At 37.6% G+C, this 102,762-nt stretch overlaps 4 protein-coding genes across 13 annotated transcripts; 2 read left to right on the forward strand and 2 right to left on the reverse strand.

Annotated features, from left to right (window-relative positions):
* Positions 1–584: 584 nt before the first annotated feature.
* On the forward strand, positions 585–20,518 carry LOC121725769 (lipid storage droplets surface-binding protein 2). The gene is made up of 6 exons (XM_042112871.1): positions 585–778; positions 1,196–1,319; positions 1,831–2,063; positions 18,051–18,237; positions 19,179–19,313; positions 20,057–20,518. The coding sequence occupies exons 2-6, from the start codon at positions 1,196–1,198 to the stop codon at positions 20,281–20,283; spliced, it is 906 nt and encodes a 301-aa protein (XP_041968805.1). The 5' UTR covers positions 585–778; the 3' UTR covers positions 20,284–20,518.
* Positions 20,519–20,584: 66 nt separating this feature from the next.
* LOC121725692 (AP-1 complex subunit sigma-2) lies at positions 20,585–30,082 on the reverse strand. 2 transcript variants are annotated; one of them, XM_042112753.1, is made up of 5 exons: positions 29,836–30,079; positions 29,413–29,591; positions 29,221–29,329; positions 28,984–29,121; positions 20,585–21,288 (listed from the first exon to the last, which is right to left on the reverse strand). In XM_042112753.1, exons 1-5 carry the CDS (start codon positions 29,836–29,838, stop codon positions 21,244–21,246), a joined length of 474 nt encoding a protein of 157 aa, XP_041968687.1. In that variant the 5' UTR covers positions 29,839–30,079; the 3' UTR covers positions 20,585–21,243. The 2 variants fall into 2 exon arrangements, with proteins under 2 accessions (XP_041968687.1, XP_041968688.1); XM_042112754.1 differs by lacking the exon at positions 20,585–21,288 and adding an exon at positions 25,164–26,009 and having other exon boundaries at positions 29,836–30,082.
* A 985-nt stretch (positions 30,083–31,067) lies between these two features.
* Positions 31,068–44,900, forward strand: LOC121725691 (F-box only protein 9). Of its 2 annotated transcripts, none has more exons than XM_042112751.1 (10): positions 31,068–31,222; positions 31,884–32,012; positions 33,539–33,691; positions 34,168–34,318; positions 39,283–39,431; positions 40,281–40,444; positions 40,958–41,152; positions 43,798–43,933; positions 44,207–44,317; positions 44,478–44,900. In XM_042112751.1, the coding sequence occupies exons 1-10, from the start codon at positions 31,220–31,222 to the stop codon at positions 44,667–44,669; spliced, it is 1,383 nt and encodes a 460-aa protein (XP_041968685.1). In that variant the 5' UTR covers positions 31,068–31,219; the 3' UTR covers positions 44,670–44,900. The 2 variants fall into 2 exon arrangements, with proteins under 2 accessions (XP_041968685.1, XP_041968686.1); XM_042112752.1 differs by having other exon boundaries at positions 31,068–31,218; positions 31,883–32,012.
* Positions 44,901–47,144: 2,244 nt separating this feature from the next.
* LOC121725689 (diacylglycerol kinase theta) lies at positions 47,145–98,506 on the reverse strand. Of its 8 annotated transcripts, none has more exons than XM_042112745.1 (18): positions 98,334–98,506; positions 70,144–70,223; positions 67,405–67,507; positions 62,626–62,837; positions 62,118–62,286; positions 58,734–58,877; positions 58,242–58,494; positions 57,593–57,792; positions 56,910–57,122; positions 56,522–56,656; positions 55,969–56,143; positions 55,444–55,592; positions 54,152–54,328; positions 53,102–53,228; positions 52,635–52,790; positions 51,927–52,083; positions 50,685–50,792; positions 47,145–47,433 (listed from the first exon to the last, which is right to left on the reverse strand). In XM_042112745.1, exons 1-18 carry the CDS (start codon positions 98,461–98,463, stop codon positions 47,302–47,304), a joined length of 2,820 nt encoding a protein of 939 aa, XP_041968679.1. In that variant the 5' UTR covers positions 98,464–98,506; the 3' UTR covers positions 47,145–47,301. The 8 variants fall into 8 exon arrangements, with proteins under 8 accessions (XP_041968679.1, XP_041968677.1, XP_041968676.1 ...); XM_042112743.1 differs by having other exon boundaries at positions 54,137–54,328; XM_042112742.1 differs by having other exon boundaries at positions 54,137–54,328; positions 56,910–57,125.
* Between the last annotated feature and the right edge of the window lie 4,256 nt (positions 98,507–102,762).

Consider the following 102,762-nt stretch of genomic DNA (forward strand, 5'->3'; position numbering starts at 1 on the left):
ATAAACTAGAGTCCACGCGGACGAAGTCGCGGGCAACAGCTATTATAAATAAAATTTAAACAACAAGGACTAAATCATATTTTAGTTTCGTGCAAAATAAAATATCTGCGTGTCGGAAGCCTATATACAAGCTTAATCTGACAAGCTCGAGCTTGTCCCGACCCGAGACGTGAATATTCTAAGCCACCTGCGCCGTGTCCCTCGAAAGAAGTTTTAGTGGCCTAGGTATCTTTTTTTAACGGTAGAAATCACATTGATTGTATCTAATATGACATGAATATAATATGACTTGAATTAAGGCCCTTGATGTACATTGAACATTATAAATCAATTTTTGTATTGATTTGGAGTGCTAATTATTCTGATCTATGACGCGTACCTTTTAAATGGCAACATTGGAATTTGAAGCTTCATTCATTCATTTGAAATTATCTTCATTCGGATAATCGTTCATCATTCGCCATTCATTAATTCCACCAATCAGAAAAATTAAAATAATATCGTATTTATTGAAATTTGAATATATAATCACTCTTTCATTCATTTCAAATTGACAATTGACTTTAACAAATTCATTTTTTGTTCATTTCATAAAAAACTCCGGAGAGAAAAGTTGTCTTTGCCAAAAAAAAATCTCACAGTGAATTTTTTAATTAAACCATTTTTAAGTAGGTACTCGAGTCTCGAACAAGCAGAAGGCACAGAAGAGGATTAAATTTACGTCTATTCAAGATCTAGAAACAAATTTGTTTTCAGTTTTCTATTTCTACAAGTACAGGTACGACCCCATTTTAAATTTTAATTGCTTAGGAAAATAGTTATTTCTGAAGTCTAAGGTAAAACTAGATTAAAATTTCATCAAGGTAAGTGTTGTTCAACTTATTTAGCTAATTAACTTCGTTATAACTGTATTTTAACTTCTACCTACTTTTGTAATAAACAAAATCCTTAGCTGTAAGTACAAATTACAATACATTCCCATTGTATCTTACCCTCTAGCGCAGGCAAAAAAACTATTTTGTGTGTTGATAAACGTCGTTAAAGGATCAATGAGTATTGAGTAGGTACATATTCAAAAATAATAATTAGAAAATAGTCAGAAAAAAAGGTATATGGTTTTTGGTTTTTTATGCACTTTTTTTTAGTGGAGGGTACATATCAATTCGACCATCGTTAACCGTTTTTAAATTTCTAGATGGCTACGGAAGTACAATCAGCCAATACCATGCCACAGTTGCAGTCCATCCAGAAAGTGATGGCGTTTCCAACAGTTGGAGCAGCTGTGGAACAAGTGGGTGCTCTATACACAAGAGTTAAAGGTAAATAACTCCGTAATAACTTAATTTCCGGTTTCTAAATTTATTTCATTTCATTCATCCAACCATTCTATATTCACCCCAGGTTTGGTAGTATAACTAATAACTGTTGAGCCTGCTGTACATTGGGCCAACGCATTAAGCCAGCACATTGGGCCAATGTGTAGAGGCCTACTTGGCCATAAGCTGAGACTTGAGTCACATTTCTTACTGTACATGTTGGCCCAATGATGTTGGCTCCATGTGTTGTCCCAATGTGTACAATGGGCTTTAGGATTTGAATTTTAAATTGAGAATTATAGAAAATCGATAAAACAATCTACCCTCCTGTAATAATTTGTTTGAAAATATGTACAGTTTGTTACATTTTGAGCACTGTGTCACTGCATTACCTACTATTAAGGCATTTTAAATCATAAATTTATTAGTTTATTAAGTGTAATAGGGAATTAATTTTTTTGTTAATAAATAGTAAATTCTTCAAATATTATTATAATACAATAAAATCTTTTAGGTGCACATTCACTACTGGAATGGGCACTTTCAACGGCTGAGGCAAGTGTAACACGTGCAGCTTTCACGGCAGTGCCATACGTGGCTGTGCCACTTGCGGCTGGAGACGCTAAGGTAGCTGCGGCCATTGATGAGCTGGAGCGCAGAGTGCCACTCGTCCATGAGGAACCCAAAGTGATTGTGGAGACCACAAAACAGGCTGTACTCTCAAAGTTGTCACCACAAATAAATAAGGTAAGATTATATTTGTGTACTAGCTGTTGCCCGCGACTTCGTCCACGTGGACTTCAGTTTATAGCGCGCGATGTCAACAAAATTGGTGTCAAAAGCCTTTATAAAAAAAACCCTGGTACCCCTTAAATCAAAACAGTTGTGCAGTGTGCACACAATAAGTACTTCATTTTTTAAAATTAAACTTTATATTTTATGCCAAATTTTAAAGCTTATTTAGCCCCCCAATTACACTTACGCATAAACTATTTATCATTGATAGGTTTAAGATATATATGTATTATCTATGGGTTTAAGGTTACGTCACTGTTATATATAATATAAAGTATTGACCTATTAAATAACGTAAAAAAGAAATAACAATCGAAAAAAAAACCCTAATGTATGATGATACCACCTCTTATAGAAAGATGTTGGGCAAGCGTTAGCGCGATGTAAGAGACGCACGGCGCCATCTAGTATGAATTTTTGGAACTAACTTAATTTGAACAAATTTTCGTATTTTCACCCCCTAAGGGTTATAACCCTTTTTCCAGTAAAAAAGTAGCCTATGTCCTTTTTCAGGCTTTAGACTATCTGTATACAAAATTTCATTACAATCGGTTCGGTGGTTTTGGCGTGGCGCGACAGACAGAGATACTTTCGCATTTATAAATTTAGTATAGATTTGCTTTATTATTATTTAACCTCTTATAACCATCCCTTTTGTATACACCAATCAATAGGGGGCGCCAAGAGGAGCCAAAAATCTCAGATAAACTTTTCACAAAAATCAACCCCCGGCCAGATAGAGGCCGATATACGAACCTCGTTAGTATGAAGAAAACAGAATTTTTTTTATGAAAAAAACCCCATTCAACCCCTTACGACCACTCCTTTTTAAAAAAGGTGCCAAGGCAAGCGAAAAAGCTGGGACACACTTTTCTCAAAAATTAACACCTGTCAAAATACAACCAGAAATGTTGGTGTGTGTCCCGTCCGACTTTCAACAAGGGTTGATTTTTGAGAAAAGTTTATCTGACCTTTTTGCTCCCCTTGGCGCCCCCTATCGATTGGTATAATAAAAAAGGGTGGTCATATCATAGGGGGTTGCATTTTTTCGTCAATTTTTTTCTAAGATTTTTCCCATAGTGCCCCGTTTCCTCCAGCCTCCAGGCCAACCTCTGCCTTTGATTTTACACCCTATATTACAGCTATACTGTAAAAACTGGATGTTTTGAGGGTTTCCTAAAAATTCTGCACTTTCACATTCTGTACAAACACTATGATTTTTTATGGTACCCTACATGAAGTATACTTTTGATCTTAAACATATTATAATTCTTGTGTTAAAATGTTAGTTACCATACTCCTCCAAAACGGCTTTACTGATTTTTTGTAAATTTTATATGCATATTCATTGGGACTGAGAATCGGCTACTGGCTACTTTAATAATATAATATAATATCTATGGACGCTTCACACCACGTTAGTCTGGCCCCGTGCTAGGTACCTGAAGGAGTTGTGTTACAGGTACCAGACAACGGAAATATATTTAATACTTTTATACTATACATATATTTAAGATTTTTATTATATCATACATATATTTAATACACATCCAGACCCGGGAACATTGAAAATTTTTTGTTCCGTCGGCGGGATTCGAACCCGCGACCCCCGGCTTGAACTACCAACGCGCTCACCACTGAGCCACAGAGGTCGTCAAACTTTTTATGTTGATAAGTGAATTTGTTGGATAAATAATAGTAAATTGTGTATTACAACTCGAGATGAGTTTGTGCAACGGGATAGCGATGGACGTTGCCATGGTGCCATACTTATTTAGTCACTTCAATAAAATAATATGGGCGAAACAACGTTGCCGGGACAGCTAGTATTTTTATACTTAATACTTTTTATCACAATGTTAAACATGTTAAGTAATATTATATATTTTATCATAACAAATAATATTTTTCGTTATGACGATAATCTGCAGCTAATTACATAGAGAGTTATTAAAAGTGCGTAATTTCGGGGTCCAACACAATCATGATAAGACTTGCTTAAAAATATTGATAAGATACTTAATTTTTTTATATGTATCTACTTATATGTAATCGCATTAAGGCAAAAGTCCTGTAATAAATGTTATGATAATGCAGTTGGAAAATGAATAAATAAGATCTTATTGATTATTTTGCGACAAGTCTTATTAGACAGCTCAAAGAGTCCAAGAGATCTCAAGAGCAAAAATATTAACATTACCTACTGACAAGTCATAAGATATTGCAAGAAAAATAAAATCCCTCAAGGATCGTACTGCTACTGCCTATTATGACAACTCTGTGCCATTTTTTTTAAATCAGCGTATTCAAGGCAAACGACCAATTCAAACCTTTTTAAATTAATGTTGAGGAAAGGTTTGAATTTAGCTTTTAGGATCGTGTTCTTTTAGGCCACTAAAGTGACTAGACTCAACTTTTAAGAAGTTGTACAAGACCAGTTCTCGAGAACTGATCATACGCGTCATCCGTCACGTAGAGTGTGGACAATAATAGGTCTCGTTTATAGTTTCCGTTCCGCGTTGCACCATCATTATATTATTAACTAGCGACCCGCCGCGGCTTCGCACGGGTAAAAAATATATAGCCAATGTCACTCACTGAATAAATGAGTTTTTAATCTAAACCAATATTATAAAGAGGTAAACTTTGTTTGTTTGTTTACTCATAGATCTACTACTACTACCCGACTAAGAGCTGATGACCAAATCAGTGATGACTCATGACTCATGTAGCTTCAGCTAATATATATATATATATATATGAACCTGAACAACCCTTTCTGATAATCTGCACTATATTTCTTATGTTTCTGTTGTTCTAGCCGCAATACTTACTGTACTCAATTAAACTTCCCCATAGGACAGGCCTCGCCTAGTTTGGGGGACCGTTATTTGTTAAAATGTTTGTAAAATTATCATGGTGAATAAAGAAAAAAAAAATAGTACAATTCCTGGACCCACACAATATAAAAAAATAGTTGGTATCTAATGTAGTTTCTTACTACATTAGATACTAACTACTTTTATATTGTGTGGGTTGGCTAAAAAAAGCAATTTATGAAGGTTATTATTGTTTAACTAATTAATAATAGCAAAACCGGTGCACGGGGGTACAATACGTAGAATGTTCTGGAAATATTTGTTTCAAAATTCTGAAATAAAACAATTTTTATTTATTGTTACTTTCTTTCCATCAGGCTATTTGTTTGCTCATTCACCCAAAAAATAGATTTGATTACATAGAAAAACAAATGAACTGCATCAATATTCAATGAGCTTTTAGTGACAACACCACGTCCTCGAAGATAAGATAGGACCGAGGATAGTGATAACGCTGATAATGAGGCACTGAACTCCGAACCGGATTCTTTATGTACTTGCTAATCACGTGGACTATATTGAAATTAGTTTCCATAGGAAATATCTTAGGGCGACCTTTTGAGATGGATCGTTCCGATCACATCGACTGGTTCGAACTGAACTTCTTTAGAAAGCAAATATATTATTATGACTTTACTTTTGCCATTGCATTTAATCTGCATTTAGTTAAGTTGCCCTTACAAGATTTACCAATTACCATAAAAGTAAGATACCTCATACAATGTTAGCAATTTACATTCTGGCAAAGCCAATAAGAACTATGTGTTTTGAATGAACCATTTGCATCAGTCTGGGTTAATCTCTTCTCCCTACGCGCTACGGCATAATAATCATCTCTATTGTATTATTTACGTTCAAATTTCTGCAACGAAATTTCTCATTTGTATAATTTAAATTAATTTGTTATTGATTGAAGTATGTTAATCTACACATTATTTATTATTTATTCCGATGATTCATAATATAACTACTCAGGTTAAAGGTGTTGCAGTAGAACCACGTAGGTTATCGATCCTGAATACTACCTATACTATATTGGATTTACCTTTGTTTTGCAACACGTCAGAGTTCAAAGTCTAAACATAGGTATTATGTTCGTAGATCGTGTAACCGTATAACGCGGAATGAGGAATTTAACACAAAACCACTAGTTTCGGATTTCCCACAAGCTGATGTGGTGTTCATAATTCATATTGATACCACTACTCAGAAACGGTTTTTATTTATAAACTAGAGTTGCCCGTTTGTCTCGCTGGAACCATATTATCTTTTCCAGTAATAGAAACTATCCTATGTCGTATCCTGGGACTCTAACGGCCGTTCCCAATATTTGATCTATCTCTGGTTTTGCCCTACTAGAGATAGGAATAGCTCACAATTGACATAAAATATATGTCTCTAATGTCTAATCTGAGCTATTCCTATCTCTAGTAGGGCAAAACCAGAGATAGATCAAATATTGGGGATGGCCGTAAAAGTATGTTTATAGCTGTAGTACTACCAGTTACAACTGCTGTACATCGAAATCGGTTCAGCGGTTGAAGTGTGAAGACTGAAGAGGCAACCCGCAACACACATATTTATAACTTTGCTACTTACATAATATTATGTATATGGATATAGCTGATAATACCTAGCTTTCTCCATGATCCAATTTTAAGTCTGTATGGAAAGGTTTTACTACTTATCTCGCTTTTTAGGCTTCCGTACCCAAACGGTAAAAACGGGACCCTATTACTAAGACTTTGATGTCTGTCCGTCTGTCTCTCTGTCCGTCCGTCCCTCTGTCTTTCTCCAGGCTGTATCTCAAGAACCGCTATAGCTAGGCTTCTGAAATTTTCACAGTTTGTGTATATCTGTTGCCGCTTTAACTAAAAACAAAATAAAATTAATATTTAAGGGGGGCTCCCATACAACAAACGTGATTTTTTGGCGTTTTTTGCTCGATATCAATAATGGCAACAGATAGGTTCTTAATATTTTCACAAAAGCCCTAATTATATGTCTACTTCAATAATTATTAATAATATTAAAAAATTAGGGGGGCTCCCATACAAAAAACACAATTTTTGGTCTTTTTTTGCTCTATAACGGTACGGAACCCTTCGTGCGCGAGTCCGACTCGCACTTGGCCGATTATTCGATTACATAATATTATCGGTTTTTATAAGAATAACAGACTTAATTTTAGCAACCTAAATAAAATGATGCAATTGCACAAATAAAAGTCACGAAGAGGTAGGTAGGCCTCAATTCATCGCGGCTATTTTATTTTAGGCTTACTCAAATGCAAGGAGTTTCATAATTTTGTATAATTGCAGATTAGAGAAACGTTGCGAATATTTGCATAGTAGAGCATTTTCTTGTGCAAACGTCACTCACTTTAAATCGTGAATCTTTACTGTTCTAATGCTAGGTACAATTTGCAGGCCGAACATACTGTGATGTAGATATATTATATTATATACTTGCCTTATGCTTAATACATAATATATTATAAGTACTTATAAGTAACAAATCTGATAAAAGTATATACTAAAAGGTACTTCTGCATATTTAGTACATAGTTAATATTACAATCTAATCCGCTCAATGAATATTCAAGGTGACTTTCGAGTGTTTATCGCGCAATAAGTACTATGAATCCGGTTATGTAGGAAATATTTTTTTCTCTACATAAACATTATAAAAGCTATTATAGGCTGCTTTATTTTTAAATTTTAATCTTTACGAGCTAAGGTTGAGGCCGGTTTACATTATTCCAATCCATTGAATTGCATTCCAGTAGGTACATGGACGTGGGAGAGCCATGCTTCGGCACGAATGGGCCGGCTCGACCGGAGAAATACCACGTTCTCACAGAAAACAGGCGTGAAACAGCGCTTGCGCTGTGTTTCGCCGAGTGAGTGAGTTTACCGGAGGCCCAATCCCCTACCCTATTGGCTATAATCCCTTCCCTACCCTCCCCTACTCCCTTCCCTTCCCATCCCTACCCTCCCCTATTACCCTATATTTTATATTTTGAACATCCAAACATTCTCCAAGTATGGAAGTAAGTAGTAACTAGATAATATTATGTTCTGAAGTCTGAACGTACTATAGGCAGTATTTGTTACGCAAAATATACGAAATACTGTTTAGTAACTACTTAATATGTAAGTAATAACTAATAAGTATTAAGTTTCTGAATGGTTTTTCGTCCTACCATCACTGTAGTTACTGTGTTTAGTATTTGCGCTTGTTCTGCTGCGGCTTTGCACACAATAATTGAGGAAGTAGACGAGAGAAAGTATTACGGACACTTCTTCATTTACATCCTACGTTTTCCTATTAGATAACATGGCTAAGTAGCAAACTGCTGTATACGTGATGGAAATGTATCACAAAATCGCAATTTATACTGCTTACATCACTCGGTAGTCAGTAGTCACTAGTCGGCAGTGGCGGCATTACCCATTGTGAGGCCGTGTGGGCGGAAGATCTTTGCGAGGCCCTCTGTCTTCCAAACAAAACACCTTGCGAGATCCCGGGCGATTGCCCTGTTCACCACCCACTAGGGTGGTGCACTGCTAGTCGGTACTAGTGATGTAACGAATGTTGGATTTTTCACATTCGCGAACGCGAATGCGATTGCGAATATTTATCTTCAACATTCGCAAATGCGAATATTTTAAAATTTCAAAAAAAGCGCGCGTAAAATGTTCGACAGGTTTGACGTTTCGTGTCGGCCATCTTTAAATTGAACATAGCCGAACCGATATTGCTTATAGTCTGTCAAGAAAGTGAAGAAATTAAAAAGTAGCAACATCGTAGTGTCACCCCTTTTTTCTTAGATTGATTTGAAAGGGAAGACACTACGATGTTGCCACTTTTTAATTTCTTCACTTTCTTGACAGACTATAATTGAATGAATTTAGTCACAGAAAGTTCATTCTAAAAGTTTTATTTTGTTTTGAGGTTAGTTTTATGTTTTATGTTTCAAGTAATTGTTTAGTTTTTTAGTAAATAGAAATTGTAAACTTTATTTAAAAATGATAGTAAAGTAATAATATACTACTAAATGAATGCAAACCTTACATAGTATACCAACAAGGCTGATTAATGTTAGATTTGATAAGATCCCCGGAGTTATTTTTTCATAAATGACTAATGAGGCTTTAATTAAGAATGTAGAAGTATGATTTAATAAAAAAATCTAAGTGTTATCTATTGTATTATTATATTATTTCAAATGCATGCATGTAATAATTTCCTTTTTGATTATTAAAACATTCGCTAAATATTCGCATAATTTTTGCGAATGCGAATGCGAATATCCGCTACATCACTAGTCGGTACAATATCTCCGCATCGCGATTCGCGCCGAAGCAATATATCTCGGTGTTAGATTTTAGAGGACTAATAAAAAGTCGGGATGTCATTTATACTTCTATGATATAGGGTAAACTTTAGAAATTGAACAAGTTTTTACGCATTATATCAGACATGTTATGGTTGTTTTCCGATTATCGCTATAATATTATCATTCAAAGTTATAGCGTTCTTAGCCTGTAGGTACTGTTACATATTCACTTGTCTTATTGGTTTCATTGCACTTTGCAGCTGCTGTCTGTGTTATAATCACAAACAAGTTTTCTCGACGCTCAAACAATTTGCATTCAGAGTGACTACATTATATATCTTTAAACATGGGCGTACCGAGGGGGGGGGGGGGCAGCACCCCCTGGATCATATATATACATATATATATATATATATATATATATATATATATATATATATATATATATATATATATATATATATATATATATATATATATATATATATATATATATATATATATATATATATATATATATATATATATATATATATATATATATATATATATATATATATATATATATATATATATATATATATATGTAGCGAGTAGGCAACACAGTCGGGTGACGGTTGCTAGGCGACGGACTGTGAGGGATCGGAACTTGGTTCTTGGCGATATTGTATGTTTTGTAACCATTTCTAATTTACACTTTGTGGATTCTGTGGTAATAAACGATTGCACTGCATTACACTGGCGCCCAACCCGTGGCTAAATTTTTTTTTCAAAGAAATAACAGACCCAATCCCAGTGCTCCGTGAACTGTTTAGCTAGCCGCTAGCCGAACTGGTATCGAAAATGCCACGAAACACACGCCGACATCCCCGTTACGAGAGTGAAGAGGAGACACAGCAAGCAAGCGACGACGGAGAGCCCGGGAACGAGACGATGGTTTTCGCCGACCCGCGGCCCACCCCGTCTACATCCACCGCGGCTGCTGGAGCATCTACCACCACCTCGACAGAACGAGTGATGACGGCGATGTTAGAAATGATGATGCAATCGCAGCGTACGCAGGAGGAGACCAACAGAGCCCTCCTGGAAACACTCCGAGCCCTCCCACGGTATGACCCATCCGGCAATTTCGGAGCTTTCACCCCTAACGCGGCGACCTCGACGCAGAGAAGCTCGACTGCCCCTGCTGCAGTCGCCGCCCCGCCGGGCAATTTCACTAAATGCACCGCGCGGTTCAACGGGAAATCACGCGACGCCGAGAAACTGGAGGCCTTCTTGGACGCCGTGGAGGTATATAAGGAATGCGCAGACGTCAGTGAACAGCACGCGCTACGCGGCCTGAGCATGCTGCTGGAGGACGACGCGGCTCTCTTCTGGCGCGGCGTCAAGGACAACGTCTCAACATGGGCGGACGCCGTCGTGCGGCTGCGAGGCATGTACGGCACCCAGCTGCCACCGTACAAGATCTTCAGAGAGGTTTTCCGAACTGAACAGTGTGAGACTGAACGTGCCGACGTATTCGTGTCGAGACTGCGTGCCCTAGTAGTGAAGCTACCCTATAAGGTTCCGGATGCGATGCAGATCGATATGGTTTACGGGTTATTGCATAGGCGTATTCGTAAAAGACTGTCGCGAGACGATGTAACTTCTATGGACAACTTCATAGAGAAATTGCGAGTCGTAGAGGACGCGATCGCGGAAACCAATAGGTTATCTATTGCAATCCCTTCCCTCTCGCCCGTACCCACGACCCCGGCTAAAATCGTAGATTTACCCGCGCACGAAAGAGGCCCTACTACACGTTCGGCCCCTACTACGAATTCGGTTCTCACGCCAAACTCGAATCCATTATCGAAACGTAATCGGATACGTTGCGCATATTGTAAATTGTATGGCCATATTATTGACAATTGCCGTAACCTGCAAGGTAAAAGCGAGAACATCGGTAAGTCAGATTCTGGTAATAACTCTGGTACTTTAAGGTGTTATGGATGTGGCCAGCAAGGAGTAGTAAAGTCGAGATGCACAATCTGTTCGAACGCACACAGAACTGGTTCGAGATCAGCTGATTTCAATGTATTTTCGTGCGATATCGATTTGTCAAATACTTCTTTAAGTACGGTCTCGAGCGAGAATAGAGTGAGTTCAAACTCACAAAATCTGGGGGCACGGCAGTGCCTCCGCCAAGTCGAGCACGATATATTTTTGAATCATAATAATCGCCCTTGCAATTTACTTTCGAGTAATGTTTATTGCGACGGCGACGACAAAGCCGCTTTTATAATAAATAATTCCAATGTAAAGGAATCCGAGGCTTATGATATTGATGCGACGTCACTTCCCACCGTATGTATTAATGTTGCAAATCGCGAAGGAGTGGCTATTATTGATACCGGCGCAACTCATTCTATAGCTAGTACTAAGCTGTACTCCGTGTTAGTTGAACAGGGTGTTCGATTTAAGGAGACAGAGCGCACAATAGGATTGGCTGATGGAACGCATAGTAAAAGAAGAGTACTTACCGCTGATGTAAAAGTCACTATTGGAAATCGCGATGCAATTATTGAGGACCTGCTTGTCTTACCAGGAGCCTCAACTAGGACGTTGTTAGGACGTAAATTTGTTAAAGAGGCTAATATTATCCTCGACATTCCGCACGATGTATGGTATTTTAGGGATAAACCGGATCAGACTTTTGATTTTGTTAAGTCTTATTTCCTTATCAGTCCCGAGCCGATCGCGGGCAGCAGTGGATACGGTTTGGGAGCGGCTTTAATGCAGGGGGAGAATCAGGTAAAAGATCCTCATATTAGGAAAATATTAGAAGACATTAAATCCGAAGATCCAATCCGTCGTAGACTATGGACGGATAAAGGTCAAACTTATTTTGTGCCAAAGAGGAATAGCCCTTATAAAATAAACAAAATAATAAATACCTATGAGTTGGGTAGTTTTAGTAATGGCACCTCCATAGGCGAATATCACGCGACACGCCTTACCCCATTTGTTGGTCCCATCCAAACTCCTCTAAAGGACAAGCGCAAACGTGGACGGCCACGAAAGGGTCCTATCCCAAACGCGGGGACGTCAGGTGCGGGATAGAGGGGGAGGATGTAGCGAGTAGATGTAGCGAGTAGGCAACACAGTCGGGTGACGGTTGCTAGGCGACGGACTGTGAGGGATCGGAACTTGGTTCTTGGCGATATTGTATGTTTTGTAACCATTTCTAATTTACACTTTGTGGATTCTGTGGTAATAAACGATTGCACTGCATTACACATATATATATATATATATATATATATATATACCAACGATTTTCATGAAATTTAGTATATAGGGGGTTTCGGGGGCGATAAATCGATCTAGCTAGGAATCATTTTCAGAAAATGTCTTTTTATTCGTGTTTAATCGATAATCTGAAAAATATGACTCTTCCTGACATCTATTGGCGAAGAATAATAATATGTTGTTGGCAACTACTAGTTTTAACGACCAGTAGATGGCGTTATTAAGTAACACGAAGTCAATGAGTGTTTGCTATACCGAGCAAAGCTCTTTTATCCAGGTATTTTTTATTATAGACCACGCCCCACGGTAGCAGAGTAACCTTGAAAAGGTGAACTTTCTCATGGCATTTAACTTTCCATTAAACATGCGTTTACGGTGCACCTGTTTTGAAGGAAAAAAAACGTTTTTTGCTGTATCCTGGTCGCACTACATGTAACATGCTACTTAATTCACAACAAGTTCGCATTCAGGGATATTTTAACTTATGCCTTCGTTCTAAATGCCAGGACCCTCCTGGGTCCGCAGCTCGCAACACTAGATGACTACCAGTAGGCGATGATTCTAGCTTCTAGTCTATTTCTTAAAAAAAAACTCCGAAGTCCACAAAAGACTGGTGGTTCTCTCCAATCACACTGCTAACGAGTATTAGGTATTTCACACATTTTATACGTTGTACGATTGCTTTATGAGGGATCGCCGCATACGTCTACATAATATTTGATTAATTAGTAATTACAAACATTACAATTTACAAACGCTGAACGCAACATTATTTATTCTAAATTCGATTTCTTTTCTATTTGCTTCATAAGTAGATAATTGCTCACGAAATGCTAGGCTTGCTGTCGCTTGTTTTTATCGGCGCAAAAAGAAAAAAACATTGTTCTGAATGAAATAGTAGATTGTTAGTTAATTATAATAATCCTTCGATGGCGGATTCTTGGAAATCTATTGTTCTTCTTTTGTTGTCGCGGTCGCCGGTGTCCTTATGAGTTATGACTTATGAGGCTTGATAGGTCAAATTGGAATATATTACAAATACTAGATGTCCCGCGCGGCGCGCGTAAATTAGGATTTTTACGGAAACCGTACATTTTCCCATAAAAAATAGCTTATGCCCCTACTCCCTTCACGTGGTCTACTCTATATCTGTGCCAAATATTGCCATAAAAATTGCTCTAGTAGTTCGTGAGATAAACCCTTTGTAATATTTCCCCCGTTTTCCTGAGTTTCTTCGGTCGAATTAGTCTTAGCGTGAATTATTACGCTATGATAGAGATATAGCCTATAGCCTTACTCGATAAATGAGCTATCTAACACTTAAATAAGTTTTTAAATCGGACTACATTCCTGAGATTAGCGCGTTCAAGCAAACATACTCTTCAGGTTTATAATCGTCCCAATATTATTATAAACCTGAAGAGTATGTTAATATATGTATAATATGGTAGTGATGATGATGATGAATGTAATTTGCATAGTAGCATATGCTTTCCGATCTTAAAACAACGCCAAAACTCCCAAACTTGTATCTATATAGAATCAGGAGTTCTCTTAGCACCCTCCGAACCACGGTATACCAGGTATACCTCGGTGCAAAATCTTACTTGTTGGTAGCATATGCTTAGAATACTTCTCACGAAACCGAAGTTACCACATGTTTCCCTATAAATATTGAGGAGTTCCCTCATTACTTATGGATCCTTCATCAGATCACCACTTTTGTGAATATAATACTAAATTGAGATGATACCCTATATACCAAAAGAAAAATTTTGAAAATCGGTTAACAAATGGCGGAGTAATCGTTGACCATAAAAAAACGAACTTAACACCTCCCCCATTTTGAAAGTCGGTTAAAATTGTAGCCTATGTGTTATTCTGATGTATAAGCTATATTATTGTAAAGTTTCATTAAAATCCGTTCAGTAGTTTTTGCGTGAAAGAGTAACAAACATCCATACATCCACACATCCATACATCCAAACAAACTTTCGCCTTTATAATATTTCTCCTTATAAATAAGAAATTAATTGAAAAAACATTTTCCAGTAGACCAAACTGTAAATCTAAACCATTCTCGAATCTCCACGAACACACACAAAAAATTTCATCAAAATTGGTCCAGTCGTTTAGGAGGAGTTCAGTCACACACACGCACACAAGAAATATACTTATATACTAGATGTCCCGCGCGGCTTCGCCCGCGTAAATTAGAAATTTTACAGAATCCGTAGGTACATTTTCCCATAAAAAATATTTCCCCCGTTTTTCCCACATTTTCCTGAGTTTCTTCTGTCGTATTAGTCTTAGAGTAATAATATAATATAACCTTCTCGATAAATGATGAGTCTTACTCGATAAATGATCTATCTAACACTGAGATAAGTTTTTAAATCGGACCTGTAGTTTCTGAGATTGACGCGTTCAAGCAAACATACTCTTCAGGTTTATAATATTAGGTAGATATAGATTTTTTTTAATTATCGCTTGACAAACTCGAGTCTCGATCTAAAAGACTATGAAATGGTATAATATGGTAGTGATGATGATGATGATGATGATGATGAAGAATGTAATTTGCATAGTAGCATAAGCTTTCTGTTCTTAAAACAACGCCGAAACTCCCAAACTTGTATCTATAAAGAATCAGGAATTCTCTCAGCACCTTCCGAACCACGGTATACCAGGTATATCTCGGTGCAAAATCTTACTTGTTGGTAGCATATGCTTAGAATACTTCTCACGAAACCGAAGTCACCATATGTTTCCCTATAAGTTTTGAGGAGTTCCCTCGATTACTTATGGATCCTTCATCAGATCACCACTTTTCTGAATATAATACCAAATTGGGATGATACCCTATATACCAAAAGAAAAATTTTGAAAATCGGTTAACAAACGGCGGAGTAATCGTTGAATATAAGAAAACGAACATAACACCTCCCCCATTTTGAAAGTCGGTTAAAATTGTAGCCTATGTGTTATTTATTTAATACTAGCTGTTGCCCGCGACTTCGTCCGCGTGGACTTCAGTTTATAGCGCGCGATGTCAACAAAATTGGTGTCAAAAGCTTTTATAAAAAAACCCTGGTACCCCTTAAATCAATACAGCTGTGCAGTGTGCAAACGATAAGTACTTCATTTTTGTATGTTAAACTTTATATGTATATTATGCCAAATTTTAAAGCTTATTTAGCCCCCCAATTACACAACTTTACCCATAAACTATTAATCATTGATAGGTTTAGCCCCAATTTCACCAACGTTTGTTAGTGTTAACAGCTTGTTAAAATATCCTGTCTTCTCTTTCATTCATATGAAAAATGAAACAGCTAACGTGATACTAATTCGAGCATTAACTTTAACAGTCGTTGGTGAAATTTGGTCTTAAGGTTACGTCACTGCCTGCACAGATAAAGTACTGAGTTATTTAATACCGTAGAATAGATATAACAATCGAAAAAAATCGAGACTTAAATGTAAGATGATACCACCTCTTATAGAAAGACTTTTGAGCAAGCGTCAGCGCGATGTAGAAGACGCACGGCGCCATCTATTATGAATTTTTTGAACAAATTTACGACCCTTACAACCCTTTTTTCCAGTAAAAAAGTAGCCTATGTCCTTTCTCAGGCTTTAGACTATCAGTATACAAAATTTCATTACAATCGGTTCGGTAGTTTTGGCGTTTGGCGTGAAAGCAAGACTGACAGACAGACAGACAGACAGAGATACTTTCGCATTCATAATATTAGTACAGATTATGTGCACACTGCACAGCTGTTTTTGGGTATTTTGATTAATTAAGGGCCGCGCTACACCGGAATGGCAGCGGCGAGGCGAGCACTTTCAGCGCTGCCATTCCGGTGTAGCGCGCTGCGCGGCCCTAAGAGGGGTACCACTTACCAGGGTTTTAAAAAGTTTTTAAATTTGACACAAATTTTGTTGACACCGCGCGCTATAAACTAAAGTCCACGCGGACGAAGTCGCGGGCAACAGCTAGTTATGAATAAAAACAATAATATATAATAAAGTAGGTATGATTAGTTCTGTTATAATAATGAAGTAAAAAATAAAGCGCCATCTGTTTTCATATATTAGAATTAAAATGTAAAAATATTTTCTGGATGGAATATAGGCCAACACAACACACTCGAACTCCTTAGAAATGCAGTAGGAGTTCTATAAGATAAGATAGATTGATTATTATTATAGCAAGTGATAATATTATTAAACATAATATTCTAACGTATTAAAAACTATAAACAAAAACATAATAACTAATAAGTATGATTAGTTCTATGTTACAACGAAGTAAAAAAAAGCGCCATCTGTTGAATCGTATTAGAACTAAAATGTTCATTGCATCGCGTCGATATATTTCTGGATTTTTTATAATATTATACATAAAATATATTTAAGATTTTTGAAATATTATTTTAATACACATCCAAGACCCAGGAACATTGAAAACTTTTTGTTCCGCCTGCGGGACTCGAACCCAGGACCCGGGATGAGCGCTGGCCACGCGCAATGCGAAGTAATTTTCATCGATATTTTCATGGAAATAAGATATTTTCCCACATCAAAATGTAGCCTATGTCCTTTCTCAGACTCTAGAATAACTGTATACAAAATTTCATTGCAATCGGTTCAGTAGTTTTGGCGTGAAAGCGAGACAGACAGACAGACAGACAGACAGACAGACAGACAGACAGACAGACAGAGATACTTTCGCATTTATAATATTAGTATAGATTTTAATCAGCACATGAATTGAATAACAAAAATTTTTTCAAATTAATCGTAGCACCATCTGTCAGGACAAACTAAAATTGAAATAGAATAATATTGAATGCGATGATAGCGCCGTCCGCCGGATCTAATGTAAAACATTCCAAAATCAACAACTCCTTATAAATAAGAAATTAATTGAAAAAACATTTTCCAGTAGACCAAACTGTAAATCTAAACCATTCTCGAATCTCCACGAACACACACAAAAAATTTCATCAAAATTGGTCCAGTCGTTTAGGAGGAGTTCAGTCACATACACACGCACACAAGAAATATATATATTAAGATTAAGATATACTTTTTGTTGCAAATACAAATACTACTTACTACATAAGGCTCTATTAGCGTATTATGTTCTTTTTGTAAGTAGTCTAGCCTAGCGAGATGCGAAAGACATTTTCAACAAGTTCCATCATTTGAAGCACCGGCATAGCATTATCCGGTATAATATGTTTATTTTTTTCTAAGCATAGCATTCTGATCCGGGGCCCACCCCGGTATAACGCCTATGGTTAGTTTTCGTATCAGGATTCAGGACTACCTAGTTTCTCCTGTTATAATAATAAGTATGTCTTGAGTAATAAGTTCTAAATTTGATTGAGTTCTAAATCTGACGTATTGTTGCAGGTATACGGGGCGCGAAATGTGGCCGAGCAGCGCGTCAAGTCGCTTAAGGAACTGACGTGGACCAAGGCTAACGCCCTGCTGTCGACGGCGTACGGACAGAAGGCGATACACAGCGTGGACACCGGCGCCATGTACGCCATGCGCCTGCTCGACCACTACCTGCCGCCCACACCTGAAGAAATTGGCTGTAAGTAATCTGGATATTGAAAAAGCGCTTTTATGTCGCACTTCACAGGCGTAAGGCGTTAACAGTTATCGTACCCATGGCGTCATAATTGTGCTCTTTGATAAAATATTACGGACTCCACACTTATGGATAATAAGATTTATAAGTTATGGAGGCTGCAGGGAATCTCACATAAACGGCAAATAAACAGCCCCCTCATCGCATTATGATGTTGTAGTGTACCTTCACTATGTAGTGAGCATAAGAACATCGAATACCTTTATGAGGGCGAAATGGAGCAACACCAGATAAGATTGAAAACTTAAGCAAACAGCGAAAAGATGACACCAAACATGCAGTAATATTCTTGCCTATTCTATTTTAGGAGTCGTCCTTTTGTCGTCGGTCCACTCTAACGGTAGACGCGTGTTATGACGCCCCCAGATGCTACTAGATAACGATATATAGATTAAAGTAATCGCAATCTCGGCGATAAATGCGGACCTTGATCGAAAGTCTTTTGCGAGTCTAGAACATTCTATTGCTATAGCATGAGCAACAAGATTTGTATGCTATGTAATATGATTTTTTGCTGGAATTATTCTCAATACATTTTACTGTATCAACTGTGACTTTTCATAATATTTAAAATATATGGAATAATTTATAGGTCACTTCTGACTTTTTTTCATACAAGGTGTGTCCAAAATTCATCAGATTACGTTCAGAGAACATTATTTGGCAGTATGTATTATAAATCATCCGGCCACACTCGGGGACAATAACGATGATTAAATTTAAATTTAATGTATGGGTCTTACGTCAAAGTATTCGTTTAATTACAGTTAGGTAAGTAGTATATGAGTGTGGCAGTAGACATAATATTATTCAAATTTATTGATGTTACGAGTATACTACGAGTACTAGTCGTAAGGTCGATGCTAAAGGTTCTCTCTTTTCAGCATCCACTGATATGGTGGCAGTAGAGAGTGATCCCGCCATGCACACCGTCCAGACTGTGGGCCGGCTCAGCTCGGTGGCCGCTCGCCGCGTGTGGGCCAACCTGGCCGCGCGCGTCAACGATCTCAGACAAGCTGGTATGTGGATGTGTCATGTGGCCAGTGGCACATAGATGATTCATGACCAGATGGCGGATCTGCGTCATTTGGTCGCGTTTTGTGAAACCCAGCCGACAGATGAGCCAAATGATGTAGGTCCGTCGACAGTCGACTGCCTATGGGCTATGAATAAATTCCTTCGATGGTACATTATAACGTTTTCTAATTGGTTTAACTGAAAGGGCCACTGCGTTGCCGGTTCGCATCGCAAAAACAACCAAAAGCAATGTAGTTTTTTTGCGATGCGTCGTCGCAACGCACCGTTGTGGCCAGTAGGCCTACTACGAAACCGTTTTGAGACTCAATCGGACGAGAATGCCGCGTCCTGCTCTAACAACGTCATTTCACGTTTGTCAGAGTAGGACGCAACATTCTCGTACGATTGTTTGAGTCTAAAAACCGTGTCGTGGTATGGGCCGTAGCCCAAAGGTCTGTTGTGCGCTGTGACATCGCACATGCACTGCATACAGAAATCAGAATCCATAAAAAATTGAAATTTCGTTCTGCTTGAAAGAGATAGATATACCAGATTTTCTCTTATTCTTTATTAGTCTAGTGTCATATTGTTTGTTTTATACAAATTTTATGTATTCCCTATTGAAAGTGCAATCTTATACTGCTCGTTATAATCGGTAATACTTTGTCACCGAAGTTATCGAGTGTTGTTCTGTAAAAGAGGTGGACATTTTTTATCATGAAACACTAACAATCTATAATTGCAGGTGTGGAACTGGATGTCCGTCGTTACATCACCGCTCTGATGGCGGCGCTGCACCTCGCCAAGGTGACCAGCGACCAGCAGACGAAGGAGGCACCGGCCGACACCAGCCGCAAGGCCGAGGCCGCGCCGACCGTCGAGTCGCCCCAACCGCAGAACGCCGCCAACACTCCCACCACCGTCCAGAAAGTCAAATCCACCCCCGAAGCCAAGTCTAACGGAAACGAGTGATTGTACTATTTAATTTTCTCTATGCATTTTAATTGTAATTGAATCCACAGTGCCGATATATGAAAGTATATCACCTTTGATGGATTATATATTTTAAGTGATATGTTTAATGATTAAATCTATACTCATGCAATATTAATTGGTGACTGAGAGTTTTTGATGTATTTAATCTTTTTATATTGTGATTATTTTTGTAATGTAATGAATCTACAAATATAAAATTTTTCTTATAATATTAATTGGTTTCATTGATACCTTTACTATCTTATGTTTAGGAGGGAATTCTAAGAAAACGAACAACTAAATGCAATAAATTTATTCATTAATTACAATATAATATTCTATAATAGATCATTGTTTTAACAATACTTCCGGCCCCAGACAGATTAGCGAGATATGAGACCCGATATGACCTTTACATATAAGTGGAATAATATATTACAGTCTTGGTCTTAAGTACGTTGCTGCTTACGCGGCTAACTAGTATAATTGAAAATGTATTTAAATCCTAAGTAGAGATAGTTTAAAGACGAGTTGGAAGTACATAGTAATGTCTGTTGGCACTTTATAATAAATATTGAAACAAAATATAATTTATCATTAAAAATTGCACAATGGCAATAAAGTAATTTCTAAAAACACAATTAAATTATATTACTGGAATAAAAGATTTAAAAATAACTTTTGTAAGATAAATACGATTTCAGTTAAATTAAAATAACTATAACTACTAGTTGCCCTTACATTTTATGCATTTTGGTAGATCAATTTATAACGCATAATAATTAAATAGGATTGTTGCGATAATGCCACCGTATCACTTAAAGCTAGTCGATACAATAAAATACTTATAACCGTGTTCTAGCGTTGAGAGTGAAATTAAAAAGCGAAACTAAACAACTAATTAGCTGGTATGGCTGACTACAAGTACCGCCGCGCTCCGCCATCTTGTCTCGCGGTCTACCCAAGGCCGTGGTCCTCGAAGAAGCCCTGCGGAGTCTCCTCCTGCAACAAGTGGTATCACTGAGCCAGTGTCGCTCGTGGCCGTGTTAGGCGAGCTATCGCTAGTCGGCAATTTACAACGAACTGTGTGAGTGTGCTATATTGATGATATATTTCTTGCTGTTAATGTGTATGATAGTAATAATAGTGGGGAGACGGCCATAACCCAATAGGCGCGACATAAGTGTTATTCCATTTTACTACATTTAGACGTCCTAATTAGGATTTGATTACACCAAACAGAAGGCACACTTCTTCCGATTTAGTACGCTAATTAGGACCCTAACTTTCTAAATGCTAAATTTTCACTTGACTAAATTTAGTTACTGAATTAATTTAGACGTCTTAATTTAGTAAGGTGGGATAACTAATAAGCCCTTAAACTAAATTAAAAAGAAAATGAGTTTAGCAAGCGTATCTACCCACAATATAATCTTCCACTACAAGTCTACAACATACTTACCTCTGAATCTAAACCTATATATTTTATCAATAAAAAATTAAGTCTTAAAATAACAATTTAATAAAAGTCTGATGTTACAAATGACGATATATTTTATTCTTACATAAAGTTACATAGGATGGTAAAACATTTATTAAAACTTATGATAATGTGCTACAGCTATGTTAGGTATAAAGATAATTAGGTAATAATAATTATTATAAATGACAAAATTTTAAAGGTAACAAATTAAGGAATGTTTTTAATTGTTTGGAATGTTCTGAATGAATCTGTTACACATATTCCTAACATACTTGAAATAACACATTTTAGGTATGCTGTGCTAAGCCATTTATATAAGGTCAATGTGTCGAAGTCCGTCTGGGAGGTAAGTCCGTCTAGCGGCAATAACTTCCATATTTGAACGACTAGTTTTATATGGCCCAGTGCGTAAAACAATATTGCAAAGTTAGTTTGACCTAAGAAACAGACATGTCGCTACTAAGTACCTGTTACGAAAAAAACGATCTCAAGTTTTTTTTTCGTTTTGTACTCGCAGTCGGAGTGTAAGTCTCTGCAAAAAAAAAATAAAAAAAGTGGAAATACCAAGGAGTTTTTGGAGTTTCTTGGATTACATAAGTAATTTAGTCATCCTTTTACTTATTACTGGTGTTCGATTCGTTAATATCGCTTTAATTTCGTTATTATCACCTTCAACATGTGTCTTACCTAAAATTGCAATAATTGGGAAGTCCGTCTAGTTTTCATAAGGAAAGGCCGTCATATGCCGGTCTTGCTCCGAATCAGATATTGTCAACATTTTCAAATATACATGCCTTTATTATTAATTTGCATTTAAACTTAGGACTACTAAATCATAGCATTGCCCAAATTTTACTGCACGAAAAGAGCATACAAGAGGGGCTGATAAAAATGGCAAAAGTTATAAACAACAAATTAAAAAAATATTGGTTTGGTTTTTTCAATATTCCCAAAACCAACAATTATTTGAGATAATCAAAATTTGAAAAAAGATCCTTAAAGAGCAAGGAAATTTCCTTAAAAAAATCCTACCTCCCGGACCAACAAACCTTATAATTTTAATTGAGTGGCGAAAATATTGGTAAAAACGCGTAACTTTCGCGTGCATGGCCTCTATCTGCCACGTAAACTAAAAAGTTATTTTAACTAACTAAATATTAATATTACGGAATAAAAAAATAGGTACTAAGTAGACGTATCAATAACAATAATCAAATCAAAGTAAAGTAGGGGAGTATGTTGAAAAATGTCTCATCCCATAAATGATGATGAAGCAAAGTTGTAGATTTTACCGGCACTAATTAATATAATTTTGTTGTAATAAACATTTATGTTTATACTTAGTGTTTAATTTTTCAAAAAATTCACTATAATTTTAATGAAAATGTTTGCAACCACTTAGACTTACGATATGCCGGTCATGCCTTAAAATGATATAAAATTAATTTTCTCTGGAATACGAACTGTATTACTGACACCTTAAACACATATTTGAATGGCCGTTTTGCGGCTTTGCTAGACACCGTTGCCATGCATTTTACTTCACAAGTTATGGCTATACTGCTGCTAGACGGACTTACCTGAAACTGTAAGGGAAGTCCGTCTACACGCCGAGTTTTTAAAAAATACCACGAAGTAAAAAAATACGGCAGCTAAGATTATTTTTAGATCATTATAGGTCTAATTAATATACTTATAGCCTATAATTTCCGATAACACAAGTAACTTTAAAAAGCGAATCTCAAGTCAAAAAATTAAGTTAAACTTTAATTTTAGAAAAGTATGCCGGACACACATTGACCTTAATTTCAAAGATTTTATAGGTATATACTTTAGCCTAACCGTTAGAGGTATTAAATAACTATATTGTATGCATATAGATATCAAAAGAGCAAAAATAGATAATTATCCTAAACACTTTGAATAGAAAAATAGGCTTGTAAATTTTTGTATAAAATATGAATGGCGTATTGATTCTATGAAGATAAGAAATGATATGCGATATTGTAGCATACTGCATTTTAACTTCTTCACAAAAAGCTACTTTATTCTTAGCTTAGGAGCTTATATATTTTGGGTGAGTGACTTTATGGAAATATGTATAGTATACGTGCACAGTGCACACGTTGCTTTTAGGCCCTCAAGGGGCAAAAACTAGCAGTTAAAATGGAACTAAGTTTTACATTATTAAATTCGATTTTATATCATTTGGTCAAGGAGTAAACCTGTTAACATAATATATGATATACATAATATTATTCTTGTCGATGTATGAGAATGTATAATGTAAGTATATGCAACCGCCTCAGACTAAATATAAAAAGTATAGATATAGACTTGTACGAACAACCAACTCAGTCCAGATTTTCTTTAATTTTTGAGTCAAACTAAGCTAGCTATTGCACGGCCAGTCTACCAAGCTCATGCGTAGAATAACCTGAAGTTGTAAATGTGACCACAGTTAAGTAGTAATTAAAGAGGATGTAAACATGTAAGTAACATGGTAGCAAAGGCCGTGCGCCCTCTTGGTTTTTTATTTGATCTGAGGCAACTACTTCGTGGTAAGTCGTAACTGGTAACTAATAAATTCGATGGAGACACTTATTATACTATTTAAATTATAGTCAATAAATTCATATTTTCCTACCACATATTCCTTTATCAGAATTGTGTATTATGTTTCAAGCACCCTGTATAATGTAGATGTAATTAATAATATTATGTAACCACCATGGACCATGGAAGGCCACGCTCTTTTGAAGGCCAACTATTTAAAAGTCATAGTTATCGTCATGGTAAGACATATTATTTCTGCTACACACTTAGATCCATCAAACTTAAGGCCCCTAACGCGGCGGCGAGTCGATCGCGCTACAATTGTGGCTGTGCGATCTCATTGCTTACTACTATTTTTAAAGAATTTCCATTAATATATTCTTAGTTGTAAGATGATGTCCAAGCAATGTTCGTTAAAGTTTTTTTAGATAATATAAATATATTGAGCATTTCACGTGTTGCTTAATTGAAAGAGATTATAATATCGTTTTGGTAAAAGCAGATAAATAAGTACATGTAACTCTATTTTCAAGTTAAACGACTGATGTATATATAATATTGGCCTTGTTTGGAGCTGGAGCTTAACAAAACTTAAGTCTATTAAATGGCTATTCAAGCTAAGTTAAAAAGTGATTTATAACATGATACCTGATAAAACAGAGCATTACTTGATAATTTGTTTCCTTAATTTATTTAGTTAATAAGTATTTTCCCAATTGAGTCGCCTTACATGGTCCAGGGTACTTTTTAAACTTACAATAACAAAAATACAATCTTGCATAAAAACAACTTAAATACATTAAAAACATCTTATAAATGATCTCTGTATATAAAAAAAAAAAAACAAAAAAAAAGTAATAACATAATATAAACGAACAAAAATCTTTTATCCACCTTTTATCTAATACTTTTGGAACACCAATTTAATCTCATGGTTATTGTTTATTGCGGATACAAAGTAAAGGCATTTCCACCCATTGTACCTATTACTATTTAGTTATCTTGCTTTACTAGATCAATAATTTCTCTATTAATACTTCTCGGTTCATTTTTTTCTTACCTTTACTTATAAAAACTTTGTGTTACAAAAAACACAGTGGATGTTGTCTATGTCCCATTCACCATAATATTACCAGTGATTTCGATAAAGACAACATCGGTGAATAAGATAATATTATGCTGTATGCACCGTATTAGGGTACGGGTTGGAACCTGACTGCATGCAACAGCAGCAGCAGCAGCAGACGATGAATCGTAGGGAAGATTCTATGAATTTGTATAAGAACTGCATGTTCTTATACAAATTCATAGAATCTTCTAGTCGCTGCGACGCGTGGTCTGCTGTTGTTTCATGCCGCCCGCCGCCGGTTATTAATATATATTTAATAATCCTAACCTACATTTAATGAGTGTGATATTTATATCGTCAATGCCGAAAAGAACTTAAGTGGGTACATAGTCCAGGGACCAGATTCTTTTATCTACTTTATGATATGCGACAGTTAAATTGTTATTATCAAAAGGTATCCTGTCAAGACAATATTTTTTGTTGTTTCAAATTTATAACGTAATGCAAATAATTAAGACTTAGTTTCGCTTGTAGCTGTCCCCACATCTCCGGGTCTTGTCCTCGTCCGGTCTACAGCAGCCCCACCTCCCGCAGTGCGCCGTCTACAGCTTCGTCCTAATACACACCACCCAAACTGTATCATCCCAAATTGCCATATACGAAATAATTCCCTGAATAAGGGTGACGGCGTTCACCCAAAATGGTGTACTTATAATATTACATTTGTCTTCGCAATAGTTCGATCAAACATTACAATAAGAACATTATTTCGAAAAGTTTACATACATGAGTCTGCAATTTTTTAATATCTGATAGAAATTGTTTAGGCTTTACTGCCTAATTTAAAAAGTTTCAAATAAATATAAAGCAGCCATAAGCATGCTGTTAGTAAATAGCACCATCACCTTAAAGCATTTCCCAGCAGACACAAGGAGCACCGTAGCAGGAATAATGTATTATTGCGTGTAGTAAGATAAAATATTATGAAAATGTTATTAAATGCTTCATTATACCATATTCCAACTTACTGGAATGCGGGTATGCGAAATATGAGTTAAAATTGTTAAGAAAAAGACAAAATGCATCAAAATCGTAGATTAAAATATTTTTAATGTTACCATCATATTTTTACATGTCTAGCTACAGTTATGATAATGCTCATACTACGCTTACGGGTTAGAAAGGGCCATGCAAGAAAACAGAAATGTAAGTTTTAAAATTCAATGTATTTCGACATTTAAACACGTACAATGATCTTATGCACTTGAGGCAACTACTAGGACATTGTTCTACATAATCGAGATCGACCTTAAGCGACTGTTAGTAAAAATTATACTGGATGCTGATTGATACCAGCCAGAAAAATCGCCAAGGCACCTTAGCACTCCTGTAAGAGCCCCCAGATTTAGTAAAGGATTAAAAGTAACCTGCGTTTTAAATAGTACTTTTATTTTATGGTACTATTAATAGTATGCAACTGCACCCAGTACAGAAGATTTTAAGTACCTAAGTGAGTTAAGTATGAAAATCAACTATAATCTACTGTATATTAAATACTAAGTTTCTTAATTATACTAACTGATAGATTCAGGTAAAACAATGTCCTGAACATACTTTATATACCTATTCACTACATACACAAATATCAAGCTACTTCACCAATACATTGCTGTCAATGAGTACAGTATAGCTAGGCACAATGACCAATGGAAAGCAATGATAGTCATTACGAAAATTTAGTCAAGTTAAGCTCTTTGTTATCCATTAATGGATATAATTTATAATGGAAAATACACTAAACAATTCGTTTAAGGTTAAGTATTAAAATATATATTGTTACAAAGCCAAATCTACATTATCACTTTGCAAGTAAGTAATTGTCATTCTTAGAAATAAGTTATAATATGCTGCGTTTTTCAGTCTTTGTATAATAAAGTGCTCGAGTTAAGCAAAATAATAAAGAAAAGTACATAAAGTAATAAAAGAAAATAAATGCAGTTTATGTTGTTAATTGAGTAAAATATTGTATATAAGTAATAAAAGTATAGAAAAAATTTATAAAGTGTATAATATATATTATACTCATGCAATTGTAGATAATATTATATAAGCTCATGCAAGGAGTTATGTCCCAAAATATAGACAGCTGTTGAAGTTAAAATCAAAATTCAAAATTAAATAATAATAATGATTATATAAGTCATACAACAATCTATATTTAGGGAACATACTCAACATTTGTAGTTCAAAAACTCTTTTACATTATATTATATTATATTATATTATAACATTGTTTATTTTAAGTTACAGTAGTTTTTTTTATTCAATTCCCTTGGTTTTAATGTTATTAAATTTATCCATCCAAATGTTAAAAAGCTAAAAGACAATTATGTCTTAAGCTTGCATGGCGAATTGGAATTAATGTAAAAGTGTTCACGAGTGTTATATGAATTATGTAAAGTATACATGACTGTTACATGTTAGTGTTTGGTTAGTGCAACAATCCCTCGTTCAAGTCCTGCCGCCACCAGAGCATGCATACATCACACGGAAACACGAAAATATTAGCTGGGTGCGTGTGAAGAGAGTAAGCTGTACATCCTACGTATAATAATAGTATACGTAACTTATGGGAAGGTTAACGAACAGTTATAAAAGGCTTAGAGTGAAAGCAACCAGAAGTAAGTAAGAGAAGATAAAATAGAACATTAATATATATACATAGACAAAGAAAACTTTTAAACACAAAAATGTGCCTATTTCTTTGTGATAAATTAAGATTTTTATCAGTGTTATCAGTATTGTACCAATATAAATAAATTAAATAAATTTGGGTACACAGTTTACTGTTATAGTAGCATTTCTAAAAATTATAAAAAAGTGTTTTGAGCAATTTTTGCAAAATTGCTTTAGAAGGCAGTGCTCCTAATCTTTTTTATACATACATATTTATTACCTAACACAAAACGTAAAGGCACTACTCAGGCCACTGTCCCTATAAAGAATGGTCCGCTTTTATGAATATTAATAATCCTACTCTAAACTCTAAGCAACTGGGGTATGTATAGATTAGATTTTAAATCTATAATTAATATTAATAATATATTGACCATTAATCACACATCTAATTCCACACTGAATCATATCATTTGATAATACTAGAAGAATCTTTAAATAGTTTTCATAAGCAAATAAGACAGTAATAAACTGATGCCTAAGCATATTATTATTTGTGTTTAAATATAATTTTAGTTTTAGTTATGCATTAAAATATGATATGACAAGGTTGTATAGCATTTGATATGTAAATTTTGTATGTTTAAACTTACAGTGAAGTCTTAATGCTATGAGATAGCAGAAATTACTGTTATTTTAAAAACTAAAGCAAGAGTATTGCACAATGTATATTGCTAATTCATAATTAATCCTTCTGCGGATTCTTGGAAATCTATTGTTTACGAGGTCAAATTCGACCGATCGGAGTTGATTGACTATTTACCCAACAAATCCATGCATTTGTTAGGTAAATAGTAAATACAATCTTGTCATGAGTAATATGTTACACAAGCTCATTATCCTGACTACTGACCTCTTGCAGCAGATCCTGTGCAGCGATGGCTTTGAGCACATTCTTCTTGCTGGTCTCCTGCAGCTCGCCACCCAGCACCAGCTCATCCAGTATGAAGTACGCCTTTTCGAAGTTGAAGATTATGTCAAGCTCGCACACCTGAAATTTTTATTTTCAGATATTAAATTTGAGTTACATAAGAACTAAAATATTGTCATTATTCACGACAAGAATATATTGTAGTTTATAGAAACTTACACTGCCAAAGTATTTATCCAGAAGTTCTACATATCGGTGAATTAGTTCAAGGGTAAGTAACTCGTTGTCCTCTTGTTCCATCGCACAGCAGAAGTACAAAGATGCATACCTACAGGAATTTACATACATTAAAACTATAATTAAATATTTGCAATACTAAAGTTAATTTGACACGAGAAGAAAAATATTAACCTCTTATAAACCACTTTGACATCCTTCCATTCCAGAAATGAGCACATCTTAGGCTTACGAGCCAAAACTGTTGTGATAAGTTCCCGAGTAATTTTCTTCTTTAGTTTGTCTGGGTGAGCTACATACCACTTCTGCAGCCTCAATTTGCCTTGTCGGCTGAACAACAGCATAAATTGCATCTGAAATTGTGTTATGGACATATTAGGTCCTACTAAAATAGATTGAGGTTGTGTTGAGGAAAATAAATTAAAACATAGTCCTAACTTATGTTTTACTAATCATTCATCACCACCAAACTCCACAAAGTTTTCAAAGTACTTAACATTTTTTAATTGTGAAAAGGACAAAAGGGGACAAAGTCTGAATTCAACCCTTTTATAGGAGTAGCCATGTACTAATAACAAGCTAAATGACTATACTTACCATTTTTCACGTTTGGTTTTTCAATAGATCCCGAAATATAATAAAAAAGGTACCTAGGTGGAAATTGGAATGTACAATTTGTAACGATTTTAGAAAAGGACAAGCAGCATTACATGTCTAAATTTCGAAGGGTATTAGTTAAATAAAGCAAAGTTAATTTAAACAACTAAGTTTTTTACTTGGTTTTTACGAAATAAATGAATCTTTGAATGTTATTCATTTTTTCTCTGAGAAATACCGTAAAAATAATTATTACAAGTTACAACGAAGAACTTAGAACCTTTTTTTTTTTTTTTTTTTTAATTTATTGGGAGCTGGAAACGAGTCCTTTGCTCCAAAAAAAATACAATAATAATACAAAATACAACAGATTAAAATTAAAAAAAAGGAATGTCTTTCTTCTATGTTGGTTCTCACCACAGGCTCTCACCAATGTTCACACTAAGCACTATTTACAAAAAAAAAAACAAAACACTACTGAATTTCAGTGTTGCCAACTTTTTTTTTAATAACCCACCAAATTCAGCAGCGTAAACCACCAGAAACCGCTAAAACCTAAATGGCCTCTCAAACCACCAGAATTCCACTAAATAACGTAAAGATAACAACAACCTATCTGAATATAATTTGAAAATAATACAACAGCAACGTCATTATTATTATCAAATAATTATTTTTGTTACTACAAAAAGGAAAACATTAGTTACCTATGTACCTATGTATAATTAGGTACTTAACTAAAAAGTAAAGATGAACGTCTTTAGAGGAATCATTGTCATTTACTTGTTCAGTTTGTGAAGAATAAATTTCTTTAGTTCTACTTTTTGTAATACCTACGGTATTTGGTATTATGTTGTTATTACTTACAATACTTAATATGAGATAAAATAAACTACTTATACTTTATACTTTGACTAGACTTTAGACCTGACTGACCTGACGATAATTATAGAAAAAATTGTATTAGAGAATATTGTTTTCCCGCCATAATATTATACTCGATACTGGCCATGGTTATAGCCGAAGCGCCATTATAAGAAAAAAAAATGTTTTGACACTTAAATGTCAAACTTATGGGGGTGTGTTCCTGTTTTATACCAGTATGCCGGTCATCTTATTTCTTTAAATTTGATTGGTTACTAATACATAGGCATATGTAGGAATATGGACTATGGTAGGAATAGGAATTTACAACTGTCACAACTCTGTCAACAAATTGTTTCTTAACAAATCTCTGTGCAAATCTCCAAATATTACGATTTACGTCGATTTACGTACACATTTTGTTGAAAATTTACGATGAAGTAGTGCGATACCTCGACATTTTCAATAAATATATCATACAATCTTGTTTCCCTTCAAAACTTTAACTTAATAAAATATTATGGTGAGTACCTATCATACTTACATTCTATTTCTGAAAAAAAAACTTGTTTTTAGTTCCTTATGGTTCCTTAGTTTAATGATATTGCCTACTTATATTTGTTTTTGCTATATTAACCTTTATAGATACCAATCCAATTTTCCTAACTTTTGCTCAGTGGTTAATATTATTGTATAGCTACAGCACCTATAAAAATAGTGTCAAGTCAAAACATTATCTTCTATTGTAATAAAAATTGAACAGTTAATAACACACTCAGTTTAAGTTACAATTTAAAGCATAGTAATGCTGCTTGGGAATTTTCTTCAACATAATATTATGTTTACAGTGCAATATAAGGGGTATTGCACTATGTCATAGTCTTTAGGCATAATATTATTGTTTTTAGGGTTCTGTACCCAAAGATTAAAAAGGGGACCCTATTACTAAGACTTCGATGTCTGTCTGTCTGTCCATCTGTCTCCAGGCTGTATCTCAATAACCGTTACAGCTTTTGAAATGTTCATAGATTGTGTATATCTGTTGCCGCTATAACAACAAGAACTGAAAATGAAATCAAATGAATATTTAAGGGGGCTCCCATACAACAAACATGATTTTTTTATTTCATTAAGTAATTTATTATTAATCTTTATTATTTATCACTTGGAAACAAATATTACAGACTTCAATTAATGGCTCCGGCTCTGGCGTGGATGAATGTGAGGGCGAGGAGCAAGAGGACTCCTCCTCATTAGACTTGCTGGAGGCTGGTGTCGCTCAGGATCAAGTGAAAATTGACAGTCCTGTGCCAGTAAGTAGCACCAATGAAGCTTGATCTACTAAATTAGAGTTGGTCTAACCTCAAATGACCTCAAATGTTTTCTATAATTGTAAATGAATAAAAACGAAAAGATGCTAAATTCTAACTTATAAATAAAAATTATAAATATTAACTGTGAAATAGGAGTATAAAATTATTGTTACGAAAACATTTGAAAAATGTCATATGCTTGAAACGGAACTTATGTCAATAGAGATTGTCTCTGTTGAATCGAAATGAAATCGATAAAAAAGGGCAGGCATCTTAAATTGCCGGCACCACTGAAATGTAAGTATGAAATCGATAATTTCGATTGCAAATCCTTTACAAAGTGATTCGATATTTTTAAACTATCAATTAATTTTTGTTAGGTAACAACAATTGTCAATTATAATGTGTCATGCATATCATCATAAAACGCACAAAGTATAGTTGATGTAATGCTAAGTACTTACATATGGTTTTGCTCGATAGTTTTACTCCGAATCAATGGAAATGACATATTTGACATATTTAATTCCATCGAGCCGGCTCGAAACGAGCCTTCGAGCTGTTAGTTTTACGGTCCACATGGTGGTTATTGCTCAATTTGGAGTAAAACTATCGAGCAAAACCGTATGTGAGTACTTAGCATAAAAAAGTAAAGTTTATGTACTGTAAATACAAAAGATCACACAGGCACATCATTTTAAGTTTTTAGTCTTATTCATAATTTTAACTTAACTTATCATCAGTAATTTAAGATCTGCATTGTGCATACAGGATGAATATAATATATCATTTTTTATCTGTCAACACACTTACATTTTCCGGTCATAGTATATAAAGGGGCCATTGCAATAATGATAAACGTCCAAAGACCTTAAAATCTTAACAAGTAATGCCATTCGATCACTTGAAATAATATCTTTAATCTTTCAATCGCGGAATCTTGGAAATCTATTGTTCTCACGGCCACATTTGGGAGTTGAAGCGTTAAAATGTATATTTACACAATTAGCAATATTGCTTGCAATCCCGTGATAAGTATGTTTTTAATATTTCGGCTACACAGCTAAAATGCTCAATGTCACAGGCGTTTACTTCAAAATAATCTGCGCTACGCTCCCGCCTTAGCCATCTAACCTATTACCCAACCAAGTCGTATTGGGCCAGCACGGAGTGATACATTGCTATAATTAATTACCTAAGAATTATATACTGTTCTTATATTTATGACAATTAAAAACATTTTACAACAAATTACGCGTAAAACAATACGTATCTATAGTGAAAAATTAATATTAAAGACATGTTAACAAAAAATAATGTTCCGTCACACGTAACTTCAAACACATATTAAAAAAAACTATGCGTCTCCTAGACACAAATCAGGTGTCATTTGAAAATAAAATCGTTCCCCCCCCCTTTCCAAGAATCCGCGATCGAAGGATTAAAAACCCACTCTTAAAACTAACAACTGAAGACATTCATCATTATTGCAGTGGACCCTTCATATAATAATCAATAAATTTTAGAATAAAGTTGAAGATGAGCTTTCGGAGTTTAGACAGCAATGGCAGAGGGAGCTAGAACATACTCCATCTCCTCAAAGAACTGTCAAGAAACAAGTAAAGGAAACTCAGGAAACAACACAAGAAACAATTGAAGTCCTCACTGATGAAGAAAAAGTAAGAACATATTTTATAATTGCAGTCAACTTATGGATTGTGGCAACACAATATTGCTTTGCCCTTGACATAAATCCATTTTAATATAATAAGGGCCTGTTTCACCACTTACTGATAATGTGCCGGATAGGCTATTCACAACTTACTTGACAGATTCTCCATACTCTCTCTGTCAAGTTTAGTTGTAGATAGCCTATCCGGAACTTATCAGGAAGAGGTGAAACAGCCCCTAAATGTGAAAGACCGTTTGTTGGTTTGTCTGTTACCTCTTCACGTCCAAACCGCTAAACCAATTTTACTGACATTTCCCGGGACTAAATGTATCTCCAATACATGTAGTCCCGGGAAAGAACATAGGATACTTTTCATTCCGAAAAATGTACGGTTCCCGTGCGATAAAGAATTTTGGGGCTCGATAAAGTTACGCTCGGCATCTAGTATGTATACAAAAAAATATATGGTTCATTTTGTCATAGGCAAAGAAATTATTTCTACTTGGCGTGGATTTTGAGCGTCGAGGAAAACTGTATGAAGCCATACAACACTACAAGAAAGCTATACAGATAGTTCCTGATGTGGAGACAAGATTGTATGAAAATGTTGAGCCTAAACCTGAATCATCAGATGGTAAGATTATTTGAATACTAATAAAACACAATTTTTCGTGCACTTTTTGCACTATATTAACTGATTCGTTGCCACCTTCATTTTCACGAATTCTTACCACAGGCCAAGCAGTTTGTTCGTTGACGCGCCATAAGCGTCATCGGCCCTGCTAAACGATGACGCCCCCACGTGCGGCATTGGCCACTGGTTGTGTTTTATGCACATTTTATTGTTAATAGGCGTAAATCAGAGAGCGAAAAGATAAATTTTGTTGTTTTAGTTGTAATTCAAAGCTAATATGGCGTATAAAAGTAGTAATTCATACTGTTAACAAAATGTATAAGTAGTCGTCAACCTTTGGTACAAATTTTGCCCAGATGTCGGTATCAATAATTTCAATAAGAGATTCAGTGAGGCCGATGACGCGCCAGTCGCGGCATATACCTAAGGATTGTTGAAAAACACGTTAAAACTAATATATTATACTGTAATTATAATGTTACCATAAAAATATGTAAAGGTTTTGGCATATATTAGGGCTCGCTTCGCTCGCCCTGACTAGCAACTTCATCTATTTTCGTTGAATAATAAATATAACAATAACGTAATAAATATAAATATAACAATTTAAATTTTGTATTGAAATTGAAAAGCTCATTGAAACAAATGAAACACATTTGTTTCAAATAATCAGCAGGAATATAATGGCTTTTCTGAATGTAGCCCGTCAATATTGCAAAACTTTACATTAAAAAGGACATTTAAAAGTTCTCGTACTTGTCATGACACAAAAAATAACTCAACAGACAGTAGCATCGAGGAAATTACTGACACTAATGAAGATGAAAGTATTAATAAGAAAAAAAGTTATACAGTGTGTTAGTGTAAACACCGTTATCCTTGAAACCATCAAATGAGCCCGCCAAAATGAACAACTTTTTCTATGAGAACAATGCTGAGAACTCAAAAAAAAAAACCGTCTTCATGAGTTCATATCCATACGGATGCCCAGATCGGCAATTTGTATGGGTATGAAGACGGATTTTTTTGAGTTCCCAGCATTGTTCTCATAGAAAAAGTTGTTCATTTTGACGGGCTCATTTGATGGTTGGTTCAAGTATAGCGGTGTTTACACTAACATCTTGTAATAAAAACGCCAATCGTAAAAAAATTGGGATTTTTCGAGTGAACCAATGATTGACGATCTCTGACTAGTAGCCTTTAATTCTAAAATAAACGGCCACGCATAAAATTGAGTTCAACATGTACATTTAGACTAAGAAATTGTAATTACAGTATAATAAATTAGTTTTAACGTGTTTTTTAACAATCCTTGTATGCCGCGACTGGCGCGTCATCGGCCTCACTGAGTGTTTTTAAATGACGCGCTGGGCGCGGCAGTGGCCACGAATCGGTTAACATACTAGCTGTCCCGGCAAACGTGGTTTTGCCCATATTATTTTATTGAAGTGACTAATATATAAGACACCTGGCTCGCTTAGGCATTTTCAAATATCTCTGAAAAGAACTAATAGATCTAAACTCCCCTCTTGCACGCGACTCCCGCCTTGATGACGCCCACCAAAGAGAATGTCATATACTACGTAACAAGAGGTCGGACTTAGAAGAAAAAAAAAATTATATTTATTATTTTTTTACTTAATTGAAACTAAAGTTAAAATTTTTAAGTGCAAAACCTTCCACTCTAAACATACCAAAAATAAAAAAGAAATGAGCTCAAATAAATGTTTTATTTCAATAAAAATTATTGTACATAGCCAAATAAACACAAAACAATAAAACAGATTTAATCCACAAGGTTTAGGCAACAAATTCGTCCGCTGCGTACGCTTCGATACCGATCCAGTGGACGCGCACCTTTATACATACACACATAACTTATTACTTTGTTTTGTTACACCCTGTACATATGACAGCTGAAATTTATCGCGTGGGCTCAGGCCAGCTGTATACCACCTCACTTGATCAGAGGATTTTCCCTTAGTGGCCGCACCTCTCATAATCCTATACCTACCTTCTCCTCCTCCTAAAATCTCCTTAACAACCATTGCCTGCAGACTAAAATGTTGCAAACTAGTACAGGGACCTAAAAATCTGAAATTAATGAAAAGTTTTTTATTTACTACATTTCCATACATAAATTATTATAGTTAATATCCTTAACGTGTAATTAATTACTACAATAAATCAATAGACACATTTCAACACTTTCGAAATTAACTGCATACATACTGATACATTATAATATTTTCCATGAAATAATAATCTTTTTCATATTATTATAGTTTAAGTTGTAAATTATTATACAAATATGCAAATAATCACTATGACATACTTTGTATTAGAACACGGTATGACATAGTTATGTTTTGCTTCAATTTATCAATTTACGGTTATATTTACATTTTACAATGGCTTACCTTTCGTTTTTCAATAATTAATCCACTAATTTACAATTTTTGAAAGAGTTGCTACAAAATAATTTTCACTACCGTAACTGAAAATCGAACTTCGAGTTTTAAACTTCTTCTTCGTCTTTTTTATCAACCAATCACAGTCGATCTTGCTTAAAAATTGTACAGATTATCCAACTTACTTTAGGTGCTACGTTTAAATTTGGAACCCAATTTTTTTTGTTCGAAAGTTTCACCCACCTGACACCTACTTCGCAACGGGCCGTGCAGTAGAAATCGTAATACATAATTTAATTTCGCCATAACTTCAAAACCAAACGTCCAATTTTAGTCATTCAAAGACCAAATATTATCTACATAAACTGCACTTAGTGATTAAATAATTTATTTTGATAAGGATTAATAGCATAAGTAAAATAAACGCGTTTAAATGTAGTCCAAAAAAATGCAAGATTTTTTAAATAAAAAAATTGTTGTTGTGCCTCACTCGAAATAGACAGGTATAGTGTGTCGCGGACTTTTTTGTAGATATTTATAAGATCTACAATTGATTAGAACATTGTATGGTTCTATCTTTTATAGTTTAGACAGCGTACGCAAAATAAGTAACTTTTCTGGTTGATTTTTTACACCTTGTCTCCGAAAAACCCAATATCTTACGGAAACCTTTTTTTTCCTAAATCAAATTTAGCCTATGTTACTCGTGGATAATGTAGCTATCGAATGGTGAAAGAATTTTAAAAATCGGTCCATTAGTTTTTGAGCCTATTCATTACAATTATACAAACAAAGTTTACCTCTTTATAATATTAGTATAGATAATTTTATTATGTGTTCAACATAAACCACCAAGAACCAACAGTACAATCAATTACATATAAAGATTATTTGAAACTTAGTCAAATTATATTTTAAAACTAGTTCTTTGTGTAGCTTACAATATTGTGTAATTTAAAAAAAAATCATTGAACATTGAACACAAAAATGAATCATCATGTGGTCAACTGGTTTTTCCTTTCATCCAATGTGACAAAAATATGCAAAAAAGTTTTTTTGCTATAGGCATTTGTTACATTAGGTTATTTAGTAGGTTATGAAACGAGGCATAGATTGGTTGCAGCAATGACGTTTTAAAAATACACATGAACCAGGATTTTCCTGGCGCGGTCACGGGTAAAACCTGGATAATATTAATTACGGCATCTCGGGAACAAACAGGAACATGTTGCGTTATAAAATATAGCCAATTAGTTAATCTAGTCTAGAACGATAATTTCTTACTTGTCAAGTTCGTTCAAAATCCGTTCAGTATTTATTACGTGAAAAAGGAACACACTGCCTAAGCGCTCTTACAGACGAACGGCACGTGTCGGCGGCAGTCGACGGCAGTTGACGGCACGTGTCGGCGGCAGTTGACGGCAGTCGACGGCAGCCGGCGGCAGCCGTTGACAGTTTATGACGCTTGCAGGGGGCCTACCACGACCTCTCCTAAATCTATCATGTTTCCAGAAAACTTTGTTTGTATGATTACAATAACATTACCGCACTCACTTTTTAAATATAATTTTACTAAAAAACAGTAAAAAATGCAAAATATTGTTAAATCCGCGAAATATCAACTTTTTTAAGATCGCTAGCTTGACGTTAAAGTAAATATTGCTTATATGTCAAACGGTGTCGCACAGTAGAGGTGGTTTTAGGCCCCCAGTTGTGACGTACCGCCTAAAGGTAAGCGGCCTCAGTTCGGTATTATACGCAACGGACGTCTCGCATCAAACGGATAATTTTCTCACAGTACTTCCGCTGAATCGACAGCGTACGGATTATCGAATAGCCTAGTAAATGAATGCTCAAAAGGTGGGTGTGGATGGAATAGTCGAAAGTAGGAATTTTGACTTAGAAATTTTGTTTGGACTAATTTGAAGATAAACATACTGTCTAGTCGGTAATCCATAAGCTGCCGATACAGTGGACGTACTGTAAAAAAATTATCCGTTTGATGCGAGACGTCCGTTGCGTACGATACCGACCTATGGACCTTTACCTTTACGCTACGTCACAACTGCAAGCGTGATAAACTGTCGACGGCTGCCGTCGACTGCCGTCGACTGCCGCCGACACGTGCCGTCGTCTGCCGTCGACTGCCGCCGACGCGTGCTGCCGACACGTGCCGTTCGTCTGTAAGCGCTCTAACTCTCACCTTGTGAAATATAATACGTGTTAAAGTTAGTTTAAAGTGTGTTGTGTGATGACTGGTGGATGACAGTTGACACCTTTCTCACCGTAATACTGAATATCACCTTGGAAATTTTTACAGTAATACTGGAATACAGGAGGCCTACTACGAAACTGTTTTAAGACTCAAACAATCGAACGAGAATGCCGTGTCCTACTCAAATGAACGTGATATTATGACGTTGTTAAAGTAGGACACGGCATTCTCATTCGATTGTTTGAGTCTCAAAACGGTTTCGTAAAAGGTCACCAGTATTTTTTACTGTTACTAAGTTCGTGATACAAAAGTACAAAATAAAAGTTTATGTCCGACAGAAGAGGAAGAGATCGAAGTGGAGGTGCGGGGCCGCGACATCGAAGACAGCGACGACGAGGTGGTGGAGGGGGAGGAGCTGCTGCCGCGCCTGCAGCGGATACTCGCCAAGAAGGGCGGACACTTCTGCCAGCCCGCCTTCCCCACTAATGTAAGATTTATAAATATTTGGTTCGAAAATAGTGTTTTAGAATTCATAGGCAAAAGGGGGACCTTCGTAATTTGGTCGAGTGATGTCAAACTCAGCCGACAGATAACAATTAACATTGAAATTGACGTGATCCGACCAAGTGACGAGGGTGTGTCAACTGCCTATGCATAAATTTCTTCGATAGTGCAATTTATTAACGTCGAATCCAAAATGATGCGTACAAACGTGCATCGGTTTGAGAAGAAGTAAGAACCAGTGCCAGAAAGTTGCGCGAGGCCGGCCACCTTTATCACACTGTCGGCCATTGTCAAACGGCAACATGAAATGAAATGGAGATATTTATTTCTAAATAGGTTAACAAAGTTAACACTTTTAGAACGTCGCGTCTGTATATGAGGCCTACCACCGGTTCGGGAACTAACCCGGCGAGAAGAACCGGCGCGGCTTAAGAAACTCGCACGAGGTCACCTTTTACCAAAAAGGTGGAAAAATAACAATAATAGCTTAAGCTAAATTACGCTAAGTATGTAAAAATGTGGTACATTTATATTATAAAAGCGGCCTATGGTTTGTCAGCTTATTTATCCCAAGGTGTGCTATCATTGAGAAAATCAGCTACCTTATAATAAGCCTTAGCCTCCTCATGGATTATGAGAAAATGTGTGGTGTATATTTTCTTAATTAGTAAGATTCTTTCGACCGCACTTAAAGATTTGATATAATTACTGAGTGAAGGTTTTGCTATTAAGTCCATCAGTCAAAATCTTCATTTAACAACTACTTAAGGAGCATTAAATTTCCCGATTACGTTTGTTTATGTCTTTTTTATTGGTAAGCTATTGTGTTCAGGAGGCGCACCTGTCATGGCTGCCGTCGGAGGTGCTACACGTGGTGCTGCGCTGGCTGGTGGGGGCGGAGCTGGACGCGGCGGCGCTGGAGCGCGCGGCAGCCGTCTGCCGCGGACTGTACGTCGCCGCGCGCGAGCCGCACATATGGCGCGCTATATGCATCAAGTGAGTCTCACTACAGCTGGACAGTTGTTAAATGATGATGACGTAACCTACACTGATTATACTAAGGCATTCAATTGTATTGATCATGTCATCCTTTTACGAAAGCTCCTCAATGCCGGTATCAAAGGCAACTTATATAGATGCTTTGTACACATTAAAAGTCGTACCCAGTCATTAGCCTTAAATTGCAAATATTCACCAATGATTATCCCTTCTGGTGTGCCACAAGGCTCACTTCTCGGCAGATTACTGTTTATCATTTTTATTAATGACATGCAACATGTTAATAACCTTCAAAATTAAGACAAAAGATTAAAGGATACAAAGAAAGTTGCTACTAAAAATAACATTTGTATTTTGCTTTGATGATCAAAATACTGATCCCAGTTCAAAGTAAGTGAACTGGGATAGTTGTGTTTTTTTTTTAATATAATGACATTGATTAATGAGTCGTAAGTGAGGCACGAAAAGGTCAAAGAAAGACAGACATTATGTTTATGTATACATTTTCAGGACGTGGGGTATAGAATGCGGGACGCCACGGGCGCACGGGTACTCGTCGTGGCGCGAGATGTACGTGGAGCGGCCACGGCTGAGCCTGCACGGCTGCTACATCAGCAAGACCACGTACCTGCGCCTCGGTGAGAACAGCTTCCAGGACCACTGCTACCGACCCTGGTACCTCATCGACTACTACAGATACCTCAGGTAATTTAACTAGCACAGTAGAGGAGCACATAGAAATTAATATGATTCATCTCTAGTTGTATCTTTCACTCGTGAACGAATAAATTACTTTCGCATTCCTCCATGAATGCAATACAAATTTCAACACGCTCCTTGCCCCATTTTGCTATTATTATACTATATTAAAAAACTTATTGAAGATCTTATTGAACTGATGATTGGAACATTCATATCGAGATAATATAGTTAAGCCTTAACATTAACGCTGACTCCGGCGCTACAAAAGTCGACAGAAGATTCGTCGGTACTCTCACCACAAAGGAGCTAAAGTTAACCTTGTGGCGAGACTGCAGACGCTCGACCCTCAGGCGCAGTGTCGTCTTCTTCTGGATGTAGTCCACGACGTCCTCGACCTCCATGGATCAGTGCAGGAGGGATATGTACAGGGCCGTCTCGGGGACCTCGCTCCGCAGACGCAGCTCCGGTAAATATGGTGCGGTGCCGCGATGGTTGCGGGCGGCGGGCTTGCCCGAAACGCTCCATACAAAGTGCTACGAAAGACTGACGTCACTCTTTCGTAGTTTGTACGCATCGGGAGAGAACTTTGTTCGATAGGTATATTAAATATTGCGTTTATGAAAGTGGTTTCATAACAAAAGTTGCTTTTAATTGCATAAGTTATCGAATGGTATACAAATATTAAGAAATATAATTGAAAAAAAAATCGAATTGATTAATTGATTATCCAACTTTGAAGGCGCATAACAAAAAAAATACAAATGCTATCGAGCTGAAATTTTGGGAACACTTATTTTTTACCGTGATTTCTTTATTTTATTAACAAAATTCGCTAATCTTTGACCTTGTCATCATCCCTATTCAATACGTAAGTCACTGATCGGAGACTCTGATGCCTGCAATCTACCTCGAACTCCGGCCAGCTCCTCCTTCAGGAACCTGATGTCCTTTAGTAGGCTGACGACGGCGATATGATCCAGCGTGACGGACGGCAGCTTGTACAGCTCTTTTGCCACAAAAGCCGGCACCTCATCAGGATCCGTCTGCTTCAGCAGGGAGATTATGTCCTGCACGCTCCTTTCCGTTCCGTCCCTTCGTCGCGACGGCATATTCGCGCTCTGGCCGAGCGTCTCGTACAGCAGCTGTTTGCCCTTGCAAATCTCCTCACGGGAGAAGGAGGACTTGCAGATCTGCAAAAAGAGGTATTTTTGTTTCGGGTGATTCTTATCAGCTTTTTGTTTGTTTTGAGAAATATAAATAAATAGAATACATACATCCTTTATTTTTATCCAGCACGCCATCGGCACCGTTGACGAGGTCAGCATCAAGGTCACAGCGCACATATCAACTCGGAAAGGGATCAGCACTGTATCGCCTCGAGCCGTTCAATATTGTTTGTAAGAAACTCCCTACTGCAACGCACACTAAGCGGAACCGTAACGTAATCGCCTCGCCTCGGAACAGGCTCCGAACCGGGATGCGACGCGTGGTCAACTAGCAGTCCCCCCGCTTACGGTTCGTCGTCCACCCGCCTACGGCCGTCGTCCCCCCGCTTACGGCTCGTCGTCCACCCGCCTAAGGCTCTCCGTACTCAAGCTTACGTTTCTTTGTCCACCCTTGCCCCTTCCCCGAGCCGTAAGCGAGGCGTCGCCTAGCCGTAGCCGAGTTGATGTGCAGGCGCTACTGATACGCTTTGGTTACGTGCATACGTTAGGTTGGCGCCTAGTTGACGGCGAGGCGAAAGTTGATATTTATGCTGTGACCTTGATGCTGACCTCATCAACGGTGACGATGGCGTCCTGGATAAAAATAAAGGATGTGCGTATTTAGTTATGTTTAATATTTATTTATATTTCTCAAAACAAACAAAAAGCTGATAAGAATCACCCGAAACAAAAATACCTCTTTTCTATTGGCTCAAAAACTTAACTAATCGCTCTAAAATTATTACAAAACTAATTATTTATCATTATTTACGAAATATCCTTTGATATAACAAGGAAGAAAAGACACTTTTTCATGGGCTTGACACTTTTCTGCGACATGGCATACGGATATTATAGTTCCTGCAGCATGAGATTCAAAAATTATATATTATTGTGCTTCCCTCTAAAATTCTGCTAAAGAACATTCTCATCACTGAGTGACTGAAGTGTGAATAAGGGATTCAGACTCTGCGACCTCTTCAGTCTCTGGTGGCAAGATCTCATCTTCATCGACAGAAGAATCGTCAGACTCCGAAAAAGTTTACTTTTTCCACAACAGAACTCTCAAAAATTTGATCTTTTAGATTAATTATACTCCATCTAATAGAAGTCGCGCCAGCAGCGTTAAAAAAAGTTTACAAACAAATAATTGACACAAACAATTGAACTGAAACACATAAATTTAAAAAATAAAAACTTACATTATCACTGACAATATGTCTCACAGACGTAACAAAGTGTATATTATTTACCTATTTGGTTTTTTCCACACTTCTGGTCACCACCGCATTGCGCACGTTATCGGTACCTAGAAAGGACAAGTTTACCCGACTTTTTTAAAGAAAGATTATCGTTTTTGTCGCGCGCCTACTTCTTACAGACGAAAGTTAGTGGTTAAGGGTTAAATGTTTTGTTTTATTGTATTCGTACTATAACCTTTAGGTTCTTCCCTGAGGGTCACGTGTTGATGTGGACGACGCCGGACGAGCCCGCCGCGTGCGTCGCGCACCTTAAGTACCGCGCCGCCAGGAACAACCTCGGCATCATGGCGGGCCACTACCGCCTCATCGGCGACAAGGTGCGGTATACGACAGAGAGAGATAGCTTTAGCTGTCGCGGCTCAACCACAACTTACAAGCGACGACTCGGCAGTTGATATTCTATGCCATTACCGCTCTGCCATTGGATTAGGAGAGGGAGATAGAAACTGTTCTCAACATCTCCCCTTTCTTTTTCTCCAACTCAGTGGGCTATTGAGTAGCTGTATAATATTATGATCTAAACATTTGACAATATCTACATGTTTTAATTCAGACAGCTTGTAATCAACCCTTGTCTATATTTCTTGCAGGTAGTAGTTGTAATTAAAAAGCCAGCTACAGAGAAGCTGCAAGCCGGCCACACGCGGTTCCGCGCAAGACGCAAGGAGACCGTCGAGCAGCACGACAATATATACCACTTGGTTAGTCTTTGCCTTTGCCTAGTGATTAATTTATTTATATAAAAGCTCATACTGTTAAAAATTGTGAAAGAAAAAGACAACGGCAAGTTCTGTCGCATGCAATGTTTCTAACCTCTACTTTTACAATATTATGTTTTTAATTTTAAGCGTTATCTTGTAGGAATTGACGGTGCGCAGCTCGCGGTCGCGTCGCAACGCGCAGCTTGTGTGGACGCATTACGCGGTGAGCACGCGCCGCGACCAGTGGACGACGTTCGACCTCGACCCCGGCAAGTTCCCGCCCTTCGCCTTCAGTCGCGTGCGCAGTTACACCGCCGAGGCGCGCGCCCCGCTCGTGTGCGGCGCGCAATAGCGTGCGCGCCCGCACCGCATGCACGCTCGCAGGTATAGTGTTTGATCTACTGGGATGTACTATCAGAAAAGTTGAAGGTAGTTGACGGGCCTATGTCACTATGTCATTTGGTCGGCTTATGTCAATAAGTTTGTTAGTTGTGGTCTGTCGAGTGTCGGGTGGGTTTGTCATACCGCGACCAAATAGGGGTGTAGACAGTAAACGAAATAATATAATACAAATTGTTTTTTTTAGTTTGTATTATTGAATTACCGAAAATGACATTTTTATTAATTAACTTAATAATATTTTTTGTTTTGTTTAATAAAAAGTAAATATTTAATCCGTAATATCATGTGATCGCAAACAACCATCACAGAGTGGACGTCACGATCTCCAAAACATTGTGTGTGACAGTGACATTTCGATGTCAAACCCATACAAAGATTTTTGTTGTTTGGAGGACCGTGACGTCATAGCGACGCCATGATGAACTTTAGCGTTTTAGCTGGAAATTTTAAAACGAAATTTAATAAGTGTTTTTTTAATTTAAAATAAAGGAGTCTGTTTCTTTTTTATATTTATATTTTTAGGTGCAACAAATGTACATCTGTAGAATAAATATATTTCCTAAAAATAGTCTACACCCCTATTACATAGATTCGCCATCGCCCTTGGAATCAACTTCTCAGATAGTACGAAACAAAGTTGCTTGCAGATAGGATGGTAATCGCTTAGCGGTGCAGTCGAATTGTGCACACATACTTACGTTTAAACATGTAAACTGCGGCAACAGTTGTTGCGGTCTTGTCATTTGTGTTAAAATATGTGAAAGGTTATAGTTTTGAAAATGGTCAAGCAGATCCTCTCTTGTTACTTCTTACAATATGTAAGTACACCAGGCGAGCGAGTTAGTGAGAGTGCAGTCAAACGCGGTCAATAGTCATACTACTGTAGCGTTCAGTATAGAATCATATAAAATATAAGTTATAACCTACTTGCGTCGTTTTGTCACTGACAAGCGCGCACGCACTTTATCACGCAGTTATTCTCATGAATGCCTCATGTTCCTAAAATGTGTGTGTTTACTTTTGTTTACTTCTTAAGAGAAGAACCCACTTAAAAACTACACTTGTCCGTATAAATACGTGTTTATTTTTATGGTATTGAAAGTATTTTGGAGTACTTACAAAATAATTGTGAAAGAGTTTTCATTGGTTGAAACATGTCCTTGATTTGTTCGCACTTGTTCGATAAGTAAAGTTTCGAAGTTTGAATTAGTTTGTCTCGAAATATCTTCAACTTTAATGCTAAGTACTCACACACGGTTTTGCTCGTTCGAGCAATAACGTCGAGCAAAACCTGCGGCTCGGGATTTCGTCCACACATTCAGCATTGCTCGATAGTTTTATTCTAAATCGATACATTTAATTCCATCAAGCCGGCTCGATGCGAGCCTACATTTGTTTGTCAGTTTTGTGGTCCACACAGTAATTATTACTCGATTTGGAGTAAAACTATCGAGCAAAACCGCATGTGAGTACTTAGTCTTAGACCAAGTTCTTCAATGGATTTGATATTAATTTGCTTGTAGTTTCCATTCCGTAGTGGGAGATTTATATTTTTAGATTAATAAAATCACAAAATGTTTGTGTGTTAACAAAAACCAGTGCAATAATAATACCTATGCTTTGTTGGGGAAGGAAAATGGCTTTCAGCAGCAAATTTACGATATATTAAAAGTGGTCAATTCCTCATATTAAAAAAAATTAAATCACCGGCCATATTGTAGTAAAATCTATCCTTACCCTATGTTGTTATTGAGTGGTGTACTATCAGACAAATTCTGTCGTAGGCAGATATCGGACCCACGTAATTTAGTCGGGTTATCACAGATTCACAGCTATCTGCCTAAGAATCGATTTTTACGCTATTAAAGTTATATCACTTTTACACGGTCTAACTGTTCGCTGATGAAGTACAAAATTAATATAAGCTTACGTTTAACGATATGAAGTTGGTCAAATTTTTGTGATAAGCCACGGTTGTAAAATATAATTTGTAGTATTTTATTTCGCTTTGATTGTTAATCCTACGCTTACGTTATAAACGTACTTTGTTAACTCTATTGTATGTCATATTGTTACTGCTGTGAAGTTAGCTATAAGATGTAGTTAGTATATGGTGAATGTGACTGACTTCCGAGCTGTAATAATGTCACACGTTGTATTTAGAATAACTAACGAAATCATTGTAAATAGTATTTAATATATTTTCATAATTATCTCAATGGTAGCGTGGTTTTTTATTATAGAACGACATTCCCAATCCTTCATGACTTCACTATCGAAGTCTCATGTCTTCCATGCCATGGGGTTGTACGAAATAGAAAAACAAAATACATATTTAAATCTTTATTTATACATTTTCAAATAAACCTGCTCCCGACCCTAAAAAATAAAACGACATCTAGGTGACTAAATTGTATATTTTTTTTTGCAATAATAAGTTTATATATTATTTTTCTTTTGTTTATATTTATGTACATATTTTTATGGAAATGAAATACTACGTCGGGGAATCTCGTCCCGCGAGCGCCTCGCGATCGACCTTGAGCCCTAGGCCGTCAGATGAGGCGCTCGCTCAGCCAGATTCAGGAGTCGGGCGGGGGCGGCAGGGGCGGCGGGGGCGGGGGCGCGGGCGGCGGCGGGGGCGGCGGCGCGGGCGGCAGCACCGGCTCTGTACTGCGCCGGCGCACCTTCCCGCGCTTCTTGAGCATCGTGGCCTGCGGGCAGCGCGCCACTGAGCCGGGCCGGCGTCACGGGCCCGCCGCCGGGCCCGCGCCCGACCCGCGCTTCGTTTTCTTCAGCATCGTCGCCTGCCGGTCACACACACCCGCTCACACGCAGCCGCGCGACCGCGACCGACCGCCCGGGGGACTCGCACGCTACCTCACACCTCGTAGTTCGTACTGTCTACCACCTTACAGGTATCCTTTCATAAAATGATCCTGCACGGATGTTAATATTGTAAGATAAACCTCTCTCGAGTATAAACGTCTTTTGAGTTACCAGAAATTTTTAAAAAACTTACAACATTATTGACCCACGAGACTCGAGAGACTGTCCGTATGAATGTTTCATATTATTGTATAAATCATACTATAATCATACGCGGCACGAAACGGCAGTGTTGTGGTCTGCGGAACGTGAAGCGTCGCGTCGCTCCGCTGCAGCGTGTGCCGCCTAGGACTGCCTAGGGCAGCCTAGGGCCGCATAGTTTTAATTTTTTTAATATCTTAGTTACGGTAATAACACAATATTTTATAATTTCTAGTCTTGAATACATTATATTTCAAAGCCCAAAGGTGAGGAGGTAGAGTGTAAATCCCGCGGCTCGGTGTATCCAATTTTTCTATTCTTATAATTAGAACATATAATTTTGTTACGTCGGCGTTCAATGAGTATCGGAGGCGGGCTTTTGCCACGTTTTCACTGAGCGAACATCTGGCAACACTGACGTAAGCGATGCCGACGCGATGCGACCGCCTGTGACCGGCTGGGGGACTTTGTGAACACACACGAGGCACAATTTCAAATAAATAAAAAAACATGAATTATTAAAAAAATAATTCGTGTTTATCATTCCGGAGCTTAGTTCTATCAAGCTCGTGTATATTTCACTGTACGTTAGAAATTTCGAATGGGAAAACCAAAGATGTGACTATATCTAAAAGCCGCGTGCGAGGCGCGGTGATGCACAAAGCGATCTTGAACTTTTCCTTGAAAGTAATAATTTTTAGTGTTGCCAATACCTACTTTGATGCATGAGGTTATAACGTGCAATTAGCAATGCCTCGTTTTTATATGAGGATTGGAATAATTATTATTGGGTTGGTTTTGGTACGACCACCTTAACTTTGAGAGCAAAAAAAGAACGATTTATTGACTGAAGAATAATAATATTAAAAAAACAATATTATGTATAACTTATTTAAAGGGGTGGTTGGTAAAATATTAAATAGGAGAGGATGTGGGATGTGTGCAGGTCTCTGCTCAAAATGATCGTTGTATATATTGGAAACAAAAGAAATATGTGAATTTACTGGCAGTTTTGTTGTGAAGTATATTATTACTCTGTGTATAAATGTAAGTTTTTGGAATAATAAAGATTACAAAAATCTTAAAGAAAAGTTCAAGATTGGTAGAGTAATGTTTGAGGGCGACAGTTGAGGGGCGAAGGGCGGCGGGGGCGGCGCGTCGCGGGCAGAGAAAACGCGTAGCGTGGTTATGTGCAACATCCAGGGACAACAACAATCAAGCCCAATACATCAAAAAAATATCGAAGTGAGACTTCTTTAGGCGCGCTGAGAAATTTCAAAGACGCGTCATGAAAAAGTTTCGAAATAATAATGCGTCATAACGCCGTCACGATTTTGGACAGAAGTTTCACTTCTGATACCTGTACTGTGTACGTACACGCATTTTTTATAAATTTAAAAAATATACAAAAATAATGTTTGGTGTGTTAATTTCAGGGCTTCGCTGTTATTTTGCGACAAGATATAAAGTCTGCAGTTACAACCTTTAGGGCTCTTTTAAAACTTAAAAAAATAAAATGCCGCTTTTAGTTGATTATTCAATTACTTGATTTCATAAAAGATATCAAATAACAATATGAAGACACAATACGAGGTGAAGACAAACTACAGTCTGAGAAATGAAAATTGAATAAGGGTATGAGAATTGAGCCTTGCCTCGTTTCAACTGCAAAAAGAGCCCCAAAAGTTTCACGTACCTAAATTATTATGCTACTGTAAACAGCTGTAGAATAATAACTAAGTCAACCACTCTAGTTGTTGTTCCAAATTCAAACTACCACGAGCAATCTAAGTATCTTTTGACCTAATTAACTAGATTGTGAAGCAGAAATTTTTGTTACAATTACCACTGTAACGAAAATATCTTTGCAACAAACACCAAATTAAGTTTTGAGCAGTTTTTAAGATGTTATTAGGTCAATAATTTACGCAGTCGAACATTTTTGTAGTTTTGGTTACAACTAGTTAAAGTCCGGTTCTCGAAGCACATAGAAATTTGTATATTGAACTTTCCCCATCTTTCTTGCTCTCACGAAAATATTGCTATCACACTCCTGTGGAAGCCAGAAACTACGGGCTTCGTGACCAGATTGTGTGTAAAATAAATAGTAATTGCAGTGCTCCAAAAGTGATAATGCGCATAGACATTTTAGTAATTAACCGACTTCCAAAAAACGAGGAGGTTATATGTTCGGCTGTGGATATATTTTTTTTCGGCAACGGTCGTATTTCCAGAGAGACGGTAGACGATATTGCATTTTCTTATTGCACTGCGTTTAAGATACATGTATTGGTCAAAGTTCGTCGTGATATTCCTGTAGTTTTTGTAACATGGTCATTATTCACGATCACTCATGCGCATTATTAATTTGGAGTACTGTACGTGCGTTTGATCACTTTCGAGAAGTGTTGTTAGTTTGTAACAGCACCCTACCCTTTTGTTAAAATGCAGTGCAAACGTCATGAACCTGCTGCCTGCTGCCTGATTACACCTACCGAGTAGAGTGGCGTGGGCGAGACAGTGCCTTCGGCCGAGCACTTCTATACTTCCGTACTGATATTATAAATCCGAAAATGTTTTTGTCCGTTTGTTACCCCTTCACGCCCAAACGGCTGAACCGATTTTGCTAAAATTTGGTATAGAGATACTTTGAATCCCGGGAAAGGACATAGGATAATTTTTATCCCGAAAAATGTACGGTTCCCACTTCCCACGCGATAAACGAATTTTGGCGCAACAGAGTTGTGGGAGTCATCTAGTAATACATACGTACCGAGTGCTTCGACGAGGGCACTCGTCCACTCGGTAGATTTAATCAGGCGCATAGCGTTGTGTCAAACCCCATAAATGTTTGACATCTTAGATCGCTTCGAAACTAGCGAATGCATTATGACAAGGGGTGGAAGGGGTGGTGAAGTGGTGTGTGATGGTTTACCTTGAGCGCGGACTTGAGTACGACGACCTCGCTGGGCGCGGCGACCCACGGCTCACCGTCCACCTGCACGGGGATCTCGCTCTTCAGGTTTATCTTGATGTGACCACCCTGGAATTCGTTCGTATGATATTGTATAGTTAAAGTTTGAAGGTGTTTCAGCTTCCCATACATGAACGTAAAGGGGTCGCAACTCGCAAGCCGCAAAACAAACGGAATATCACGTAAAAGTAGCGATCAACAATCTACTAGCAATGGTCGCGCGAGCGATTGCTGGGTGTCATGAATGTCACAGACAATGGTGTCATATATAGCGATCGATTGCAATCGTATTGTTTTGGCTGATACGTGACACGAAATTGCGATTTTGAAGCAATTATCGCGCAATAATTGCTATCGCATTGCTCTCGCAAGATACGTGATACCGGTACGAGTTTGTTACAGAACAGAGAGTTGTAAGACAACCCATAGACGTAGTTACACAATCAGTTTCTCGTCAATCTGATCCATCAATCTGGTAAAGATTGACGAAAAACTGATCGTCTAACCCACGGATTGATGGACTGATAATTTTTTTAATATGTACTTTTTATAACCATCAGTATTCTGACAATCACAGATTGACGCCAGATTGATGGTAGATTGATCGTGTAACCTACGTCATAGAACTGAAGATGTAACTGTTCTACAGTTTTGAGTGTAGCAGTTAATCAAAAAGATCAATGTAATGATCACTTGGTGGATCGATCCATTCAAACAACATAATATACACAATCGCCCTAATAGACAAAGTATCTTTCGTTAAAAAGGATGACGGAATTTGTTATCAAAATCAAAAATGTATGCAGTTTGACATAAGTCATCGCTAAATGACATTTCGCTTTTGAAGACTAATGTCAAATCCCATACATTTTGATAACGAATTTCGTCATCGCTTTTAACGAAAGGGACTTTGGCTACGGCCCCATGTTGTTTCGTATGGATTCGTCACAACTCACAGCTTGCAACAGCTTTATTATTACGACTTTATTTGCGACGCGTAGCTGTGCTACGAGTAATGTAGCAGTGCTACACTACAGGCAGTGCTATAGTCAGCTATAGTCATGGATGTGTTTGACACTTCACATTTAACGTTAAACTCCCTCATATCGTGGTCTAATTTCAAAATCGGACAAGTCGGTCTCATATGATACCATCAAGACCACGAGAAATAGGAATTAATTTAAAAATTATATTTTCAAGTACCTGTGCTATCCGCATAGCTCCGCGCAGGCCGGACTGTATCTGGCCGAGGTGGACGACGCCCGTGACACCGACTACCTCCAGCATGCCGTCCCAGTGGTTGGGCTTGTTGAACTGGTCGTCCTTCTCCGGGCCCCACGGGTTCGCGCCGGAACCCCAACTGGTAGTGGTTCAGTGGTTAGAATGCTTATTTTGCCCCATTTGTTTCATAATCAAACTATTTATAGCATTGCAGGAGTTACTCGACTTCCCGTCCTTGGGCCGCGCCACACCGGAATGGCAGACGCGTGGCGAGCACTTTCAGTGTCATGATTTTAAAGATAAAGTTTAAAATCATGACACTGAAAGTGCTCGCCGCTGCCGCTGCCATTCCAGTGTGCGCGGCCCTTAAATATTCACGTACAAATCTTTTGATAGATGAAATAGATCTATAATTTTTAGTAAAAGATTGTAATGCGTATATGCAAATTGGAGTATAACTAAAAGTTATAACCAGTCACGCTAAGACAGAGTGGCATCATTAGCGAAATATTCGTCGCTATGATGCATCCGTTTATTCCTTAAGTCTTTACCGTTTGAGTATTACGGGCTACCGATTATTGCGTTCATCATTTACTCGCTTCTTACGCGAATAGACTATGTACATTGTACTGTAATTATAATATCAGTACACAATGTGTAGCATTTGTAAAATGTTTTTGTATAGCTCACCTGAGTATATTTAGTATAATAATACCCTCGACGGCGGGCAGGTCGACGGGCTTGCCGTCCACTTCGAGGCGCACGGCCTTGTGCAGGTCCTTGCACATCTTGCGGCCCACCATCTTGCGCAGGCCCATCTTCACATACACACCCTTATTACGTAATCTGTGGACAACACGCGATATTGATAGGTGTCCCTGAATAGGACTCCAGGAAAATGTAATTCAAGTCCAAGAATACGTCAAATGTATTACTTCGATATATTTCAGTGTTTTGAGTGTGAAGTTCGAGTGAAGAATCGAAATTTTCATTTATATGACATCGGAAAAGCACCACAAACAGTAGAAAAGAGAAGCCACACGGGTACGGTGCGGCGCCGCACCGCACCCGTGTGGCTTCTCCCTAACACTGAAGTCTCATCCCAACAAAATATAGATTATTTTAAATATTAATATCTAAATGAAAGTAGAACTTACCTGCTATTAAATTTATTAGGGTTTTCTTCACGAGCATTGTGAAAATCTAAACAGAGATCAGCATCTATTCCGATCCCGAAATAATTATTCATAACTAATATTTGCGAGTTGTCCTCGCTCTGTGAACCTGCGAAACAAAATTATCTCGTTATTTAAATTAAAAAATATAGAAATAAAAATACAATAATTTTTAATGGTTGTGAAAATGATTTTTTTATTTTAATAACTTTATAGTGCAAGTTAATATAGCCATTTTATGCCTATAGCAATTTTTAATTTAAGCTAACATCAATGATACAAGGCACATATTTTAAGCTATCATAAACTAGATCACTGCGTAAGTTTTGGATCTAGAGTTAGCTATATCTAGTATTTTAGTAAATCAGACGAAGCATATTATTTCTCTTTAAGCACAATCACAAAAATGTTGTCAATATCAGGACAATTCTAGTGATGGTTAAACAAAGAATGTACCTAATCTAAATTCTACAGGCACAATTATATTAAAACAAGTAAACTAAAAACAGTCAAAAACAAAACAAAACACAAAAGACACACGACTAAACTTCACTAACGGCCGTTCCCAATATTTGATCTATCTCTGGTTTTGCCCTACTAGAGATATGAATAGCTCACAATTGACATAAAATATATGTCTCTAATGTCTAATGTGAGTTATTCCTATCTCTAGAAGGGCAAAACCAGAGATAGATCAAATATTGGGAACGGCCGTAAGAAGTTTACAGGAATATCTTGAGAAAAAAAATATAACATTAATAAAATTCGGTCGCATGTAGAATTTCATACATTAAAATAATTGCTTCACGCATTTACTACGTATTGTGAAAACTGCAAAAGATAGCAATTTGTGCATAAGTGTAGATGACAAGACGTGGTGCGAAATTCTACGTTAGCGACTAGACTCTAGCGGAGTACCAACAATACTTAAAAACAATTTCAAATACAATACATAGATCAAATGAAATGGCGGTGAGGTGTTAATAAAACGTGAATCGCAAAACTTAGGTGACCTACGTATATATTTATTACATGGTATCTGCTTGGAGAGGTCCTTGGGCTCGTCCTGTTTGTCCTCGGGGTGGAAGACCACGGTCCAGCGGTCCAGGCGAATCTCCTCGGCGTCGATGACGTCACGCAGCAGCGACAGCGGGTCCTCGCAGCCCGTGTAGCCGGAGCCCCAGCGGAGGACGCGCGCTAGGTCGTTACCTGGGAGGTTGCGAGTTGGAAGGTTATGAGCCCCTGGTACTTCGAGGTGTACCAGGAGCTCATAACGTGGAGCTCGAGGTGTTAAAAACGTTCTAAACGCTCATAATGCCTCCTATTTTTAGCCTTTTGATCGTTTTTAGGGTTTCGTACCCAAAGGGTAAAAGCGGGACCCTATTACTGAGAGTTGAGACTTCGATGTCTGTTCGTCTGTCTGTCTGTCTCCAGGCTGTAACTCAAGAACCGCTATAGCTAGACTTCTGAAATTTTCACAGATTATGTATTTCTGGTGCCGCTATAACAACAAATACTAAAAACAAAATAAAGATAATATTAAAGGGGGTTCCCATACAGCAAACGTTATATTTTTGGTCTTTTCGGTTTGTAATCCATAATGGCAACATATAGACACTTGAAATTTTATGTGTACTTTAATATTAAATAATAAAATTAAAATAAAATAAAAGTAAACATTTGTGTTTTTTTGTATACAAAAAAACACTAATGTTTACTTATTTTCGCTCTATAACGGTACGGAACCCTTCGTGCGCGAGTAAGACTCGCACTGGCCGATCAATGATCATTAACATCAAATTGAACGCGGGGTCTACAGAATATAATATAGCAACACTTGCGCCTATGATAGGCGCAAGTGAAAAATTGGTGTGGTGTTACTTTGATTCCAAGGAAAAGACATGCGATAATTTTTAGCGTGTAAAATATACGTATTCCCGCAAAAAAAATAGTAGCTACAACGACACTGACTGTCAGTGGGCCTTATAACTTATAAGTCAGAGGTCTTTCATATTAAGGGTATGAAAGTCAGATTTCGAAGAACTCAGCCTCAGTGAAGTACATACACATGTTTGAAGCATTTTATTATTGCTAAGGGTCAATTTATACCAGCGCAGAGTCGAAACGCATCGAAGCGAATTCCCAAAACTGAACCTAATTCAACCGTAACTCCAGAGCGTTATGCACATTTTACTTTTGCGAGACCAATCAGCGTTCGTTGAAACTTGAATTTGTTATGTTCAGTTTTTGTAATTCGCTTCGATGTATAAATTTACCCTAAGGCTAAAATAGCGTTAGCTAAGTCTAGGGGAAGTGCGACATACCCGTGCCGAGGGGGACGATCGCGCAAGGCGGGTTGGAGCACTGCGAGTCCTGGCCGACGTTGTCGAGACACTGCAGCACCCAGCCGATGGTGCCGTCGCCGCCGCACACCAGGATCTTGTAGTTGGGGATGTGCCGAAACACGTATAACCTGAACGTAAGAGGACATCAGCTAAAGCAGAAGGTGTCACCCTAATATTTCTTATTTAATTAGTATCTTGATCTAAAAGTTCATTGAACAAAATAATATAACGTAGTATAAAATGTGAATCTGGAAAATAACTTCTTTATTAAATAACCACGGCGTTTGTACATTTTAAACATGAATTTTGTATGAGAAATAAATTATTATTTCCGAATCAAAACAGAATTTCTGAAAATTTAACTGTCTTTTCGTTTGTCCTACTTGTAAACGTCTTTGGAACTAACAAGAGGACCATTCATAATGATGTAAAAACCTCTTACCAAAAGCAACCCAAGACCAATGAACATTTTAGGAAAATCATAGAGCAACCGTGTTCACTCACCCCGGTAAAGGCCCGCCGTTCTCGAGGTCGAAGACCTGGTAGGGGTTGAGGAGTTTGCGGAAGGAGGAGATGAGCTCCAGGCCCTGGCAGCCGCCCGACTTGACATTCACGAACACCAGCAGCGGCTTCACCTCCGCCGGCACCATCGACGGCTCTATGCTCGGGAGGAGCATCACTGCATGAATCAAAAAGTAGGGTAAGCACACTGCGATGTGACGCGTCGTGAAGGTGCATTAGGGTTTAAAAGGGTTACACCGAAACGAGATTTGAAATAGCCGCTTGATATTATAATGTTATTTGCGTGGTTATAATATTACAGCCTATATTTTCAGGGGCATTGGCACAAATCTACTGACACCATGAATCATTAAAATCGGTATGATTCTGTACTGTGTACCTATGTTAGAGTGAAAAGAAGGCTCGCAAGATTTGGCCTCTCGTAGTCGGATAAATAAAATAGTAGTCGAATTAAATTTCTAGCATACTGATTTCTATAATGAACATTAAGTTACGAATAGGAACTTGTTTCTAATTATTAGTAGTAATAGTTTACCTAATAAAGGTTTGTCGTCGAATTTGGCCTCTCGGAGGGCGTAGAGGGCGCGCACGGCCTTGCTGGCGTCCTCATACGTGATCACCATCGAACCGTACTCATAATAAATAGGCCCGATTGACGTAAACTTCATATCTGCGGACAAAATGTTTAGCAAGTTGTTGACAATGTATTGGAGCTTACATATTTTACTGTAATAGAGGTAAAAATATTTCCAAATAAGTTAATGAGTTTGCAATATATAAGTTAATATATTATTAGCTGACCCAATAGCGTAGAGATCTTCCCGTGTAACATTTTCCTGAAAACGTTAATTAAACCTTAGGGAGTAGCGACCCCGTGTAATACAGATACAGAAAATATTTACGAATATGCTTTGCTGTCTCACCGTTTCCGAGCACCTGGACCAGCATGTGCTCATAGTTGCGCTCGCTGAGGCCGGGCGGCAGCGAGGCCACGAACAGCGCGAGCGTGGGTCCGTGCGGGTCGCGGCGCGGCTGCAGGTAGAACCGCGCCAACTCCATGCGGCGCACGGACTCGCGCGCCAGCCGCACCACGATGCGCCACGGCCGCTCGCTCTCCTCCAGCACGCGCTCCGTTACTGCTGTTACATCACATACGTCTTATAGCTGCTTCGAGTCTTATGGGACTCTACATTGGCCCATTCCAGACGATAAAGCTACTACGAATGTATGGGTTCCACGTTGGCCTTTGATTAATACAAGTGATAGAGGGGTGTAGAAGGGTAGATTGAATCATGATTGTCGTCACACTGCTGCAGCTTTGAGTTACGTGAATAGAGGTAGAGTCTTATTGGCCACGATCGATTTCGATTGTGCATGTTATATATATACTTCTTGAAATCATGGTGACAATCATGGCTATCCATAATGCCTCTGAAGTCAGTCTGAAGAACTTTTTGTGGCAAAAAAACATTTTCGACTAACGTACAGAGAAAGGTCAAGACGTAAATTATTGAATATTTACAACTTCTGCACAAATGAGAACCAATAAAATTTAAAATTTGAAAATGGAAGAAATACTCTATTGCTACAATTCGATAGAACGTACCACCCCTGTCGAGCAGGATCTCGGAGCAGCGGTAGTCGAGCACGGCCTGCGCGGGGTCGAGGCCGAAGCGCTCGAGCGCGGCCGCCATGAGGTCGGCCACCGTGTCGTCGCCCGAGCACGGCACCGTCACGTACGTGTCGCCGGCGCCCGCGATCCGGCCCGGGTACACGCGCACCTCGCCGCTGCCCGTCTCCGGCTCCCTGTAACACTCAGTAATGTAGGGAAGAAAAGCGTAGCGTGCCAGGGGCGGGGTCCGGAGGCTCCGCATAATCGATGCGGTAGCTACGCCCACGCCAGGGAGCTATTCAAGTTGGATTCGATAGTTTGGCAGCGATGTTAGAAGGAGCAGCCTCACCAACACCATGTTAATTACCGATGTGTATAAAGCAAAAATCCTGGCGAGACTATAATGTCCTTGTATCGCTATACGTGCGTACAATGATTATTCTGATTTCTTGTTTGTTGGACTCGTAATAATAAAATAGTGGAACCACTATTTTATATATCCTGAGCTTGTGTCTAAAGCCTACTATAAATTTTACTATATTTTAAGTGCTTTGGTAATTTATGTCTCTCATGTTTTCTTGTAATCTCATCGATTGTAAGATAATTTTTCAATTTTTTACAAAATTACTAAGAAAATACTAACTTAAAACGTAAAAATAATGCGGGTCGGCGGTTCTCCTTCCTGGTGACGCGGGCGAGCGGCGTGGGATCGCGTAGCGGGGGCTCGTCGCCCGCCAGCGCGTCCGTCAGCTCGAACTGGTCGGGGTCGCGCGCCACGTGGAACGCGCGCAGCGCCGCCGCCACCAGCTCCCGCTCGCCCCAGCCCCGACCCACCACCACGTTGCGGTACAGGTGGTTGGCGAGCGCGCTCTCGCCGTCGTACACTTTCAGTACTTCTGTTTTGAGGAAGCGACGAGTACGTGAGAAGAAATGTAACGTATGAAGTTATTCGAAGTGACATTTCTTCGGGTACACTCAGAGAAATTAATGATAGGCAATTATGACGGTGATTTGGTCGCATAATGTCAAGCCCAGACCGCAACTGACCTTGACGTTACCCTTGAATATCAGCCACCGTTTGCATTTCAATCGACTTATCTGATAGTGCCTACATAAGTTATGTTGTGAAGTGTACCTTCTTCTCTGTCATCGGGCGTCCGATCCCGGTGCTGCTTGTGTTCAGCCCGGTGCTCCTGGTCGGCCGGGGCCCCCGTGGAGCCCCCGCCGGAGCCCGACCGCCCCTCGCAGCCCGAGCTGAATTCCTCGCTCACGCTTCGCGCTGCAACACAGCACTCTGCTAACACGGGTAAATACGCCCGGCGCACTCACCACGTACTCACACGGACGTTATGTTATACTGTCGTTTAGTGTTAGACACAGAAGCAAAAACGCTATTCTCGTACCATTATGACTAGTGTAACTTTTAGAGTTTTAATACCTTTGCAGTTAAGGTCTACGTTTAGTAAAGCGTTGTAATCGTGCAGTTTTATTAGCCAATTAAAGCCACTTAGTTTATTAGCTTTTAGTTTGACACATCCATTCTTACACAAATGTCTATCTATACACAACACAATGTGCCTACTGAAGCAGCGTAGTCATAGTTAGACCGCTTCGTTTACCTACTTATTTAGTTTTAATTAAGTATGTAATTGATTTTTAGTTGTTACTAACAGACTTGTAATTTATATCCCTACCCTATTTTGTAAACTTGTATCGTACGATAATATTTGGTTTCTGTTTAAATGTTTAATTTAAGAATATTCTGACATAGGATAGTATTAAATTCTATAAGATAATCATACCTTATGAGTTGGAATACTGATAGTATTCTCGGGGAGACCGCTCGGCTTCGAGAGATGATCGAAAATAGCCAAAGTTTAATGAGTCTACTTTACAAGAATGACAGAATAGTTGGAAGAGATGGTCGTCAAAAATCAAATCATGCTTAAGGCATTTTCGATACGAGTTGAAAGGACACTAGTTTTTTTGATATCCTACATAAATGATTCGTGATTCTACGCTCAAAAGCAGAAAAGATTTTTTTTAGATTTGTATAAATTGTAAAATTTTATAAATCTGTATATTTTATTTGGTTTTTAATGGAGGCACAGGTTACTTCTAGTTCTAATGCGTCTACTAGAAAAGCACTAGAGTACATGCGATTACTTCTAAAATAACAATTGTCAGTGTGCAAGTTAAAAAACGTGAAACCTCACAAAATACAGTCGTTTTTAATAGTTAAGGTAAAAGCACTAATGGCAGACACTTTAAGGAAACATGGAACATTTGAATGTTGTAAAATATATATTTATTAAAATAAAGGATTGATAACTTCAACCATATCTTCAGTAACTCTTACAAAATAAAACTATTATGATTATTCACTGACAAATCAATTAAAAAATAAATTATTGGTCTTTTTGTAAGCTTAGTCATAACAACTAATAGATGACATCACAGTTAACGAACATCACTAATAGTAGACACCAATATGAATTAATAGCTGACATAGAACATTACATTACATTTAACATTTTTCCTATTATTAGGTCTTTATTTGCCGTTTTTTCAAAAGATTTCATTTACTTCATCATAGTAACTACATGCATATGAAATATTATCCACGTTGTCTCTAGATTCTATCCATTCTTCTTCCATGCTAAAACTATCTTTCCTTTTATTTTTATTTTTCATATATTTTTTCCTAGCAAATTTATTTTGAGTCTTGAGTCTCCATGCTTCTCTTGCCTCTTCTTTTTTCTTCTTTCTTTTCTCAACTCTCCTTTTTCTTTTTTTTACTGCTAAAAAACTAAAGCAATCGATTTTTAGATTAGACAATGTCTAATATGTCAATTTTTAGGTACAGTAGTTCTAATTTGTTAGCTTGTTAATAGAATTATATTTTCAGAGAATATTGATGATATTTGCAGTAGAATAAACTACAAAATAACTTTAGTATGTATTGCAAAATAATGATATATGAGTTCCATGTCATCTATTAGGTTTTTTACATTTTCAAGAACTAATAGTAGACACCCTTTATATTGTTAGGGAAAATGGATAAAAAATCATAAATAAACATTAATTAGTGTAAACAACATGACCATTAATCCAATGAAATCAATAGAAATTACAAGAAATCAAATAAATGTATTCAAAACTTACGTGCAAAATTTCGCCTTCCTTAACCTATTTGCTAAGAAACTGCAGAGCGCGTATTGACGTGGTCACATTTTTTACGAAAACTGATCCCATTTTAAAATTTTGTTCCCGAAGGCGTCCCTAATATATTTTTTCACGTCAACAGATAGCTTGAGAAGCTTATGAAATTTATAGTGTTGCGAAAAAATTAGACTAATTCTTATTTTTATGGTATTTTTGTCGTAAGTGCCATCTGTTAGTTCCGAGTCTACCATTAGTGCTTTTACCTTAGTTTAAATTAACGCTTTTTACAGTAAGAATGATAATTTTAAATATTATATTAATTTTCCATTAGTTAGGGCAGTAGTTGAGGTGAAAACTTGTTAATTCCTTAATGTTTTGTTACTTAAAATATAGGTGCATCCGCCAAATAAAAAAATACTTTTATGCAGGTTTATTTATGGCTAACGAGAGCCACTTGATTTAATTTTGATTATATTAATATTCTAACAATTAAAAACACATTAGGTATTTGGCGCATGAACCCTTCATCAAAAAGCGTTTGTTTAAACTTTCAGCTTGGTAACATATTCGATATTAAAAAAATGTGTAAGCAAACCTAATCAGAACAGTGAATGTTTTGATCATTTTGTAGAGTGTATAATATTGTGATGTACTACAGAAACTCTGTGAACGCTTTCATACGCCAATATAATATTATGTTATCGGTGAAGATAGATATCACAGAATGATGCATACCGAAACTATGTTTTATTAACAAAAACCTTTCTTATTATAGGTAGTCGCATTCTCAAAGCATTAAGGTTATAAAAAATGCAGCGGTGTGAAGGCACTCGGCCACTTGGCCCGCGACCCGCGCCAAAGGTCGAGATCCTCACGCGATAACCTTTGCCCGCTACCTTCCGACACAGCGCTCAACTACTCATCGTTGACAAGTTTTTTTCTTATATATTAATTATGGCTTTATATTTAATTAGACTTTAGACTAAATAATACAATTAAATTGGCGTTACTATTGCGTTAAATCATCAAAATTATTCTCTTGTTTTTAATTTTCGGTTTATTGCGCTGACAGCGTAGTGTGGCTGTATTTTTTAGTTCTCCGCATACTGCGATGTTCGGTGGTATGTATTATGGTGTGTAGTTACCTCTGGAGTAGGGGGGCTCGGCGCCGCCGTGCGGGGTGCAGGCGGCCGGCAGCAGGCGCCGCGCCAGCGTCACGACGCGCCCCCAGCGCCGGCGCCGCGCTGCCCAAACACAGCGCTCACCACGTGCCCCGCCGCGAGCGACACCCGGGGCGGGGCACGCCTACCGCGCCCTACTGCGCCCTACCGCGCCCTACCGCGCTGACACTTACGGCAGCCGAAGTCGCGCTGCGATGGCGGCGGCCGCACGTGCACGCCGATGATGGCCTCCATGGGCACCTCCGTGCGCGGGATGGACACGGCCGACGGCGGCAGGAAGATCGGCTGCAGCGCGCCGAAGTTGCATTCGTCCGGGATGAGCGCGCGGCAGCCGGCATGACACTGGACAATCCGGTACAGTCAATACTCACTTCCCAACTAATAAACTAAGCTCCGCTAGCACTGGCGCTTATGGAACTGCTAAGATCGACGTCGACGAAAGTCGAGACCGCTCTAAGCTCACGCTTTCTGCTTTGTATTAGCTAAGCTTCACCACACGGCAGCTAAGCTACGCGACACTGAACGCCAGTTATATGGGAGGTGTCACGTCGCTTGCTGCAGCGTAGTGTCGCCCAGTGCGGACTGATCTTATCATGTGATTGAAAAGTTTCGATTGATCACAATATTATTACATATAGTGACTACTGCAGTAGACGTGCATCGTAGAGGTATGTCACTGACCGTGCTGCCGCACCACTCGCAGCGGTATCCGGTGAGGCACTCGGCGGACCAGCAGGCGCGGCGACAGGCGGAGCACTTGGAGTTGGCGGGCAGGTTGCCCTCGCGCCAGTGGTGCGTGTGCCGCGGCGCGCTGCCGGCGCTGTACGTCGCGTTTTCTTTGCAGTCCACCGCCGCGAAGTCCACGCAGTCCCCGTGCACGTAGTACTCGCATACTGTACATAATTATATTATATGTCTCAGGTATGTGACAACCGCATAGACCTAGCTCATCGTGTATTATAATTAAATTATCAAAACTAGCGAATACTCTTCACACGTCTTAGCGCTAAAACACTAGCTGGGCCTGCAAAAGACTTCAATTTCAATATATTTATTTATACCCTTTGATAACTACACTAGCTACAGTAGTAGACTATTTGAATAGTAAACAGAATTCTAAAACTTAAAGAAAGCCATTTAAAGATTTTTCTTATTTAAGGTATATTAATATATTTTTCGATAAAATGTGGCTTTAAAAATATTCTATTAAATATTAATCTTTTCGACGGGTGAAAGCAGAAGTGGCGTATCTCGAAAAACCCAACTTTACAGTAGAGCCAAAAAACTTTTAAAAAAATTCATAACTTCTATATTTATCAACATAAAACGTTAAAAATTGGAACGTATTTATATTAATATGAGGCCTATACGACGAGTTTGTTCAAATTGTTCTAAAGTTGATATTTCATTGATTTTTAACAAGTTACGACAAAATATTTTACTGTTTTATGCAGCAGAAATGTTGTATCTTTGAGAGGAAATGTATAGATAACTGAAAAAAGCAATTTTTTTGAGCGTCGGATCTGTCGTATCTCAAATATAACATGCCCCTACAAATTTCATTTCGCTGTGTCTTGTTTACTTAATTAAATTGCATTACAACTTTTGGTTTAAGTGCAAATGGAATGCTGTATCTTAAAGTCAATTAATTGTTTGTTTTAAAAGAATGTCATTATAACATATTATAAGTAATAATACGATTATTTACTGTTATTTGTTTATAATATAAGAAAATATACAGGGTATTTTACATGTGTGCAGCAGAAAATTACGTGAAAAACGCACGGTGGAAGACTGCCACTCATTAAGGTGATGAGTGGCAGTTTTCCACCGTGAAGAATGATGGCGAAAAGTTGCAGGAGCACTCCCTGTGATACAGCCGATAGAGGAATCAGAGTGCAGCTACATCTCGGCGTAATTCCAAGGGGTCAAGCCTGTTTGAAATACTATGGCAGTCAACAATTCTAGCGGCTCTTCGTTGGATACGATCCAAAGGGAGTAGTTGGTATTTGGCGCCCCTGTCCAGAGATGAGAAGAGTATTCCATATAAGGCCGAACCTGCGCCTTGTAGAGTTGTAGACGTTAGCCCGGACTGGAATACTATCTCGCTCTGTTAAAAACACCAAGCTTTTTCGCTAGCTTGGCTTCACCCTCTAGATGACACCGGAACTGGACTTCGCTCGATATGTTTACGCCAAGTATTTCAATGCTGGGGGAGATTGTTAAAGAGGTACCTTAAAAACGAGGAGATATATGAATATTGGTGACTTTTTAGTGGTGAACGCGTAAACTTGTATCTTGGCGGGGTTGAATTGGAATAAGTAACGTCGATCCTATTTAGAGACTTTCTCCTGTGAATTCTCTATTTCAGACACAAGTTCGTTTCGACTCTCAATGACATTTAGAAAAATAAGGGGGGAGCTGGTATATAGGGAATCAACTGTACTATCATTTGCATAGCAATAAATGCCGTTGATCTGTAACATGTCATTGATCTGCTAAGAAAATTGTGACCCATTTGCCTATATTATGGAAGCTTTGATAGCAGCGCTTTTTGCCAAACCCGATCAAAGGCCTTTGTAATGTCCAAACTAACAGCCAATGTCTCTCCCTTCGACTCAATCACCTGAGCCCAACGATGAGTTAGGTACGCCAAGAGATCATCAGCCGAGCGACCCTTTCGGAACCCGTACTGTTTGTCGCTTAGTAATCCCAAGCCGCCCAAGTATCGAAAGAGCTGGCTATTGATAATGGATTCCATAATCTGCGAGAAGACGGAGCTTATTACGATTGGTCTGTAGTTGGTAGGATATGAGCGGTCACCTATTTTGGGGATCGGGTACACCAAAGCTGTCTTGCAAGAAGCCGGGACAATGCCAGAAGTGTAGGAGAAACGAAAAAGACGTGTTAAGACCGGAGCCATCTCTGGAGCACACTTTTTCAACACAATAGAAGCCGGCCCACTCTGCTTTCTACGAGGACGGGTTGGGGTCCTTACAGAAGATGAAGGTCGAGTACGGTGTCCCACAAGGTTCGCGTCTGGATGTTTCTTGCTTCGACTGGCTCCTGCGGTGTGCTTTTCTCTCGGGCATGGTGCTCGTCTGTTACTGCGACCACACCTATGTCTTATTCCGAGAGAAGACCTTCGAGGAGGCTGTGCGGCTGGCTGAGGTTGGAGCATCCCTCATTGTCAGCCGCATAGAGAGGCTTGAGCTTCGGGTACGCTTAAGCAAGCCCGAAACCCTACTCTTCCGCGGACCCGGGAGGAGAGGTCCCCCACCCGGAGCACGACTCCTTATCGGAGAGATGGAGGTCAGGACTCATCCTGACCTCCATCTCTCCGATAAGGAGACGAGTCCGAGTCCGACGCTTAAATGTCTTGGACTCATCCTGGACGGGAGGTGGACCTTCGGCCCACATTTCCAACAGTTGGGACCGAAGGTCGTGAGGGCGGCGTCAGCGCTGGGCCGGCCTCTGCCTTATATAGGAGGGCCCAGCAAAGCCTGCAAGCGGCTATATTCCAGAGTCTGTCGGAGTATAGCCCTGTACGGTGCCCCAATTTGGGCAGATTCCCTCACCGCTCGTAAGAATATATGAGAGGCCCAGCTACGAAGAGCGCAGCGGATCTTTCCGGTGAGGGTCCTGGGCGGTAGCCACTGCCCTGGTGGAAAACTTGGCGTAGGAGCTTGTTGTGACGGTTTCTGCCGAGTTGCACCTCCTCGTTTCAGAGAGGTCACGGGGCGAAGACCTACATTGGGATGAGCTCTGGCGGGTCCGAAAGCTGGGATAGCAGTGGTTGTTGAAGAGGTGGGATGAGGGCCTGGCGCAGGCCCAGTACGGTTAACGTACTGCTCAGGCTCTGCATCCAGTTCTTGCGGCGCCGCAAGAGAAAACCCCTCACCTTCCGCCTTGCACAGGTACTCACTGGACATGAATGTTTCGGTGCGTACTTGTGTAATGTCGCCAGGAGGGAGCCATTGCCAGCCTACCATGAGTGCGGTGCTGTGGAGGACACGGCCCAGTACACCCTCGAGGGTGTACTGGGCCGTGTCCTCCATGTCCTCGTGTAATCCGGGGCTCCGGGTCAGGATGGGAACCTGACCGGCTTAGCTAGTCCCGGCGGCGAGTGGAATGCTTCAGTTTGCCAAAGCGTTCCCTTATTTTGAAGGAAGTCCGGTCGTGGAGGGAGTCCTGTGTTAGACATATCCAGGACATCCCTCCGTATACGACTGAAGACAAACCGCAGGTGGTTTTAGTGGAAAGACGAGATATAGACTATTCGACGCAGATTTTTTTTTTATACAATCAATTAAAAAGTGATTTTGGCCAAAATTCAAGTTACGCCACTTCCGCTTTCACCCGTCGTTTTGTAGAATGCCTACAAAAGATTCATATTTAATAGTATTTTTTTAATAAATAAAATAGTATTAATAATTATAAATGTAGTTATAAATATAAAATACGAGTAAACAATGCTTGCTTAGCTTTGAATGTTCGTAGCATCTGCGCGCGCTACGCGTCTACGGTGCTACGGCCGTAGCACTCTGCTACAACTATTCGTAGCAGGCAGGCTTTCAGCAAAGTTTATATTTTCTTTTCAAATTTTGTTATTTGTATAAATAAATTGGTACAGTGGTGCATGATACGAAAGTACTTACTGGGCTTTATGTTAAAAATCACTTTTTTACACTAGCATACTAATAATTATAAAGATTTGATCTTCGCTTACGTAAGGCGTAGTATATTTTTACCTCTAGTTCTGATCATCATCCGCCAACATCGTCTGTCAATAATCGGGTAAGGTAGGTTTGTAAAGGTATTATGAGGAAAGTATATTTATTGCTCATTTAATGTTTTTTGTAGTGAGTATAGTAATAAATGCTCTTACATAAAATTATTTTTGGAATTTATCATTGGGATTATTTGAATTATTAAATACTAATATAATTATGTAAAATAGTTTTCTTCTTATAACCTAATTTTACCTTAATTTAAATAATATATAAATATATTATTTAAATTAAGTAGGTATGGTAGAAGTCAAAAACCAGGAACAGGAATTTAGCTTGAGTGATTTTGTGCAGCATTGCATAAGTACGCTTTTATTATTTGCCCTATAACAGACACGAATGGGCCTGCTCGACCGGAGAAATACCACGTTCTCACAGAAAACCGGCGTGAAACAGCGCTTGCGCTGTGTTTTGCCGAGTGAGTGAGTTTACCGGAGGCCCAATCCCCTTCCCTACCCTCCCCTATTCCCTTCCCTTCTTTACCCTCCTCTATTCCCTTCCCTTCCTTTCCTTACCCTCCCCTATTACCCTGTTCCCTCTTAAAAGGCCGGCAACGCACTTGCAGCTCTTCTGATGCTGCGAGGGTCCATGGGCAACGGAAGTTGCTTTCCATCAGGTAACCCGTTTGCTCGTTTGCCCCCTTATTTCATAAAAAAATATATATACTTACTCATACAGTGTAGTGCCGGCAGCTCATCGAGCCTCTTGCGGCAGACGGTGCAGAACTTGCGCTTGTGTGAGGTGGGCTCCGACCAGCAGTGCGCCACCGGGTTCTGTACACGATGTTATCAGTTATCACTATTACAGTACATGGTCAATCTAAACACGAAACAAACTGTAGTTTCACTTTCTTACGTCATAGGGCCAATTCAGACCGCAAAGCGACGCGTAGATGCCTTTTAAAAAATATCGATTTGACAGATTTCAATGTAACTCACGCAATTAACACCTCCACCGTGGGTATGGCAGACATAATAGATTTTCAACTGTTATGCGGCAGCCGGCTGCCGCTTGAGGATTGATGGGTTAAAGTCTGTCATTTCAATTCAAATTTAGAAATACATCTGCGCGTCGCGTTGCGGTCTGAATTGACCCTTAGAGGATGGTAGGAGATATTGCGAAGATTAATTGTCGAGAAAATTCGGTAATTCGAAAAATCAAAAGAAAAATTCGAAGAATCCTCGCTATAGATCCCATTGATACAAAATATGCGCTGCTCGTTAACTGCTGCATACGTATTCGCATACGAACTTATGAGCAATGTAGTACAAAAAATTTACTCTGGATAACTTTGTAAAAAGGTTTGCTTTGCTGAAAGTGATAATAATAACGAATGTAATATTCATTACTTGTTTTTGTTAGCTAATAGGCTTGATGACTATTTTTTTTTCTTATTGGTAATTGAACGACCCTTAAAAATAGAAACATCGCTGAAAGAATGACTCTGATAGCTTAAAAATTCACCAAGATATTATGACAATTCAAACATCTCATAAAATAGACCTGCCCGAAACGCTCCATACAAAGTGCTACAAAAGACTGACGTTACTCTTTCGTAGTTTGTATGCATCGGGAGAGAACTTTGTTCGATAGGTATATTAAATATTGCGTTTATGAAAGTGGTTTCATAACAAAAGTTGCTTTTAATTGCATAAGTTATCGAATGGTATACAAATATTAAGAAATATAATTGAAAAAAAAATCGACTTGATTAATTGATTATCCAACTTTGACGGCGCATAACAGAAAAAATACAAATGCTATCGAGCTGTAATTTTGGGAACACTTATTTTTTACCGTGATTTCTCTATTTTATTAACAAAATTCGCTAATCTTTGACCTTGTCATCATCCCTATTATAAATCACTATTTTAATACCACGATACATTTTAACAATGTTTATCGAAAACATTGAAACGTACATAAAATAACAAGCAATAGTTAAACTCGATAATTTGATAAGCGTTTAATAGCGGCTAAATATCGTTCATACGTCGTAATGACTCGTACAAAAGTATGATGGGGCAAAAATATCGAGCAACAAGTAACGGTGGCGTGATAGAATTTAAGGCAGAGCTAGCAGGACTTCCCAACCTTTTCATTAATATTTTTCTTGTTAATAGGGACCACTATGAAAGCATAATAACCCTTCAACTGTTGACCACGCTCTTGTAAATTTAATAAAAATATTTTAAATAATTTTTCATTTTTTTTATTAAAAGAACAAAAAACTGTTCTGTGTGTTTTTTTTTGTAATTCCGATTTCAAATTAAAATTAATAAACTTAACATAGCAAAATTGGATTAATTTATTTTTATTATCTCAGCTTAATTCATAGATCTTCCAATGACAGTTATATTAAGCATCCCCCATAAGGAATTTTAGAGTTATCTTATTTTAACGCGTCACGCGTGAACATCCAAGAGTAGCCCCACAGATGCGCTTTTTTTTTCAATATGGCCGCCACAGCTGAAGGGATAAAAAGGAACTGTAATGGCCAAATCTAAAGCCTTAAAAAAACATGAAAAAAACTTTGGCATTTTAGTATTAATATTGTGATTTCTAAGCTTGCATCTTCTAACGAGGTCGGCTATCTTAGGACTAATATAATTGAGTGATCGAGCAGTTTCAATCATTCGCGGATCATATTTTGGCTCCACTGGTTGGGAGCCAGTGAGCTAGAGCGTTGACTCCGCTCAATTAATATTAACCCCTTCGTGTCTAGTGGCATTTTGTGCCCTCCCGGGTGTTCATTGTCATGATAAATTGTGTCATCAGTGCTCGTAGCGTGATATGACGGTTTTCTAGCCTTTGTGTGTACTGAGGGTTAAAAAATGTAGTATTTAGCAGCGTAGGCTATTCGCACTAGACTCTGAATTATTGTCAGGGCGGCTAGTTTCGCGATCGATCGTTTAGATCTATCGTAAATAAACTATAAGAACTTGTTTCTGAGGAAAAAATATACGCGGGGAGAGTCATGCTTCGGCATGAATGGGCCGGCTCGAACGGAGAAATACAAACCGGCGTGAAACGGCGCTTGTGCCGCTTGTTTCGCCGAGTGAGTGAGTTTACCGGAGGCCCAATCCCCTACCCTATTCCCTTCCCTACCCTCCCCTATTCCCTTCCCTACCCTATTCCCTCTTAAGAGGCCGGCAACGCACCTGCAGCTCTTCTGATGCTGCGAGTGTCCATGGGCGACGGAAGTTGCTTTCTATCGGGTGACCCGTTTGCTCGTTTGCCCCCTTATTTCATTAAAAAAAAATACGAAACCCCTGAAGAAAGTCATGAGTCGGTCACTCATGGCTTTCTCCAGGGTCTCCCTTAGTAGTTTAGTGGCAATATAGTCACTGACACACTATGAAGATTTCTGTCAGGTCTCACAGTTTCATTGACTGTAATAGCTCTTTACCTTTATATGGCTCGGCGCTACCCCGGAGCAAGGCGTGACGACCTGCCCCACGCATCTCTCGTGCACTATGAAGTTGCATACTGAAACAAACGAAACTCGTTAAGATCATCATCACACTTACAGGTGCGTCGAAAACGAGTCAATAATAAGCTGGACCGACCACGGTGAGCAGCGGTACTATAGTTTACTTTGCATATTAAAGTTTAACTTATCAGGTAAGGAGAAGGACGTATTGTTTAATTACTATAGTACCTGGATGACCGAGCTTTGCTCGGTAAAGCAAACACTCATTGACTTCGTGTTACTTAATAACGCCATCTGCTACGTTAAAACAATTAGTTGCTTACAAAATAGAATTATTATCAGGAAGAGTCATATTTTTCTGTTTATCGATTATCGATACACGATACAAAACACGCATAAAAAGACATTTTCTGAAAATGATTCCTAGCTAGATCGATTTATCGCCCCCAAAACCCCCTATATACTAAATTTCATGAAAATCGTTGGAGCCGATTCCGAGATTACAATTATATAATTATATATATATACAAGAATTGCTCGTTTAAAGATATAAGATATAATATTGATTATATTGTATTTTTTTTAGTGTATAGGTAGATGAAACAAAATATTTAAACGGTTGATTGTGTAAAATAATAGTGTACATTACATAATATTATATCCACTGCAAATAAGTCGGTCAGAATGTATTTCTAAGGTAAGTATATAAAAGGAACAATCACTGCATCATATTTTGATTCCAGTAATTTTAATAGAAGTGCTTGGTATGAATGATTAGCTAACGTCTCTGCCAAAAAGCATGTGCATTGTGCAATATTTCATATTTTAAAAATCATAATTCTTCTTAATGTTGGAGACAAGGTACAGTTTTCAACATTCGATTATATAATATAATTCGATTATATAAGTAGAAATAAAACAATATCTCCTGGTTTTGACAACCTTCGAACTTTTAATAGAACTTTGACAAAGGATGTTTGAAAAACTACGAATATGAAAAACCATTAGAAACATGATCGTACAGTACATATTCTACATAAAAGTGCATATTCAACAGCGTAGAGTACTACGTTGAATGCAGTACAATGTCACGGGGAAAGTTTGGAAGTGCGCCCAGCGCCGCCCAGCTTACGGCGTACTACGCCGCGCTCGCAACCCCATTACGGCAAATAGGATTGAAAGAGGCTTTCATAATCAGCTGTAATCATCATTTTTGAATGAGTTAAAAAGCGTTTTGATGATAATGTTATTTGAAAAGTATAATAGGGACAAGATTATAAAAGTTTTAAGGACTGACTAAATAGAAAAGTTAGCCTTTTAGATGTAGTTGTTAAATTGTTGTAGTAGTCCTATAACTTTTAAATGTAGTCTGTGTCAGGAAGCACCTAAGTCGCATACCCTGGCATATATTTTCACATAATTGTAAACCAAAGATTAGCGAAATGTTTGACAATCCCATAGACAAATACGGAGCGGTCCTCATCTCGGCAGGATCGATAGCGGTGCCGCGCATGCCCAGCCTCCCTCCCCCCGCGCCTTCCCCCGCCCTCGCCCTTTCGGCCAAATGAATACATGTACCCATTAATGATACACTCGTTTACATTGTACGTACTCCTGATATTCTAATGCATTGTAAAATATGCACCGGTTTTAGTCATTGTTAAGTACTATCAGTAATGGTTTAAGGTACTACTAGTTCATTCGAGTTCATTGGAATGAATGTTTCATTTTTTATTGAATATATCTGGCATTAACCATTTAAGTGGAGTAAAAGATACAAAATGAAACACAAATAAAAGTAAACAGAGAATCGTCCATATCAGTTTAGGAAGTACCAATGCATCCTATATATCCATTTACCTGCAAATAACTTAGTCGAATGTGGCTTTAAGTTATTTGCAGGCTTTGTGAGTGTTAGTAACAAACCAATAATAATAATAATTATTACCGAAGCCGCTAGTAACGAGTATTGTAAACTTGGTACGTGAACAAATTATATAAAAAGCGATAAACAAAGGATGGGGACGACTTTATATTATTCATATTATTATCGTCGTAGGATTCATAAAAGCTTTGATTTTATAAATGCATTATATCAGCTGTGTGCACCAAAGGTTTAAGGCCGGCTTAACGTTGAAAGTTACGTGCCGGCTTGCTTTGAAGTTCCTCATTCCCCTTGTGTAATCTCCGAGTGCCGTCTTCAATAAGGAATAAGCAAGCAATTATTGTATGAGTTTTTTTTTACTAGTATGAAGCAAAGTCGTTTTCTGCTGTTTGCCCCTATTTATGCGAAGATCTTTAAAACTACGTAATGGATTTTTATGCAGTTTTTTAGGGTTCCGTAGTCAACAAGGAACCCTTATAGTTTCAGTCTGTCTGTCTGTCTGTCCGTCTGTCTGTCCGCGGTTTTGCTCAGAGACTTCAGGGCCTACAAAGCCTTAATTCGGCATGAATGCAAATCATAAAATCTTAAACAAAAATTTACGGTACCTTCCATACACATCTTTGCAATAAGATGCAGTATACCATAGTTCTGAAGGTGCTAAGAGAACTCCAGATTCCTTATAAATACAAGTTTAGGGCTTTCGGAGTTGGTTTAAGAACTAAAAGCATATGCTATTATGCAAGTTACATTCATCATCATCATCACTACCACCAGTCACCACACCATATATAGTTATAAATTTATAACCGTATTATTGGTACTTTTAATCGTCTTTAAGATCGAATTTGTCGAACGATTTAAAAAATTATAATGTTATTTCGAAGTTAGCAATTTGATCATGAGGTCTATGAGGTATGCTATTCTCCTTAAAATTTATTAGTTATATTTGAGCATAATATTATATTATGTTGAGCTGATGAGTTTTCATTAGTGTAGTGATAGAAAGAAAGTCACTGAACAGAACTTTAGAGCCTTAAAGACGGCGTATGAACATTATCTCCCTTACTAATAAACGCTGTATAAGCTTTGAATAGTCATACAGTGTTTTGTCTTCTTCAATCCAATTAGAAATGTCACTTGTGTGACAGGAACAAAACACTGTATAACTATTCAAAGCTTATACAACGCTTATTAGTAAGGGGATAAGAATTTAATCATTGCTTGATTAACGCCAAGCATATAAAGTGGTATATGCTTGGAGTTGCTTAAGCAATTCTGAAGTGGTAGCGATCTCAGACAATAGTTCTCATATCATGAAAGTGTATCCTGGATCCAAAGTCAGTAAACATAACACAGGAAGTCGGTTTTTGTTGCGTAGCGCTCAATGACACAATCATACGGCAGCTACGTAGGGCGCTACGCCGTGCCGCTCCGCCGTCTATCTTGTACGAATCGTGTATATTGATATTGTATATAATTTTAAGTTAACATTGTAAATTTTATTTTCAAAAGACAAATTTTTCCAACTTTTTTATAAAAAATATAAAAAAAAATTGAGTTCGAGTTTGAGAACCCTACACCATGAGTAACGAAAGTGAGTTCGATAAATTTTAAACATTTTTACTCAGTTGTTCTAAAATAATTACTTGTACATATTTTTACGAAATAGTTAAAAATTGTGTTTTAAAACTTTTATTTACGAAATTTTTATATTCAATGTGCGTGTTTTTTATGAAATTTATGGTTCTTCTATGGATATGAAAGGAGTTAAATACCCATTGAATGTATTCTAAGATGACTTGCCGGAATTAAAAATAGAATATACTTTTTTAACTTACAACGTTGTTATTTTCATGAATGAAACAATTTCTTTGGTTTGTTACATTCGTCTTGTAACTAAAAAGTACTTAACGAATTGCCATTTCGTCAATCTATTAAGGGGGCGACTAACCCTAAAGTGTCAATTTTATAATTCATTTTTATACTTGAAAATAAGCCCTGAATTGTTTCATTTTATAAAACTAGATACTACAATATATTTCCGAGAATTCGATCTGAGCAAAAACACGATATCTTACAATTTTCTCGATAGAAAAAAATCACAAAGATGCATCTAATTTTCATTTATTGCAATAACCGTGCATTGAACTAAGTTAATATTTTAACACATTGTATAAAATTCTATCATTGAGTGATCGACCTAGCGGATTTTTAAAATGTTGTATATTTATCGAGTTATTGAGAAAAACCTAATTTGGCGATGAATCCGCGTCGTTCTTTTTCACCTGGCATATGAAAGACGGGCGTGAGTGTGAAGAGAGAAGGACAATGTTTGATTTTTGGGGTTAGTCGCCATCTTAAGCAAAATACATACTTATATTTTAAATGCGAAAGTGTGTCTGTCTATCTGTTACGTCTTCAAGTCATACCGCTGAATCGATTTTACTGAAATTCATTATGGATATACTTTTTTATACCGGAAAAATGTACGGTTCTTGCGTTATAAAAGAATTATTGTAAATCGTAACTGGTAGATTGTATATAAAGTTCATGACAAAAGAATTAAACTATTGTAGGCATTCATCAATGAAATATAATTAAAAAATATTTGTCTATACATTTGTATGATTGTGTATATATTTAATATAGTATGTACCTAAATGTTGCGTGGGATATTTTTATAGTGATTTGTATGGCCACGCGCTCCAGCGTGTTCTCTTTTTTGCCCATACATAGGATAAAATCGTTGACAAGTTTCATGTAGGGATTTAATACAACTAGAGATCGCCCAATGGCCGAAATTCGACCTTAGTTTCAACGTCATTAGGACTACTACGTTTAATTAATAAAAACATATTGACTTTATCATATATTTTTTTTCAACTCTCGTCTCTGGGACTCAGCTGATCTCAGATTAGAAAGAACATAAATATTTCCAAAAAGAAAAATGATAATCATAATGTAAATACTAGAAATAAGAACAAGTTAGCAATACCAATGTTCAGACTAGCCAAAATAAGCAAATCCTTTAAAGGCCAATGTATACGCCTATACAATAAAATCCCAGAAAATGTTCAAAATCTACCTTTAAACAAATTTAAAAAAGCAGTTAAAGAACGTTTGTGTGCTAAAGCGTATTATAAAGTCAATGATTTCTTCGAGGACAACACACCTTGGGAATAGGGTGGCTCCATGCAGGTTACTTTTCTTTTATTTTTGTTACATAGCTGTAAGCCATAACATTGTAATTTTCCATTTTTTTAGTAAAAGGTGGCCCCGTGCGAGTTTCTTTCGCCGGTTCTTCTCGGCGGGGTAGTTCCCGAACCGGTGGTAGGCAACGTAGTTTCTTCGTTCGACTTTCAAAAAGTGTATCATGATACCCATTTTGAATAAAAAGATATTTTATTTATTGATTTTATTTTTTATCAGACTGGCTGTGTAAGCATTGTCTTAGTTTCTAAGATTCAATAAAAAAAAACTATATAAATTTTCAATTATGTCAACTTGTTGTCAACAGACTTCAACCATAAATAAAAGAGTATCATTCGTATGTATAGGTTTGTCACTCAAAAATCTATCATCTTCTTGAGTGTGCGTATTGTAGTGTGTATAATGTTTTATTTGTTAAAAAATTGAATGATAAAAGCATAATTTCAAAATAATATTAGCTCGATGCATTCCTTTACCATATAAACTATAACTGTGCAAAATTCCATTTACCTACGTTGCCGCATTTTTCGTCAAAAGGGTTTACAAAGTTTTTCGGTTGCGTATTAATAAATAGATTGTATCACAAAAATGAATAAGAAAATTATACAAAAAGCAAAAAGCTTGCGATGTAAGACCGAAGATGCATCTATGATCTACTAAATAATACTTTTGAAGCTAAAATCTGAACACCTCCTTAGGCCTAAGGCGTGAAAAAATGTACATGCATTCATATACATTAGAAGAACACAACCCTTCTTTTGAGCAGTCGGGTAAAATCTACCTTCGTTGTAAGTACTTAAACTTTCACTGTATGTGTCACTAATTGCTAATTAGTATTTAAAATTAACTTTACTTCTTATGAATTTAAAAGTAAAATTTTAATGGCAGAGCTGCAGCCTGCAGTATGACGTGCTAAAATTTCATAACGTTACATTTAGTACATTAAAAATGTACCTCTCAAATGTTTGCGATTCAAGTATGTGCCAAATTAGTATGCGAGTTTTAAAATAATGTGAGTTAATTAACACAGGTCAACACATATACTTAACTCACTACTTGAATTTTAAATTATTGCTGTAATTATATGGGAACATGTTTATTAATATAATAACTATCATTATTTGTTTACGACTTGTTTTATCGCACGGAAACCGTAAAATTTTCCGGGATTAAATTATCATATTATTATGTATGTTCTTTCTCGGGAGACAAAGAATCTCATACTTAGCAATTTTGGAATCAATATTAAAGAGCTTCATTAAAAATAACGTCTTAATATTTAATAATACATCGGTAATGACATAAAAAAAACCGGTCAAGTGCGTGTCGGGCCACGCGTAATATAGGGTTCTGTAGTACCGCTAGTTTTTGATAATTTTGATATACCTAGTCAATAAATATACATTTATAACGTGTTTTACACTACTGACAACATCGTCTCAGTTACGTTTAAAGGAATTTGAACAAAAAGTTCCTTTATACTTCGCCGAATACATTTTTTTTATTTGATCGACTATTACTCAATAATTTATGAAGTCTTCTTAGTCATGATAATTTTCCTTTTAAATGCAGCATATTTCCTACTCCCGTGAATTTTTTCACATTTCCAGAAGTACCCGTTTAGCTGGAAGAATGGGGGACACTGGACTCTAACGAATTTTTCCACTTTAAAACTTCATATTTCACAAATGGATCCCTTAATCGGAAAATGATCTAAGGATGCTCGTAATATTTTTAAAAACCTATTCAACTATACCCCACACGATGGGGTGGACGCGAAGAAGAAAAAACATCCCCGCTTCATGTGCAGGGGAGGTACCATGAAAAATATATTTTTTAAAGATTTTATGTACCATTTTGTTGGAATTATTAATATGTACATTCATGCCGATTTACAGCTTTGTAGGTCCTAGAGTCACTGAGCAAAACCGCGGACAGACAGCCGGACAGATAGACGGTCAGACAGACGAACAGACAGATAGACGGGACAGACAGACGGACGGATAGACCGAAACTATAAGGGTTCCTTGTTCACTACGGAACCCTAAAAACTAAACATAACCTAAAAAACTACTTACATTTTTGTGGGCATCCTAAAATCCTTCCACCCTTGCGGAGGGCCGTACCAATAGCCGATGTAACATGTGAAACTATCCCGTCACAAGACATTATACCAGCACACTTATCACACTCAACATTTTACGAAAATCACATAAAACAGCTTAGTATAGCAACACTGTAGTATTTGCACACACACAAACCGATTCTCCGACGGCAGAGTATCCGTGCTCCATATCGACCATAAAAATTAACGTCGTCCATTTGTTTACAGTGGCACTACTCTTAATTTATATTTTCTAAACGGAAGGGCACGAGACGGATCAAGGAAGCGTACGCACCGAAGACTACGTCACGATATATTTAAATAACCTCTGGGCGGGGCCGGGCGCGAGTCTGCAGCCCGCGCGGCACCACCTACCCGGTCCGATATTGCCATTTCAAAATAATTAAAAACTCCATCAATCCGCGGATCGGCCGCCCCGTGATGCTCGAGTGCCGTGCTGCCAACGAAAATACTGCTAGCCTTTACATTGAAAAAGTTCGGGCCGGCATGAGAAGTCGCGCGGAGCACGATGTATAAATAGCGCTTGGTCGTGTGTTCCCTAATTTCAGTCGCGCACGTGCACTCAAAACAAAACACGGCTGGGAACTGAGCGCGCGAGGGGGGGAGGCGCATATGTGCACGCGGCGGTGGTCTCCGCCTCGCGGTGCACCTCGCATGCATGCACCGCTGGAGATGTGAATCACCTCCACATCACGTCTAGCGGCAATAACAGCTGGTGGACCTGAACAGTCTCCGTTCGAGAATAGAGCACGATCATCATACTGGCTCACTAACTTCACGCGAATATTACTGAGTAATGATGACTGTATCGTAATTTGGATACCAAAAAATTTTAAAACTTCCTTCCGGGTTACTACTCTACATACATATTTCGTACAATATTACCAAGGCAGTTCCAGGCTATGTTGTTAATTTTTTAATCAATACTTCATTTAAAATTAAATTCCATTCCATTCCATTATTGTTACGAAGCCCTAAGCCCGAAGATAGTAAAAAGTTCCATCACCTGTTGCATGCTATCCAAATTGCCTAGTACCTATGTGCCTTTGCTCTACATAATACGCGGCACGTGAAGCTGGTTTTGACTTTTGATGAAGTATTAGAGAATGTAAAGTTGGTCTTGAAGAAGTATTGATGGTATGTTGAGTTGATGAGAAATTTGTCAGTTCAAATAAATCGTTGTTTAACCGAGATTCAGCCTACCAATTTAAGACCTGGTTCATTTTTATCATAACTCATAAGGTTCTGAATTGGGGCAGCAAGTGTTTCCTTAATCTCGATCATTAGCTCAATGTAAATTGTTACATGATGGACTTAATTCGTGAATCACAAGTCATTTGACTAAGGGCCTGTTTCACCACTTCTTCTTGATAAGGGGGATATTATTAAATGCACATCAGAATAATTTTTCAGCACACTACCTTAACTCCGCTAATTAACTGAATGCATACCAGAAAAACTAACGCTGATCAAAAAAAACAATTGATTAACTGAACATGTCATTCAAAAAAAACTTAAACATCATACAAAACGAGACGACCTTTATAACCGAATTCACACCAAAAATATCGTTCATACATCGGATATATTATTTGTAAAACTAAAATTTAGATTGTTTATCAAAAATACTAACTTGCACTCTAAATTGGACAATCTTACAACGAAATTTCTAAAATCGATATCGAAAGGTGCACCAAAATAAAATCAATTTCTATTATCAAAACAAGTCTACAAATTGACAAATCGTGCAACTAAAATATTTTTAACCTAACTTTATTTTCTTTTTGTTTCTCTGTTTTACAATTTACTGAAAAACATGTTGGGGCCTCCTCATCTAACGCCGCACTCACTCCTTTGCGCTCGCTCTTTACTCTTTAGCGACCACAGATATATCTTGATCTATTTCTGTGTTAGCGACAAAGATTATGATGAGATATTATGGTGAAAGATTTTATCATTCCAAAACTATATAATTCAAGATTTCTTGATAAAAATCAAAAATTAAGAAAAATTATCAAAATTCACTACTGTATTGTAATTGTGTGGGTTAATAAATTTATTTATGATTCTTAAATAATTAATATCAACTAGAGATCGCCCAATGGTCGAAATTCGACCTTAGTTTCAACGACATTAGGACTACTATATTTTGTAAAAAATATTGACTTATCATTTTTTTTTCAACTCTTGCCTCTGGGAGTTAGCTGATCCAGACTAGCCGTGTAAGCATTGTCTAATAGTATCTTAGATTCAATAAAAAAAAACTATGATCCATTTTTAATTTGTCAACTTGTTGTCAACAGACTTCAACCATAATTAAAAGAGTATAATTCGTATGTATAGGCTTGTCACTCAAAAATCTGTCATTTCTCATGTGTGTGTGTTGTAGTGTGTGTAATGTTTTATTTGTTAAATAATAATATTAGTTCGATGCACTCCTTCACCATATAAACTATAAGTGTGCAAAATATCATGCACCTACGTTTCCCCATTTTTCGTAAAAAGGGTTACAAAGTTTTTCGTTCGCGTATTAATATTATGATGTTGGCCCAATACGACTTGATTGAGTAAGGTTAGATGGCTAAGGAGGGAGCGTAGCTCCCGCCTTAGGCATCGTGGTTATTTTTTGTGAACTACCCAGAAGTACGGAGCCCTGCTACGACTCGTAATAATTGAAGCCAGTTGTTTTTTTCTTTTTTTTTCTTTAGTAGCTTGTCAACCCCTAGAGTGCAATTCCTAAGCCGGAGGCTTAATTATTTTGCAATATATCGGTAAGGAACCCTTTATGCGCGAATCCGACTCGCTCTTTGCCGATTGTTTATTATTATTGTTTATAAACTGAGTTACCATTCACTATGCCAAAGTTTAGTCCATGTTAAATTAGCACTTGATGATTTTTATGTGTTCTTAATTATATGAACATAACAGATTAAATTGGGTTTTATTTAGAATAAATGATGTTCCTAAAAGTAATTTAGGTGATGGTTTTCCTTTAAAAAGTTGTAGTATGTTTGTTGCATTATTTAGGGTGCATAATTAGTGTGCAAGTCAGTATTTTTGGTGAAACTTTCAAATATTTTGATCGAGAAAAGGGAATATACAGATATTGATTTAAATACATGCCCTTGATAAGTGCCGGATAGCCTATCCACCACTTACCTTGACAGATTGAGTATCGCGAATCTGTCAAAAAAGTTGTGGATAGCCTATCCGGCACTTTATCAGGAAGTGGTGAAACAGGTCCTAAATAAACTTAAATTATAGTGTTTCTTAGTTGATGACATATTGTAAGTAATTGCATAAAGGGCATTTGCTATTAGTTTTGGACGATGGGCTCATAGAGCATACGAGTTTGACGTTTAGTAATAGTTCCTACAAACATTAAATGAATATAAAAATCGGCCAAGTGCGAGTTGGACTCGCGCACGAAGGGTTCCGTACCGCTATAGAGCAAAAATGGGCTAAAAACCGGCCAAGTGCGTGTCGGGACACGCGTAATATAGGGTTCCGTAGTAAGTACCGCTAGTTTTTGATTATGTTTGTATGGTCTACATTAATTGGCCATACAAATATTATCAAAAACTAGCGGTACTTATAACGTGTTTTACACTACTAACAACATCATTTCAGTTATGTTCAAAGGAACTTGAACGAAAAGTTCCTTTATACTTCGCCGAATATTTTTCTTAGTTGACCAACTATACTCTATAACTTATAAAGTCTGCTTAGCCGTGTTAATTTTCCTTTTAAATTCAGCATATTTTCTACTCCCGTGAATTTTTTCAGATTTCCAGAAGCAACCGCTTAGCTGGTAGAAGGGGGGGACACTGGACTCTAACGATTTTTTCCACTTTAAAACTTCATATTACACAAATGGATCCCTAAATAATAAAATGATCCAGTTATACTCGTAATATTTTAAAAAACCTATCTAACGACACCCCACACGGTGGGTTTTTTTTTATGTTTCTTGTTCCCCCGTACAGTTTACAGGTAAATTCTTACATTTATTTATCTTTTTACAATTTAACATTTCACGTCCTCCCCACCGTAACACACGGTGGCGTGGACGCGAAAAAAAAAATCATCCCCACTTGATGTGTAGGGGAGGTACCATAAAAAATATTTTTTGAAGATTTTATATAAGTACCATTTTGTCGGCATCATTAATATCTGCATTCATGCCGAATTACAGTTTTGTAGGTCCTATAGTCTCTGAGTAAAACCGCGGACAGACAGACGGACAGACAGACGCACAGACGGACGGATAGACCGAAACTATAAGGGTTCCTTGTTGACTCCGGAACCCTGAAATTGTGTTTTTTTGTATGGGATCCCCCCTTTATTATTTAATTTATTTGAATTTTATTATTAATCATTAAATTGCAAATACAACTGTGTATTTTGTGAACATTTCAAGTGCCTATGTGTTGACGTTATTGATATGGAGGAAAAAACATCAAAAAAACTCGTTTGTTGTATGGGAGACCCCTTAAATTTTAAAATTTTGTTTTTAGTATTTGTTGTTATAGCGGCAGCAGATGTACAATTGTACACAATCTGTGAAAATTTCAAAAGTCTAGCTATAAAGTTTCTTGAGTTACAGCCTAGAGACACACAGACAGACAGACAGACGGACAGACAGACAGACATCGAAGTCTTAGTAATAGGGTCCCGTTTTTACCCTTTGAGTGCGGAACCCTAAAAATTGATTGTTTTTTTGCACATACTATCACAAACATTGATGTAGAAAACTACATTAGCTCTATACAAAACATTTGCTTTAGCTGAGTTTATACTATTCGTTTTATTTCTACTATTATAATAAGTGGACGTAGTGGTAAACATTACGAAAGCACAAGATACCCTAGGCTCGTAATGAAAATAAAGTTCGTCCGAAAATTGTGTATATTTTTCAGAGACGGGTGGCGCGGCCTTCGGGGCCTGCGCGGGGCGGGGAGGTGCGAGCGAGCGCGGGGGGGCGCAGGGGGCGCGGGAGCCGCGGGAGGTCGGCATTGACGTCACCGCACGCAGCCAATGGCTGACTCGACGCGAGTACACTACCCGGTACCCGTGCAACACCATACTTCGTCCTTTTACATGCCGTTGCGTTGGCCCACTTCAAATGATATTCTTCTTAACACACTCGATGACTATAACCCAAGTATTGAAAAGACTAAATGGTCCAAACTAAAAAAATGTTGATGTCAATTATACGTGGCTTTTAATCGCCATAACTTTTTAATGTCGTTACTCGTTACCATTCATGTCAGTAAAAATATTTGGTGTAGTCTTAAAACCGTCTCAAATCACTTCCAAATTAGACATCAGTAACAAATACGTTACTATTTTTGGAGTTTGTTTGCTCTTTGTCGGGCCTTGTGCTATGTACGCACAATGCACGTGTCGAGTCCCCAGTTCCGGTTCAGACGGTCGTTAAAACGTCCATCGTAAACAAATTGATACTCTTCACAATATAGTTATTGATACACTATACACTGTTACTGCAGAGATGCTATTGAGATTTAAGTGATTTTTTTAAAACGACCATGGCTCATCACACATATTTTAGTGCATAATCATTAATAATTATTTTTTTATTTTTCGAGAAATAAGTATACAATGTTGTTTTTAGGTCTTGGCATCTGCCTTGCTGCCAGGATAGACAGCGGTAATCAACCACGAAAACATTCATTATTACCTAAAGCTGTGTCCGAGGGATATGCTCAAGTAGTCTGGGAGTTGGAACCCGTAAAAAAATTAAAAGAAAAATAAGTGAGAACAGGCAGACAAACATATGCTCACTTCCGCCTTTATATTAGTTAAAGTATTAAAATGCAATTGGCAGTGACAGTTATGTTATATGTAATCGTAATTTGATTTAGTCCCTTAGGAGTATGAGCCGTTATTGTTTGGAATGGCATGCCTTCACTGATCAGAATACATACTACACACGACCAACAATTGAGTATTGACGATGTAGAGTCATCACAAAAATGACAGTATCAAAGCGATTAACACAAGGAATAGTATTCGAAATTTGCTGATTTAAAAATTATTTACAATTCCCATTTCTTACTGTACCGAATTAAGTGATAAGCATTAGCTCGGCCGCACATCCAAATTTGAGTATTTTGAGTAATTTCATTATTTTGACACGTCAGAATTCTGATAGTACGCGCGGTCCACAACAAAATGTATGAACAGAGTTCTTTCAGGCGGGCATCCGAATTTTTCTGATCACTTATTTAGGATAATGTGCGGCCGGACTTAGCAGTTAGCAGTAAGGCGAGGCAGTGACGTCACAGGTACGGCACACAGCACACTTCCCGCGACCCGGTTCAGGACTGTTACGTAACACTTGTCACCGGTCACCGTGACGCACAGGATACCTCACACCACTGTGTCACAAAATGTTAAATAAAGAAATTTCAAAACTACTTCCGATACAACTATAATAAATTTAATTAAGCAGTTCAGGCCAAATTGCAGCACTGAGTGGGCTGATGATGATGAACTATGGCTAAAAACAATATCGGTATAAGTCAGCTCTTTGAGAATGAAAACTAGATCGGCCCACCTGTCGGGGGTTGAAAATACCACCACCTTGTCTAAATGAGGGTTCCGTTTTTTGCCATTTGGCTAGGGAACCCTAAAAATGATAGGTTCAAGTTTGTCAATTTAAGAAAGTAAAAATGTTAACTTTATCCAAAATGTAAATAACTAGCAACCCGCCCCGGCTTCGCATCGGGTATAAAATATAATATAGCCACTGAAAAAATGATTAAAATCGATTCAGCAGTTTTGTGGCCCACATTGTTCGGTACCGCCGCAAAAGCTACTTCCCGCAATTTTTAAATCTGTAATATCTTCGAAAATATTCATTTACTTAAATCATATTAAATGCCATATAGAAAGGGCCATATAGATCTACATTAAATCAACAATGTATTTAAGTTATTTAATTGGATAAGGATTAATGCTGTATTTATTAAAATTGCTTAATGTAATTATTTACGACATCACATTAGAAACCCCAACAATAACAGTATTTCTCCATTATTTAATGAATGTTATTATACCTATAACCTTCCTCTTGAATCACTCTATCTACTAAAGAAAACCGCATCGAAATCCGTTGCGTAGTTCTAAAGATTAAAGGGACATGATGGAAAAAAGCGACTTTGTTTTATAATATTATGTATAGAAGCCAGTTATAGTTATAACAGAGTAGACAGAATGATAGAGTATGCCGACATAGAACTGATGTTGAAATTTTTAAATTTGACGTATTGTGACGAAAATCGTCGCTGGGTTGTTATCTTGTTACATACGAATTTAAAACTATGACATATTCGCTGGACGTGTTCCTCTTTGGTCGTATTGTTGTTTGTGTTTTGGCACATGCGATTTAAATTGTCAGAATCCAATTTTGAAAACTTTATTTTTAATATTTAAAAATTTATTATATCAGCCAGCGCGAGGCACATTCCGTTCATAATTCTAGTGAAACCCGACAAATTTGACAGATATTGAAACCTGTCCGTCTCTTTGCAGTCGAACTACTGGTCGTTATGTCTATTGTGGTTATAATATCACTACTACTACTAGCTGTGCAATGTGCATATCGTATAGTAAAGATAGAAAGCGGTAATAATCATAATAATCTATACTAATATTATATCTATACTAATATTATAATATTATAATTGGGAAGAGTTTGTTTGTTTGTTTGAACGCGCTAATCTCAGGAACTACTGGTCCGATTTGAAAAATTCTTTCAGTGTTAGATAGCCCATTTATCGAGGAAGGCTATAGGCTATACTTTATCACGCTGAGACTAATAGGAGCGAAGAAATAGAGGAAAATGTGGAAAAAACGGGAGGAAATATATTTGAAAGGGCTTATTTGAACGCGCTAATCTCAGGAACTACTGGTCCGATTTGAAAAATTCTTTCAGTGTTAGATAGTCCATTTAACGAGAAAGGCTATATTTTATCACACTACGACTAATAGGAGCGAAGAAATAGAGGAAAGTGTGGAAAAAACGAGGGAAATTATTTGAAACTTATCTCACGAACTACTGGAGCAATTTTTCTGTTATTTGGCACAGATAAGAAGTAGACCACGTAAAGGATCATAGGCTATTAATTGTGGACTAATTTGTCTGTGAAATATCTAATTTAAACGGGCGAAGCCGCGCGGAACGTCTAGTAAGAACATAATAGGCTAGGTAAGAAAACTCTGCCTACAATGGCATATCCCTTAAATTAGACGTAAACGACGAACAACAAAAAGAAATAAGCTTAAAATTCAGCGAATTCTTTTTTCAATCGCTTTTTTTGTACATAAGTTTCATTAGATGACTAAATAGAGAATATTATGGGACATTTATTTTATGAAACAAATCTTTAAGGCCGTCCCCCGAGCAAACGACCTTGGCCATACATTTGCCGCGTTGCCGAGATCGCACCAAAACCCTATTTTTTTTACTTAACTTAGTTCAAAATTGTCGATCTATTGGCGTGTGTTTCAAATAAAAGTAATTTGTAAATCCTAAGGAGATGCTGAATGTATGCTTGAATTTTGATAAATTGGTTTTACTTTGGAAGCTGATATCATGAGTTTATACTCATGATATCAGCTTATATCAGTTATTTATTAAAAAACAAAATTAGAATATTTAAAACGGGGAAAGGAATGTTGATATACTGAAGATTATTACTGTATTTTTATTATAACTTTCTAGCTTTCAAATTCTGAGTTTATAAGGCTTTAGAAACGGTAAAATACGGAATCTCCGTAGGGAAGGCCCTTATATAATCGCTTTGTGCGAGTGCTACGCGGACCCCGCTACGGTGCTACGGCGTAGCCACTATTGCCTTCGAACAATTTAAAGCATCTAAATAAGTAATTAATAATTTCATATGAGGAATATTATAAATCATAAGAGTGTTCAAGCAATAATTTTTATGCAAATACAAAACAGTAAAGCGAATTGCCTGATGGAAAGCGTCTAGCGTCTATCATTATAATTATTTTTTTTACGTCCGTGGATATTCTACTAATATTATAAAGGCGAAGGTTTGTTTGGATGTATGGATGTGTGGATGTATGGATGTTTGTTACTCTTTCACGCAAAAACTACTCAACGGATTTTAATGAAACTTTACAATAATATAGCTTATACATCAGAATAACACATAGGCTACAATTTTAACCGACTTTCAAAATGGGGGAGGTGTTATGTTCGGTTTCTTATGTTCAACGATTACTCCGCCGTTTGTCAACCGATTTTCAAAATTTTTCTTTTGGTATATAGGGTATCATCCCAATTTGGTACTATATTCACAAAAGTGGTGATCTGATGAAGGATGCATAAGTAATCGAGGGAATTCCTCAAAATGTATATGGAAACATGTGGTGACTTCGGTTTCGTGAGAAGTATTCTAAGCATATGCTACCAACAAGTAAGATTTTGCACCGAGTTATAGCTGGTATACCGTGGTTCGGAAGGTGCTGAGAAAACTCCTGATTCTTTATAAATACAAATTTGGGAGTTTCGGCGTTGTTTTAAGAACGGAAAGCATATGCTACTATGCAAATTACATTCATCATCATCATCATCATCGCTACCATTTTATACCATACATCGTCCCATGGTTATGACTTATGAGCCTATAATGACCCTGTGTTTCATAGTCTTTTAGATCGAGACTCGAGTTTGTCAAGCGATAATTGAAAAAAATCTATACTTAATATTGCTTGAGAGTATGTTTGCTTGAACGCGCTAATCTCAGGAACTACTGGTCCGATTTAAAAACTTATTTCAGTGTTAGATAGCTAATTTAGCTAAGACTATAGGCTATATATTATCACGCTAAGACTAATACGACCGAAGAAACTCAGGAAAATGTGGGAAAAACGGGGGAAATATTAGAAATTACGAACTACTGGAGCAATTTTTATGGCAATATTTGGCACAGATATAGAGTAGACCAAGTGAAGGGAGGGACATAAGCTATTTTTTATGGGAAAATGTACGGTTTCCGTAAAATTCCTAATTTACGCGGGCGAAGCCGCGCGGGACATCTAGTAATATGATATAATAGATAGGTATATAATGAGCGATAAGTATACCGGCAAAGTAAGAATTGCATTTCATGGTAATTTTAAATAGTCCACCCAAAGAATAGTCAAAATGAAGGTGTAGAGTGCGTGAGCTGCAACCTAAGCAATTTCTTCAGAAATGTGTTCAGGATGGCCAGAAGGTAAACATACTAAAAGTCCCCGCTCCTAGGGGTGGAGCCGGAGTGGGGGGAGGGGGTTTAAGTTCCCAAATTTGAGTTTTTTGCTCATATTTTTAAAACGGTGCGTCGTAGACAAAAAATGTGTTGTACATAATAAAAGCTGATAAAATTTACTACATTTTTTGTCTTATACACTTTCTCGAATTCTTTACTATTTTTGAAGTACACGTTCTAGAAAGTGAAGTTTTCGAAAAATACCGACTTATCAAACAGTAGGTACCTATTGCCTGCTACCTCAATCTTGTTATATTGGGATAAAAAATAGCTTGCTTGGTTAATACAGAATCTAATTTACTTTTGTATCTATACATCCATCCATTATTACCATAATGGCTGTTTCTAGGGTTCTCAGCTTTTGATCTTGGGAAATTGTTAGGCCTTACCTGGCCTTACTAAGTATACCTTAGTAAGGCCAGGTAAGGCCTAGTAGGAGGAGTCTTTATGGTATACTGCTCCTCCGGCCACAAGATCGTTAATCGAAGACAAGCAACAGAGGATAGCGTCACCCCAGGAATCCTTCCGCATAGTACTGCTTTATGTACTATTCTCCTTTTGCTACAAGGTATTTTGGTTTCCTCTTTTATATAATGCGCACACAAAATCAATTACTCTTGAAATCGAATTAAGGAGCTTGAAATAATATTTGCTCGATGCATTCCTTCTCCATATAAACTATTACTGTGCAAAATTTTAATCATCTACGTTTCCGCATTTTTCGCCAAAAGGGATCCGAAGTTTTTCGCTCGCGTATTAATAAAATAGATAGATAGGAATATTGCATGCCATGCCATATGCCTAACCATTCCGGAAATACCGCTATCGCTAGTGACAGTTTGTTCTTAAATTTTATTTTTAAAAACTTCAAAATATGACCTCCTACTCAAGAAAGCCCTAGCCTATCTTATATCTTTAAACGAGCAATTCTTGTATATATATAGTATACAGGGTGTAACAAAAATAAGTGATAATACTTTAGGGTGTGTACATGTTCCTTGTAGAGAGTTCACTGTGAAAGTAGCAGCGCTGAAAGATCAATTTTTTTTTCACTTTTGTATGGGGAAACTCGTGGCGCTGGGGCTCTTGCCCATACAAAAGTGAAAAAAAAATTGGCCTTTCAGCGCTGCTACTTTCACAGTGAACTCTCTACAAGGAACACGTACACACCCTAAAGTATTATCACTTATTTTTGTTACACACTGTATAATTGGAATCTCGGAATCGGCTCCAACGGTTTTCATGAAATTTAGTATATGGGGGGTTTCGGGGGCGACAAATCGATCTAGCTAGGAATCACTTTTAGAAAATGTAATTTTATTCGTGTTTCATCGAATACCGAGCAAAGCTCGGTCAAATAGCTAGTATTAAATTATATGACTTGGATTTTAGATGTTGATCTACAAAATGTAATAAACAAGAGAATAAAGAAAGATGTTATAGGAACCGGTCACGCCGCTGGTTGTTAATTTGTTATTAAGTAGTCCCAGATATTTTTTTTTTCAGGGAGACATTTAAGAATAATTTATTAATGTGATATAATGCGTGGCGCTATACCGCGGGCGGCGGAGGCCACCGCCACCGAACTAGATTAACGCCGCGTCTATTTCCGTTCTGCGTACAGGAATACTACATGTTATTTTAGCTTTATTGATATAAATAGATGCATTGTGAATGTTTTCGCCCTATATTTATCGTCAATTTCATATAAGAAATCATAAATTCGCGACTTTATAGCTTTTTATAATTTCGTTGTGTATTTTTGACTTTTGCCCACGTTATGTTTTTAGGGCAACCTATATATCGTTAGCAAATCATTATTTTTTCAAGTTTTATTTACTCATTCTTTTGTTAAAGAAATCATTGGCTGTTCCTCTTATCATTTGATACAAATACTTTGCTGTTGCATAGTAATCAGGGCGAGCGAAGCGAGCTCTAGTATATCCCACAACCTGTACATTTTGTGGTACAGTTTACGGAAAAACTATCACGCCTATTGATTTGTGCTTTAACATAGTAATTTTTATTTATTTGTAGATGTGTTATCATCAGTCAGTCAAGGTGTGACGACGCGAGCCCTAACAAAGTTCGGCTTTGAGCTAGTACAATCTAATATGAACACTAAAATTTTAAAGGAACGTTGTCAAAATCAAAAACTTGCTGTACAGTCGCGAACTAAAGTGAAAACAAAACTGTCGCCAGTGGCGGTACAATCGTTGAAAAGTCATTTATTTAAAGTGAGTCAGTGTTTGTGACATAAATAATTGACGTGAATGCATCGGTGCAAGAGCTCGTTCAGGCTTTGTCACGGCGCGGCCATTGTGCGATTGTCTCCAGTTGGAACAAAGACACTTTGTACGTGTTAGATTAGCTGACCTGTCACTTTTATCCATGTTTAATCGTGTGTACAAAGTCTTTTTATTCAGACTACGATTTTGATCGCATGGAAATTTAATACTTTAAGGTGTTTTTTGCACCCAGCAAAAACACATTTTACACATCTACACAACATATAAAATAATCATAATATATAATATATTTAACATCCTCATTTGCATCCTATATTTAGTATGAAATTTATAATGTAGAGGCTGTTAAAAGTTTGTCTTAAGCTAAGTTTTTACGGTTTTGCTCGATAGTTTTACTCCAAATCGAGCAATAACCACCGTGTGGACCGCAAAACTGACAGCTCGAAGGCTCGCATCAAGCCGGCTCGATGGAATTAAATATGTCAAATAATATGTCATTTCCATCGATTCGGAGTAAAACTATCGAACAAAACCGTATGTGAGTACTTAGCATTAGTTAGACAGATAAAGCGATCATTTACAATGTGTTCTGTTTACTTGAAATAAATTTTAAATGCAACTCTTGTAACCTAGAAGTCGTCAGTCTATATTTTGTTTCACATGCCACAAGTGCCATCCAAAAGACTGTAGTGTAGTATAAAAATACATAACGGAAAGCTATGTATCACCTATTAAGTTATGATTTTTTGATAACGTATCGAATCTACAAAATATTTCCTGTCACAGTTTTTTTTTTGTTTTTACTCCCAAATAATTTCTCTTCCCTGGCACTTGTTCTACTGGTATCTCCTTCAGGGTAACCCCTTTTTTGGGGTTCGGGGGGGTGCCACACCTCCGGCACGAGCCCCCAGCACAGGGGCACCATTGACGCGCATCTCTCAATGGCGTGATATCTGGGTCACGGCGTGACGTCAGAGCTGGCCTACATACAGCGGCGGGTGGGCCCCGGCCCGCGTGGAAACTTGTATGCAATTACTAAATATAGAACTATTAAGTTGTCATAACAAATATAATCCCTGGGAATCCTCGCTATTTTTATTAGGTGACCTAATTTTTTAAAATTTATTGGCATTAATTATTATTGTCTGTTGTCAGTTTTAGTTCTTAATTGCAATGTCATATTTGGATATAGCCAGAAGAAACATTTCAGAATGCCTCACTTCAGTCATGAACTGAAAAATGCAAACGCGACAAGGTGCTTCTAGTCTTTGAGTCACATAACCGCTCACCTGTTGCATTATTGTTTTTGAACCTGAGAAGATCAATGAATAACTTTTGGCTGCGACAGTACCTGTGCTTATATAGATTTGACGTACGCTATGGAATACTCGTTGAATTGATTTGGTAAGTGGAAAAAATCTTGTTCATTTGAATATAAAGTGAAGCCTGCATCAGGATTAACAAGCGTACAATAAGCTTATTGCTTGGCTTTGACCTCTCTAAAAATGAAAGAAGGCGATGGGCAATCCCCCAATTCCATGTTTTACGTCAATGCGAACGTTTTCGTGTTCAGAAGGTCGGTTTAAAATTACGTGATAACCTTCCGTACTTTTGAGCTCGAGTGTTAAAATAAAAACCTTTTTAGTTTCGATCATATCAAACATAATTAAAGTATATTTATCACAGAGGAAATAAACACGAACATTACAAAACGCGAGAAACAAATGCGATTATCACAATTAGCGTAATTTCCCCGGCGTGCGGCGCGGCGTGCGGCGCGGCGTGCGATGCGGTGTGTGCGGCTAAAAATAGCCCTCCTAATATCACCAATATTACTGCCCTTCATAATTACACTTAACTTGTATGCTTTAACCTACTTAGTTGTACTAAGTAGAAGAGTTATTATTTATTAATTAAGGTAGGAGTGCGGTTTGAGCCGTAAGGGTTTCTCAAAGTTAGTCTCAAAGTTAACAAATTTTTTGAATCAAATTTAGCAAATCTTTCAAAAGCCAATGTATTAATAATAATAATAAGCTCGCAGGGCAGCTTGTGGCGAGCTGTTGGGGAGTAGCGACTCCACGTACCCGAGTGCTCCCAGGGAAGCCCCTGTTCTCCATTTCCGGCTTGCCGTCACCGGCCCGCCGGAGTGAACACGGACGGAGAATGATCTACCTCTGCCTTGCCTTACCCGGCCGGTCAGAGTGGAGTCGCGAGAGCTTCGGCTCGGAGGGAGGATGTGAAGCGTAAGTGGCGAGTGGCTAGTGGACGACGTGACGTCTGAGGGTGCAAATGATCGGCGTTTAAAGTCCAGCGACACTCTCCTGCCTCAAGCCGCTCTGTCAATGTTGCCGCCTCGGTGCACCGTGCGTGCGGCCATTTTGAGGGGCCCGTTCAAAGAGTTGGCGAGTCATCGTCTGCAAACTTTATGATACATGTTACAACGTTGTATCGGCAGACGCCATAGGCCTTCCATAGTCCCAGTTACCCGGTCCACTTATAGCACCTTACCCCCATAGACCGATATCATTTTAATTCCATTCCCTGCAATAGTCCTACACTAGCCGCTGGTTCTTCTTGGTCGTCCTCTCATAATACGGACAGGGAGAGTCGCCGGCTAGTGTCACATTACATTTAGATCAAAACTGTGTAACGGGCCTCTACGTGTTGGCTTCGGCCCCACGCATGCCTTCCAAAGGTCCGGCATTTAATTGCCCGTGAGCAAGGAATTACACAAACGTAATAATAATAAAGTTTAAAAATAATACGCATTTATACAATAAAATCGCAGAAAACGTCCAAAATCTTTTAATTAATAAATTTTAAAAATTTGTTAAAGAACGTTTGTGTGCTAAGGCTTATTATAATGGTTACCAATGCTTTTCTCAATGATATCACACCTTGGGAAAAATAAGCTGAGTATCTAAGTCCATTGGCCGGTTCTAAATAAACGTACCACATTTTTACAATACTTATATTATAAATTCATGAAATAGCAAATCTGTATGTTCACACTAGAACCTAGATAATAATTTTATGACACAATAATGTGAAATTGAATTTTAAATCATGGGAGTCATAAAAATATTCATAATTGGCATTTTAACAAGAAGTAAGTAGAGAAAGCGTGTATGTTATGTTTGCTAGGCCAGTTATTATTCAGTTTATTTAAGTATCCGTAAGTAAAGCTGATATGAATTTATGAAATATATCAAACATACAAGTGAAACATTATTTTAAATATTTCATATTAGATAAAAAACATTTTTTCTCCAATCAACTGTTCAACGGGTGTTTCTTTTGTAGTAAGACCGAAAATGTTTTAGACTTATCACATTAAGGATGTTTTTAGCCAATTTTTTTTAATATTACAACAAGTAACAACTTAAATAAAACCGGCCAAGAGCGTGTCGGGCCACGTGCAATATAGGGTTCCGTAGTACCGCTTTCTGGTAGAAAGGGCCGGGACACTGGCCTCTAACGATTTTTTCCACTTTAAAACTTCATATTTCGCAAATCTCCAATAAATTCACGGATCCCTATATCGGAAAATGATTTATTATATGAATACTCGTAATATTTTAAAAAACCTATCCAACGACACCCCACACGGTGGGGTTGGCACGAAAAAAATTCATACCCTCTTGATGTGTAGGGGAGAGCTCATAAAAATATTTTTTAAGATTTTATATACTATTTTGTCGGCATCATTAATATGTGCATTGTGCATTCATGCCGAATTACAGCTTTGTATGTACTATGTCCTATAGTCTCTGAGAAAAACCGCGGACAGATATACAGACGGAAAGACGGACGGACAGACCGAAACTATAAGGGTTCCTTGTTGACTACGGAACCCTAAAAATAACACAACGAAATGAGAATTTCCTAGTGCGGTAGGCGAGTGGCGTCCGCACTTTCGGCCTGTCAGCACTCAGCACGAGTTGGACAGAGAGGCGAAGTGGTCGGTACTCCACACTCCACGACTAGCTACTCGTAGTTACACTATTGCAGAGTGTACTTCTAAAATACACTCGGCATTTAAACTAGAATTGACGTATCCCCTCTCTGTGAACTTCTAATGGTGGATTTTCAGTTATACTTAATTGATTTTTATGGTGTTACCACAAAAGATTTTTAAACATATCTATTGAACAGTTGTTTTGAGACCATTTTGTAATGATTTTTTTTCTAATCAACTGTTCAACAGGTGTATAAATCTTTTGTAGTAAGACCGAATATGTTTAGATATTATGCAGGTTTAAATAATCCCAATTTAAAGTTATTAAGTAGTTACCGTAAAATACTAATCTGCTGAGGATGAGGAACCGATTCGTTTTGTGGTACGGGACTTTTTAAAGTTTTCTACGAAAAGATATGCAACTTGGTTAAACAATAAAAACCTGGCTAAAACGAAGTCGACAACAAAAAAATATATATAATACCTAATTCAATCTGTAAAAAAAAGTATAGCTCTTAAAATATATTAACTGTAATACAACAGAAACTCGAAACTATAATCGAAGTCATATTATATGTACCATTGAGGAAGTTGATTCCTATGCAATTGACAGACCAACGTTATTTGGTCGAATTTGTCAATTCAATGTTAATTGTGATCTGTCATGAGTGTCAGCTGGGTTTGACGTAACGCAACCAAACTACTTAGGTCCCCGATTTGCATAGGAATCAACTTCTCTGATAGTACAATAATTAATTCCTACGTTTAGTCGAAGTATTGAACACATTATTGTGAATTTTATCGTGCTACAATTTTTTTTAATTTTAATCTAAAGTCTGGTTCGGTGATCGTTCTACGATTTTGATCGTACTGTTTCTTTGCAACCTACGCGATTTAATTATTTCTCTGAGTTTTTATTAAAAGTTTGGACTTATATTCTAAAATTATTATTTTTTATTCAATGATTTTGGAAATCAGCATAAAGGTGCAACTTGATGATAAGCAAAGTCCATGAACACTCGCAAGTCCTCTTGGATTCTTGAACCTCAAAGTGTTAACATCCGGTTATTCCACTCAATTGGCATAACACATTAACTTTGGACGTGGGAGAGCCATGCTTCGGCACGAATGGGCCGGTTCGACCGGAGAAATACCACGTTCTCACAGAAAACCGGCGTGAAACAGCCGTGAAAAGAGTGAGTTTACCCAATCCTACCTTATTCCCTTCCCTACCCTCCCCTATTACCCTATTACCTCTTAAAAGGCCGGCAACGCACCTGCAGCTCTTCTGATGCTGCGAGTGTCCATGGGCGACGGTAGTTGCTTTCCATCAGGTGACCCGTTTGCTCGTTTGCCCCCTTATTTTGTGATTTCGTTTTTGTTTGCGAACATAATATTGTTTGTATATGACGTATACCTGTCGCGCTTATCGTTCCACTTCCACTATTGTCCCGCGCGGGCCTTTGTCTCACGTGTGGGCCGACACGTCGCGTGGTGTGTCCGCCCGGGAAGCGCCTTTGTGTCACACGTCAACTGTCACTGTCACAAGATAGCGGAGAAGCCCGTTGTTCTGTATTCCGCTGCGATTCCTCTGTCATTATTTTATAGCATCGTATGGGACTCTGGTTATATATATCTAAAGAAGATATATGTATGTCTGTTACCTCTTCTCGCTTAAGCTGCTGAAACGATTTAGGTAGGTACGGAAATACTTTGAAGTGAAACGACATAGTTATTATTTCTGTGGCCATTAATGGTTTAACATTAATTATTATTCTTGAAAATGCATGGTTCCCGCGTGATTGCATTGTAACGAAGTTGCTAGCAACATAATACTGTGAAAAGTTAAATATATAAACGGATAATCTGCTGTGTTTATAATATTTTCTGTGGTTATCTGTAGGACTATAAGTATATGCATACTCCTCAAACTTAGATATACTATATTTATCTAAGTTTGAGTAGTATGCAGACTTATACCAATGGAAAAAAAACATTATTATGAAGCTAACATCATCTTAAAATTAGACTCTTAATCTGGATATCTTATATCTTTAAACGAGCAATTGGGATCTCGGAATCGGCTCCTTTTCATGAAATTTAGTATAGGGGTTTATTATATTTAGGGGTTTCGGGGGTGATAAATCGATCTAGCTTGGAATCATTTTTAGAAAATGTCATTTTATTCGTGTTTTATCGAATACCGAGCAAAGCTCGGTCAAATAGCTAGTTATATCTTAAAACGTAATACAGCTAAAGTTCTTAAACGTTAAAATGATTCCTAATGATACCTATAAGTGCTAACTACGTGATGTTACAATACCTATAACTTTTAAGAATGGACATTGAAAAGACGCAATTAATGCGATTGATTTTTTTAACAAAGACTACGTAATATAATAACTGTTTTTTAAATTATCAAATTATCAAGTATTTTTGTGTTCCAGAGGTCTAAAGGAAAATGTGTTTTATTGTACTATTATTAATTCTGAAGTTTCCTTTGTTTTCGTTTATTTAAGGTTTTCCATATTAAAGTTTATTATTTATTTATTAATAAAATATGAAGTGTAATATTGGTTAAAAAGAAGCAAAATATAGTATTACAAATATTCCAGATGTACCGTAACTGTTTACGCAATGTAACAACCGGTATCGAGTCCTCTACGAGGCTGCTACGCGTGCGCTACAGACCTACGAGACTTCATTTGTTTTTTTATTCGATATCACACGATGTTCACTTTGTAAATATTACTGACTTTGCAATAATATTTATGTCACAATCATTATTTCTACATGGCATAATAAATACAATTTTTATCGAACAAGGAAAAGTATTGATTGGGTCCCATGTTTTTGCCTGTTAACTATTTTTGTTAGTGCGTACGCTAATTTCAGTCACGCCCTTCAACTGTATTTATAACGTCATTTGAATTTATTAAAAAAACAAAAGAGGGTAAGAAAACACAAAAGTTTGTGAGTCTTTTACAAAACTAAAAAGCGTAAACATAACAAATCTATATAGTAAGTAAATATTCATTAATTTTATGATATTAAATCGTATTAAACAAGGGATACTTATATTGTAAGAGATGTATCTCTCGTCCGAGGTTCTACGCAGTTACTATTTGATACATTCAGTTTGAGTTTTCGAGCTACGAAGTCTTCGTAGCTTTTCAATGAGCTTATTTTACGCCTCATTATCTCGTAGTACTTGCTTTCTACAGCTTACTTTAGCTTTTCTAGTAGTAGAGTAATAGAAAAGTAAGCAAACTTTTATTATGATGGTTATAATTTACTAAATTTATCGTTATTATAACAAAGTGGTATAATTAGTATTGCCATAATATTTATACATACAGTATTGCATTTGAGTACATTATTTCCTCCCATTTCGCCTGTTTCAGGAAGGAAAGTGATATTTTACGTATTTCCAGTTACACGTTTTCCTCAAATATTCAAATACAAATCTCTTTGAATACAATGGGAAATTAATATTATAAAATGACTAATGTCTAGTGAAATATTTTGCCACGTACTCATTGTTACGTCTTAATTCGTGCTTCATGAATATTCACTGAATTTTGATCGCAGTGTTTTAGATCGCATCGTTCTTACAGAAGGTAATAATGTGAGGATGTCGGAAAATGTTGTTAGCAAAGGATAAAATATTATACTCATTTGTAAGATGCAGTCAGAGATTGGTAAAATGCAAATAATTAAACTTTTAGTTAGGAAAACTTAATCAGTAACATAAAGCTGAAAGTGTTTAGGCCACGTCAATTCACATTTAAATATGTTATACGAAGCAAAACTGTTTAAAATATTACTAAATACTGATCAGCCAGATATCGCCGGACGCACAACGGCCATGTTTTGCCAATATACGCATTTCGGGGGCCGACTTAAGTCGTTAATTCCAATACGGGGCCGGGACTTACCAGCGGAGGCGCCAGGAGATGGGTTATCTTATTTCATATCACCACGTTTAGCCGCGAGGGGGATGCGGCGCCCCGCCCCGCGCTAGGAAAAAACCTTATACAAAACAGATCGATCGATATCGTGTGTTCACTCGCTCGCCGGCACGTTTTCAGCTGATCGGGAAAACTATATCCACACCGTCCACTGAAAACTTACAAACCGGAAACCAGGGGTGGGTCTCGGGGACGGGATGAATGATCATGAGCGATAATGCGGTGAGGGCCCGACGACGGGTGAAAGGGGTCCGGAGCATGATAGGTTAAGGGTGACGAGGATTCAAGCGATGGCTCAGGAATTGGGCGGTTTTTGGAGTATGTCGAAATGTAGAGGTCGCGAGTCGGACGAGTAGGGGATGATCCCGGGGGTAGGAAGGTACACCGGGGCGGGTTGCATAACGCTGGTCGTGCTAAGCGCGCGTTGGGTATCGACGCGCACGGGGCGCATGCGCGAAGCGTACCTTCGCAGCCGTATCCTTGCCCGATGAGCCCCCACAGGAGATCCGAGCAGTGGTGGCAGTAGGTGGGCTTGTGGAAAGTCTTCTTGGCGAAGGAGTGGGTGCGTTGGGGCGCGGGCGCGGCCTGCGCCATGGCGGGCGCGCGGGCCGGGCCGAGCGGGCGCGCTACTCATGCCGCGGCGCCCAGGGGCGCGCCGCGCTCTCCGAGCGGCTGTCGCGGCCCACCATCGCGGCGCGTCTGCCGCCCGCGCCCGCCCCGCCCCGCGCACGCGCGATCCCCCGCCGCCCGCAGCCCGCGCTGCCGCCCCGCTCGCCGCCCGCACACGCGCCGACCCGAGCCGTCCGCGCACTCCCCATCGATTTCTCTATCTCCTTTGACATACCAAATCAAATGAACACCTCCATGATGTGATTAGAAAACAAACGCGAAGACAGGAGCGGATATGCTCGCCGTGTTCTCTGCCCTACTTATGAAAAACTTACTTACAACGACGCTAGATATCTGTTATAGTTGAATACTTTTCTGAGCTCTATGACTGTGGAGATTCATAGTTTTAAATTTTCAGTTCCAGTGTGGTCATACTAATATCTACTTACATAATATTATATTGAGCTTTTGTTGAGAGCTTCTCTATAAGATGAAAATATTATATCATTTAGCATTGACAATATTTTTACGGAAAATTTACAATCAGGAGTGATTTTCTGATGACGCTGACATACATATTTTATGGATATCTAAATCCTAACTACTTTTAATAGTTACTATAATAATGTTTTAAAATACGTGTCCGCATAATATAAAAAATATTAAAAAAAGAACAAAGATCCTCTTAAAAGCGACAGATCATCAAATTAAATCAGTACCTACTCATAGATTTAGTTATTATGTTGGTACAAAATACAAATAAATTATATAACATCTTAACTTTAAAAGCAGAATCTAAAGCTTCACGCAAAATTTGTGCAACCGACCGTAGATCATAGCTGGGCACCGTTAATCAAATAGTTAACTTCGTTAATCGTTAATCCGTTAAAAAAAATGTTAGCTTCGTTAAACGTTAAAGCGTTACATTCCGGACGAATTAACGCAAGTTAACGTCAATTGTTAATCCGTTAATATGTAATATGGCCTTGTTGTAACTTATATCATTGCGATAGTGTACATACAAAACCTGTTGGTGTAAGGTTTTGGAAGTTAAAATGTTAGGGACAAAAGCAAAACAAAATACTTCTATAATGATTGTATTCTCCTTAACTAAATTACACTACACTCTTCTTTATCAACATGCAAATGATTTATAATAACAATAAACAAATCACTCTCTCTATAAGCACCGGCGCAGAGTAATGAAATGATAAAACGAAACAAATCTCTTCTCATTCGCACGCGCCTGAAAATGTATCTAGTATTGTTTTTGTTTCACTCGCTGCAGCTGCCGTGCCGCGGCGCCGCGCTGCCCGGCACTGGTCGTTTCATACTAACTGTCTGAACCTGTTTTCGCACCGCGCCGCGGTGCCGTGCAATAGTAGGCATTGGATTAACGATTAACGGACTTCTGCATATTAACGGAAGTTAACGAGTCCGTTAATATTTTTAAAAGTTAACTTAAACGTTAATCCGTTAGTCAAAATGTTAACTTCGTTAATTAACGGATTAACGAGTTAATGCCCAGCTATGCCGTAGATGCACATTAGATGTCACGTGCTATCTCGATCTTTATAATACTTATATATAAACAGCGCATAGATATTAGATACATCATACACAGCTCGCAACCAATACGTGAGTAGCTGGCTTATGTCGAACCTAAAAACAGCCTTTTTAGGGTTCCGTAGTCAACAAGGAACACTTATAGTTTCGGTCTGTCCGACGTCCGTCCGTCTGTGTGTCCGCGGTTTTGCTCAGAGACTATGCCTAAGCCTACAAAGCTGTAATTCGGCATGCACATCCATATGATACCGACAAAATGGTATATAAAATCTTAAAAAAAAAAAATATATATATATATATATATATATATATATATATATATATATATATATATATATATATATATATATATATATATATATATATATATATATATATATATATATATATATATATATATATATATATATATATATATATATATATATATATATATATATATACTTATATATATATTTACGGTACCTCTCCTATACATCAATGCGGGGGTGATTTGTTTTTCGCGTCCACACCACCGTGTGGGGTGTCGATGGATAGTTTTTTTTTATTATTTTTAAGTTCTTACTCGTAATATGAGTACTCACAGATCATTTTCCGATTTATGGATCCATTTGTGAAATATGAAGTTCTAAAGTGGAAAAAATCGTTAGTCCAGTGTCCGCCCCTTCTACCAGCTAAACGGTTACTTCTGGAAATGTTAAAAAATACACGGGAGTAGGAATTATGCTGAATTGAATAGGAAAATTCATAAGTTATTGAGTAATACTAATTCGATCAACTAAAAAAATGTATTCGTAGAAGTACTAAGGAACTTTTCGTTCAAAATCCTTTGGACGTAACTGAGATGATGATGTTTGTAGTGTAAAACGCGTTATAAATGTGCATTCATTGACCATACAAAAATTATTAAAACTAATGTCGTTGAAATTAAGGTCGAATTTAGATCATTGGGCGATCTCTATTGATATTAAATCTTTATTCAGTTAAACTATTTATAATGAGCAATATCAAATTATTGATGTCGACAAATTATCTGCAGGCGTATGTGTACATTAAAAACTTATTTCAGAACAAAAGGAAACTTTAAATGTTAGTTTACCTACTACAGTCTACAGTAGGGCCTCGTTAATCCGGAGAGGCAAAAACACGACCCGTCCGGATTATAGTACCTATGCAATATTTATTGTTAACTAGCTGTCCCGGTGAACTTCGTGTCACTTTAAAACCTTCCCTGGACTTCTACGAATATTTTAAGACTAAAGTTAGCCCAACCCGTTCAGCCGTTTTCGAGTTTTAGTGTTACTAACATAATTGAAAATCCATTTTTATATATTTGACTTTTAAGTATTATCACAAATCTTTTGTATGTGAGTATAGAAAAGTGTTGTTTCTAGACTTTTTCAGGAAATTTAAAATTTTTTTTAGAATTTTTCTCTCCGTAAGAACCATCCTCGTACTTCAAGGAATATTTTAAAAAAAGAATTAGCGAAATCGGTCCAACCGTTCTCGAGTTTTGCGCTTAGCAACACATTCAGCGACTCATTTTTATATTATAGATGAAACACGTCATGTTTAACCTTAGTTTCTTCAATCAATTTTTTAATATCAATGTCTAATATTTACGTGGTGGCGCCGTGATCTTAGCCAACGCGCTAAATTGACACTGTACTCGATACGTACTAGGGTCAATTCAGACCGCAACGCGATATGGCGAGGCGCGGCGCGGTGGGGCATTAATTCAATTAGTAACATAGAATATCATTGCATGAATTAGTATGGATTTGACAGATTTCAATTGCGTGAGACGTCTTGCGAATCTGTGAATTCCATATAAATTTAGAAATGCATCTACGCGTCGCGTTGCGGTCTGAATCAACCCTTACACGAAAGGCGATAAACAAAAGACTGACGGCGCATTGGCTCATGACAGCCCGCACTTACACTCGCCGGCTTCCCCCGCGAATCGCGGCCTATTGGCCGGCCGGATTACAGCGATCGCCGAACAAGCGGGAGTCCGGATTGCCGAGGCCCTACTGTATACTGATTACTGTTAGTATTCAAATAAACTTTTCTTTGATATGTAGGGTAATAAGTTCATTACTACGTCGTCACTTGTCTCATAGTACCTGTAGTGACCGCGCGACGCGCGTAGATATACCGTTAGGCGTTATGTTAAGGTATGGCTAAAGTATTAGTATAAAATATTATATTATGAGCAATTGTAGCTCTGTGAACTCATTCCCACGGTATATAAAATATTGTTTTATTCTTATTTTTTCTCGGCCGTATACAATGATGAAAAACTCAAAGGCCGTATAAGATCGTCTGTTGCACTGCACCACCTACATCTCAAGTCCCGAGAAAGGACAATAGGATAGGTAATTTTTTGTGTAATTAAATATACAATTCCCACGCGATATACAAATTTCTGTGCAATTAAAATTGTAAGCATTATCTAGGTCATAAAAACATTCCGATTTCCGACAGCCAACAGCCCTATAAACTGTACCTTTCCAACGTCGTCGCGTCTGGCGTCAGCTACTTCTTTAAGGGCGACCGCAGGGCAATTTTAAAACTATCGTACAACTAAATTGTGTAGTTTCACAATTTATTTGGACAACTTTTTAATTTGTAGGTAATCGGAAAGGAATTGTGGTTCTTATACGATTGGTGTCCAATTATTTAGTTGTACAATTTAGTGCAATGTGCGAGCTCTCA

This window comes from Aricia agestis, chromosome 3 (assembly GCF_905147365.1).
Source record: "Aricia agestis chromosome 3, ilAriAges1.1, whole genome shotgun sequence".
NCBI classification, from domain to species: Eukaryota; Metazoa; Arthropoda; class Insecta; order Lepidoptera; family Lycaenidae; genus Aricia; species Aricia agestis.

Bases quoted from the DNA above. Each gene is read 5' to 3' on its own strand.
- LOC121725769 (XM_042112871.1), top strand. From the start codon at position 1,196: ATGGCTACGGAAGTACAATCAGCCAATACCATGCCACAGTTGCAGTCC. The intron at 1,320-1,830 runs GTAAATAACTCC...AAAATCTTTTAG, and splicing joins TCTATACACAAGAGTTAAAG to GTGCACATTCACTACTGGAA. The intron at 18,238-19,178 runs GTAAGTAATCTG...CTCTCTTTTCAG, and splicing joins CACACCTGAAGAAATTGGCT to CATCCACTGATATGGTGGCA.
- LOC121725692 (XM_042112753.1), bottom strand. The intron at 29,122-29,220 runs GTAAGTTTCTAT...TAAAAATTTCAG, and splicing joins TGGATAAATACTTTGGCAGT to GTGTGCGAGCTTGACATAAT. The intron at 21,289-28,983 runs GTCAGTAGTCAG...CACTTGTTGCAG, and splicing joins CACAGGATCTGCTGCAAGAG to GAGGAGACTCCGCAGGGCTT.
- LOC121725691 (XM_042112751.1), top strand. The intron at 33,692-34,167 runs GTAAGAACATAT...ATTTTGTCATAG, and splicing joins TCCTCACTGATGAAGAAAAA to GCAAAGAAATTATTTCTACT. The intron at 34,319-39,282 runs GTAAGATTATTT...TATGTCCGACAG, and splicing joins TAAACCTGAATCATCAGATG to AAGAGGAAGAGATCGAAGTG.
- LOC121725689 (XM_042112742.1), bottom strand. From the start codon at position 98,463: ATGGCGCAGGCCGCGCCCGCGCCCCAACGCACCCACTCCTTCGCCAAG. The intron at 67,508-70,143 runs GTAAAGAGCTAT...CATCGTGTACAG, and splicing joins TAGCGCCGAGCCATATAAAG to AACCCGGTGGCGCACTGCTG. The intron at 55,593-55,968 runs GTGAGTGAACAC...TCTTACGTTCAG, and splicing joins AACGGCGGGCCTTTACCGGG to GTTATACGTGTTTCGGCACA.